General features: G+C 43.6%; 2 protein-coding genes across 4 annotated transcripts; one reads left to right on the forward strand and one right to left on the reverse strand.

Moving 5' to 3' along the window:
• Window positions 1-47,658: 47,658 nt before the first annotated feature.
• On the forward strand, window positions 47,659-79,193 carry LOC129816854 (probable ribonuclease ZC3H12C). The gene is made up of 6 exons (XM_055871786.1): window positions 47,659-47,989; window positions 55,350-56,168; window positions 56,325-56,464; window positions 73,178-73,412; window positions 74,491-74,597; window positions 74,689-79,193. The coding sequence occupies exons 2-6, from the start codon at window positions 55,480-55,482 to the stop codon at window positions 76,176-76,178; spliced, it is 2,661 nt and encodes an 886-aa protein (XP_055727761.1). The 5' UTR covers window positions 47,659-47,989; window positions 55,350-55,479; the 3' UTR covers window positions 76,179-79,193.
• Window positions 79,194-82,981: 3,788 nt separating this feature from the next.
• On the reverse strand, window positions 82,982-121,611 carry LOC129816855 (radixin-like). Of its 3 annotated transcripts, XM_055871788.1 has the most exons (16): window positions 121,405-121,611; window positions 118,803-118,889; window positions 118,146-118,245; window positions 108,824-109,026; window positions 99,188-99,271; window positions 92,797-93,015; window positions 92,439-92,590; window positions 92,163-92,246; window positions 91,897-92,043; window positions 91,441-91,537; window positions 90,665-90,828; window positions 89,097-89,227; window positions 87,299-87,459; window positions 85,600-85,692; window positions 84,842-85,051; window positions 82,982-83,865 (listed from the first exon to the last, which is right to left on the reverse strand). In XM_055871788.1, the coding sequence occupies exons 4-16, from the start codon at window positions 108,902-108,904 to the stop codon at window positions 83,701-83,703; spliced, it is 1,788 nt and encodes a 595-aa protein (XP_055727763.1). In that variant the 5' UTR covers window positions 108,905-109,026; window positions 118,146-118,245; window positions 118,803-118,889; window positions 121,405-121,611; the 3' UTR covers window positions 82,982-83,700. The 3 variants fall into 3 exon arrangements, with proteins under 3 accessions (XP_055727763.1, XP_055727762.1, XP_055727764.1); XM_055871787.1 differs by lacking the exon at window positions 118,803-118,889; XM_055871789.1 differs by lacking the exons at window positions 108,824-109,026; window positions 118,803-118,889 and having other exon boundaries at window positions 121,405-121,610.
• Window positions 121,612-121,896: the final 285 nt, after the last annotated feature.

Genomic DNA, 121,896 nt, shown 5'->3' on the forward strand with positions numbered 1-121,896 from the left:
TGAGGTCAGGTGATTGTGGAGGCCAGGTCATCTGATGCAGCACTCCATCGCTCTTCTTCTTGGTCAAATAGCCCTTACACAGCCTGGAGGTGTGTTTTGGGTCATTGTCCAGTTGAAAAACAAATGATAGTCCTACTAAGCACAAAACAGATGGGATGGCGTATTGCAGCAGAATGTTGTGATAACCATGCTGCCTTGAATTCTAAATAAATCACAGACAGTGTCACCATCAAAGCATCCCCACATCATCACACCTCCTCCTCCATGCTTCACAGTGGGAAGCACACATGCGGAAATCATCCATTCACCTACTCTGCGTCTCACAAAGACACAGCGGTTGGAACCAAAAATCTCAAATTTGGACTCATCAGACCATTTATTGGGCTGCAATTTCTGAGGCTGGTAACACTAATGAACTTCTCCTCTGCAGCAGAGGTAACTTTGGGTCTTCCTTTTCTGTAGCGGTTGTAAGGGTGTGAACTGGTGGCAGAGAAGTCAGATGCAGGAGAGAAATAACTGTGTTTCCAACGGCGTAGTTCATTTACAAAAAAAACACAGGAAAACATAATAAAAATCAATGGGTAACATAACCCGACGCACACCAGTACAGACATACACATACACTTACAATAAACAATCACCGACAAGGAAATGAGGGGGAACAGAGGGCTAAATACACAACATGTAATTGATGGGATTGGAACCAGGTGTGATGGAAGACAAGACAAAACCAATGGAAAATGAAAAATGGATCAGCGATGGCTAGAAGGTTGGTGACGTCGACCGCCGAACACCGCCCGAACAAGGAGAGGGACCAACTTCGGCCGAAGTCGTGACAGCGGTCCTCATGAGAGACAGTTTCATCATAGTGCTTGATGGTTTTTGTGACTGCACTTGAATAAACTTTCAAAGTTCTTGATATTATTCGAATTGACTGACCTTCATGTCTTAAAGTAATGATGGAGTGTAGTTTCTCTTTGTTTGTTTGAGCTGTTCTTGCCATAATATGGACTAGGGCTATCTTCTGTCTACCACAACCTACAGTACCTTGTAACAACACGACTGATTGGCTAAAACTCATTAAGAAGGGAAGAAATTCCACAAATTAACTTTTAACAAGGCACACCTCTTACTTGAAATGCATTCCAGGTGACTACCTCATGAAGCTGGTTGAGAGAATGCCAAGAGTGTGCAAAGATGTCATCAAGGCAAAGGGTGGCTACTTTGAAGAATCTCAAATATAAAATATATTTAGATTTGTTTTACACTTTTTTGGTTACTAAATGATTCCATGTGTTATTTCATAGTTTTGATGTCTTAACTATTATTCTACAATAGCAAAGGTAGAAAATAACAAAAATAAAGAAAAACACGAATGAGTATGTGTGACTTTTGACTGGTACTGTATATATAAATAGACTATTTTATATATAGACTATTTTCTAAAGAGGGTGACTGCTGTCGATGTGTGCAGAGGTTCCCTGGTTCAAGCGAGGAGAGGGACAGAAGCAATACTGCTCACATTGGTGCCGTGACCCGGATTACTGGTTGCTGTGGAGAAAGAGGTCAAAGGGGGGTGGGTAAGTGTAACCAGTATTGAAATGTCTAACTAGTTAGCAGTGTGCGCTAGTAGTGTTTCAATTGGTGACATCACTTGCTCTGAGATCTTGAAGTGTTTGTTTCCCTTGCTCTGCCATGGCCGCAACTTTTATGGTATTTTATTAGGATCCCCATTAGCGGTTGCGAAAGCATCAGCTACTATTCCATAGGTCCACACTAAACGACATAATACAGAACATGAATAGACAAAAACAGCTCAAGGACAGAAAAACATATATTTACAAAAGGCACACGTAGCCTACATATGAAGACATACACACAAACTATCTAGGGGAGTAGGGTAAAGGTGTTGTTCCATGAGGTGTTGCTTTATCTATTTTTATAAACCAGGTTTGCTGTTCATTTGAGCAATAGGAAACGGGAGTTCCATGCAATAATGTCTCTATATAATACTCTATGATTTCTTGAATTTGTTCTGGATTTGGGGACTGTGAAAAGACCCCTGGTGACATGTCTGGTGGGGTAAGTGTGTGTGTCAGAGCTGTATGTAAGTTGACTATGAAAACCATTTGAGATTTTCAAAACATGAATGTTTCTTAATAATAAAAAAAAGAGAGGCCTCCTGAGTGGCGCAGAGGTCTAAGGCACTGTATCCCAGTGCTTGGTGTCCCTACAGACCCAGGTTCAATCCCAGGCTGTCTCGCAGGTGACCAGGAGACCCATGAGGCGTAGTATAATTGGCCCAGTGTCGTCCGGGTTGGCTGGCTGGGATGTCCCATTGTGCTCTAGCGATTCCTTGTGGTGGGCCAGGCGCATGCATGTTGACTTCAGTCGCCAGTTATGCGGTGTGTCCTCTGACTCTGGTGTGGCTGGCTTCCAGGTAAAGCGAGCAGTGTGTCAAGAAGCAGTGCTTGGCAGGATTGTTTCGGAGGACTCCGTCGCCTCTGAGTCCGTACAGGAGTTGCAGCAATGGGACAAGACTAACTATCAATTGAGGAGAAAAAAAAGAGACTGGCATGCATATTATTTATATTAGCCCTCTGATTACAATAAGGAGCAAGAAGTGCCCCTCTGTTCTGGGCCAGCTGCTGCTTGTTGCAGCACTCAATCACAAGACTGGACAATAACCAAGATAAGACAACTAGAGCCTGCAGGACTTGCTTTTTGGAGTGTGGTGTCAAAAAAAAATCATGACAGACCTCTTTATAACCACTGAGTGCAGTATATTCGGAAAGTATTCAAACCCATTGACTTTTTCCACATTACAGCCTCATTCTAAAATGGATTTAAGAAAATCCTCAGCAATCTACACACAATACTCCATAATGACAAAGTGAAAACAGGGTTAGAAATGTTTGCAAATTTATTTAAAATCAAAAACAGAAATACTCAAAATCTACAACTTGATTGGAGTCCACCTGTGGTAAATTCAATTGATTGGACATGATTTGGAAAGGCACACACATGTCTATATAAGGTTCCACAGTTGACAGTGCATGTCAGAGAAAAAAAAACAAAGCCATGAGGTCAAAGGAATTGTCCGTAGAGCTCATCTCTCCCTATTTAGTTCAGTTCTTTCTGTTTGTATGGTTGTGAGGTATTGTTTGTTTTTGACTGCTTACCTGTGTTTGACCATTGCCTGCGACCATGAGTCCTGCCTTCCACGAAAGGCTTAATAAACCTCTGCCGCGCTCTGCGCATGAGTCTACACCTTTTTCTCCCTAAGTATTCATTACAGAATACTTCACCCAAAAACGGAATGGATTCAGCGGAGCTACAGCGGCGCCTAACCCAGCAAGAGGAGCTTATGGAGGAAATTTGCCATCTTCTCCACCAGCCCATCCCTACTCCTCCGATGCCAGGTATCGTAACCCACAGCCCTCCTTCGTTCATACCCATGCCTGGAAAATATGACGGTTCACCTGGGAAATGTGGCAGTCAGGCTACCTCTGGCGAGCACATGGAGGGCTGTGCGGCCCCCCAAAGAAATGCCACCCCACACCATGACTGACCCACCACCAAACCGGTAATGCTGGAGGATGTTGCACGTTCTCCACGGCGTCTCCAGACTCTGTCACGTCTGTCACGTGCTCAGTGTGAACCTGCTTTCATCTATGAAGAGCACAGGGCGCCAGTGGCGAATTTGCCAATCTTGGTGTTCTCTGGCAAATGCCAAACGTCCTGCACGGTGTTGGGCTGTAAGCACAACCCCCACCTGTGGACATCGGGCCCTCATACCACCCTCATGGAGTCTGTTTCTGACCGTTTGAGCAGACACATGCACATTTGTGGCCTGCTGGAGGTCATTTTGCAGGGCTCTGGCAGTGCTCCTCCTGCTCAAAGACGGAGGTAGTGGTCCTGCTGCTGGGTTGTTGCCCTCCTACGGCCTCCTCCACGTCTCCTGATGTACTGGCCTGTCTCCTGGTAGCGCCTCCATGCTCTGGACACTACGCTGACAGACACAGCAAACCTTTTTGCCACAGCTCGCATTGATGTGCCATCCTGGATGAACTGCACTACCTGAGCCACTTGTGTGGGTTGTAGACTCCATCTCATGCTACCACTAGAGTGAAAGCACCGCCAGCATTCAAAAGTGACCGAAACATCAGCCAGGAAGCATAGGAACTGAGAAGTGGTCTGTGGTGACCACCTGCAGAACCTGCAGAACTCCTTTATTGGGGGTGTCTTGCTAATTGCCTATAATTTCCACCTGTTGTCTATTCCATTTGCACAACAGCATGTGAAATTTATTGTCAATCAGTGTTGCTTCCTAGGTGGACAGTTTGATTTCACAGAAATGTGATTGACTTGGAGTTACATTGTGTTGTTTAAGTGTTCCCTTCATTTCTTTGAGCAGTGTATATATCTTTTTTACATATTTTTCTTCGCATATCTTTTAAAAATATTTTCCTAAACCTCAACTTCTAAATACTCTCCTGCAACCCGCCTCACCCAATGTGGTGTGGATCTGCTTTTTCTAAAGTATTTCTATTTACTTCGGATCTGGAATCCCTCAACTGAAGCTAGCCAGCTAACTACCTACCAGCTATTAGTAACCTGCTAGGCCTGCTAGCTACCTAGAGCTACCTGGAACCCTACTAATTACATTCATACAACTTTTCCAGTGTTGCATGGATTCCAGCCAGAGCACTAGCCTCTACTTCAACAGTAAGTAAATTGTCCGTGTCTGTTTAACCTGTTTTTCTTTTTTTGTCAGGTTAGAGTTCTTTTGTGAGGTAGTCAGAACTTTCCATGGTGGAGTATGTTGTTCCTCCATAGCGTGAAGCTGTTGGTCCTCATCGATTTCCCTCAGGATCTCCTTAGTATCCAGGTTGGCTCTTTACTGCAACCAGTTGTATTTCAAAAGTTTTTAACAATGAGTCTTTCCCGCGACGATGACCGGTGTCTGTAGTACAGCCACCTAGCACTGTTGTCTGGTTAGCGGTGTTTCCTAGCTGTTAAAAGCTAAATGCGTCGCAGAATCCACGCAAAAACAAGTTTGGTATTCTTATTTAATTAGTAGCGGTTTTGTTTTAATCAAAAATAACAAACCGGGTGTTTTCCAGCATACAGTGTTCAGCTGTGTGCTCTGATGACGTGAACACAATTGTATACTCTGAGTTGTCCTTATGTTAGGTCCTGATCTGGCTATGCCAAATGGCTGTGAGAATTCCGTGCCATTATTTTATATTATTTCATAGTATGAAGAATATAATTGAACAAAGCTGAATAATATAGAAAGAGAGTGCTATTTGAGGGAGTGCGCACATGCGGCTATTCTGTGTTGAGCGGTTAACACAGAAATTGGTACTCCTATATGCTTAATTTAGAGTTATTAACCTGTTTGGGCTGCAGGGGCAGTATTGAGTAGCAGGATAAAAGGTGCCCATTTCAAACGGCCTCGTACTCAATACTTGCTCGTACAATATGCATATTATTATTACTATTGGATAGAAAACACTCTCTAGTTTCTAAAACCGTTTGAATTATATCTGTGAGTAAAACAGAACTCATTTTGCAGCAAACTTCCTGACAGGAAGTGGAAAATCTGAAATCGATGCTCTGTTCTAGGGCCTGCCTATAAATGTCCTTGATATATATCAGTATACATGCACTTCATACGTCTTCCACTAGATGTCGACAGGCAGTGAGAGAAGAAATGGAGTGTATAACTTGATCTGGGGTCGAACAAAAGCTCTTTGTATGACGTGTCACCAGTTTCCTGTTTTCTGGAGAGCGCGTGAAGGGACCTGGTTTTGCCTTCTGTACAGCTGTCGTTATAGACTACTAATATCTCCGGCTTTGATTTTATTTGATACATGTGACAATATCATCGTAAAGTATGTTTTTTCAACATAGTTTTATTAGATTATTGAAATTTTTTCAGGACGTTAGGCGTGTTGCGTTGTGTGCCTTTGTTCAGGAAGGAGAGCTTCGTGCCACTTTGCTAGCTTTCCGTGCTAATTGACTGGAGAAGAGGACATTCTAAATCCAAACAACGATTGTTCCCGACAAAGGACCCCTTGTACAACATTCTGATGAAAGATCATCAAAGTAGGACCCATTTTATGATGCTATTTCATATATCTGTCGAACATGTTGTACTAGTAGTTTGCGCCCAGAGTTTGGGCACTCTCTCGCTATAACTAAGCTGGATGTCGTAAAGAAGTTATTTTTAGAATTCTAACACGGCGATTGCATTAAGAACTAGTGTATCTATCATTTCCTATACAAAATGTATTTTTTAGTAACGTTTATGTATAGTTATTTGGTCAGAATAGGTTGAGTGTCATAAAAATATCCGCACATTCTGGGAACAAGATGCTACGTTAGCACAACGTATAACCACTGATTTCAGCTCTAAATATGCACCTTTTTGAACAAAACATAAGTGTATGTATAACCTGATGTTATAGGACTGTCATCTGATGAAGCTTATCAAGGTTAGTCAAAAATTATATATCTTTTGCTGGTTTATTCGCTATCGCTAACGTGCCTATTGCTATCGCTAATGTGCCTTGATGAATGAATGCGGTACTGTGGTAGGCTATTGTAGTAAGCTAATATAATGCTATATTGTGTTTTCGCTGTAAAACACTTAAAAACCGGAAATATTGTCTGGATTCACAAGATGTTTGTCTTTAATTTGATGTACACTGTCAATTTTTCAGAAATGTTTTGTGATGAGTATTTAGGTATTTGACGTTGATGTCTGTAATTTCTCTGGCTGCTTCGGTCCTATTTGTGACGGTAGCTGTGATGGTAGCTGCAATGTAAAACTGATTTATACCTCAAATATGCACATTTTTCGAACAAAACATAGATTTATTGTATAACATGTTATAAGACTGTCATCTGATGAAGTTGTTTCTTGGTTAGTTTGGTTGGTTCTTGGTTAGTTAGGTTGGCTTTGTGCATGCTACCTGTGCTGTGAAAAATGTCTGTCCTTTTTTGTATTTGGTGGTGAGCTAACATAAATATATGTGGTGTTTTCGCTGTAAAACATTTAAAAAATCAGACATGTTGGCTGGATTCACAAGATGTTTATCTTTCATATGCTGTATTGGACTTGTTAATGTGTGAAAGTTAAATATTTCTAAAAAATATATTTTGAATTTCGCGCCCTGCACTTGAAGTGGCTGTTGTCATATTGTGCCCGGCTTCGGGCTTGCAGCCCAAAGAAGTTAATGTAACTTTAGTTATACTACAAACGTTGGGCTATATGTTTTGATTTTTAATACATCGATGTGACTCTAATGATGATTTGAAAAAAGATGCTTGAAAGGCATGAGCACTGCTTTGTTTTTTTGCGCAGGCTGTACACACTTTATCAGTCTCTCATTCACAATTTGACAAGCACTTGATAATGCCTTGAATTTCACGCCAGCATCACTTTGTGTGGCCATAATGCACCCGAAAAAATCTATGCCTTTTGCGGCCAGTGGCCGTTGTGCCCTTGGCCCGGAGTGGTGCGCTGTGTCCTTCTCCCTGAGTGCTGCAAACTCGGAAGCACCTCTCACTCACATGGTTCTCCATCATGTGATCGGGTGTTTCTCAAAGGCTACAAGTGAAGACACACACATCGGGACGCAACTGTGCGCATCCTTATCCAATTCCGAGGTGCATATTGAAGATATTGGAAGAACTTTTCACTGTCAACAAGATGAGTAGGCCTAACGAACAGCGAAAGCAATAGCCAATGTCAATCTACTATCCCCGATTGTACAAAAGTTGACCTATTCTATTCTGTGATAGAAATAAATATTTCAAACCTAGTCTGACACAGTTGTGGGATGCGATAGATCCCAAATTAATATAACCACCAGCATCAAAAATACTTTTTTTACACAATGTGGCTGACAGAACAGATCAGAACATTTAGCTTAAAATGTTGATAAACTATTAGGCTATTTCTTCACATTATAAGCGCAGCAATGCGCACATGGGAGTAGGCTATAAGCATGAATGTTCCATTAGCGGGAAAACACCATTATCAAAAGTGACCGTTATTTAGTCAATAATATTTCTCAAATACCGGAGCCTGTGATTTCAAATAAACATTTATTACAATATAATAAAAGCCGAGCTGGTTCATGAAAACAACTGCCTTTTCAACCTTGGCACACACTTCTTATACATGTTTCCTCCTTACGTCACACACATAGTAACTTCTCTTTATGATTCATCCCCTCTGGCATTTGGCCACCGTTATCCATTTTGCCTTGCACTATTTTTAGTTTGGTTTCACATTAGGGCATGGAAACATTAGAGCCATAGCAATGGTTAAAAAATAGAGACATGTTCACTTCCACGACAGGTGCATGTAGGTCATAGATTCCATTCGTGAAGTAACCATAGCAATAGTAAATATTAGGCCATAGCATTGGTACAGAAATAAACAGTCATGTCCACTCCCTAGACAGGTGCATGTCTAATGGTGTCGAATGACTCACATATAGAGTGCCCTATTCTTGCTGACTCCTGAAATGTATAATTGCCACACATGTTCTGGAAAATACTCAATAACCGCAAATTCGATTATGCATGTAATGCTTTTATTATAAAGGTGCATTTTTATGGTGAAAATATCTTCCCCAAACTTGAAACTCACGTGCTGCTTATATATTTCAGTGCGGCTCTACACCCCTGGTAAAGCGGATTAATGTGCTTAATTTTAAGAAATTATTTGGCCACTTTAGTTGTGATACAGACTGGAATAGACTGGATAGCACAGACTGGAATATGTTCCGGGATTCCTCCGATGGCATTGAGGAGTACACCACATCGGTCATTGGCTTGAGCAATAAGTGCATCGATGACATCGTCCCCACAGTGACTGAACGTACATACTCCAACCAGAAGTCATGGATTACAAGCAACATCCGCACTGAGCTAAAGGCTAGAGCTGCTGCTTCCAAGGAGCGGGACTCTAACACTCATAAGAAATCCCGCTATGCCCTCCGACGAACCATCAAACAGGCGAGGCGTCAATACAGGACTAAGATTGAATCGTACAACACCGGCTCTGACGCTCGTCGGATGAGGAAGGGCTGGCAAATCATTACAGACTACAAAGGGATGTACAGCCAACAGCTGCCCAGTGACACGAGCCTACCATAATAGCTAAACTACTTCTATGCTCACTTCAAGGCAAATAACACTCAAACATGCATGAGAGCACCAACTGTTCCGGAAGATTGTGTGATCACGCTCTCCGCAGCCGATGTAAGACCTTTAAACAGGTCAACATTCACAAGGCCGCAGGGCCAGACGGACAACCAGGACGTGTACTGTAAGCATGCGCTGACCAACTGGCAAGTGTCTTCACTTACATTTTCAACCTCTCCCTGTCTGAGTCTGTAATACCAACATCTTTTAAGCAGACCACCATAGTCCCTGTGCCCAAGAACACCTAAGGTGACCTGACTAAATGACTACTGACCCGTTGCACTCACGTCTGTAGCCATGGAGTGCTTTGAAAGGCTGGTCATGGCTCACATCAACACCCTTATCCCAGAAACCCTAGACCCACTCCAATTTGCATACCGCCCTAACAGATCCATAGATGATGCAATCTCTATTGCACTCCACACTGCCCTTTCCCACCTGGACAAAGGAACACCTATGTGAGAATGCTATTCATTGACTACAGATCAGCGTTCAACACCATAGTGCCCTCAAAGCTCATCACTAAGCTAAGGACCCTGGGACTAAACACCTCCCTCTGCAACTGGATCCTGGACTTCCTGACAGGCCGCTCCCAAGTGTTAAGGGTAGGTAATAACACATCCGCCACACTGATCCTCAACACAGTGGCCTCTTAAGGGTGCGTGCTCAGTCCCCTCTTGTACTCCCTGTTCACTCATGACTACAAGGCCAGGCACGACTCCAACACCATCATTAAGTTTGCCAATGACACAACAGTGGTAGGCCTGATCACTGAGTATGACGAGGCAGCCTATAGGGAGGAGGTCAGAGACCTGGCCGTGTGGTGCCAGGACAAGAACTTCTCCCTCAACGTGAGCAAGACAAAGGAGATGATTGTGGACTACAGGAAAAGGGGACCGAGCACGCCCCCATTCTCATCGAAAGGGCTGTAGTGGAGCAGGTTGAGAGCTTCAAGTTCCTTGGTGTCCACATCACCACCAAACTAACATGGTCCAAGCACACCAAGACAGTCGTGAAGAGGGCACGACAAAACCTATTCCCCCTCAGGAGACTGAAAATATTTGGCATGAGTCCTCAGATCCTCAAAAGGTTCTACAGCTGCACCATCAAGAGCATACTGACTGGTTAAATCACTGCCTGGTATGGCAACTGCTCGGGCCTCCGACAGCAAGGCACTACAGAGGGTAATGTGTACGGCCCAGTACATTGCTGGGGCCAAGCTTCCTGCCATCTGCAACCTCTATACCAGGCGGTGTCAGAGGAGGGCCCTAAAATTTTTCAAAGTCTCCAGCCAGCCTAGTCATGGACTGTTATTTTTGCTACTGCACGGCAAGCGGTACCGGAGCGTCAAGTCTAGGTCCAAGAGGCTTCTAAACAGCTTCTACCCCAAGCCATAATACTCCTGAACATCTAACCAAAGGGCTACCCAGACTATTTGCATTGCCCCCCTTTTACACTCTGCTTCTCTCTGTTGTTAACATCTATGCATAGTCACTTTAAAAACTACTTACGTGTACATATTTCCTCAATTGCCTCGACTAACCGGTGCCCCCGCACATTGGCTCTGTACTGGTACCCTGTATATAGTCTTGCTATTGTTATTTTACTGCTGCTCTTTAATTACTTGTTACTTTTATTTCTTATTCCTATTCGTATTTTTATTTTATTTTAATTTATTTTTTAACTGTGTTGTTGGTTTAGGGCTCGTAAGTAAGCATTTCACTATAACCTGTTGTATTTGACGCATGTGACAAATAACATTTGAATTGAATTGATTTGATACAAACCTTATCGAAACATATAGGCCTAGGCTACATGAGCTGTGCTACTGTGATTTGAAAAAGTCGCAAAAAAAGCACTGTTTTTTGCCTTCTGCTGGGCTTCATTCACAAGTTATAATATGTAATTCACAAGTGATAGACTAATATTGTCACCAATCAGACTATTCTTGATTTAATCTTGTCTTTGCATATACTAAATAATATGTGTGACATGTGTTTTGATTTAGAATGGACCATTATCATGCACCTGTCTTGAAACAGGGGCAGCAGGAAAGAATATATGTTATCTATGCACTTAAATAGCGAATGGCGGACGCTTTTCCCGTGGTTCCTGTTCATGCCAGCCAGGTAGGCTATACTCCTGTAGTAAAGATAAGTATTGTGCTTAATATTAGGAAAGTTTAGAAATAAATATACTAGGCCTAGCCTATAGAATGATGGGACCCTCCTTTTTTTAATGGAGGCCATCACTGTTTTCTCGTGCAATTGCATTTGGTAGGCTACTAATAACGGGTGAACCCTAGTGTGGCGGTAATAAGGTCACCGCAACAGCCCTACATGAACCTTATTTCTAAGGCTACATATATTAATATGGGCTACTTTCATCCCTTTCCTGGGTAGCTTATCAGAGATAGACATAATATGGAAAAGAGCAAATAAAGCAAGACAAAAAAAATATACATTCAGCAGTCCATTAATCAGTTGGTGTGTGTGTGTGCTGCGGTGTTGAAGCTATGAACCAATAGGCTTGGTTCTCTCATCCCTTCCAGGCTTTTGGGAGGGAGGGTGGACAATGAGCCTGTCATAGCAGATGTAACAATATGCCCATGCGCTCTGACAGCTTTCATGGCTGGGATAAGTTCTGCCCTCTTCTGGCACACAGCTAAAGGGTAGTCTTCGTTGAGAAGGATATACGTTACTCTCAAGTTATTGTCTCTTTCCAGAACAGCTACCTTGTCCTTGAACCACAGGAAGTTGGGGGTGGTGACAGGCCCAGGCCAATAGTGGTCAAGTTGTGTACCCATATTCAACAAATTTTTTCGGCACTAAACTACTTCTATTCATTTGTTTTACCTGGTACCGGGTTACCTAATTGTGAGGCTTATGGGCATCCTAGACCAAAACAACCGACATGTACGTGTTCGTGACTCTCACCTCTCGATAGTGTGTAACCCAAACTGTTCGGAGTCCCATGACGCTTGTGGAACACCATCGTATTCATGAGGGTGTCATCTTTCCATAGAGCGGTCAAATTAGTTTGTAGCCCAAAGGGGATACAGTCGTTTTCATCCGCTGATGTCTCCTGGTCTGACAAACACCGCTGCAACTCTGCCACCTTCATACAGATGCAAGGACATCCACTCTGTGCTATAGGTCAAGGCAAAATGTGTAGAATTGCAGGAAATTAGCTTTAAAACTTCAAACATTTCCCTCTGCCCCATGGCAAAATGAGTAGAAATGTATGAAATGTGTTATAACATTTCTAAAATGTCTCTCCGACTAAAATGTGTAGAGCTGCCGAAAACTTGCAGTCAAGATGGGGGCCACAACAAAAAAATGGCCTGCTTGGTGGGGGACCCCCACAACCAAATCTCGCTTAGGACACCCAAAAGGATAGAGCTGGCCCTGCACACATACAAATACAGTGCATTCTGGAAGTATTCAGACCTCTTAACTTTTTCCACATTTTGTTACGGTACAGCCTTATTCTAAAATGGATTAAATAAAAAAATGTCCTCATCAATCTACACACAATCCCCCATAATAACAAAGCGAAAAGAGGTTTTTAGAATTTTTTGCAAATTTATTAAAAAAACTAAAACATAAGTATTCAGACCCTTTGCTATGAGACTCTAAATTATGCTCAGGTGCATCCTGTTTTCATTGTCATGGTTCCACCTGTCATTAGAGGGTGGCAGAGACCGTCCTAGAGACATTAACGACACTCAGGTGTCCTATTTACTCATTATGATTTCCCTGTTAAAAGAAGTGTGTTTTCTGTTGTCCTTTACTGCAGCTTGAATTGTTTTCCATGTGTGTTCGTTTACTGAGTGAGTTTTTGCGACTTAGTGTTTGTTGTTTTTTCAAGTGTACTGTGATCCTGCGGCTACCGTTTCTCTGTAAAGTATAATGTTTATTCTTAACCACTGATTCCTCTTCTGGTCTCTTCTCTGCACCTGGGTCTAACCTCACCATGTCACAGCAAGCTTCTGCTTCAAAATGAACCCAGCAGAGATCACCCAGATCCAGAACGCTATAACCCACCAAGGAGCACTGGGCGGCAGCAAGAACAGCTCTCCCAAATATCAGATACCCTCCGGGCACTTACCAATTTCCTCCAACCACGGCCCAACCCCAACCCAGGAGGAGCCAATGCCCAAGTCTCATCTCCCAGTGCTACAGGCGTTGCCGTAGTTCCTCCAGGGAACCTGCACCAGGAACCCAAGAGCCCAGCCCCCGAGCTGTATGACGGCCACCCCGGAGGATGCAAGGGGTTTCTCACTCAGTGCTCTCTGGTGTTCGAGCTACAGTCCTCCTCGTTCCACACCGATCGGTCATCTACATAATCTCTCTACTCTCGGGCAAGGCCCTGGCGTGGGCAACAGCGGTGAGGGAACAACAGCCACCATCCTGCAGCTCTATATTAGCCTTCACTGCCAAGCTGCGACGAGTCTTCAACCACCCATTCGCGGACGAGAAGCAGCAAGCCGACTGTTCGACCTCTGCCAAGGGGCCAGACCAGTGGCTAACTTCGCCATTGAGTTCCGCACCCTCGCCGCCGAGAGTGGGTGGAATACTGAGGCACTGGTCACCGCTTTCCACCAGGGTCTGTCTAACTCCATCAAGTATGAACTGGCAGCTCGGGAACTGGGAGAGGACCTCGAGTCCCTGATAATGCTGGCCATCAGGATTGACAACCGCATCCGAGAAAGTGTGAGACAGCGCCTTTTTGACACCACCGCTGTATCCCGGTTTCTGGAGCCCAGGCAGCTGAGACGCAGACGTCTGAGCCCACAGGAACGTGACAGGCACATGCACGACGGTTGCTGCCTCTACTGCAGAGGTCTCGGCCATCTCCGTTCTACATACCCAGAGTTGACGGGAAACTCCAGGGCTTGCCAGGACAAGGGGAGACCCTGACGAACTGTGCAGTTACACCCCAGCTACCCGGTCACCATCTGACACTACCCACAACCCTCCATTGGGACAACTGTTAGCATCACATTGAAGCCTTCGTGGACTCCAGGGCCGCGGATAATTACAGAGAATTACATATCCCCTGCGTGGAATGTCCCATCCCTCTGCAGATTCAAGCCCTTGATGGACGCTCCGGCCAGGTGGAATATCAGACCAAGTCAATCTACTGCAGGTTGGAGTGAACCACTCAGAGACTCTTGGTTTTATTTGGATCTCTGCTCCCAAGAACCTAGGGTACCCCTGGCTAGTGCTACGTAACCCACTATTATCCTGGTCCACGGGACAACATGCTAGACTGGGGTAAGAACTGAGATATTTTGTCGTCACGTTTAAGCAAGTTGGAACCGGTGTTTTTCTGGATCAAACACGCCAAATAAATGGACATTTTGGATATATATCGACGGAATTCATCGAATAAAAGGACCATTTGTGATGTTTTTGGGACATATTGGAGTGCCAACAACAGAAGCTTGTCAAAGGTAAGGCATGCATTTTATTTTTATTTCTGCGTTTTGTGTCGCGCCTGCAGGGTTAAAATGTTTTCTCTCTTTTGTTTACTATGGTGCTATGCTCAGATAATAGCATCGTATGCGTTCGCTGAAAAGCCTATTTGAATTCTGACATGTTGGCTGGATTCACAACCAGTGTAGCTTTAATTTGGCATCTTTCATGTGTGATTTAATGAAAGTTTGATTTTATAGTAATTTTCATAGTAATTAATTTTAATTTGGCGCTCTGCATTTTCTCAGGCTTTTTGCCAAGTGATACAGTAGCGTCTTGCCTAAACTCAGATTTTTGGATATAAATATGAACTTTACCGAACAAAAAATACATGTATTGTGTAACATGAAGTCCTATGAGTGTCATCTGATGAAGATTATCAAAGGTTAGTGATTAATTTATCTCTATTTCTGCTTTTTGTTACTGCTCTCTTTAGCTGGAAAAATGGCTGTCTTTTTCTGTGACTTGGCTCATACCTAACATAATCGTTTGGTGTGCTTTCGTGGTAAAACCTTTTTGAAATCGGACACTTTGGCTGGATTTACAACAAGTGTAGCTTAAAAATGGTGTAAAATACTTGTATGTTTGAGGAATTTTAATTATGGGATTTCTGTTATTTTGAATTTGGCGCCCTGCAGTTTCACTGGCTGTTGACGAGGTGGGACGCTACCGTCCCACATACCCTAGTTAACACCCAGAGTGGCCACTATAAGTATTTAGTCATGCCCTTCGGATTATTGAACTCACCGGCAGTCTTCCAAGCATTGGCCAATGACACACTTAGAGATATGTTGAATCGGCATCCTGATCTTCTCCAAGACTCTTCCGGAACACATCCTGCACGTCCACCAAGTCCTGAGATGCCTCCTGCAGAGTCAACTATACATCAAGATAGAGAAGTGTGAGTTCCATGTATCCCAAGTTTCTCTCCTGGGCCACATTATCTCTACCGCTGGCATCCAAATGGACTCCATGAAGGTGAGGGCGGTCACCAACTGGCCCCGTCCCACCTCACTCAAACAAGTGTCGGTTCCTCAGGTATGGTTAATTTTTACAGGCGTTTTATACTCAACTTTGGTGCGGTGGCAGCACCTCTCATGGCCCTAACCCACAAGTCCCAGAACTGTTTTTTCTGGACCTCCAAGGCTGACAGGGCATTCGGGGAGCTCAAGGAACGTTTCACCTCTGGACCCTCCTCGTCCGTCCTAAACCTACCCGTCCCTTTGTGGTGGAGGTGGACGCCTCGGACACTGAAGCAGGGACAGTCCATTCACAGCGGAACGAGGGGGACAAGAAACTGCACCCATGTGCCTTTCTCTCCAAGCGGTTCTCGCCAGCGGAACGCAACTACGATGTATGCAACCGGGAGCTCTTGGCAGTTAAGTGGGCCCTTGAAGGGTGGAGTTTTTTGTCCCCCTCATACTTTATGTTCCACGATCAGGCCGTTCCCGAGTACTACAATGGGGACACTCCTCTAAATTAACTGGCAATCCAGGGGTTAATCGGACACTGGAGTTCCTGAGGCAGAAATTCTGGTGGCCCAACATGATTAAGGATGTGAGATTCTTCGTTACGGCCTGCTCCACCTGTGCCCAAAGCAAGTCCTCACGACAGCAATTGACTGGGTTGCTCCAACCTCTGCCCACCCCCAGCCGGCCCTGGTCCCACCTGTCCGTAGACTTTATCACAGGGCTACCCCCATCCCAAGGAATTACCACTATCCTGGTGGTCGATAGGTTTTCCAAGTCAGCCCATTTCATTACCTTACCCAAGTTGCCCTCAGCGAAGGAGAACGCTGATCTTATAATTACCCATGTCTTTCGACTACACGGACTTCCCCAGGACATTGCCTCAGATTGTGGGCCCCAGTTTTTCGCAAGGTATTGGAAAGCCTTCTGCTCCCTGTTGTTGGCATCGTTGAGTTTCTCCTCGGTGAGAAACCCACAGTTAAATGGGCAAACGGAGCTGGCCAACCAGGAGCTGGAGAAGATCCTCCACTGTTTTGTCTCCACCCAGGTCAGCAACTGGAGTAAGTTCCTTGTCTGGGCAGAGTATGCTCACAACACACTGCCGACCTCATCCACTGGACTGTCTCCGTTTGAATGTCAGTTTGAGTTCGCCCCCCCCATTGAACAAGTGGCCGAAGAGGGGGTGCCATTAGCTGAGGCATTGATTCAACGATGTTGCCGCACCTGGATCAGAGCGCGATCCATCTTGTACGTTTTGTTCGATAAAGTTCATATTTATATCCAAAAATCTTAGTTTACGTTGGCGCGTTATGTTCAGTAATGTTTTGCTTCCAAAACATCCGGTGATTTTGCAGAGAGCCACATCAATTTAAAGAAATACTCATAATAAACATTGATAAAAGAAACAAGTATTATACATGGAACTTAAGATAAACTTCTCCTTAATGCAACCACTGTGTCAGATTTCAAAAAAACTTTACGGAAAAAGCACACCATGCTATAATCTGAGTACAGCGCTCAGAGCCCAAACAAGCCATACAGATATCCGCCATGTTGTGAAGTCAACAGAAGTCAGAAATAGTATTATAAATATTCACTTACCTTTGATGATCTTCATCAGAAGGCAATCCCAGGAATCCCAGTTCCACAATAAATGTTTGTTTTGTTGGATAACGTCCATAATTTATGTCCAAACACCTCCTTTTTGTTCGTGCGTTTAGTTCCAAAATCCAAATTGATGACGCGCAGGTGAGACGAAAAGTAAAAGAATTCCATTACAGTTCGTAGAAACATGTCAAACGATGTATAGTATCAAACTTTTTGATTTTTTTACATAAATCTTCAATAATGTTTCAACAGGAGAATTCCTTTGTCATCAGAAATGTGATGGAATGGAGGTCGCTCTCACGGGAGAGCGGGTGATCAGCTCATGCCAGACACCTGACTCAAAGAGGTCTCCTTCCCTCATTCTTCACAGTAGAAGCATCAAACAAGGTTCTAAAGACTGTTGACATCTAGTGGAAGCCTTAGGAAGTGCAATATAACCCAAAAGACACTGTATATTGGATAGGCAAACCTACAAACCTCAGATTTCCCACTTCCTGGTTGGATTTTTTCTCAGGTTTTTGCCTGCCATATGAGTTCTGTTATATTCACAGATATTCAAACAGTTTTAGAAACCTCAGAGGGGTTTCTATCCAAATCTACTAATAATATGCATATCTTATATTCTGGGGATGAGTAGAAGGAAGTTGAAATTGGGCACGCTATTTATCCAAAAGTGAAAATGCTGCCCCCTATCCTAGAGAAGTTAACTTCAGAATTTCAGTCTCATTACAAATGAGCAGAGCACACAAAGCAGATGAGAACATCTATGTGTGTGTGTGCACGTGGGAGCATAGTGGGAGGGTCCTCAACACGTCTGCATCCAGGAGACTGAAGGTGCAAGGAAAGTAGGCTGTGTCTTGACGACAGCTCTGTCAATCTGCTCAGCATTTGATTTATTTGATTGAATCTTTACTGGGATAAAGAGACCTCATCTAAGATATCAGCAGGGTCATCAATTTTACAGAAAAAAAATCACAAATGTGGAAACACAAACAGTACATTAGACTACATTTCACATTTTAAACAAACACCAAAACCAACTCTCATATCACAAGTTGCCTTTGCAGCAACCAACTTTTTGAAAGTATCCAAAGTATCTGATTAAACTGTGTGTTTGTCTACTTCAGCTCCCTCTGCCTCTCGTCCTCCTCAGATCAACCTGCCTAGAGACGGAAGCACAGAAAACACTGACCTGTGTAGGGATCCCACCTGGCTCAAATACCTTCAAATACTTGTGTTGTGCTTGATTTGGTTTGCCCAGTATATCTCTGTCTTCACAGTATGTCTCGTTCTTCATAGGCAACACTAAGAAGTTGAAGTTTGAAGTGTTTTGTGGGCAGAGCATCGAAGACAACTCTCATGTGTAGTGGGAGATGAACGGAGAGAAAGTGTCCTCATAGCAGCAAGGCTACTGAATGAAATTGAACAGTGTCGTGGAAAATTGCGAGATTATGTTATAGTGCTTGTAAATTTATATTATAATCTTTGTATTGCATTATAATGGTTGTTTTATTCGACAGAATAGAATCTGTCGACTATTTAGTGTTCCACTGAGGATGGGCCTCTATGAGATAGCACTGACTGAGGAGATTTACGATGTCTTTGGCCAATAAATCCTAAAGAGCATTCCAGATAGTAAGGGAACACCCCCCTGAACGGACAAAAATGAATGGGCTGTTATTGGCACCATACGAAACATATACACAATGTACAATACCACTCAATTGGACGTCGTTTCATTCAAAACTGATTGCAAATGCCACTGTAAAAATCCAATAGATGGCGAATGCGCTCCACCGTAAATTTTCAGTCAATTCAGTCAAAAAGTCATTACCTCAGAGTAAAATTTAGAAAATTTGAAAAAAAAAATCTAAAATATGTCACCCCCTTAACCTGTTTGGCGTGCAAGCCCGACGTCGGTACACTTATGACAACAGCCAGCTCAAAGTGAAGGGCGCGAAATTCAAAATATATATTTTTTAAATATTTAACTTTCACACATTAACAGGTCCAAGACACCAGATGAAAGGTACACATCTTGTGAGTCAAGCCAACATGTCCGATTTTTAAAATGTTTTACAGGCAAGACACAATATGTAAATCTATTAGCTAACCACGTTAGCAAAAGACACCACTTTTTTTACTCCATCAGTTTTTTACTCCATCAGTAGCTATCACAAATTCGACCAAATAAAGATATAAATAGCCACTAACCAAGAAACAACATGTTGGCTTGACTCACAAGATGTGTACCTTTCATCTGGTGTCTTGGACTTGTTAATGTGTGAAAGTTAAATATTTAAAAAATATATATTTTGAATTTCGCGCCCTGCACTTTGAGCTGGCTGTTGTCATAAGTGTACCGGCACCGCCCTGCAGCCATAAGAAGTTAAGTCTTTATGTTGAGAACTTACTTATTTACAGAGGGTTGAATGAGTGTGTGTTATTTCATAAAATCACAGAAATCTCGCAGAGCTCCGAAACCCACTTAAAAAAGCTGCACGCTGCAACTGGATCTGTAACTTTTTTGGGAAAAAAACACCTTTTTTTGAACATCACCAATTGTACAATGTACGATTTCTCTTAAATTATGATAGATAAAGGGCTCTTTCTTTTTTTCCTGACACCGTAGGTGTATGTACTTTGACGTGAAGCGGTCAAATTAGCGCTTTATTTTCGTTTTTGACCTTTAATCCCAGAAAAATGGCCATAACTCAAAAAGCATTGAGGCCTCGACGCCATCTTCTTCGGGGCCAACTGCCCATTATGCCAAACCTATGCTTACCAAGTTTCGTCTTCGAAGTCTTTTCCATTTAGGAGAAAAGGCCACGTCGTGATTGGTGATGTTTTGGTGATGTTTTGTACATGTGCAATATGATTCCATTCGCCCGATTCCATTCGCCCTCTGTTGGGATTTACTGGGACAGCGGAAAAGTGACCAATATTTGAACATTTTATAAAAAGGAAACCGAATGTCCGAGAGACTTCGTTTGATGACTTCCCAGAAGATCTGGCCCCCGTGCACGGCCCGCCGCCGTCCGCGAATTTTTACAAACGTTCGCGGACGTCTTGTAAGGGACCGTACATTGGCAATATGGAGTTTCTCATCAACCATACGGCAAATGTCAAAATGTTCCCTTCATGTATGTAAAGGTAAGATTTTTGTACTATGAAGTACCAGGAACGAGATTAGAACCTCGTTTTAGAGACCAAACTGAGCGATAATTTATAGCGAATGCATTCTGGCTAAGGGATACTCCTCTCTCAAGTAAAAGTCTTTCTTTGTGAACAGTTCCTATTATCTGTGGTTTGTCATGTCGACTAGGGGGGTGGATCTTTGCTATAAAATATCTCAGTTGCCATTATGTTGGTACTCTCAGAATTCATTATAGACACTGAATTGATCTGAGAGTCAAAGGGCTATTGTAAAGCTCATATTATTAAAGATGAAGTTTAAGTATAACTCTGACTGATGTGTGGTTTGTATCTCTCCTCATTTGGTAATACAGGAAATTGCTACGACAACAGGTACACACATACGCGGTCTCATTGATGTAGGCACATAACGCGCACACACATACTTGTTTTTTAGAACAAGGCAACAGAATTGACACATTTCTTAGAAAAGAAGATCTCAGATTCATTTTTGATAATTCACTAATGTGTGAATGTTCTGTATGTATTTGTTATTGTAGCGAGGTAGAGGTATCTTCAAGGCGGATGATCATCACGGCTATCTTGACCATAGAACAGTGACTATGAAGGACCAGTCAGAGTTCAAGTGTGTGGCCATGAATGACTGGAAATGGATATCTGCAGTGGTGACTCTCAAGCCAAAAGGTTAGTGGAAACATACACATGCGCACCCCAACCCGCGCACATAAGCTACACAGACGTCAGGCAAATACACTCAGACACACATACACGTCACACAAACACACATAGACACACAAACACACAGACACACATACACACACATTCTCTCTCTTTAACTTTGTTAGTGTTTTTTCTTACTCCCACAGAGTCTATGCTGATGGTGGATGTATGCGTGGTCTGCTGCTCTTCCTCTTGTTGGCTGCTGTGGTCGTCATGGTGTTTGCCATTGATCTGGCTCTCCTCTTCTGTGGGGTTTTCTAAACACTGGTCGTTCTGAGGGTAAGAACATTTAGTTCACAAACTAAAGTTTACTGATGCTATTTTATTTACACATTATGTTGTACAGAAATGCTTTTTCAGTCAATGCCAGTATAGTATTGGGAGCCATGTAGTTCTTAGTCACACCACACGGAGGCACACTAACCCTGTACTGTACAGTAAATGTCTCAGTCGGTCCCCTCTCATTGTGCAGTGCAGTAGTCTGCAGTATAATTAGTCTTCTCAGCAGGTCCCATCTGGGGTCAATCCCACTGCTATTGTAGAACTAATGGGCCATTTATAAAACAAAAAAAACTCAATTTCAGATAAAATACAATTGAATAAAATCTCTAGAATCCACTCTTGACAGAATCCTCCTAGACAAATGCATGGAGGAGAGAGTGTCACTCTCAGTGTTCTGCCCACTGTCCTGGAGCAGAAGTGTGGTTTAAGACTCTTCATCCACGGCAGAGACAACTTACCTGTTAAAGATTTGTTCTTTTAGACAGTGCCCTGCCCTCTAAGAGGAAAATGTAGAAGTAATAAACTCAGCAAAAAAAGAAACGTCCTCTCACTGTCAATTGCGTTTATTTTCAGCAAACTTAACATGTGTAAATATTTGGATGAACATAACAAGATTCAACAAATGAGACATAAACTGAACAAGTTCTACAGACATGCGACTAACAGAAATTGATTTTTAAAATTTGATTTAATTATGCAAGTCAGTTAACTTTTTATTTTCAATGACAGCCTAGGAACAGTGGGTTAACTGCCTTGTTCATGGGCAGAATGACTGATTTTTACCTTGTCAGCTCAAGGATTTGATCTTGCAACCATTTTGGTTACTAGTCCAAGGCTCTAACCACTAGGCTACCTGCCACCCCAGGGATAATGTGTCCCTGAACAAAGGGGGGGTCAAAATCAAAAGTAACAGTCGGTATGTGGTGTGGCCACCAGCTGCATTAAGTACTGCAGTGCATCTCCTCCTCATGGACTGCGCCAGATTTGCCAGTTCTTGCTGTGAGATGTTACCCCACTCACCAAGGCACCTGCAAGTTCCTGGACATTTCTGGGGGGAATGTCCCTAGCCCTCACCCACCGATCCAACAGGTCCCAGACGTGCTCAATGGGATTGAGATCTGGGCTCTTCACTGGCCATGGCAGAACACTGACATTCCTGTCTTGCAGGAAATCACGCACAGAACAAGCAGTATGGCTGGTGGCATTGTCATGCTGGAGGGTCATGTCAGGATGAGCCTGCAGGAGAGGTACCACATGATGGAGGAGGATGTCTTCCCTGTAACGCACAGCGTTGATATTGGCTGCAATGACAACAAGCTCAGTCCGATGATGCTGTGACACACCGCTCCAGACCATGATGGACCATCCACCTCGATCTCCCTCCAGAGTACAGGCCTCGTTGTAACGCTCATTCCCTCGACAATAAACACAAATCCGACCATCAAACCTGGTGAGACAAAATCGCGACTCGTCAGAGAAGAGTACTTTTTTGCCAGTCCTGTCTCGTCCAGCGACAGTGGGTTTGTGACCATTGATGACGTTGTTGTCGGTGATGTCTGGTGAGGACCTGCCTTACAACAGACCTACAAGCTCTTAGTCCAGCCTCTCTCAGCCTATTGTGGACAGTCTGAGCACTGATGGAGGGATTGTGCATTCCTGGTGTAACTCGGGCAGTTGTTGTTGCCATCCTGTACCTGTCCCGCAGGTGTGATGTTTGGATGTACCAATCCTGTGCAGGTGTTGTTACACCTGGTCTGCCACTGCGAGGTGGATCAGCTGTCTGTCCTGTCTCCCTGTAGTGCTGTCTGTGGTGTCTCACATTTAGGACATTGCAATTTATTGCCCTGGCCACATCTGCAGTCCACATGTCTCCTTGCAGCTTGCCTAAGGAACTTTCACGCAGATGAGCAGGGACCCTGGGCATCTTTCTTTTGGTGTTTTTCAGAGTCAGTAGAAAGGCCTTTTTAGTGTCCTAAGTTTTGTTAACTGTGACCTTAATTGCCTACCGTCTGTAAGCTGTTAGTGTCTTAATGACCGTTCCACAGGTGCATGTTCATTCATTGTTTATGGTTCATTGAACAAGCATGGGAAACAGTGTTTAAAGCCTTTACAATGATCTGTGAAGTTATTTGGATTTTTACAAATAATCTTTGAAAGACAGGGTCCTGATTAACTTATTATGGCTGCAGCCCGGCGTCGGTACACTTATGACAACAGCCACTTCAAGTGCAGGGCGCGAAATTCAAAAGATATATATTTTTTTAAATATTTTACTTTCACACATTAACAAGTCCAATACAGCATATGAAAGGTACACATCTTGTGAATCCAGCAAACATGTCCGATTTTTAAAATGTTTTACAGGGAAGACACAATATGTAAATCTATTAGCTAACCACGTTAGCAAAAGACACCACTTTTTTTACTCCACCAGTTTTTTACTCCATCAGTAGCTATCACAAATTCGACCAAATAAAGATATAAATAGCCACTAACCAAGAAACAACTTCATCAGATGACAGTCTGATAACATATTTATTGTATAGCATATGTTTTGTTAGAAAAATGTGCATATTTCAGGTATAAATCATAGTTTACATTGCCGCTACAATCAGAAATTGCCCCGAAAGCAGCCATAATAATTACAGGCACCAACGTCAAATACCTAATTACTCATCATAAAACATTTCTGAAAAATACATAGTGTACAGCAAATGAAAGACAGGCATCTTGTGATTCCAGCCAATATTTCCGATGTATTAAGTGTTTTACAGCAACAAAAAAAATGTGGCGTTATATTAGCTTACCACAATAGCCAGAAACACTTGGGCGCCGACGACTACGACAGATATATGAAATAGCATCATAAAATGTTTCTTACTTTTGCTGATCTTCCTTCAGAATGTTGGACAAGGTGTCCTTTGTCCAGAACAATCATTGTTTGGATTTAGAACGGCAACTTTCCCTCTTCATTTAGCAAGCGCGCTAGCCAAGTGGCTCGAATCTCTCCATGTCAACAAACGGAAGAGAACGGAACACGGCAAAACACCCGAAAATTCAATAATCTGATGAAACTATATTGAAAAAACATACTTTACGATGATATGGTGACATGTATCAAATAAAATCAAAGCCGGAGATAATAGTCGCCTATAACGGCAGCTAAACAAAAGGCAATCCCACTGTCCACCTCGCGCTCTTCAGAGTACCGGAAATGAGGGACACGTCATTCCAAGATGATGTGTTCCATCTCAGATCAAGATAATCACCTCATTTCTTCTCTCACAGCATATTGACACCCAGGGGAAGGTGTATGACGTGCATGTATACTAATAGGTCTCGTGCCCATTTATAGGCAGGAAGAAGAACAGAGCATCGATTTCAGACTTTCCACTTCCTGGTCAGGAAATGTGCTGCAGAATGAGTTCTGTTTCACTCAGAGAAATAATTCAAACGGTTTTAGAAACTAGATAGTGTTTTCTATCCAATAGTACTAATAATATGCATATTGTACGAGCAAGAATTGAGTACGAGGCCGTTTGAAATGGGCACCTTTTATCTGGCTACTCAATACTGCCCCTTGCAGCCCAAACAGGTTAAGGGACTTTTCTTTTTTTGCTGAGTTTAGTACTTAAGTAAAACATAAGCTTCTCCCACTCTTCTGTTGTGTCCCCAGACCACTTGGAGCTGGTAGAGGCCTGCATGCGGCTAAACAGGAGGCTGATGGTCATCCTGACCAATTTTCCCTCTAATTTTTTTCCCGCACTGAGCAAATTTCATGTCTGCTGAGTGCAAACTTGAACATTGTGAAGATGTTGTGCAACTTCCAGTGCGTGTTTACTGTGAACACTGAGGCTGTACCCACTTTAAGTTATAGTTTCAGACAGTGGTCAAGTAGGTTACTGTGGCTATGTGATCATAATGAAGGCCTATCATCAAAAACAATTGAGAAAATGCATCCCATAACATTTTATGCTGTTCTATCATTCAGCCTACAGTAGCAGCCAATGTGTGGTGTTCAATGTAGGCCTACATTTCATGACACTTTTGAAGAAAAAATCATTCAGGGCTTGACAATAACCGGTTTATCCACTTGCTCTTCAGACTAGAAGGTGACTGAAAATGTTTTTGTGTTGTTTGATGCAAGATAAAGACAAAAAAAGCATTATTATTTCCATACAATTATGATAAAGAATCAGACCAATTCTGCTACCCTGTGCCTATTGGCTACTTATCTTCAAGCCTGTCTCAAAATACAACACTTCCCCTTCAAGACAAAAAAAAGCTCTTTACCTGACTTACTTTTCAAAGATGTCTAGAAATATACAGTACATGTTTTGTGCTCTTGTAGGAAGCAATCACTCCCTTATTGCTGACTATAAATATCAATAACTAATAATTCACTAACTAGCAAAGGATATGAACAAAATGTGCACACGTGGCTACATGCAGCTCTCACTTAGATCTCAAAACAAGCACATCTACTCACGACCGCTTATGCTGTAAACACAGTCCAGTTCAAAGTAAATGGCACAGATCCATATATGACAATGGTCTATTTCAATATGGGCCTACTGTTTTGTTTTGGTATGTTGTATTGAAAGTGGTTAATATTGCGTTGATTCAATCCTAATTGCTACAGTAAAGGGAAGCGTTGATAGTGTTAACAGGGAAACTCTAGAACAGTGGTCACTAACCTTTTCTGAGTCAAGATCACTTTGAGTCAAAATACATGCCCGAGATCTAGCGCTACGATTTTATTTTACATGATTTAAAAAACGTAAGCCTATTCAACATTACCCAATTAATAACAGGACTGTAGCAATGAGGTTTGTGTAGTAAGCTATAGGCCCAATACGTTATCACCGCATAATGGCCTTGCCTGAATTCCCCTGCCAATGCATTGTTGTTTGGGCCATGTTTCTAAAATTATATTTCAAAACTTGAGGTAGGCTATATGATCACACCAGTAATAGATCCGTTGTTGTATTACTTGTCAAAAATATATATATATATTTGTCACATGCGCCGAATACAACAGACCTTATCGTGAAATGCTTACTTACAAGCCCTTAACCAACAATGCAGATCAAGAAATAGAGTTAAGAAAATATTTACCAAATAAAACTAAAGTAAAAAATAAAATAAAAAGTAACACAATAATATAAAAATCACGAGGCTATATACAGAGGGTACCAGTACTGAGTCAATGTGCGGGAGTACAGGTTAGTCGAGATAATTTGTAATTTTAGGTATGAGTAAAGTGACTATGCATAGATAATAAACAGTGAATAGCATCAGTGTAAAAAAAAAGGGGGGGTGTCAATTTAAATAGTCTGGGTGGCCATTTTATTAATTGTTGAGCAGTCTTATGACTTTGGGGTAGAAGCTGTTAAGGAGCCCAGTACCGCTTGCCATGCGTTTCAGGGAGAACAGTCTATAACTTGGGTGGCTGGAGTCTTTGACAATTTTTTGGGCCTTCCTCTCACACCGCCTAAATATATACTAGTGGTTCCTCCTTTAAAAGTTGCGTCATACTGCGGCACACCTTACATTTTGTCACGTCCTGACCATAGTTCTTATGTGTTTTGCTTGTTTTAGTGTTGGTCAGGACGTGAGCTGGGTGGGCATTCTATGTTGTGTGTCTAGTTTGTCTGTTTCTGTGTTCGGCCTAATATGGTTCTCAATCAGAGGCAGCTGTCAATCGTTGTCCCTGATTGAGAATCATATATAGGTGGCTTGTTTTGTGTTGGGGATTTGTGGGTGGTTGTTTCCTGTCTTTGTGTTGTCTCTGCACCAGATAGGGCTGTATCGGTATGCCACATTTGTTATTTTGTATTTGTTTAGTGTTCAGTATTTACGTAATTAAAATCATGTTGAACACCAGCTACGCTGCGTCTTGGTGCGATCCCTGCTACACCTCCTCTTCTCATGAAGAGAGGGAAGGCTGCCGTTACAGAACCACCCACCAAACTCGGACCAAGCAGCGTAGCAACGGGCAGCAGCGGCAGCAGCAGCTGCAGCGGGACCAGGTGAAATGGACATGGGAGGACGAGCTGGACGGAAAAGGACCCTGGGCAGAGCCAGAGGAATATCACCGCCCCAAAGCAGAGCTGGAGGCAGCAAAAGCGGAGAGGTGGCGTTTTGAGGAGCTAGCTTGGCAGCAGGAGCCGGATCTGGGTTACACCACTTGGGAGGAAATAAACAGGTGGTCGGTTGACCCAGGGAGAGTGCCCGGAGCCCGCCTGGGATTCGATGGAGCAATGTGCGGAGGGATACCGGCGAATGAGGTTAGCACGACGGAGCGGTAAGAAGCCAGAGAAGAAACCCAAAAAATGTATTGGGGGGGGGGGCTAAAGGGTAGTGTGGCGAAGTCAGGTAGGAAACCTGCGCCCACTTCCCATGCTTACCGTGGAGAGCGGGAGTACGGGCAGACACCGTGTTATGCGGAAGAGCGCTCGGTGTCTCCTGTACGTGTGCTTAGCCCGGTGCGTTACATTCCAGCTCCACGTATCGGCCGGGCTAGAGTGAGCATTGAGCCAGATGCCATGAAGCCGGCTCAACGCGTCTGGTCTCCAGTGTGTCTCCTCGGGCCGGCATACATGGCACCAGCCTTACGCATGGTGTCCCCGGTTCGCAGACACAGCCCAGTGCGGGTTATTCCACCTCTCCGCACTGGTCGGGCTACGGGGAGCATTCAACCAGGTAAGGTTGGGCAGGCTCGGTGCTCAAGGGAGCCAGTACGCCTGCACGGTTCGGTATATCCGGCGCCACCTTCCCGCCCCAGCCCAGTACCACCAGTGCCTACACCACGCACCAGGCTTCCAGTGCGTCTCCAGAGCCCTGTTCCTCCTCCACGCACTCTCCATGTGGTGCGTGTCTCCAGCCCAGTACATCCAGTTCCGGCACCACGCACCAGGCCTACTGTGCGCCTCAGCAGGTCAGTTGGCCGTCTGTCTAATGCTGCCTGCCTGCCCAGCGCCATCTGAGCTGCCTGTCTGCCCAGTGCCGTCTGAGCTGCCTGCCTGCCCAGTGCCGTCTGAGCTGCCTGCCTGCCCAGCGCCGTCTGAGCTGCCTGCCTGCCCAGCGCAATCTGAACTGCCTGCCTGCCCAGCGCCATCTGAGCCGCCCATCTGTCCCGAGCCGCTAGAGCCGTCCGCCAGTCAGGAGCCGCCAAAGCCGCCCGCCAGTCAGGAGCCGCCAGAGCCGCCCGCCAGTCAGGAGCCGCCAGAGCCGCCCGCCAGTCAGAAGCTGCCAGAGCTGCCCGCCAGTCAGGAGCTGCCAGAGCCGCCCGCCAGTCAGGAGCTGCCAGAGCTGCCTGCCAGTCATGAGCTGCCTGCCAGTCATGGGCTGCCTTGCAGTCATGAGCTGCCCTCCAGTCGTGAGCTGCCCTCCAGTCGTGAGCTGCCCTCCAGTCATGAGCTGCCCTCCAGTCGGGAGCTGCCATTAGTCCGGAGCTGCCCTTCAGTCCGGAGCTGCCCTTCTGTCTTGAGCTACCTCTCTGTCCTGAGCTACCTCTCTGTCCTGAGCTACCTCTCTGTCCTGAGCTGTCTCCTCAATTTATTGGGGACCTTGGTGAGGATTCCTAGGCCAAGATCGGGGGCGAGGGTCGCCACTCAAAGGACGCTAAGGAGGGGGACAAAGACAATGGTGGAGTGGTGGCCTCATCCTGCGCCGGAGCCGCCACCGCGGACAGATGCCCACCCAGACCCTCCCCTTGAGTTTTAGGGGTGCGTTCGGAGTCCGCACCTCAGGAGGGGGGTACTGTCACGTCCTGACCATAGTTCTTATGTGTTTTGCATGTTTTAGTGTTGGTCAGGACGTGAGCTGGGTGGGCATTCTATGTTGTGTGTCTAGTTTGTCTGTTTCTGTGTTCGGCCTAATATGGTTCTCAATCAGAGGCAGCTGTCAATCGTTGTCCCTGATTGAGAATCATATATAGGTGGCTTGTTTTGTGTTGGGGATTTGTGGGTGGTTGTTTCCTGTCTTTGTGTTGTCTCTGCACCAGATAGGGCTTTATCGGTAAGCCACATTTGTTATTTTGTATTTGTTTAGTGCTCAGTATTTACGTAATTAAAATCATGTTGAACACGAGCTACGCTGCATCTTGGTCCGATCCCTGCTACACCTCTGCCGTTACACATTTAGAGGATTGGAGGACTCTAAATTAATATCTAAGGGGCATTTTCTGTTAGAATCTGTGAGAATATCAAAGGGGCTTATATATAATTCTAAATTAATTAATAATTATCGCTTTATTTAAAAAGTAACAATATTTTGGAGATTTCGCTTTCATTTAACCTAGAGTGAGTGAGAAAAAGGCAATTCTTGAAGATGGGGTGATGATGTGGACATATTTAAGCAAAATCTCAAGACATCAGTCAAGAAGTTAAAATAAAGTGGTGATCCTAACTGACCTAAGACCGGGAATTTTTACTAGGATTAAATGTCAAGAATTGTGAAAAACTGAGTTTAAATGTACATCATTTTTTTTTAATTCTCAGAACGTTAACCATGTTTGTTCGCTTGTTTTGCGCTGTTCGGTAGTTTCGACCCAATGATTCGTCTGACAAACAAAGAACTTTGCGTCCTGCAAGCCCAGGCATGGATCAAAGCTGACGAGACATTCAATATCATCATCTTCACAGACGAATCAACTGTGGCCCTTGAGCAATTTATTTATTTATTTATTTATTTTACCGTTATTTTACCAGGTAAGTTGACTGAGAACACGTTCTCATTTGCAGCAACGACCTGGGGAATAGTTACAGGGGAGAGGAGGGGGATGAATGAGCCAATTGTAAACTGGGGATTATTAGGTGACCATGATGGTTTGAGGGCCAGATTGGGAATTTAGCCAGGACACCGGGGTTAACACCCCTACTCTTACGATAAGTGCCATGGGGTCTTTAATGACCTCAGAGAGTCAGGACACCCGTTTAACGTCCCATCCGAAAGACGGCACCCTACACAGGGCAGTGTCCCCAATCACTGCCCTGGGGCATTGGGATATTTTTTAGACCAGAGGAAAGAGTGCCTCCTACTGGCCCTCCAACACCACTTCCAGCAGCATCTGGTCTCCCATCCAGGGACTGACCAGGACCAACCCTGCTTAGCTTCAGAAGCAAGCCTGCAGTGGTATGCAATTTGCTCAAAACTGCCACAGAAAAAAAGGAAAAGATCAAGAAGATTAACGAAAGCATTAAGATGTTGATGAAGAAATGCTGTTTTGAGTTAGAAATTGAAAACTTTAGAGTACTTAAAGAACACTCTGTAATGGTCACAACTACATATGCTTTGAACTCGTAAAAAGTGGAAGATGCAGTCAAGAAACATTGGCATGTTTTTTTACACGATAAATTGGTCCATGCCAACTGCCAGCCACAAAAGAAAATCAGCCAGAATATTTTGGGATTTTCACCCTCCAGACATTATTTCCTAAAGGTCTTAATGATGAAATGCCTATGTATGTTATGTTATAAATTTGAACATGAATTATGCCCCTATTTCAGATTACGCTGACGTTGTTCTTACACTGTACCCAATGATTTATGAAAACTTGCTTGGTAGGTCGATGTCCTCATTGTGGTTTTACAGACATGTATAATACGTTTATTGTACACACTTTATTTGAATATTTATGAAATGCATATTGTTATATTTGGTAGCACTTATTTGTTTTTCCTTCGCCTCCAACCCCTTTTGATGTGTGGAACGGATGTGGGTGTGGCTAGGTCCACATAAAGGTGCTAATTTAACAAACTCACAAAAGCTCTGACGAAGGCCGTGAGGCCGATACGTAAAGCTTATTAAATATCAGTGATACGATCAAGAGCAGTGTGCAGGTTCCCGTCTTTTTCCTCATCTTATCCGGCTGTTGCCATACACCTGCAAAAAAGATAGCTCAGATGTGTGAGTGCCTTTTGAATTTGACTTTACAAACAACAAGAGGGTTTAATTGAAGTCTATTTCTTCAGAGCCTAGACCTATATAAAATAACTTAACTGGCTGAGGTAGGCGAACAGGCTTGACAGCCTAATAGAAGTAGGAATTGTTTTATTAGGCCTACTTAATTGCAACTGGTCAAAAATGTGGCATCCTACATAAAACAATAATTTAAAGAGAAAAAGTCTGCACGTTCGAACTACAACAATGTAACTAAAATGAAAGTGCACATTTGTAATTCCCAAACTCTAAAAGTAATTTGAAAGGTAGATACAATAAATAAATAAAGAATGTAGCCCATCAGGCAAATTATTCTTATTAGCAGGACAATAGACTTTTTATAGCCCGGATACTGTTCAATGTATTCGATGCTTAGCTCTAGCGTTTTATTTTTAAGCAGTTCATCTCGTGTTTTCCCTAATGCCAAATTAAGAGCTTCCTCAACACATTGTGGAGAATAGCCTCTTCTTAGAAACCTATTGCGCATCTCCACTGATTTTTCTAGATAGTCCTGAAAATTATTTGTTGCAAGTTGGGGGAAGGGGGGGTTTCACACCCAGCTCAAGTTGAGGAGGGGGGTTCACACCTAGTTCAGCTATTAGACAATTCTTTAGTAAAGGTTGAATAGTCTATTGTTCAGCTAACAGCCCATCCTGCTATGCTTGTGAAAATCTAATCATAATACTTTTTCCCCTTTCCACATGTTACAGATTCCAATTGATAATGTGTTTTTACCCACAATCGGCCCCAACCCCATTTGGGCATAGTCGAAAGCGTGCTGGACTTCGGACGAGAATGTTGAGGGTTCGAAACCTACTCCCTGCTTGCTATAATGAATGGGTTTGATACACCTGGTATTGGATATGGCTGAAAAAAAACTTGCTAAATAGCGATTTTCGTAAATTTATTTTGTGCATTTTTTTTTGTCATAATCGTTTGTCTCTACATTAATTAACATATTCCTCTCAATTGTAATTTTTTTGCTTGACTCGTTATGACGAGTCATACATTTGCTTCCCCGTAATGTTTTGTCAGCCATCTTTGCTGAAGTCACCAGAGACGGGTGGCCCACGTGAAATTCTGCTGTAACTCCTCCTTGTGGTGGTCTGGAGCAATGAAGCCATGATGCTGGGTACCTCTAAGTCCCACGGTGTAAGCTCACAACTTTTAAAGGAGGAACCACTGTAGGTCCTGGGTGGCAGGAAGCTTGGCCCCAACGATGTACTGGGCCGTATGCACTACCCTCTGTAGCGCCTTATGGTCGGATGCCAAGCAGTTGCCATACCAGGCGGTGATGCAACCACTCAGGATGCTCTCAATGGTGTAGTTGTATAACTTTGAAGATCTGGGGACCCATGCCATATCTTTTAAGTCTCCTGAGGGGGAAAGGGAGTTGTTGTGCCCTCTTCACGACTCTCTTGGTGTGTTTAGACCATGATAGTTTGTTGGTGATGTGGACACCAAGGAACTTGAATCTCTCAACCTGCTACACTACAGCCCAGTCAATGTCAATGGGAGCGTGTTCAGCCTTTCTTTTCCTGCAGTCCACAATCATCTCCTTTGTCTTGCTCACGTTGAGGGAGAGGTTGTTGTCCTGGCACCACACTGCCAGGTCTCGGATCTCCTCCCTGTAGGCTGTCTCATAATTGTCGATGATCAGGCCTACCACTGTTGTGTTGTCGGCATCCTTAATGATGGTGTTGGAGTTGTGCTTGGCCATGCAGACATGGGTGAACAGGGAGTACAGAAGGGACTAAGTGCGCACCCCTGAAGGGCTCCAGTGTTGAGGATTAGCATGGCAGATGTGTTGTTGCCTACCCTTACCACCTGGGGGCGGAACGTCAGGAAGTCCAGGATCCAGTTGCAGAGGGAGGTATTTAGTCCCAGAGTCCTTAACTTAGTGATGAGCTTTGTGGGCACTATAATGTTGAACGCTGAGCTGTAGTTAATTAACAGCATTCTCACATAGGTGTTCCTTTTGTCCAGGTGGGAAAGGGAAGTGTGGAGTGCGATTGAGATTGCGTCATCTGTGGATATGTTGTGGCGTCATGCGAATTGGAGTGGGTCTAGGGTTTCCAAGGATGTTGGTGTTGATGTGAGCCATGAGCAGCCTTTCAACGCACTTCATGGTTACCGACGTGAGTGCTACGGGGCGGTAGTCATTTAGACAGATGGTCTGCTTGAAACATGTAGGTATTACAGACTCGGTCAGGGAGAGGTTGAAAATGTCAGTGAAGACACTTCCCAGTTGGTCTGAGCATGCTCTGAGTACACGTCCTGGTAATCCGCCTGACCCCGCGGCCTTATGAATGTTGACCTGTTTAAAGGTCTTGCTCACATCGACTATGGAGAGCGGGATCACACAGTCATCCGGAACAGCTGGTGCCCTCATGTATGCTTCAGTGTTACTTGCCTCGAAGCGAGCATAAAAGGCATTTAGCCCATCTGGTAGGCTTGCGTCACTGGGCAGCTCGCCTCTGGGTTTCCCTTTGTAGTCCGTAATAGTTTGCAAGCCCTGCCACATTCAATGAGCATCAGAGCCAGTGTAGTAGGGTTCAATCTTAGTCATGTATTGATGCTTTACCTGTTTTGATGGTTTGTCTGAGGGCATAGTAGGACTTCTTTTATACATCCGGATTAGTGTCACGCTTCTTGAAAGCGGCAGTTCTAGCCTTTAGCTCGGTGCGGAAGCACAGCTGAGTCAGCATACATGTAACGATCGTCGTAATCCTCCTCCTCGGACGAGGAGGAGAGGCGAGAAGGATCAGACCAATATGCGGAGTGATTAGAGTCCATGATTATTTATTAGGTCGAAACTGAACACGAAACAAAAGAACACCATGAAACAATCGACAAACAGTCCCGTGTGGCACGAATGCAGACACGCGATACAACCACCCACAAAACACACGTGAAACAGCTGCTTCTGACTGAGAATCATACCAGGCCGAACACAAAAACCCCAACATAGAAAAACACACATAGACCAACCCACCCAACTCACGCCCTGACCAACTAAATAAATACAAGAAAAAAGGAAAACAGGTCAGGAACGTGACAATACATTTAAATAATTTGCTCTTTATTTTTATTTTTATTTTACTGGGCTGAGGGTCAGTCTCAGGGGAGGGAGAGAGCAGCAGACTGAGAGTCCGCCTAAACATCCCTCCACTCGCCCTTTCCTCCACTGACACTGACCAAAAAGGTATACCATCTTCCAGCTGATGCCGAAACTCAAGTCTCACCTGCCTCATGCACAAATTTTTGTTGTTACTCCTGTGAACAGAAAAAGTTCAATATTCCTTGATATTAAAAAAGACCCAATCTGCTACTAATAACAACAACGCAAGCCTATAGATACACTTTCCTACTCATTCATTACCACTGCAGTGCTTGTTGTAGCGCTGAGTGGAAATGGGAAGAACACGCATTTTATGGCTTATGTTGACAGTGCTGAGTAAGAACTTAAACATGAACTCACTCATAAAACAGCAGCTCTGCTGTATTTGTTGACAGTCTCTCTCTAGTCAGGGTTTTAAATGTTTTGAAATCTCACAGTATCAACTTTGCTGTAGAGGTATTCTACGCCTGCTACGTTACAGCAGACACGGTCATCTGAGCCATCCGATTGGCCAGCAGTAGGCCTATAGAGCACTTGATTTGCTCTCTGGGTCCGCCGGGAAGGCAGAGTTTGTACCTTCAGACACATGAAATAGTTCAAAATGGCAACAGTTTGCCTACCCGGCTCGCAGGGCAGCAGAATCTGTGCACCTAGGTATCATAGGCTCTTAAAAGTTAATTTACGACCTCTGAAAAACTTCCCTGTCCACTTACATAAGAAAGGGTGTTGAATATTATAAAAGAAAAGGAAGACTAGATAGTCAACTGTATGTATGTTGCTTTTGCGTTTGTAAAGAGCTGCCTGTCATTCACACAAGCCATGCAATAAAGATATTATATTATGTTTCTGTCAGTCTGCGTTGTTGGTTTGGTTAGTTGCCATGTAGACTAGATATGGCTCTGTCTCGAACCATGTTAGGCATCCAAGTTATTTGCATTCGTTTATGGATAGCCTGTCTTTGGATAAATAGCATATTTTGTTGGGAAATAGAAATGTTCAGAGTGAATTCAACTTATCTAATGTCCTGAAGATATGAAAGCCACAGAATAAACTTAATGGGTAAAATGCAAGGACTGTAAATTTCGGCAGTCAGCATTACAGATGCCAGGTAGGCTAATTACGAAAGTGATTACCACTGCCATATAACATATCAATTAACATGATGAGTTTAATCGATTAAGATCTATAATCATTTTAAATTCATGTGTGCTTCCCATTTAACATTATTATTCTGCTCTTGCTCCTCATTATGTTCCTAGTAGCGGAACACTAGCTAAAGAACACTGAAAATGTGTATGTGTGTGTGTTTAAGAGCAGATGGTAAGTATTACAGATGAGATAACTGAATGCAAGTAGTCACTTGGATTGACTGCTTTTTTGACCAGGTCCCCCTATAACCGAGATTCCTTGTAAAATTAAATATTAAAACCGTCAAAAACATGGTGGTGATGTTTGGCCTAACAGCTGGCACAAGGCCATAGGGGACCTGCTTTGTTTCCCTCTTGCCCAGGTGACATGGCCCTCGCCCTGCTGTCCCACCACCCACACCTCTCTCCTCCTCCTCCACACCCCTCTCTCTGGACTCTTTGAACCCAACAACCTCCCTTCCGAACCCCACCCTTTCAGGGGCTAGGCCAGCGGGGGTCGATCCATCACGATTTAATCAGAGAGTGCCAAAAACAGACACCAGACGCACAATGAATGACCACTATATAGATACATACTGTAGATAGCCCAGGCAGGAATCAGTGATATGACCCTTGTGATACACTATGTAGTCACTACCACTGCTAGGGATAGTTAACGTCTGTCCACCACAGCCTATTTGAATGCATTGTATTTAATGTGTGTGAGGGGGGGGGGGGGAGTTACAGAGGACCTTGGGGGTACAAAGGACTGACTGGCCTAAGGATCACTTAAAGGCGATATGCACGCACACATGCGCGCACACACACCCACACCCACCTCCCGAACACAATACTAACAGCCCTCACACATGCTCCCCCCTATGGTGAGGACGGCAAGCCTGAGGAATCTAACAGGGGCACATTCTATGTGTGTGTGTGTGTGTGTGTGTGTGTGTGTGTGTGTGTGTGTGTGTGTGTGTGTGTGTGTGTGTGTGTGTGTGTGTGTGTGTGTGTGTGTGTGTGTGTGTGTGTGTGTGTGTGTGTGTGTGTGTGTGTGTGTGTAAGTTGACCTATAAGGACAGAACATCAGCTGGGCTCCTGGAATACCTCTTCTTCCCCTTTCGAGGCCTGGTACTCCGAGAGCAAGCCCAGTAGCCTGGGGCTGAAGTCATCTCCTTTGCCTTACAAGGTGTTGACACAGTGGCTTGCCTGGCCATAGGAACTATTATTTTCAGGCAGTCTTTTGGTCAATAGGATTAGGAACTCTGTCCCTTTTTCCCGCCCATCCCCCCTATGTCCACTCCCTTCCTTCCTTCCTTTTTTCCTCTGACATGTAATTTTTCTCTCATTGACCACCAGCTCTCTGTCCATCTTATTTAGTATATCTTTCTCTGTCAGTTTCTTGTGGCTTGTCCTTTATTTATGTCAGCATTGATGGGATGGAGCATCTCTCACTGTCTCTTTTTCTCTACAGTAGTTTCTGTTTCGAGAAGGGGCTGAGCCTAGTTATGGCGCTTCACAACAAGTAAATAGTTTCACTTCCTTTTATTAGCACCTCAAAACCAATGGTGCTTTATTTATACTGAAGTAGATGCACAGCAGCCCATTATTATTTAAAAAGCTCTGTCAAATTGGTTGTTGGTCATTGCTAGACAACCATTTTCAAGTCTTGTCATAGATTTTAAAGCAGATTTAACCTGTTTGGGCTAGGGGGCAGCATTTTCACGTTTGGATGAAAAGCCCAGAGTAAACTGCCTGCTACTCAGTCCCAGTTGCTAATATATGCATATTAGTAGTAGATTTGGATAGAAAACACTCTGAAGTTTCTAAAACTGTTTGAATGATGTCTGTGAGTATAACAGAACTTATATGGCAGGCAAAAACCTGAGAAAAATCCAACCAGGAAGTGGGAAATCTGAGGTTTGTAGTTTTTGAACTCTTGGCCTATCGAATACACAGTGTCTATGGGGTCATTTTGCACTTCCTAAGGCTTCCACTAGATGTCAACAGTCTTTAGAACCTTGTTTGATGCTTCTACTATAAAGGAGGGTGGAATGAGAGGGGATTGAGTAAGGTCTGCGTTGACCATGCGCGTTCACGTGAGAGTTAGCTTGAGTTCCATTGCATTTTTGAAGACAAAGGAATTCTCCGGTTGGAACATTATTGAAGATTTATGTTAAAAACATCCTAAAGATTGATTCTATACTTCGTTTGACATGTTTCTACGGACTGCAACGGAACTTTTTGACTTTTCGTCTGCTCGTGCGTCATGAATTTGTATTACTGGGCTGAACGCGCTAACAACAAGGAGTTATATTTGGACATAAATTATGAACTTTATCGAACAAATCAAACAGTTATTGTGGAACTGGGATTCCTGGGAATGCATTCTGATGAAGATCATCAAAGGTAAGGGAATATTTATAATGCTATGTCTGACTTCTGTTGACTCCAACATGGCGGAAATCTGTTTAGCTTTGCTTTTGTTGTCTGAGTGCCGTACTCAGATTATTGCATGGTTTGCTTTTTCCGTAAAGTTTTTTTGAAATCTGACACAGCGGTTGCATTAAGGAGAAGTATATCTCTAATTCTGTGAATAACATTTGTATCTTTTATCAATGTTTATTATGAGAATTTCTGTGAATTGATGTGGCTCTCTGCAAAATCACTGGATGTTTTGGAAGCAAAACATTACTGAACGTAACGTGTCAATGTAAACTGAGATTTTGGGATATAAATATGCATTTTATCGAACAAAACATACATGTATTGTGTGACATGAAGTCCTATGAGTGTCATCTGATGAAGATCATCAAAGGTTAGTGATTCATTTTATCTATATTTCTGCTTTTTGTGACTTCTCTCTTTTGAAAATGGCTGTGTGTGTGTTTGTGACTAGGCTCTGACCTAACATTATCATATTTTGTGCTTTCGCTGTAAAGCCTTTTTTGAAATCGGACACGATGGGTAGATTAACAAGAAGTTTATCTTTCATTTGGTGTATTGCACTTGTGAATGTGTGAAAGTTACATATTAAAAAAAAATAATCTTTGAATTTCGCGCGCTGCCTTTTCAGCGGAATCTTGTCGAGGGGTGAAACCCCTGGCCCTAAGTTAAGTCAAAACTGTAACTTGGCCACTCAGGAACATTCACTGTCTTCTTCGTAAGCAACTCCAGTGTAGATTTGGCCTTGTGTTTTAGGTTATTGTCCTGATGAAAGGTGGATTAATCTCCCAGTGTCTGGTGGAAAGCAGACTAAACCAGGTTTTCCTCTAAGATTTTACCTGTGCTTAGTTTCATTCTGTTTCTTTTTTATCCTGAAAACTCCAGTCGTTAATGATTACAGGCATACAAATAACATAAAGCAGCCATCACTATGCTTGAAAATATGCAAAGTGGTACTCAAATGTGCTGTATTGGATATGCCCCTGTCACGCCCTGACCATAGTAAGCTGTTTTTTCTCTGTGTTGGTTGGGGCGTGATAGTGTTCTAAGGTGCGTCATCTAGGGTTTTTTGTATGTCTATGTTGGCCTGATATGGTTCTCAATCAGAGACAGCTGTTTATCGTTGTCTTTGATTGGGGATTATATTTAGGTAGCAATTCCCTTTTGTGTTTGTGGGATCTTGACTATGTTTAGTTGCCTGTCTGCACTATTTTGTATAGCGTCACATTTCGTTTGTGATTTATTGTTTTGGTGAGTTTTCAGTTTAAAAAATATATGTGGAACTCTAATCATGCTGCGCCTTGGTCTCACTCATACAACGATCGTGACAGAAGATCCCACCAAAAATGGACCAAGCAGCGTGTACAGGAGGAGTGGACTTGGGAGGAGATCCTGGATGGAAAAGGACCCTGGACGCAGTCCGGGGAGTATCGCCGTCCTAAGGAGGAGATAGAGGCAGTGAAAGCGGAACAGCGACGATACGAGGAGATAGCTCAACGGAGCAAGCACGAGAGGCAACCCCAATATATTTTTTTGGGGGGGGGACATGGAACAGTCGGCGGAGCCGAAGAGTGCACCAGAGCCAGTCAGGGAGTCGAGTGAGGAGCTCGACGCAAGATTCCGGGGAGAGGTGCTGGCATTGAGAGCGCTGCAGAGCAGGCATGCTGAGGTGCGTGTCATCAGCCACGGCGACAGTTCCCAGTCCAGAGCTTCTGGCGACGTTTCACAGTCCGGAACCTCCAATGACGGGCCACAGTCCAGAACCTCCAACGACGGGCCACAGTCCAGAACCTCCAACGATGGGCCACAGTCCAGAACCTCCAACGATGGGCCACAGTCCAGAACCTCCAACGACGGTCCACAGTCCGGAACCTTCCGAGACAGTCCACGGTCCGGAACCTCCTGAGACGGTCCACGGTCCGGAACCTCCTGAGACGGTCTACGGTCCGGAACATCCTGAGACGGTCTACGGTCCGGAACCTCCTGAGACGGTCTACGGTCCGGAACATCCTGAGACGGTCTACGGTCCGGAACATCCTGAGACGGTCTACGGTCCGGAACATCCTGAGACGGTCTACGGTCCGGAACATCCTGAGACGGTCTACGGTCCGGAACATCCTGAGACGGTCTACGGTCCGGAGCCTCCTGAGACGGTCTACCTGGACCGCTGATATGGAACTCTACTCACGCTGCGACTTGGTCTCACTCATACAACGATCGTGACAGCCCCAAACACTTTGTAGTTACTCTGCAATATTAAACCTTGTTGACAGAGTGAAAAGGAGGAAGCCTGTACAGAAAATAAATATTGTAAAACATGCATCCTGTTTGTAACAAGGCATCTTGTAATACCGCAAAAAATGTGGCAAAGCAATTCACTTTTTTTTGTAGTTGATCTGTCCTCAATTATTAAAATCTGTAACTGTTTTAAAGTCACCATTGGCCTCATGGTGAAATCATGTGGCGGTTTCCTTCCTCTCCAGCGACTGAGTTAGGAAGGAAGCTTGTATTTGTGCTGCCTGGGTATATTGATACACCATACAAAGTGTAATTAATAACTTTGCCATCTCAATGGTCGTTCTGCCCCTGAACAAGGCAGTTAACCCACTGTTCCTAGGCCGTCATTGAAAATAAGAATTTGTTCTTAACTGACTTGCCTAGTTAAATAAAGGTAATAATTAAATAAATGGGATATTCACTGTCAGCGAGGCATTGGAAAACATCCCTGGTGTCACGTTGATTAAATGATTGGAGACAGGTGTAGGAATACGTAATAGGGAATGTAGCAGGCTCAAGGGTGTGGGGTTTCCACGTCATCAAGTTCAATAACAAAACATGCACCAGTAGCAGAAATAGAATGCAAATGGGGAGTTTTAGGGATTTTGGTACACTGGAGAAGAAGGGGGAATTCACCAATCACCTCACAGTCAACGAACGGTTCTCTTTGTCCGTTCCGTTTTCCAGGGGTAATCCTCACACTCGGGTCCTCAGACAATCTGGTCCGGTACACAAGGGGGGTAGTCCGACAGTCCAGGTCATAACGTGTAATCACACAGATATTATTCTCTCTTCTCCCATTCTTCATTACGCACTTTGCTCTCTTCTTACTCTGCCCCTTTGTGCAGGCCGCTTCCTCCTGCTTCCTCCTCACTCCCTGGCTTACCGAATCACAGCCTTGCCTCGTTGGGGAAGGAAGTCCATATAAGGCTCTGTGGTGGAGCCAGCGGGCTGCCAGATATCTCCCCTCAATAACCACTCCACTTGCCTCTCCCTGCCGTCTACCACAGGAGTTTTAATACTCCACCCAAAAATACAACATGCTATGAAAGGCACTGGGACGAAGCCCAAAACAAACACGTATACAAAAACACAGGGATGTAACCCAAACAAAAGAGCGAGGTTAAACCTCTAATGAATACACGGGACGAGACCCGTAATAACCAGTGCACCACAATACACGGGACAAGACCCATAATAGCGAGTACACAATACACGCAGCACGAAAGCCGAAACAACAAAGCACAGGTACTCACAAGCAACAAACATGGGAACAATAATCGATCAAACAATGGTGAACAGAGGGCACATATACAGTTGAAGTCGGAATTTACATACACCTTAGCCAAATACATTTAAACTCAGTTTCACAATTCCTTACATTTAATCCTAGTAAAAATGCCCTGTCTTATGTCAGTTAGGATCACCTCTTTATTTTAAGAATGTGACATGTCAGAATAATAGTAGAGAGAATGATTTATTTCAGCTTTTTTTTCTTTCATCACATTCCCAGTGGGTCAGATGTTTACATACACGCAATTAGTATTTGGTAGCATTGCCTTTAAATTGTTTAACTTGGGTCAAACATTTCAGGTAGCCTTCCACAAGCTTCCCACAATAAGTTGGGTGAATTTTGGCCCATTCCTCCTGACAGAGCTGGTGTAACTGAGTCAGGTTTGTAGGCCTTCTTGCTCGCACACGCTTCTTCAGTTCTGCCCACAAATTTTCTATAGGATTGAGGTCAGGGCTTTGTGATGGCCACTCCAATACCTTGACTTTGTTGTCCTTAAGCCATTTTGCCACATCTTTGGAAGTATGCTTGGGGTCATTGTCCATTTGGAAGACCCATTTACGACCAAGCTTTAACTTCCTGACTGATGTCTTGAGACGTTTCTTCAATATATCCACATAATTTTATTTTCCTTATGATGCCATCTATTTTGTAAAGTGCACAAGTCCCTCCTGCAGCAAAGCACCCCCACAACATGATGCTGCCACCCTCGTGCTTCACGGTTGGGATGATGTTCTTCGGCTTGCAAGCCTCCCCCTTTTCCTCAAAACATAACGATGGTCATTATGGCCAAACATTAAAAAAAATTCATCAGACCAGAGGACATTTCTCCAAAAAGTACCATCTTTGTCCCCGTGTGCAGTTGCAAACCGTAGTCTGGCTTTCTTACGGCGGTTTTGGAGCACTGGCTTTTTCCTTTTAGGTTATGTCGATATAGGACTCGTTTTACTGTGGATATAGATACTTTTTGTATCTGTTTCCTCCAGCATCTTCACAAGGTCCTTTGCTGTTTTTCTGGGATTGATTTGCACTTTTCACACCAAAGTACATTCACCTCTAGGAGACAGAACGCTTCTCCTTCCTAAGCGGTATAACGGCTGCGTGGTCCCATGGTGTTTATACTTGCGTACTATTGTTTGTACAGATGAACGTGGTACCTTCAGGCATTTGGAAATTGCTCCCAAGGATGAACCAAACTTGTGGAGGTCTACAATATTTTTCTGAGGTCTTGACTGATTTCTTTTAATTTTCCCATGATGTCAAGCAAAGAGGCACTGAGTTTTATGTGACTTGTTAAGCACATTTGTACTCCTGAAGTTATTTAGGTTTGCCATAACAAAGGAGTTACATACTCAAGACATTTCAGCTTTAAAAATGTTGAAAAAACATAACTCCATATTGATATTATGGGGTATTGTGAGTAGGCCGGTGACAAAAAATCTCCAGGCTGTAATATAACAAAAAAGTCAAGGGGTGTGAATACTTTCCGAAGGCACTGTATGTACCAACGTCTTCAAGAGACCCACACATCTTCATTAATGAATCCCTTTGAAAACGGGCCTATATTTATTTATTTATTTCACCTTTATTTAAGCAGGTAGGCCAGTTGAGAACAAATTCTCATTTACAACTGCAACCTGGCCAAGATAAAACAAAGCAGTGCGACAAAAACAACAATAACAATAATAGAATAGCACAATAGAAAAATGTGTATCAGTGTGTGCAAATGAAGTTAGGAGGTAAGGCAATAAATAGGCGATAGTAGTGAAGTAATTACAAATGAGCAATTAACACTGGAGTGATATATGTGCAGATGAGGATGTGCAAGTAGAAATACTGGTGTGAAAAAGAGCAGAAAAACCAAAACAAATATGGGATGAGGTAGGTAGTTGGCTGGATGGGCTATTTACAGATGGGCTGTGTACAGCTGCAGTGATCGGTAAGCTGCTCTGACAGCTGATCCTTAAAGTTCGTGAGGGAGATATAGGTCTCCAACTTCAGTGATTTTTGCAATTCATTCCAGTCATTGGCAGCAGAGAACTGGAAGGAAAGGCGGCCAAAGGAGGTGTTGGCTTTGGAGATGACCAGTGAAATATACCTGCTGGAGCGTGTGCTACGGGTGGGTGTTGCTATGGTGACCAGGGTGGAGCTTTACATAGCAAAGTCTTATAGATGACCTGTAGCCAGTGGATTTGGCGTAGAATATGTAGCGAGGACCAGCCAATGAGAGCATACAGGTCGCAGTGGTGGGTAGTATATGGGGCGTTGGTGACAAAACGGATGGCACTGTAATAGACTGCATCCAATTTGCTGAGTAGAGTGTTGGCATCGATATGAGTCAGAAACAGTTATTTTAGTGTCAAAATTTACTACAAAGTGTAAATAAGAAAGTTTTGGTCGTAATGTTAGTCCCCTAAAATTGAGTTTGGAACATCTGTGCTTTACAATAGGTAAATGAAGGTTGGGTTTTAATTTGACAATCTCTTTTTGCCCACTAACATGGAGTGATTGCTCTTTATCCAATAGCATAGACAGTGAGACAGTCGCACGTTGCACATGTTTTTACTTGCGAAATACTAAACCAAACAACTTAGTTAGATGTAAAATTGGGCAACTAAAACATCCTTGGCAAATACATCAAAATAAATTACAGATTTCTTGACCTATCTTAGACTCATTGAGGAAGTGACACATTGAGGAAGTGAAATAGGTGTCCGCATCTACAGTGTTTCATGTGGGACAAACATCATTAAGCAAACGTGGAATCGGTCAAGAAACACACCTCCAAGACTGAAATCTCGTTTTTCTAATGAGCAACAGAAAAACACGTGACAATCGGTGTGTTCAGTGACTCTTTAAGGATAGAATTGAAACTAAGTGAGGCAAGCAGGTTGCATTCGTTCCCTTCAGGCCGAGATAAGCCTGATGAAGAGGGGAGAGGAGGGGAGAAGCAGGGCAGGGCAGGGCTTGTTCTTGTGTAAACAGACTAGAGCAGGGTTTGAAAGGTGCAGGGCCAGGCAGGCAGGCAGAGAGGCAAGCAAAGAGGAGGAGGAGGAGGAGGACACCTGTTTATATTGGCCTCAGCAGCAGATGGTTGTCAGTTCACATCCCCCCAGGGGAAAGCAGTCAGATGAGCCTCAATTAGGAAGTCACCCATGCACTGCTCGGCAACGCAAGTCAAACGGCTCAGTATACCTCGCCCGCCCGCCTACGTACTGACACACACATATGGATCCACATAGGCATGCACGTACTGTATGTAGGCACACAGACTCTTATAAGCAACTGCATGATATTCAGTCTACAACTCACCTTGTGCTCCAAAAACGCAATTTCACCTCCATGAAGACCCATCACACATTCACTACTTGACCCCCTCAGCTCCTAGCTACCCTATCACCCAAAACCTGTTATTACCTACAGTTACAAAAGCTCAAGCCTTCCCCCCAGCATACCACACATATACAACATAATGGCATGAAGTATGCTACCTCTATGTGCTTTTCGCAAAGTGGAAGTGCTTTTGATGTCGGAACAATTCTTCAACCAATACAATTTAAAATAGCTAGCTAGATGAGCTAACATAAGGTTGCTAATAATAAAGTTAGCTAGCTTGCTTAACATTGACAGTATGGGGGCATTTCCATGTAAAAGGACACCAGACTTCCATGGACATTGAAAAGTAGTTGAAATTTGGTCAGTCCACCCTGGCCTTGATTTCAACGTCCACACATGTCATTTTTTGGTACAGACCAGCTTTAATTTCAACTTCTACATATGTTGATATTTGGTCCTGTCCGTACAGGCCTTGATTTGGCCCAAACATACACGTCCATGATTGGTTCAGATTTGGTCCAGTTCAGACCAGACCAAATCTGAACCAATCATATACGTCTATGTTTCACAAGTTTGGCGGGCACAGTACAGTACAGTAAAGTAAAGTTTAAAAACAGTTGAGTCAAGTATTCTTCAGTACAGTACACTGTACAGTAGAGTAGAGTAGACTAGATTTCAGTACAGTACATAGTAGACCACACTAGAGTTGAGTACACTATAATGTACTGCATTGTACTGTATTGAACGACACTGCCGGTCAAAAGTTTTAGAACACCTACTCATTCAGGGTTTTTCTTTATTAAATAAAGGTCCAAATAAAGCTGCTGCTTATGCTGTCTGACAAAATCACTATTTTAGTAGTTCTTCAGGGTAAATAAGGCATACTTTTATGACTGCTGAATACCAACTATCAATCATGGATGGGCAACTCCAGTCCTCAGGGGCCTGATTGGTGTCACACTTTTGCCTTAGACACAGCCAATACACCTGACTCCAATAATCAACTATTCATGATCTTCAGTTTAGAACGCAATTAGTTGAATCAGCTGTACTTGCTAGGGATGGGGGAAAAGGGTGACACCAGTCCGGCCCCCGAGGCCTGGACCTGCCCATCCCTGACTTAGATCATGTATTTTCAGGTAGAGATACCTCACAAAGAAATTGCTCTCTCTGTATCCCCTCTTGACCGTGCATTCTTCTCTCTTACGAGGCGTAAAAGAAACACAGACCTGACAAGGTTAGCCACGCAATGGATTATGGTCATTGCAGTTAATTATTATGTTTTCTGCACTAAACTACAGTATATAGTTTATCCATAGGGCGACGCACAATTAGCCCAGCGTCGTCCGGGTTAGGTTTTGGCCCGGGGTTGGCTGTCATTGTAAATAAAAATGTGTTCTTAACTGACTTGCCTTGTTAAATAAAGGTAACATAAATGTGGAATATTGGCCTGTTGGAAACTACAACTCCCTTCTACATCTCACAGTTCCGGCATGTGATCTGAGTTATCTCTAGAGAAACTGCTGCGCAATGTGCGCATTGAGCTCACAGAAAAAAAACGAGCAAAATGGAATTCAAATAAAACATTTCGGTTAATCGCTCAGCACTAATGCAAATATATGTTGTAAAGGACATCTGTTATTTGCATTGGAAATATTACCGCTACTAATGTTTCTGGATGGCAGCCAACAGTGGTGATGACCGGTGATAATGGAGGAGTAAGTATATAATGTCACCCTGGCACTCAGGGAAAGAGAGATGCCAACCCCAGTTGTTTAACTGTTGCCTCACACTGACTCTTTGTCATTGACAACCTCAAAGTCCGAAAGTAATCCCTGTCTGTCTCCCGTCTGATTCCTTTGAAAAGAGCGCACCATTTTGTCGAAGTGTGTCCAAACAATGAGGGTTTTTGCCCCGGCCCTCAACCCCTCTTTCTCTATCTCTCTCTCCTTTCCTCCCTCTCTCTCTCTCTCTCTGGACCTCTAATTACACTGAAAGCTTTTCAGTGTCTCACTCCCAACCCCTCCTAACCTTCCCCCTCTTTTCTCCCTTCTCTCCCCTCTTCCTCCTTTCCGTCTCTTCTAACATCTTTTAGGAACACACACTACTTTTAACATAATTCAGCTCATTGTCTGCCTGGCCCCCTCCCCCTCCACCCTCCAGGGGACAAAGGGGCCATGGAGACAGTGGTCCCCAGTGAGCCAGGTGTTCCTCAGGGCAAGGCCGCCGCTCTGTAATGGCTGCAGCCTGGTGCCTCTGCAGCTGCCCGCCGGCCGGGACGCTTTTGTGTGACTCCCATTGTCAGCGCACACCCCTCGTCCATTCATGGCTCGAGCTAGAGGGAGGAGGGGTGGCAGCCACTTGCTTATCTTAGTGGCCTTTGGTGTGTGTGTGTGTGTGTGTGTGTGTGTGTGTGTGTGTGTGTGTGTGTGTGTGTGTGTGTGTGTGTGTGAGTGTGTGTGTGTGTGTGTGTGTGTGTGTGTGTGTGTGTGTGTGTGTGTGTGTGTGTGTGTGTGTGTGTGTGTGTGTGTGTGTGTGTGTGTGTGTGTGTGTGTGTGTGTGAATAAACACTTGCCGGAGGAGTGGGCTTGTGGTCACTGCTGTGCTCTTATTGGTCACTAGGCAGACTGTGTGTAATGTGGGAATGGTAGACACTGCAGCTCCATCTGTTCACACTCACATTGTTCAACCCTCTTGCCTTGGGACCAGACTGCAGCACTACCAAACCTAACATGCATTGAGTTGAGTTGAGTTGAGTTTGGACCACTGTGCTACAAGGAAGCTTGTTTCACTTTTTTTTGTCACTTTATTTATTCTCTGCTGGATACAGAGAACCTGGATTTTTATGCACCAGTGTCAACAAGTCCAACCTTGGAGAAAACTTGACAAAGCTGAGACAGTCCCCCTGGCATGCTGGAACGACCAAAGGTTTTCTGTCAGGAGCATATCTTTAGGACTTCCTTCTGTCTTTGTATTGCTGCTTTACTTTTTCCTTGGAGCCTGTGGTAAGTATTTTATGCTTTTAATACATTTGTATATAGGCAGTTGCATAGGTTCATATTATAGTTATAGCAGGTGTAACAATTACATCTGAAATCTCATTGTGTTTGTGTCTGGTCTTGCAGTAATCCACTGCAGTTTGGTGCACAATTGTTCATTTTTCCCCTCAAACCTTTTCATACATTTTTCAGAATTGATTATGTATGTTAGATGAAATGTTTTTGTTTTCTGAATTATTGGTGGTAAACTAAATCCTAAATTATCCCAGTTTGATGATTTGTTCATTTGATAACTCTACGATATGTATATTGATAAGTAGCCTATAATTTATATACTTATCAATACAAGTATACTATCAGTAAAACAGTAAAGACCTGCTGATTGTACTAAATGTAGCTATATATTTATCTTTGGAGCATAGCAAACACCAGGGAATACACACATAGACATAAAACAGTGTCAGCATAGACAACACAAGATGGAGTGTGTTGGTGTAGAAGCCTGTCATTTTGGGCTAAAGTTACAGTTTAGGATTGAAATAGAAATATTGAATCCATCTAGTCAGACGGTTTCAGAGTCATCAGTCTTCATGTTTAATGACAGGGAAAAACAAGTCAGGGATTGCTGCCAATGACAATAAAACTGCACAAGTAATTGTTTTAAATTAGGGAATTTACTGTTGCTAAGTGTGACAGCCAATGCAAGTGAATTGGTTGATGAGTTTTCTAAGTAAAAACTCTGTCCAACTCTCGTTAAGGATTGTGACTCTATGTTTTATAGTTATAGAAGTTATAGAATTTTACTTTCACATACAGTAGTCTATGATGCAGTGGATATTTTGGGAACTCATTGTCAAATGTTATCATCTTGGGGGGAAATTAGAATTAGACAAGGAATTAGACAAATTAGACAAGGAAAGGAAATATGTTAAAGTTATCAGTGTATTGTGCATATGAAACACACAGAGAGAGAGAATGGGGAGCAAGTCAGAATATAAAGTGAGTGATGACTGAGCATGGACATGTGGATGTCTGCGCTTACGGGTGAAAGTGAGGTCTACTCCCGGGTCACATGATGGTGATGATATGTATCATCCTCTACTGTTTGCGCTCTGTAGAAGGACGAGCAGGACAGGACACCAGTTGCCGTGGTCCCCTGTGGTTTCAGAAGGCATCTGTTGCTCCTGCTGCCTATACACTCCCCCTCTCCCCATCTCTCTTTCACTCCTCCTACCTCCCCCCTTTGTCCCTGGCTTGGTGCAGACTTCAGAGTGGCATGGCTCAGCATTCTGAGTCTGACGTGGCCAAGGGGACTAGTCCAGGTCAGGTCTGCCCCAGCCCCAGGGGAGATAGCAGGACCCTAGGGGGCTAACCCTGGCTCTCTCCCTCAGCAGGCTGGGACATTGAGGAGGAGTTGGAGGCTGCAGCATCTGCTCAATGTAGTAGGACCTTAACTCCCACCTCTGTCTCTATCTCAGTGGTCATTTTCATGTCTAGATCTAGCTTGCCCTTTATTCCCATATTTCCATCACATTCTTTATCTTCATTTTTATCTCACTCACCAGCTCCAGCTCTAGCTGGAAGTCTAGAATTACCTCTACCTCCACGTATTTGCTGGGAGTACAAGAGGGGAGAGCAGGTTTGGAGGTTCTAGGACTGCTAGTGCCAGTGCCTGTGGTTATTGTTTGCAGTTTGGCTAACAGTTGTGTAGATTTTGTGAGTCATTGTTTTTCAGGAGGGGAAGTAAGGGCATTTAGGGAAAATATTGAATAGAAACTAGTGGTAAAGTCATCTGTAAGTACCCAGGTTCCAATCACAACTCATTGAGCTGATATATTAGAGACTACATTTCTTTTTTAGATTTGAGATTTTATAGATTTTATTTTTTATAGTGTCTTACATCTTTAGGATACCAAGCACACATGGGATTATAAGACACTGTATTTGTGGTAACAAAATAAAATAATCATATATACCCAAGCTGGGGGTGGAGCCACAAAAAAATCTGAACTCATCATGAGGGGGCGCAGTTGCTTTCCGGTCTGCGTACAAACGTTCTGTTTTACAGCTAATTTGCTGCAATTCTACACATGTTTCCATAGGGTGGAGAGAAATGTTTGTAGGTTTTAATGATATCGGAGTGAGACTGACTAACAAAATCAATGGGGACACCCCGGCCACTACTACACTTAAATAGTAGGCCGCTAAACTAACTTACCAATCTAATTAAAGTTATCTGATTTCGGCTAATTGAGTGACTATCAGTGACGGACATAACACGAGAAAAACTGCTGATGCACAACCACATTTCTAAATTGCACCTTGTGCATTCTACTATTTTAACTTGCAACAGTAAATTGAGACCCCGAATGAGGAACTCAGTCGGGGGGTGGGCCTTCAAAACGACTTCAAAATAGACTTCACCCTTGTCCATTACTGGCCAGTTTCCCATCCCTGATATATACAGTGTATATACACACTGTGTATACCAAACATTAGGAACACATTCGTAAATATTGATTTGCACCCCCTGTTGCCCTCAGAACAGCCTCAGTTGTTGACTCCAATACTTCCTACAGTTGTGTCAAGTTGACTGTATGTCCGTTGGGTGGTGGACCATTCTTGATACACACGGGAAACTGGTTGAGCGTGAAAAACCCAGCAGCATTGCATTTCTCGACATAAAAGTGGTGCGTCTGTCACCTGCTACCATACATCGTTCAAAAGCACTAACATTTTGTGTCTTGCCCACTCACCCTCTGAATGGCACACATACACAATCCATGTCTCAATTGTCACATGGCTTAAAGTCCTTCTTTAACCTGTCTCCTCCCCTTCATCTACACTGATTGAAGTGGATTCATCAAGTGACATCAATAAATTATCATAGCTTTCACCTGGATTCACCTGGTCAGTCTATGTCATGGAAAGAGCATGTTCTTAATGTTTTGTACACTCAGTGTTTATGTGCATTTATAAACAGGGTGGTTCGAGCCCTGAATGCTGATTGGCTGATAGCCATGGTATATCAGACCCTATACCACGGGTATGACAAAACATTTCTTTTTACTGCTCTAATTATGTTAGTGACCAGTTTATAATGGCAATAAGGCACCTCGGGGGTTTGTGATATATGGCCAATATACCATGGCTAAGGGCTGTGTCCATTCACTCCGCGATGCGTCACTATATACCACACCTCCTCGGGTATTATTGCTTAAATAGACAGTGCATTCGTAAAATATTCAAACCCCTTGACTTTTCCACATTTTATTACGTTAAAGCCTTCTTCTAAAATTGATTCAATTGTTTTTTTCTCTCATCAAACTACACACAATACCCCATGATGACAAAGCAAAAAAATGTTTTTAAAAATTTTAGCAAATTTATACGAATAGAAAAAACTGCAATATCTCATTTATATAAGTATTCAGACCCTTTACTCAGTACTTTGTTGAAACACCTTTGGCAGCAATTACAACCTTGAGTCTTCTTTGGTATGTCCCTACAAGCTTTGCACACCTGTATTTGGGAAGTTTCTCCCATTCTTCTCTGCAGATCCTTTCAAGCTCTGTCAGGTTGGATGGGGAGCGTTGCTGAACAGCTATTTTCAGGTCTCTCTAGAGATGTTTGATTGGGTTCAAGTCCGGGCTCTGGCTGGGCCACTCAAGGACATTCAGAGACTTGCCATGAAGCAAATCCTGTGTTGTCTTGGCTGTGTGCTTAGGGTTGTTGTCCTGTTGGAAGGTCAACCTTTGCCCCAGTCTGAGGTCCTGAGCGCTCTGGAGTAGGTTTTCATCAAGGATCTCTGTACTTTGCTCCGTTCATCTTCGCCTCGATCCTGACTAGTCTCCCAGTCCCTTCCCCTGAAAAACATACCCACAGCATGATGCTGCCAACACCATGCTTCACCGTAGGGATGGTGCTAGGTTTCCTCCAAACGTAACGCTTGACATTCAGGCCAAAGAGTTCGATCTTGGTTTCATCAGACCAGAGCATCTTGTTTCTTAGAGAGTCTTTAGGTGCCTTTTTGCAAACTCCAAGTGTGCTGTCATGTGCCTTTTACTGAGGAGTGGCGTCCGTCTGGCCACTAACATAAAGGCCTGATTGGTGGAGTGCTGCAGAGATGGTTGTCCTTCTGGAAAGTTCTCCCATCTCCACAGAGTAACTCTAGAGCTCTGTCAGAGTGACCATCGGGTTCTTGGTCACCTCCCTGACCAAGGCACTTCTCCCCCGGTTGCTCAGTTTGGCCGAGCGGCCAGCTCTAGGAAGAGTCTTGTTGGTTCCAAACTTCTTACATTTAAGACTGATGGAGGCCACTGTGTTCTTGGAGACCTTCAATCCTGCAGAAATAATTTGAGATCTGTGCCTCAACACATTCCTGTCTCGGAGCTCTACGGATAAGTCATTCGACCTCAATGCTTGGTTTTTGCTCTGACATGCACTGTCAACTGTGGGACCTTATATAGACAGGTATGTGCCTTTCCAAATCATGTCCAATCAGTTTAATTTACCACAGGTGGACTCCAATCAAGTTGTAGAAACATCTCAAGGATGGTCAATGGAAACATGAAACATTTTGAGTCTCATAGCAAAGGGTCTGAATACTTGGGTCTGAATACTTGTAAATAAGGCATTTCTGTTTTTATTTTGAATAAATTTGTAAACATTTCTAAAACATGTTTTTGGTTTGCCATTATGGGGTATGTAATTTTTTTTAAAGGTAATGCATATTAGAATAAGGTTGTAACGTAACAAAATGTGGAAAACTTCAAGGGGTCTGAATACTTTCTGAAGGCACTGTATATATGCACTCATACGAAAAACAATCGAAAAACCAAAACCTGCAATTTTAATTATATACTTTATCTTGTCGTATCTTCTTCCATGCTTTGAAAATACAGTTTGCAACCAAGATCTTATTTTCTAAATAATCATTAAAGTTTCTCTTTATATCTAATCCAGAATAGTTCTGGTTTCTGTTGTTGCATTTTATCAAATAAGGTCAAATAAGGCTTAAATCATCATATGAAGTACAGTAAAATAAAGATGCAATGGACACAGTCCTCTATATACGAGTCAAAGGACCAAAGGGTGTTCATTGATCTGATCGCAAAGCCTTGAACCTCGCTACATTCTAATATCAGTTCAGTGTCTATTCAGCCGTGTTCTTTCACATCTAACTATAGTAACATCACTGGACTGTGCACTGCACATCTCAAAGACGATTTTCCATATCTTCTTACTGATACAATTTCTCTCATATTTATGCAACTTACAGAAATAAGTCTGTCCCAGGAAGTTATAGGGAGAATGTGTAGATCTGACCTCATTATCCACTGGTTGTGGAAGATTTTAATCGTGACTGTGTTTGTTTGGAAGACTGTTTGTGTTAAAAATTGTAGGTTGTGTGTTTATGCTACAAAAGAGAATAGGAATGTGTGTGCTTGTGTTGGTATACGTGTATGTGTGTGTGTGTGTGTACATGTGAGTGTGTGTTGTATCATGTTTAAACACTTGCGAAATCAGTCTGGTGAGCAGTGACTCGGGCTCACACCAGTACGTCTGTTCTGATTCTAACAGGGTCGTTGAGTGCGTGTGTGAGTGTGTGTGTGTGTGTGTGTGTGTGTGTGTGTGTGTGTGTGTGTGTGTGTGTGTGTGTGTGTGTGTGTGTGTGTTTGAATAGCCCCAGCCTCCGTCTGTGTGCGCCACACGGCCTGCGGAACAATGCTCCGTCGGAGGAGTCCAGATTGGGATGGCAGCTGCTTTATTTGGGGATGGCAAGCCAGACATACTTTAGCCCCCCCCATATTGCCCACCACCCCCAGCCCCTGACACCCCCTCACACACACATATGCACACACTGTCGCTTTCTTTGTGCCCCTTTCTGTTGTTGGAGGGTTAAATTATTCCATCTCTCTTGTGGCATTAATGAGGAGCCACAGTGAGGCAGCAGCTTGGTTCTGAGAGGCAGGTCAATAGGGGTACTGAGACTGGTACTGAGACCCTACCTTTACCCTACTTATACATGCATGCAGACACACACACACTTACACACACTCATATACCAATCCAGAAATTCCCTCAAGCTTTGATGTGCAGTAGTTTGGTGTAACTTAAAATACATGGCTATTGGACAACTGTTTGTGCGCATTGATGAAATAAATCAACCCAACTGAATTAAGCAAGTGCTGGCCTCCTTATATGCCCATATCATGGGATTCTTCCTTTCATGTCCTATTATAAACAATTTTAAACACTGTGTATTGAGGAAATAGACTAAAGCACATTCCACCCTTGTCTCTTACCGTCCACATTCCACCCTTGTCTCTTACGTCCACATTCCACCCTTGTCTCTTACCGTCCACATTCCACCCTTGTCTCTTACCGTCCACATTCCACCCTTGTCTCTTACCGTCCACATTCCACCCTTGTCTCTTACCGTCCACATTCCACCCTTGTCTCTTACCGTCCACATTCCACCCTTGTCTCTTACCGTCCACATTCCACCCTTGTCTCTTACCGTCCACATTCCACCCTTGTCTCTTACCGTCCACATTCCACTTAGTCTGCAACACAGTGAACACAGCACACACATCCTAGCCTACATAACATGCTTAGATATACAGTAGAAATATATATTTTAATACAGTAAGTAAGTGAAGCCCATGCCTGTAAAGCAGGAGCCCTGGGCCCCCAGATTAGTGTGTCACTGTGCTCTGATGATGCTGGGACACATGTCCTTTTTAAAGGGGTCACTGAACAATTAGGAGGCAGGTCCATTAGAACAGTTCTTTCTCTGTTTCAGTCAATCACAAACCCCTGCTGGGACTGCAAGCGACACCTGATCCTAGTTTAAATATCAGGTGGTGGATGGTAAGAGTTCCCCCCAAAAAAGCATTCATACGGCATTCTCCTGTATGGGTGTAGGTGCAATGTAGAGTATATTATTGTGTGCCAAGTCAGCTATGTTTGTGTCTTGGCACCGTGTGTTGTTATCACCAACGTTGTTTGAGAGCTTTTCTGACGGCTGAGCTTAGCACTGCAAAAATGCAATTTTGGAAATGCTTGTGGTGTGTCATTCAGCCTAATACTTGAGAAGCTCTATTACAGCTCAGGTTACTCACTAAGAGCAATTTTGTTCCACTTTTAAGGTTACCTCCTGCAGCATGGGTGTTGGAGGGGAGGGCTGGGTCCAGTGATTGACACTGGCTGTTATAAAGTAGCTCAACAAGTTAGAAAATGTGACTTAAATCACTTGGGGGCTAATTGTAGCATTATGAAATGTTCAGGTAGAAAAACACAGAAAATTCTCCTGATTTCTATGTGGAAACCAGTCTGACCAATGGGGTAACTTTTTTCCCAGCCCTCTCCACCAGGCTTCCGTCCCAGGATTGGTCAGAGAGCAGCCCATCAGCAGCAGTGACAGTGGGGTTGTCCAGAGTCATCTGAGGTCAGAGGTCCGGGGTCAGAGGCTGGATGTATAAGACGGCTTCATGGGCCTGAAGGACCATCTGGAGGATGGAACAGGCCACAACTTCAATCTGGGGCTGGATTTGGACTACATCCATGTGGAAGGCACCGACCGCCAGGCCAGCTTGAGTGCCACAGCCGGCACCCACTCAGGAGTTTTGGAGGGGGAAGAGGCACAGGTGGGAGGCACCCATAGCAGTGTCAGTAATAGCAGCATCAGCAGTAGTAGTAGTAGCAGTAACTCCTCTGAAGAAAGTGCTGCGTCGGACAGCGAAGATGAGCGGGGGGTCCACCATGGCTCTGGTTCTGGCGCTGAGACCCCCCATCCGCACCCCTGTCACCCTACTGGACTGGGCCTGCCACAAAGCCCCCCCCCTAGGGACCCCAAACTCCCCACCGACCCCCTCACAGAGTATCGCTCTAAGATGGAATTTGCCCTGAAGCTGGGCTACTCTGAGGAGCTGGTTTTGCTGGTGCTGAGAAAGCTAGGGCCTGACGCCCTCATCAACGACATACTGGGAGAACTGGTCAAACTAGGCACCAGGACAGAGACGGAGGAGGCAGGGGACTCTACCGCATCCCAGTCGTCCTCCTCCTCCTTATCCTTCCCCTCTTTGGACTCCTGCAGACTGGACTGCTCCTCCCAGCTGCTGTTGGATGACAAGGAGAACATCAGGCCTGTGGTGGTGGATGGGAGTAATGTAGCCATGAGGTGAGTCAACACAAACTGCTGCTGCATTCAGAAACACTTTACTCAGGTTCCTTTTCTATCTGCAAGACCTCATATACTGCTCTTTTGATCTATAGTATTATACAAATAAACAAAAACACATGTCATGATCATGAATTTGTGTGCGTTTCTCCACAGTCATGGGAATAAGGAAGTGTTCTCCTGTCACGGCATCCAGCTGGCTGTTGATTGGTTCCTGCAGCGTGGTCACCGTGACATCACTGTGTTTGTGCCCGCCTGGAGAAAGGAACAGTCCAGACCGGACGCCCTCATCACAGGTAAACCAGCGCTTCCATGTCCACCCCCAACATCCCCCCTCCAAACCCACACCGCCTTATTTTGTTCAAACCCCACCCTCACACCTGTTCTAAATCACCTCTTTCTCCCAACATCTGGGTCTTCTCTTAACTATCAATGACAATAACACCAATAATACATTTTTGGTAATTGAGGAGGCTCAAATTTAAGGTCATTAACCATGAAAAAAATATTTACTAAAGCGACATGATTAATCATTTTGCTCACAATGTAATTTCCCTTCATTTAAATGGAGTAACACCAATGAATCTTTATATTTAGATATACCAAATGATCAATGGAATCCCTTAAATTCTGACATACTAAAATGGTCTAAGATTTGGTACTGTAGGTTACTTTCTAAATGGAATCTGTTACAGTTACTAGTTAGTTACCTGTCCAAATTTTTTATCAGTAATGTAATTTTTGTATTACACAAACTCAGTAACGTAATCTGATTACTATCAGTTACTTTTAGATTACTTTCCTCTTAATAGGCGCAGGTTAGTAGCTGGCACAGCCACAAAGTCATAAAATCTGATTTTAAAGCTAACCCTAACTTTAACCACACTGCTAACCCTAAATTAAATTAAGACCAAAAAGCACATTTTTGTTTTCACAAATGTTTACAATATAGCAAATGTTTACTTTGCAGCTGGCCCATCTAGCAAAAATCACTCATCCCAATAAATGTCAACCTGCTTAAGAGGCATTAGAATAAGACAAAAATGTATACTACCAATTGAACATCTATTGCAAGATAAATCAATGTTAGAGTTTACATAGCTGGCCATAAATGGATGTTCCGTTTTACTTTATGGGTTGGTTATGTAGACTTCTACTTACCCATTGATGTCTACTACATATAATAATATGATTAGGATATATCTTTACATAAAAAACAACAACAGAGTCTGTCAGATTTTCAGTCATTCCAATTGATTTAATAGCCATTTATCTTCAAAAATAGGACTTGGAAATATGGAAATCTTGATTAGACAAATTGTTTAACCTGAGCATAACCCAAAACTAAGGACTAATTAGCCTAGTCTTTTGTTTATGATTTCTTTTGTCATGGAGGACTCATTGGGCTCATTGCTTCAAGTTGAAAAATAAATATTGCTCTCAGATTGGCATGCTTTGAGCACAACAGAAAAGTGCTATATGCATGTGAAAAATGTATTCCATATGTTGCATTTGCTATAGGCCTATTGTTTAGGTTTTTGTTGGTGATCATTTGCAGCTGTTTAAAGGAGTAGTTCACTATTTTAGTTTGTAATGGCTTTTTTAAGGAGTAGTTCACTATTTTAGTTTGTAATGGCTGTTTAAAGGAGTAGTTCACTTTTAGTTTGTAATGGCTGTTTAAAGGAGTAGTTCACTATTTTAGTTTGTAATGGCTGTTTAAAGGAGTAGTTCACTATTTTAGTTTGTAGTTGCTGTTTAAAGGAGTAGTTCACTATTTTAGTTTGTAGTGGCTGTTTAAAGGAGTAGTTCACTATTTTAGTTTGTAGTGGCTGTTTAAAGGAGTAGTTCACTATTTTAGTTTGTAGTGGCTGTTTAAAGAAAACTGAACCATGGATTACAGTTTCTCCTGAGTGGCGCAGCGGACTAAGGCACTGGATCTCAGTGCAAGAGGCGTCACTACAGTCCCTGGTTTGAATCCAGGCTGTATCACATCCACATCCGGATTGGGAGTCCCATAGGGCAGTGCACAATTGGCCCAGCGTCGTCCGGGTTTGGCCGGGGTAGGCCGTCATTGTAAATAAGAATTTGTTCTTAACTGATTTGCCTAGTTAAATAAAGGTTCCATTCTCCTGGCCCATAGACTACTTTCATTGTGAGGAACCATCTAACATCAAGTTGTAAAATAGTAAACTACTCTTTTAATCCCATCAAAAGTGTGCAAGTTTGAGAATGTCAGTAAGGTTTATAAAATTTTCTTTTTGAATCAGCATTAATGAGATTGAGCAATAGGCTAAAAGCCTATTCTTAAATGAAACTTGTTTTTGACAGTATGGAGCACAATAACACGAGGGAGTTTAGAAGGGAGGAATTCAAACTGTTATTCCATAGGCTGTGATCCATACTATGCAGCTGTTCCAAGAGAACATTTTTCACTGGCTGTCCACTGGGTCGTAGGCTATTCATTACGTTGATTCTGTTGCAAAACATTTCTTAAATGGAAGCAAATGGAACGAAATGTGGAGGGACCAACCTGAATTTGTCCAATAGAAACTCTTGTTTTGCTCTGTTTGCTTCGATTTGGTAAACGGTAAACGGTTTCCGTAATGAATACACCCCTGGTCATAAAAACATTGATTGATAGGCAGCTTATATTTCTTCAATTCAACCATCATTGGGTTAAAATACACATATTCACATTTGTGAACAGCCATCCACAACAACCACAATCCCTAAGGCGCAAATAGCTAAATGAGAGAGCAGCAGTGTGTTTCACATCAAAGCCTTTTCTTTTGGGGTGTTGCTATAGGCCACCAAGTGCTAACAGTCAGTATCTAAATAATATGTGTGAAATGCTTGATAGTGTATGTGATGTAAACACAGAAGTCTACTTTCTTGGATACCTGAATTTTGACTGGTTTTCATCAAGCTGTCCAGTCAAGAGGAAGCTTCTCCCTATAACCAGTGCCTGTAATCTGGTTCAGGTTATTAATCAACCTACCAGGGTGTTTACAAACACTACAGGAACAAGATCATCCACATGTATCAATCACATTTTTACTAATACTGTAGAACATAGTTCTAAAGCTGTATCCGTAACCATTGGATGCAGTGATCACAATATAGTCTATATCCAGGAAAGCCAAAGTTCCAAAAGTTGGATCAAAATAGTGTAAAAGAGATCATACAATTTTTTCTGCTGTGACTCTTATGTGGATGATGTTAAAAAATATGTGTTTGTGTGATTAACCTGTTTGGGCTGCAGGGGCAGTATTGAGTAGCCGGATAAAAGGTGCCCATTTCAAACGGCCTCATACTCAATTCTTGCTCGTACAATATGCATATTATTATTACTATTGGATAGAAAACACTCTCTAGTTTCTAAAACCGTTTGAATTATATCTGTGAGTAAAACAGAACTCATTTTGCAGCAAACTTCCTGACAGGAAGTGGAAAATCTGAAATCGATGCTCTGTTCTAGGGCCTGCCTATAAAGGTCCTTGATATTTATTAGAATACATGCACTTCATACGTCTTCCACTAGATGTCGACAGGCAGTGAGAGAAGAAATTGAGTGTATAACTTGATCTGGGGTCGAATAAAAGCTCTCGGCATGACGTGTCACCAGTTTCCTGTTTTCTGGAGAGCGCGTGAAGGGACCTGGTTTTGCCTACTCATCATAAAACATTTCTGAAAAATCGATGGTGTACAGCAAATTAAAGACAAACATCTTGTGAATCCAGCCAATATTTCCGATTTCTTAAGCGTTTTACAGCGAAAACACAATATAGCATTATATTAGCTTACCACAATAGCCAGAAACACAAGCCATTCCCCAGCAGCAAAAGTTAGCGATCGTAACAAACCAGCAAAAGATATATAATTTTTGACTAACCTTGATAAGCTTCATCAGATGACAGTCCTATAACATCAGGTTATACATACACTTACGTTTTGTTCGAAAATGTGCATATTTAGAGCTGAAATCAGTGGTTAACCTGTCTAGGATGAGCGTGCCGCTAGCGGCACACCCCCCCCCACCCCCACTGAAAAGGCAGAGCCGCGAAATTCAAAAAAAATATATTTTTTAAATATTTAACTTTCACACATTAAAGTCCAATACAGCTAATGAAAGACACAGATCTTGTGAATCCAGTCAACATGTCCGATTTTTAAAATGTTTTACAGGGAAGACACAATATGTAAAGATGTACATCTATTACCTAAAAACACATTAGCATAATCCACCATCTTTTATTTGTCCACCAACACCAGTAGCTATCACCAATTCGGCTAAACTAAGATATTTATAGCCCCTAACCAACAAAAAAACTCATCAGATGACAGTCTGATAACATATTTATGGTATGGGATAGGTTTTGTTAGAAAAAAGTGCATATTTCAGGTAGATGGCATAGGTTACAATTGCACCCACCGTCACAAATGGACTAGAATAATTACAATGAGCAACGTGTTTACCTAACTACTAATCATCAAACATTTCGTAAAAATACACAGCATACACTAATCGAAAGACACAGATCCTGTGAATACAGACAATATTTCAGATTTTCTAAGTGTCTTACAGCGAAAACACAATAAATCGTTATATTAGCATAGCACATAGCACATAGCAGCCCAGCATTGATTCTAGCCAAAGTGAGCGATAAAAGTCAACATCGCCAAAAGATATTAATTTTTTCACTAACCTTCTCAGAATTCTTCCGATGACACTCCTGTAACATCATATTACACAATCCATATAGAGTTTGATCGCAAATGTTTATATTTAGCCACCAAAATCATGGTTAGACAATGTGAAATGTAGACAAGCTGGTCAGAAAATGTCCTTGCGCCACTTAGACAGTGATCTACTCTTATACATAAATACTCATAAACGTGACTAAAAAATATAGGGTGGACAGGGATTGATAGACAATTTAATTCTTAATACAATTGCGGAATTACATTTTTTAATTTATCCTTACTTTTCAATACAGTTTGCGCCAAGCGAAGCTACGTCAAAAAACATGGCGTCCTAAGCCACTAAAATGTTTCGACAGAAACACGATTTATCATAATAAAAATGTCCTACCTTGAGCTGTTCTTCCATCAGTATCTTGGGCAAAGGATCCTTTCTTGGGAGTAATCGTCTTTTGGTGGAAAGCTGTCCTCTTGCCATGTGGAAATGCCAACTGCGTTCGGGATGAACTGAAAAGCGTGTCCAGCTATTCACATCGTTTCAAAAATAAATGTCCCAAAATCGCACTAAACGGATATAAATTGCTATAAAACGCTTTAAATTAACTACCTTATGATGTTTTTAACTCCTATAACGAGTGAAAAGATGACCGGAGAAATATAACAGGCTAAACTAACGCTTGGAACAGGAGCGGGTCGGTGTCCAGCACGCGCGTTACGCAGCAAGGAAAGACTTGCTAGCTACAGGGTTTTTTAATTTATAGGGCCTGTGAACGCGCAATCGACCCCATTGGAATCGTCATCACGTAAAGGCATCCAGGGGAAGACGTAAGAAGTGTCCGTATAGTCATAGCAATGACAGTGCCCTTTTAACTGACTTCAGAACAGTGGCCAACATTTCTCAAATCTGACTCCATGTCAGGGAAATTGCTGTAGAATGGGCTCTGTTCCACTTAGAGACAAAATTTCAACTCCTATAGAAACTATAGACTGTTTTCTATCCAATAATAATAATAATATGCATATTGTACGATCAAGGATTTTGTGGGAAGCCGTTTCAAAAATTACCCAATTAGCATAAATAGTCTAAACAGCGCCCCCATCCCCAACAGGTTAACTCCTATAACGAGTAAAAAGATGACCGGAGAAATATAACAGGCTAAACTAACGCTTGGAACAGGAGCGGGTCGGTGTCCTCCACGCGCGTTATGCACAAAGAAAAGACTTGCTAGCTACAGGGTTTTTTAATTTATAGTGCCTGTGAACGCGCAATCGACCCCATTGAAATCGTCATCACGTAAAGGCATCCAGGGGAAGACGTAAGCAGTGTCCGTATAGTCATAGCAATAACAGTGCCCTTTTAACTGACTCCAGAACAGTGGCCAACATTTCTGAAATCTGACTCCATGTCAGGGAAATTGCTGTAGAATGGGCTCTGTTCCACTTAGAGACAAAATTTCAACTCCTATAGAAACTATAGACTGTTTTCTATCCAATAATAATAATAATATGCATATTGTACGATCAAGGATTTTGTGGGAAGCCGTTTCAAAAATTACACGATTAGCATAAATAGTCACAACAGCGCCCCCATCCTCAACAGGTTAAACATTGTGCTAACGTAGCATCTTTTTCCCACAACGTCCGGATATTTTTCTGACACTTTTTCTGACACACATATTCTGACCAAATAACTATTCATAAACATAACTAAAAAATACATGTTGTATAGGAAATTATAGATACACTAGTTCTTAATGCAATTGACGTGTTAGAATTCTAAAAATAACTTCATTACGATATGCAGTTTACGTTATGGCGAGAGCGTGCCCAAAACCTGGCCGCAAACTACTAGTTCACATGTACAACAGATATATGAAATAACATCATAAAATGGGTCCAACTTTTGCTGATCTTCCATCAGAATGTTGTACAAGGGCTCCTTTGTCCAGAACAATCGTTGTTTGGATTTAGAATGTCCTCTTCTCCAGTCAATTAGCACGGAAAGCTAGCAAAGTGGCGCAAAGCTCTCCTTCCTGAACATACGCAGACAAAGCAACACGACTAACGTCCCGAAAAAATTTCAATAATCGAATAAAACTATATTGAAAAAACATACTTTACGATGATATTGTCACATGTATCAAATAAAATCAAAGCCGGAGATATTAGTCGTCTATAATGACAGCTGTACAGAAGGCAGAACCAGGTCCCTTCACGCGCTCTCCAGAAAACAGGAAACTGGTGGCACGTCATACAAAGCGCTTTTATTCGACCCCAGATCAAGTTATACACTCCATTTCTTCTCTCACTGCCTGTCGACATCTAGTGGAAGACGTATGAAGTGCATGTATACTGATATATATCAAGGACATTTATAGGCAGGCCCTAGAACAGAGCATCGATTTCAGATTTTCCACTTCCTGTCAGGAAGTTTGCTGCAAAATGAGTTCTGTTTTACTCACAGATATAATTCAAACGGTTTCAGAAACTAGAGAGTGTTTTCTATCCAATAGTAATAATAATATGCATATTGTACGAGCAAGAATTGAGTATGAGGCCGTTTGAAATGGGCACCTTTTATCCGGCTACTCAATACTGCCCCTGCAGCCCAAACAGGTTAAGCTGCAGCTGACCAAGAACAGAGTGGCACTTTTTGCTCTTCATTATTTGACCTAGATAGTCAAATGAAATCAAATCAAATGTAATTTGTCACTTACACATGGTTAGCAGATGTTAATGCGAGTGTAGCGAAATGCTTGTGCTTCTAGTTCCGACAATGCAGTAATAACCAACGAGTAATCTAACCTAACAATTCCACAACTACTACCTTATACACACAAGTGTAAAGGGATAAAGAATATGTACATAAAGATATATGAATGAGTGATTGTACAGAATGGCATAGGCAAGATGCAGTAGATGGTATAGAGTACAGTATATCCATATGAGATGAGTAATGTAGGGTATATAAACATAAAGTGGCATAGTTTAAAGTGGCTAGTGATACATGTATTACATAAAGATGGCAAGATGCAGTAGATGATGTAGAGTACAGTATATACATATGAGATGAGTAATGTAGGGTATGTAAACATTATATTAAGTGGCATTGTTTAAAGTGGCTAGTGATATATTTTTACATAAATTTCCATAAATTCCCATTAATAAAGTGGCTGGAGTTGAGTCAGTATGTTGGCAGCAGCCACTAAATGTTAGTGGTGGCTGTTTAACAGTCTGATGGCCTTGAGATAGAAGCTGTTTTTCAGTCTCTCGGTCCCTGCTTTGATGCACCTGTACTGACCTCGCCTTCTGGATGATAGCGGGGTGAATAGGCAGTGGCTCAGGTGGTTGTTGTCCTTGATGATCTTTATGGCTTTCCTGTGACATCGGGTGGTGTAGGTCTCCTGGAGGGCAGGTAGTTTGCCCCCGGTGATGCGTTGTGCAGACCTCACTACCCTCTGGAGAGCCTTACGGTTGTGGGCGGAGCAGTTGCCGTACCAGGCGGTGATACAGCCCGACAGGATGCTCTCGATTGTGCATCTGTAGAAGTTTGTGAGTGCTTTTGGTGACAAGCCGAATTCTTCAGCCTCCTGAGGTTGAAGAGGCGCTGCTGCATCTTCTTCACAACGCTGTCTGTGTGGGTGGACCAATTCAGTTTGTCCTTGATGTGTACGCCGAGGAACTTAAAACTGACTACCCTCTCCACTACTGTCCCGTTGATGTGGATAGGGGGGTGCTCCCTCTGCTGTTTCCTGAAGTCCACAATCAAGTGTGAGGTTATTTTCCTGACACCACACTCCGAGGGCCCTCACCTCCTCCCTGTAGGCCGCCTCGTCGTTGTTGGTAATCAAGCCTACCACTGTAGTGTCGTCCGCAAACTTGATGATTGAGTTGGAGGCGTGCATGGCCACGCAGTCGTGGGTGAACAGGGAGTACAGGAGAGGGCTCAGAACGCACCCTTGTGGGGCCCCAGTGTTGAGGATCAGCGGGGTGGAGATGTTGTTACCTACCCTCACCACCTGGGGGCGGCCCGTCAGGAAGTCCAGTACCCAGCTGCACAGGGCGGGGTCGAGACCCAGGGTCTCGAGCTTGATGACGTGTTTGGAGGGTCAGATAAAGTTCGTTCAGGGCCATCTGTGTCTGCTTGGGGGGGAATATATACGGCTGTGATTATAATCGAAGAGAATTCTCTTGGTAGATAATGCGGTCGACGTTTGATTGTGAGGAATTCTAAGTCAGTTGAACAGAATGACTTGAGTTCCTGTATGTTGTTATGATCACACCACGTCTCGTTAATCATAAGGCATACCCCCCCGCCCCTCTTCGTACCAGAAAGATGTTTGTTTCTGTCGGCGCGATGCGTGAAGAAACCAGCTGGCTGCACCGACTCCATTAGCGTCTCTCGAGTGAGCCATGTTTCCGTGAAGCAAAGAACGTTACAGTCTCTGATGTCTCTCTGGAATGCTACCCTTGCTCGGATTTCATCAACCTTGTTGTCAAGAGACTGGACATTGGCGAGTAGTATGCTAGGGAGTGGAGCGCGGTGTGCCCTTCTCCGGAGCCTGACCAGAAGACCGCTTCGTTTGCCCCTTTTACGGCGTCGTTGTTTAGGGTCGCCGGCTGGGATCCGATCCATTGTACTGGGTGGAAGGCAAAACACAGGATCCGCTTCGGGAGAGTCATATTCCTGGTCGTAATGATAGTAAGTTGACGTTGCTCTTATATTCAGTAGTTCCTCCCGACTGTATGTAATGAAACCTAAGATTACCTGGAGTACCAATGTAAGAAATAACACGTAAAAAAACAAAATACTGCATAGTTTCCTAGGAACGCGAAGCGAGGCGACCATCTCTGTCGGCGCCGGAAGTAGTTAGTTTGTGTGTGTGTATTGATATGTCGGCTAGGTGTGCCTTTTGTATTTAATTTTGTTTTATGTAGTTCTGTCTTTCAGCTGTTGTCTATTAATGTTCTGTATTACAATATGTCATGTTTCATGTTTTGTGTGGACCCCATGAAGAGTAGCTGCTGCTTTTGCAACAGCTAATGTGGATCCTAATATGGGGATCCTAATAAAATACCAAATACCAATACCAATGTGTTATGTAGCCTATAATAGGCCTGTGATACACCACATGGCCAAAAGTATGTGAACACCTGCTCATAGAACATCTCATTCCGAAATCATGGGCATTAACATGGAGTTGTTCCCCCCTTTGCTGCTATAACAGCCTCCACTCTTCTGGGAAGGCTTTGCACTGGATGTTCGAACATTGCTGCCGGACTTGCTTGCATTCAGCCACAAAAGCATTACTGAGGTTGGGCACTGATGTTGGGCGATTAGGCCTGGCTCGCAGTCTGTGTTTTATGGCGTTGAGGTCAGGGCTCTGTGCAGGCCAGTTAAGTTCTTCCAAACTGATCTCGAAAAAACATTTCTGTATGGACCTCCCTTTTTGCACGGAGTCATTGTCACAATGAAACAGAAAAGGGCCTTCCACAAACTGTTGCCACAAAGTTGGAAGCACAGAATCCTCTAGAATGTCATTGTATGCTGTAGTGTTAAGATTTCCATTCACTGGAACTAAGTGGTCTAGCCCGAACCATGAAAAACTGCACAAGACCAATATTCCTCCTCTACTAAACTTTACAGTTGGCATTATTCATTCGGATAGCTAGCATTCGTCTGGCATCCGCCAAGCCCAGATTTGTCCGTCGGACTCCCAGATGGTGAAGGGTGATTCATCACTCCAGAGAACGTGTTTCCACTGCTCCAGAGCCCAATGGAGGTGAGCTTTACACCACTCCGGATGACGCTTGATATTGCGCATGGTAAACTTAGGCTGGTGTGCAGCTGCTCGCCCATGGAAACCCATTTCATGAAGCTCCCGAAGAATAGTTACTATGCTGAAGTTGTTTCCAGAAGCAGTTTGGAATACGGTAATCAGTGTTGCAACCGAGAACAGACAATTTTTACGCGCTTCAAACGTGTGCAGACAGGAAGACGCATTAATCTCAGTTAAAGCATCCGAGCAAGCGAGACAGCGCCCTCTCTCTCAGTATGTGTAGATCATGTATCTGATGCTGTCTGGACCAAAACAGTATGGCATGTCATACTATACGGAACAAAAATATAAATGCAACATGTAATGTGTTGGTCCCATGTTTCATGAGCTGAACTAAAAGATCTCAGAAAAAGCTAATCTCTTTCAAATTTTGTGCACAGATATGTTTACATCCCTGTTAGTGAGCATTTCTCCTTGGCCAAGATAATCTGTCCACCTGACAGGTGTGGCATATCAATAAGCTGATTAACTTTCTGCGCTACGGATCCCTTTAGTGGGATCATTTTCCTAAACAACCGCTGAATTGCAGGGCGCAAAATATTACTAACAATATTTATAATCATGCAATCACAAGTGAAATATACCAAAACACAGCTTAGCTTGTTGTTAATCCACCTATCGTGTCAGATTTTGAAAATATGCTTTGCAGCGAAAGCAATCCAAGCTTTTGTGAGTGTATCAATCAATGCTACAACAGCTAGCCCCAAATTAGCATGGTCACGAAAGTCAGAAAAGCAATAAAATTAATCGCTTACCTTTGATAATCTTCGGATGTTTGCACTCACGAGACTCCCAGTTACACAACAAATGTTATTTTTGTTCGATAAATATTACTTTTATAACAAAAAAACGCCATTTGGGTTGCGCGTCATGTTCAGAAAACTACAGCCTCGTTCCGGTCATGAAAGGCAGAAGAACATTTCCAAACGTATCAGATTCAAAAATATTACTAAAACTATTTATAATCATGCAATCACAAGTGAAATATACCAAAACACAGCTTAGCTTGTTGTTAATCCACCTATCGTATCAGATTTTGAAAATATGCTCTGCAGGGAAACCAATCCAAGCTTTTGTGAGTGTATCAATCAATGCTACAACAGCTAGCCCCAAATTAGCATGGTCACGAAAGTCAGAAAAGCAATAAAATTAATCGCCCTTTGATTAACCTTTGATAATCTTCGGATGTTTGCACTCACGAGTCTCCCAGTTACACAACAAATGTTATTTTTGTTCGATAAATATTACTTTTATAACAAAAAAACACCATTTGGGTTGCGCGTTATATTCAGAAAACCAAAGCCTCGTTCCGTTCTACGAAAATTCCAAAAAGTATCCGTAATGTTCGTAGAAACATGTCAAATGTTTGTTATAATCAATCCTCAGGTTGTTTTTAACAAACATAATCGATAATATTTCAACTGGACTGTCACCTATTCAATAAAAGAGAGAAAGAAAATGGAGAGCTACCCCTCTCGCGCGCAGGAACTATTCAGAGGACACCTGATTAGTTTTGAAAAATCTCGCTCATTTTTCAAAATAAAAGCCTGAAACTATGTCTAAAGCCTGGTCACAGCCTGAGGAAGCCATTGGAAAAGGAATCTGGTTGATCCCTTTAAATGGAAGAAAGACGGGCCAGGAAATACAGATTAAAACAAAACAAAAATCACTTCCGGGTTAGATTTCCTCTGCAGAATCAGTTTTGTTATACTCACAGACAATATTTTGACAGTTTTGGAAACTTTTAACGTTTTCTATCCTCATCTGTAAATTATATGCATATTCTACGATCTGGACCTGAGAAATAGTCCGTTTACCTTGGGAACGTTATTTAAAAAATAAAAATAAAAATCTGACCCCTAGCGTCAAGAGGCATGATCATTACACAGGGGCACTTTGTGCTGGGTACAATAAAAGGGAAATCTAATGTGCAGTTTTGTCACACAACACAATGCCACAGATGTCTCAATTTTTAACGGAGCGTGTAATTGGCATGCTGAGTACAGGAATGTCCAACAGGGCTGTTGCCAAATAATTGAATGTTAATTGTTCTACCATATGCCGCTTCCAACGTCGTTTTAGAGAATTTGGCAGTACGTCCAACCGGACTCACAACCGCAGACCACATGTAACCACGCCAGCCCAGGACCTCCACATATGGCTTATTCACCTGCGAGATCATCTGAGACCAGCCACCCGGAGATGAAACTCACAAGTATTTCTGTCTGTAATAAATGTTGTCGGGAAAGACTCATTCTGAATTGACTGGGCCTGGCTCCCCAGTGGGTTGGCCTGGCTCCCCAGTGGGTTGGCCTGGCTCCCCAGTGGGTTGGCCTGGCTCCCCAGTGGGTTGGCCTGGCTCCCCAGTAGGTTGACCTGGCTCCCCAGTGGGTTGGCCTGGCTCCCCAGTGGGTTGACCTGGCTCCCCAGTGGGTTGGCCTGGCTCCCCAGTGGGTTGGCCTGGCTCCCAAGTGGCTGCTCCACTGCCCAGTCATGTGAAATCCAGAGATTAGGGCCTAATTTATTCATTTCAATTGACTGATTTCCTTCTATGAACTGTAACTCAGTAAAATATTTGAAATGATTGCATGTTGTATTTATATTTTTGTTCAGTGTATTTCTGTCCAGACAACATGAGATACATGGGCTAAATATAGAGGGGGGCTGTTTCACATGCTTGGATACTTTCTCCGGTGACATAGTTTCAGTAGAGAGGAAGAGGCGAAACGAGATGGCTCACTCTCGCCAAAATCTGTGCAGAGTAAGCCCAATGCGTTTCTATGGGCATAATTTGGACACTTAAGCTTGTCGCCTGCCTTCCGCTTTTGGTTCAAAGACTCCAATTGTTAGGGAGGAGACATCATCTCGTCATTATATACAGATCTCTGGTTTCAGCCTCTTGCAAATTGGAAATGAAAGTTGGCAGGATCACAGTGCATTGTTAGGATGCTGGATTCCCATAAAGTAAATTGATGTTATGACAAAAATGATAGGCTATAATTACTCCTATCTAAATAATATAATTCAAAATACTTCACCAGGGAGCATGATTTAGCCACAGATGATCGTTAGCTTATTTTTTAATTGGCTGTGGATTGTTTCAAATCACAAGTGTGTAGGCCTATGCATATTTGGGAAGCCCGCAATTTGGATGTTGTGCATGGCAATAAGTCTAGCTGATTGAGTTGCGGCTTTCAGTGATAAGTATCTAAAATATGTGTGAGGATAATGTGTCTGGAGTATAACTTAAAATGTTGCAACAAGAAGAAGGGGAGGTGTGTGTGGTAAATATCTGGCGTGTCTCTCTCCAGAATGCAAGCACTCAGTTGTCTCCTGCCAATTCTTGGGCATTCATTGTGTGAATTGTTTGCCCTTTGATTTCTATCGATTTCCCCTTACATATACCACCAGTAGGTCTAATAAAAGTACCGTTCATCCCCCATCATTTGGTTACATTAATTTCTGTTATTGCATGTATTATTTACTGTCATTTATCGTTCTCATTCTCAGACTGGAAACGTTGTTCATGGAGTTCACAACCTGCCACAATTGTGAGAAACAAGTTTAACCATTATGAGTTTTGTAAATTTGTTTGTTCATTGTCTATTGTTTGTAGTACTCCATGTGAGCAATGAACATGTGTCTGAGCACACACAGAAGTAGGCCTACCTGGCCTTCTGCGTGCAAAAGTAGTAAAGCTCCCATTTGGCAATGTCTGATTTGTGATTGTTATAATTCACCACGTCCACCACTAATAAGTTGAGCTTCTCAGTCATTTTGACTTCACCTCACACAGTAAGTCAACAAAGTCAGTTATTTTTAACATTCATTGCGATTGATAGTTCCTCAGTACTTTAAAAATCTTTTCAACACTTCCGGCCTCAATAATTATCAAGTCTCGGGTGTGATAGAGCTAAATATAATGATCTGATGATTCCATATATCCAGTGGAAATGTCATAAATAAACAGCTGTCTGTCCCGACCTCACTGGTGCTGGAAATTCTGAGGGCCCAGAATAGGCTAGTTGATATAATGTTGCATGTTTGCTAGTGACAGCTTCGGGCTGACCCAGTTGAGGATTTGATACAATGTTGAACTTCACTATAAATAGCTCAAGTCAAGACAGAAAGAAAGGGAGGCAGACAGGCGGAATAGAGGGATGAATGTGAATAATTTTCTACTGGTTTTATTTGTCGGCTTTAGGCCTATGTATTTGACTTTGTTGACGAAGAAGTATTAGGCTTACTGCTCTGAGTTCTCTGAGTTTTATGCGCTCATTTCTTTAGCCACCAACGGATCACAGTGCATCAATGTGTCCATATGGCAGAGGCTGGTGCTCTCACCTTAGTTACATTTTAACTTTTACATTTTTATCGCTTTACTTCGGATTTTTAGGATTAACCACGTGATAATGATGTTGAGAAACAAAAACAATATTTCTAAAATGAAATTGTTCCACGAAAATGTGCATATAATAATAAATAATCATAGGTTGGCACGCAAATCTGCTGAAATGTTAGGATAAATTATAAGCTTCCCCAAATTTGAAACTCACGAGCTGCCTATGGTCTTTACTAAAAAAAAATATATAAAAATGCACCTTATGGAACAGCGGGGACTGTGAAAAGACACACACAGGCGCAGACACACATACACATGATAAGACACATACTATACACACACGTACACATGGATGTTGTATTGTAAATATATGATAGTGGAGTGCCTGAGGATACACACTAAATGTATTGGGTAAAGTGTTATGAAACGTAATGTCATATAATATTTTAAATTGTATTTAGCTGCATTAATGTTGCTGGACCCCAGGAATGGGGATCCTTAATAAATACAAATACAAATACTATAACCCCCATTAAAAAAATTGTGAACATGCAAGCGTACATAGGAGGTCCCGTGAAAGAAACGTGCCCACCTATAGAAATCAAAGGCCCGTCCAACTGATTTGTTCTGGTTCCAGCCCTGCATAGTGGTCTCTGACTTGTGGTCAGACTTGCTCAGCCGGAACAAAACTTGTGCCTTTTTTCAATGCTGATTTGAATGTCATTAAGAAAACAGAAAGGAGTTAAATATTCTTTGGGCAAACATCCTTTCTAAATTTAAAAGTAATCCTAGAAGTAATAGTTTTTAAAAAGTATCTGTAATCTGACATACAATATTTTTTGTTGGTAATGTAACGGATTACATTTACAGTTTTTTTTGTAATTCGGTGCTCAGCAACCCGGCTAATTAGATTTTTTTTCCTCCTAAATATAGACCCCAATAACAGTTTGCCACTGGAGGGAATGCTGAAGGTTCTTGTCTTTGTAATTACTAACACCAATGACATAAAATGCATGGCTCTATTCGATCTGTATGGTGGAAGTTCAGCATCACAGCTTAATTGAAATTTAAAGGCAATGTTCCCACGATATGCTGCATGCAGTAAACGCTGCATAGGTCTACAGGTATGTTGGCTCAATCTGAAATGACTTTTGCATTTCTAGCTTGCAATCTGTAACACTTCAGCGATACAGATTGAGTAGAGCCCTTAGGTACACATGTTATAGTCGTTGACTTTCTAGTACTTACCTACTGGGCACAGACATCAGTTCAACGTCTACTGTAGTTTTGATTTACATTTTGTTGAGTTGTCAACTAACGTGAATTCAACGTGAAATCAACCAAAATGTCACCCTGTAATTGGATTTAGGTTAAAAGCTGGGTTAAAAAAACATGAAATTCTCTTATGCTGATGTCTTTTGCAAATTCAATCAGTTTTCCACGTTGATTCAATGTCATCCCATAAAATTTTGGGGTTGAAATGACGTGGAAACTCTTGATCAAAACAGTTTTTGACCAGTGGGTACTTTCTTTTCGTTTACATTCAAAATTATAGATAGATATCTAAAAATGTCCAAAACATGTCACTACAACTCTACTCATTACTACTGAAACAAGCCAATTTGCTTGCCCTAAGAACTTTAAACAATTAATCAAATGTTTCGCAGTATAAAGACTTGTATTACATTCAATATAAACAAAAACATGTATGATGAGAAACTCTTTGTAATTTGTAAGTGTTTTTCATGGTTGCAAAGGCGTGTGACGCAAATGACAACTCAATTCAAGAACAACCCTGTTGCCACTCTAGACTGTATATACTTGTTTAACATTTAACCGATATCATGTCTGATTTTCATATTGGTGGAAATTACATTCATCTTTTCTAAAGGCAAAAGTAGAGCCTGGTTTTAAATATTTTTAAGAAGAGCCACACACACACCTTAAATGCTGGAGGGCTTGGCTCTTGAATTCATTGGTTTTACATGTCTTACCCTTACCCAGATCTCCAAATACAAATACACTGCAGGTGTCAGGTATATTCCTGCCAGCAAAATGCATACCCCGTCTCTCTCTATCTGTCTCTCGCCCTTTCTTCCTGTTCCCCCCCTCTCTTCTCTCTCTAGACCAGGAGATATTGCGACGTCTGGAGAAAGACAAGATCCTGGTGTTCACTCCGTCTCGTCGGGTCCAGGGCCGCCGGGTGGTCTGCTATGACGACCGCTTCATCGTCAAGCTGGCCTACGAGTCTGACGGCATCATCGTCTCTAACGACAACTACCGGGACCTGGCCAATGAGAAGACAGAGTGGAAGAAGTTCATTGACGAGCGGCTGCTCATGTACTCATTCGTCAATGACAAGTAAGGTCCCACCAAGCCTATAACTATTAGTACCGTAATTGCTGGACTATTAAGCGCACCTGAATATAAGCCGCACCCACTGAATTTAAAAAAAAAATGTATTCTGTACATAAATAAGCTGCGAGTGTCTATAAGCCGCAGGTGCCTACCGGTACATTGAAACAAATTAACTTTACACAGCCTTTAAACGAAACACTGCTTGTAACAAAAATAAATAGGCTTTAACGAAACAGGCTTGTAACATTTTTTTTTTTTAAATAGCAGTAAACAGTAGCCTACCAAGAAAGTCCTTGGTCACTATCTTCCTCCTGTGCACTGAAACCACTGAAGTCATCTATTTTGGTGTCGGAGTTGAATAGCCTCAGAATTGCTTCATCCGATGTTGGATCGTTTTCATTGTGCTCTCCTCACTTTCATCCGGAGGCAAATTCCCCGCTGAGCTTATGCTGCCCTCTTCAATACGCAGCAGCTCCACGCTGTCAGGACCCACTGGCAGACTTGACCATAAGTCGCTCTTCGCATGCGGCCCGTTTTAGTGAAGGATTTCTCCCCACTTGTCATCCAATCCATTTTCTAGTTCGGGCCATCTGCTTTTCTTTCCTCTGAAAGCTTTTGTTGTCTTTTTGCACTAAGTCAGTTTCTCACGCTGCTGTTTCCAACGTCTTATCATCGACTCATTAAGGCCAAGCTCCCGTGCAGAAGCTCTATTTCCTTTTCAAACAGCCAGATCGATCGCCTTCAAATTGAAAGCTGCATCATATGCATTTCTCCGTGTCTTTGCCATGATGAGGGTGACAAAATGACTACCGTAATCAGAATGATGGAAAGTTTGAGCGCGCTCGATTTATTTCACATTATGTGACGTGCTCAGTTTTTTGGCGGCATGAATTTGTGAAAGCTGGAAAAATCCATAAATTAGCCGCGTCATTGTATAAAGCGCAAGGTTCATAGCGTGGGAAAAAAGTAGCGGCTTATAGTCCGGAAATTACGGTATCTGGAGTTGTTTTTCCCCGGGGATTGATATGTGGATGTTGAGTGGTTATCTGACTGTGTGTCTGGTATGTGGTTGTGTGTCCAGGTTCATGCCTCCTGATGATCCTCTGGGTCGCCATGGTCCTAGTCTGGAGAACTTCCTGAGGAAGAGACAAGTGATCCCAGAACACAAGAAGCAGCCCTGCCCCTATGGTAACACCTAGCCATCCTCTTATACATTATTCATCCAGCCTCCTCTGGCTTGTCTCATGATTGAGAGTTAACCACCCTGTATTCTCTAAAGGGAAGAAGTGCACTTATGGCCACAAGTGTAAATTCTACCACCCTGAGAGAGGCAGTCAGCCCCAGCGCTCTGTGGCCGACGAGCTGCGTGCCAGTGCCAAGAACTCCTCTTCCTCCTCCACCTCTTCCTCCAAGAGCCTGGGCTCTGCTCTGCTGGTGAAGAGCCACAGCATGTCCAGCAGCTCCAGTGCAGACGGGCTCCCAGAACACCACCAAGCCGCCCCAAAGAGGCGGTCGGACCCCGGGCTGTGCACCCCCTCCTACAACGACCTCCTGGAGGAGCGGCTGGGCGGGAGGACCAAAGCAGAGGCCCGCAGAGGTAGTAGCAGCAGCAGTAGCAGCAGCTGTAGCAACAACCTCCTGGTCCCTGCCCCTGGGGGTCCTCCTTCCAGCCAAGGCTTCTCTCTGCAGGATTGGAAGGACCACAACGCAGGGAGAAACGGCTCCTGCAAAGCTCCAGGGCTGTTGGGGCTTGGTCACTCTGAGTCATATCCCACCTGTGAGTCCCCAAAGCTGGGCTACAACTCCCTAATGAGGGCGTACTCCAGCCTAAACCTGGTGGTGCCACGGAGCCCCGAGCGGCTGTTCCCAACTGACCTACGGACGGGCTTGCTGGCATCTGACTGTAGCAGCGAGGGCAGCATGAGCTCTGACTCCTTCTCCCCTGACCCCCTGCTGGAGGATGGCCTCAAATGCCACCACCCCCATCACGACCACCATCACTGCTCCAACCGCTACCCACACCACACCAACCACCCACCCCCTGGTCTCACCCTGCACCCACATGGAGGCTCCCACCATAGCTACCCCCTAGCTCAGAGCATGGGGATGCCACAGGTTTTCAGCTTGGAGGATCATCCCTCCTCCCTTCACCACTTCCAGGCCCATCTTACCTACCTTTCTCCCCATCTTCAGCACCCATCTGTGGGGAGCAGCTCTGGCTGTTCTGAGGACTACCCTTCCCAACCTCCACCCCAGACCTCCAGCCCCCACTGCCACTCTCACAGCTCAACTCTGGGGCATAACCTGGGTGGCTCCACCTGGCAGGACAACAACAGCCTCCAGAACTCCCGGCTCTACGAGCACTCCCCTGTCCGCCCCAGGAGGACCTACCCTGGGATGGGACAGGAGCAGCGGCTGGCCAGCTGGGACCCCCACTACCAGCAGCTCCTCCAGCCCTGCTACGAGACCTTCAACTTCCAGTCCCAGCCTGAGGGCCACAAACAACCCTGGCACTCTTCCTGGCCCAGGGGGACACACTCGCCCCATCCTCAACCCCCTTCCTCCTCCCATCCTCCACCCCACCCCTCCATGGACCCCCAGCACCAGGGGGGAAGATGCCAGGACGTGAGGGATAAGGTGTTTGTCAACCTATGTAACATCTTTCCTCCAGAGCTGGTGAAGGTGGTGATGGAGAGGAACCCCCACGTGATGGACGCCCAGCAGCTGGCTGCAGCCATCCTGGCTGAGAAGTCCCAGGCTCGCTACTGAGTACTGACACTACTGTAGTAGAGGAAAGAAGTGGTGTGCCCAACTCTATAGTCCACCCAAAACATCTACGATGCAGGGGGAGATGTTTTATTTTTTACATCGAATTATATTTTTTAAGGAAAATCCGAGCTACCTTATTGTTGTCCTTTACTGTTGTGCGGTATGAGACCACCTCAAGCACAAGGTCAGGATTGTTTATGGTGTGTGGGTAGGAGTGAACATGTGTGTCAGCGTTATTTCAGGAGACTCTTTGAATGGCATGTGTTGCTTAAATGTATTTATTTTGTATGTTTTAAATTATTTTTATTGTCTTTATATTTTGTTATGGCACTTTTCGTAGCTTTTTTTTTAATCAACATGTTACATTTTTGCCAATCATATCATAGGGGGGTTCAATGCTTCAGGGTGCTTCAGATTTAGGAAAAATCCTGAGGTGTCAACACGGGGTGAATTCTGGGATTCCAAATCGAAGGTATTGTTTGTTGTCATAAACATGTTACTTCCAAACATTTCAAACTAAAAGACAAAGCAAATTCATGAATCTAATCCACACTGATTTAGTTGTATCCCTGTAATTTGTTCATTAACGATTCATAAAAGCAGGTGGTGAATTGAATAGCGTTGTTGAAATATTTGATGAAATTCCCCTTTAGAGAAGTGAAGCGCAGGAACTCCAGCTGTTAAAGGCCTGGTAAAGTCCATGTGAAAACCCCAGAGCATTGTTTACTCTGACAGACAGGAGCTAGTTCCTCTCTGGCGAGAGCTCAGAAGCTTACTTCACAGCTTGAGAGATTGCGATATTGATTTTCGCTTTCTTTTTTTAACCACTTTTTTGTCCTCCAACAACCATTCTGGCCATTGAAATCAGATGGTTCTTAAGGATATGCAAACTAGTGCAGGTGCAGGTGTTTATCTTAATGTTTTTATTTAAACATATGAACGTGTTAATTTATTATTGTCCCTTTGTCCTTTTTGTTATGTGTGAGATTATTTTAGTTGAAGGGGGTTTCTGTTGCTAGGGTTTCATTACAAGAGAAGACATCAGGTGTAACCATCCAGACAGACAGATGGTGCTGTACTGTAACTGTCTATGTACTTAACTCTGTGGACAAGGTAATTCTAGCCTCTACTTCCTGGCTTAGAATCCATTGTAAGTTGCCACAATCGCTCAGTGAATAGAAATAGTTAGGCAATGACACCGTGTTGGGAAATGCCTTGCTCACACACATCAGGGACTACATCTACCCGTTACAGTCCAATACACTGGACGTGTGTTGCCAAGGTAACCTGACCACTACAAACTTTAGTGGCCAAGAGAATCCCTCTCCTCGTTGATACAAATTGTATCCTATTAACTTAAACCAGATCATTGTTTTATATGAGAATATGTATACAAAAATATTTTGAGATTTATGTGCCGTAATTGGTCACATTTGTTAATGTTCTAAAATATATTTTGGGAAATGTTGTGTGTTAAGAATTATTAGGGAAAGAAAAGGCATCAAATGCAATTTCTTCCAACTACTGTACTGTGATTGGTGATCAACAGACAGATAAGACAGAAAATATTGGTTGTTGTTTTATTATCACTGATCTGAAAGTGTGTTTTCTCATTGGCTGGTCACAATCTAACTCAGGTCACAGTCATGTGAGTGTGACTGTGGGGGTCAGCTTTATGGGGAAGCAGAGAATTTTTTCTTCCCCATCAGCCCCTATTGATGGTCATGATCTTTCACTTAACATGTTTTTGTACCGTAGTTCTCAGCTCTCATTAAACCAAGCCTATCCCTTCAGAGGGTCAGTGGAACACTGCTGACTTGACAAAGACAATACTTATTCTCTGGAACCAGTTTCTCAACATGACAACAGCCAAAAGGTTAAAATGTTTTTTTGTTTTTTTTTACATGTAAGAAACCATGTCCATTCACACTGTAGTATTACATGGCAAGTCACTGAATAGCAGTGTTCCTTTCTGTTCCCCTGAGTTGGTTGGCATATTAGTTTTGAGCTGAGTGAGCATGTGACATTGTGGCCGAATAAAACCGCCACCCAAGACTTGACGTCTAGCACCTTTCTAAAAAAAGAGCCTTCTCAGTAGCTGCAGGGCACTGTGTGCCGGGGGGTGGGCAGAGGAGTAAATGCCTCTACTTTTTTAAACACATCCGATGATAGTCTGAACCATGTTCAGTTAAACATTTATTTTTCCATGTCCTGATTTTTTAAAGAGGTGATTTTGGAATTATTTGTGATGTATCTTTTTAAATCAGGGTTTTGGATATAGTACTGGGTTGAATTTCTTCCACCATGGACATTTTTTGGTCATTTTGGAATTTTGATCATAATTGGTTTTATGTCATTGGTCTGGATGGTTGACTTCTTATTCTATTTGACTGCTAACTGTTTGTTTAATTTGGCCAGTCTGCATCCAGGGCCTACAATTCAAGCAAAACAAATAGATTTTAATGTGTCAAACTTTCCAATGTCAAGTATAATTTATTTTCATATTCATCACTGCTGTGCTTTAAATCCAACATAATTTGTGCTACAATAAAACTGTTAAATATAATAAATGTCTTAAATGATTGTTAAAAAAAATTCTCCACAAAAAGAAGGCTGGGATTCGGGTATTCTGTATTCTGTCAGGGACCAAAGCAATTGGCAAAATAATTGAGGGTTAACTTATGTTTCTGAATTATGATGCTGCTTTCTTCACAGGTCAACATGGGTCATTTCAAGCCAAAATGGAATCTGGGGAATGGAGAACAAGAACTGTGGCCTGATGTGATGTTGATGTTTTGCCTTAGTGACTGTACTGTACTGTATGTGAATGGGAGGAAACACATGTTGCAACAATGAGCTTTAGGTACTGGAACCCCAGAGCATGTGACTCTCTATGACACTCTGGCCTGTAGCAGACTTACATGCCAATTCAGGGAACTGTGGCCAAATGGTATATGTTGACTCCTTCATGTTAAGATGAATAATAAGAGCAATAAAGACCTATTCAAGCTTTCAGATGATGACGTGTCTTCATTTTTGGGGATGGGATGGGTGTGCTGCCAAAATGGTGCTCAGGTTCATTAAGATAGGATGTTGATGAGGCGAGTGTGTATCATGTGACTATGATAGTTCAATGATCTGGGGTATATGTCAGATAAGTGTATTGTAGCCTACAGTGAATGGGTTGACAGGAAAATAATAGTAATTAACTAAGGAATTTAAATAACACTTAAGAAGCCTGTCATGTCAACATCATTGTTTCGATAATAATGCTAGGCTTTACTGTACCTTTAAATGTCAAATCGAACCGGCCTAACTCAAATATTTTTTCTTTCTTCAAATATACTATTTCTTCCTCCCATAAGCATTGTCGTACTGAAAAGAATGTCTGAATATGATCTGTACATACAGTGCCTTCGGAAGTATTCAGGCCACTTGACTTTTTCCACATTTTGTTACAGCCTTATTATAAAACACACAATACCCCATAATGACAAAGCGAAAACAGGTTTTTAGAAATTTTTGAAAATGTATAAAAAATTAAATAACTTACTTACATACAGTACTAGTAAAAAGGTTGGACACACCTACTCATTCAAGGGTTTTTCTTTATTTTTACTATGTTCTTCACTATTACAGAATAATAGTGAAGATATCAAAACTATGAAATAACACATATGGAATCCTGTAGATAGCAAACAAAGTGTTAAACAATTCAAAATATATGTTATATTTGAGATTCTTCAAAGTAGCCACCCTTTGCCTTGATGACAGTTGTGCACACTCTTGGCATTCTCTCAACCAGCTTCATGAGGTAGTTACCTGGAATGCATTTCAATTAACAGGTGTGCTTTGTTGAAAGTTAATTTGTGGAATTTCTTTCCTTCTTAATGCGTTTGAGCCAATCGGTTGTGTTGTGACAAGGTAGGAGTGGTACACAGAAGATGGCCTTATTTGGTAAAAGACCAAGTCCATATTATGGCAAGAACAGCTCAAACAAGCAAAGAGAAAAAACAGTCCATCATTACTTTAAAAACATGAAGGTCAGTCAATTCAGAAAATTTCAAGAACTTTGAAAGTTTCTTCAAGTGAAGTCACAAAAACCATCAAGCGCTATAATGAAACTTGCTCTCATGAGGACCACCGCAGGAAAGGAAGACCCAGAGTTACCTCTGCTGCATAAGTTCATTAGAGTTATTAGCCTCAGAAATTGCAGCCCAAATAAATGCTTCACAGAGTTCAAGTTAAATATACATCTCAACATCAACTGTTCAGAGACTGCATAAATCAGGCTTTCATGGCCGAATTGCTGCAAAGATACCACTACTAAAGAACACGAATAAGAAGAAGAAACTTGCTTGGGCCAAGAAACACGAGCAATGGGCATTAGACCGGTGGAAATTTGTCCTTTGGTCTGATGAGTTCAAATGTAAGATTTTTGGTTCCAACCGCCGTGTCTTTGTGAGACGAAGAGTAGGTGAATGGATGATCTTCGCATCTGCGGTTCCCACCAGGAAGCATGGAGGAGGAGGTGTGATGGTGTGGTGGTGCTTTGCTGGTGACACTGTCAGTGAGTTATTTAGAATTCAAGGCACACTTAACCAGTATGGCTAGCACAGCATTCTGCAGCGATACTCCATCCAATGTGGTTTGCACTTAGTGGGACTATCATTTGTTTTTCAACTGGACAATGACCCAAAACACACCTCCAGACTGTATAAGGGCTATTTGACCAAGAAGGAGAGTGATGGAGTGCTGCATCAGATGACCTGGCCTCCAAAATCACCCGACCTCAACCCAGTTGAGATGGTTAGGGATGAGTTGGATCGGCGAGTGAAGGAAAAGCAGCCAACAAGTGCTTAGGGTATATGGGAACTCCTTCAAGACTGTTGGAAAAGCATTCCTTATGAAGCTGGTTGAGAGAATGCCAAGAGTGTGCTCAGCTGTCATCAACGCAAAGGGTGGCTACTTTGAAGAATTTCAAATATAATGTATATTTTGATTTGTTGAACACTTTTTTTGGTTACTACATGATTCCATAGGTGTTATTTCATAGTTTTGATGTCTTCACTATTATTCTACAATGTACAAAATAGTAAAAAATAAAGAAAAATTCTTGAATGAGTAGGTGTGTCCAAACTTTTGACCGCTACTGTAAGTATTCAGACCCTTTGTCATGAGACTCAAAATTGAGCTCTGGTACATCCTGTTTCCATTGATCATCCTTAGATTTTTCTACAACTTGATTGGAGTCCACTTGTGTTAAATTCAATTGAATGGACATGATTTGGAAAGGCACACGCTTGTTTATATTAGGTCCCACAGTTGACAGTGCACGTCAGAGCAAAAACCAACCCATGAGGCCGAAGGAATTGTCCGTAGAGCTCAGAGACAGGATAGATCTCGGAAAGGGTACCAAGACATTTTTGCAGCATTGAAGAGCCCCAAGAACACAGCACCCTCCATCATTCCTAAATTAAAGAAATTTGGAACCACAAAGACTCTGCATAGAAGAATGGGAGAAACTCCCCAAATACAGGTGTGCCGAGCTCGTAGCGTCATACCCAAGAAGACTCGATGCTGTAAATTGCTGCCAAAGGTGCTTCAATAAAGTATATTTCAGTTGTTTTAATTTTTTTAATAAATTAGCAAACCTGTTTTTGCTTAGTCATTACCACCCTGCATACCACTGCTGGCTTGCTTCTGAAGCTAAGCAGGGTTTGGTCCTGGTCAGTCCTTGGATGGGAGACCAGATGCTGCTGGAAGTGGTGTTGGAGGGCCAGTAGGAAGCACTCTTTCCTCTGGTCTAATAAAATATCCCAATGCCCCAGGGCAGTGATTTGGGACACTGCCCTGTGTAGGGTGCCGTCTTTCGGATGGGACGTTAAACGGGTGTCCTGACTCTCTGAGGTCATTAAAGATCCCATGGCACTTATCGTAAGAGTAGGGGTGTTAACCCCGGTGTCCTGGCTAAATTCCCAATCTGGCCCTCAAACCATCATGGTCACCTAATAATCCCCAGTTTACAATTGGCTCATTCATCCCCCTCCTCTCCCCTGTAACTATTCCCCAGGTCGTTGCTGCAAATGAGAACGTGTTCTCAGTCAACTTACCTGGTAAAATAACGGTAAAATAAATAAAAAATAAAAAATTATGGGGTACTGTTTGATGAGGGTAAAAAACGATTTAATCCATTTTAGAATAAAGCTATAATGTAACAAAATGTGAAACAAGTCAAGGGATCTGAATACTTTCCCGAAGGCACTCTGACATCTGAAATGTAAAATCAAACGGATGTTACACTTACTGTGGTGATAAAGTTGAATGAATAGCCTATAATGTGTCGTCATCTTTCGACAACCCTATATGAAAGGTAATATCTCTGGAAAAGTTACTACAACATTACATTTTTATTTTTTAAATGTTTTTTAACTAATGATTAATGGGTTGAAAGTTATCTCAAGATGATAAAGGTTAGTAAAGTACATAAGGATAAAACTATTGATATTTACAATTTAATAACAGTTTTTTCCTTTCAGCAGAAACACCAGTTGTAAATTCAAGGAGGTGGCTGACCTGATCATTCCTTACATAACCTTGATTTAGAAAACCAACGTGGCTAGGGCGGTTTTGTGGTTCTTTTATTTTCCCCATTCTTACATGTCTGGAAGGTGATGAATCTGGAATGTTCAAAATAAACAGTTCCTCATATCACTCCATCCATATAATATTGGACTGCTGCTTCCCTCCCATTTGGTTTTACCTCATTCAACCTGGGGATGAACACTTTGACGGACTGGAAATAAGAAATATACATGGAATCTTTATTGTGAACGAAAATAAATAAATGGTAAATGCTTCAATGGACGATAAACGACACAAAGGTATAGGTCAGAACGAACAGATAAACGCTATTGTCAAATTCTGGAGGAATTAAACCACTGGTTCAACACCAGCTGACCCATGACTGACTAGAGAACAGCTAACTCACCACAGTTAAATATGAAGCCGAAATTAAATGAGGCAAATAAGGCTGTTTTGTTAAAAAAAGAAAACTATTAGAATTCTTCATCTAATGGCAAACAAATAAACGGTAAGGTACGGTATTTAAAGCTTTACATACAAGCTTGCCAGTGACATCAAAAAGTTAAACTGCAATTGTTCCCTCTCAATAAAAGCAAGATATCAACCAATTTCTCTATCCATTCTTACATCAGACATGCAAGCATTAAATTATCCTTTGCTCATGGAGAAGTTCGCTTCGACAGTATGTTGCTTGCCATTCCAGATTAGGCGATTCCAGATGTGGTTAGGCAGAGCTCTAAGCATGGAGCAGTTTGATTGGCCATCCGCTAGTGGGCAGAGCTTTGGCAAGGCATAGTTAGCGGGACATTGAATCCACACACCTCTGGCCTTTTTTGCAAGTAGGGATTTGGGGGAATGGGACGGGAACGGGCAGGTTTTGCTGTACACAAAAACGAGCCGTTGTAGTGGCAATGTAAGGGTGGGAGGGTGAGGTCTCTCACATGGACTCAAACTCGTCGATGCGCTGCTTGGTGTTGCCCTGGCGGATCTGACGCAGGGTCTTGTACTTGTCCCTCCCAGCCTTCACGTTCTCCGCATGTAGCATGTCATTCTGGGTCTTCTTGGTGTCGTCCCTCGCCTGGGCCAACTCTGAACTCAGAGCCTGACAGAGAGGGAGAGGGGAAGAGAGAGAACACTTCATTTTGATAGTTGCAGACAGGGTCTATAGTTCAACAAATTATCAGCAAACTGTTGATCCATTAACCCAAACACTTGGCCTAACCATAACCCTACATTTTTTTGCAGTTGATAGTTTGAGCTTCTAGGGGTCTATCCATCCTAGTGGCATCTTAGGCTTCTGCACACTCCTGGATTGCATCCTACCTGACAGGTCACTACTACCTGTGGCGTTGAGAGGATCTGTGTCTGCACCACGTGCTCTCACTACTGGTGTTCCCGTGGGCTCGGTTCTAGGCGCTCATTCTCTTTTCACCAAGTTTTTTTTCTCTTTACATCATCACCATTCTCTTTTCTCTTTACACCAAGTCTCTCAACAGTCATATGACATGGTCATGGTCTCTATGATCATTGCTATGCGGATGACACTCAACTACTCTCAACTACTCTTCCCTCCCTTATGACACCCAGGTGGCAACACGCATCTCTGCCTGCCTGGCAGACATCTCAGCTTGGATGTCTGACCACCACCTCAAGCTCAACAAAACAGAGCTGCTCTGGGAAAGGCCTGCCCGCTCCATGACCTCTCCATCACGGTTGACAATTCCTCGGTGTTCCCCTCCCAGAGTGCAAAGAACCTTGGCGTGACCCTGGACAACACCCTGTCGTTCTCTGCAAACATCAACACGGTGACACGCTCCTGCAGGTTAATGCTCTTCAACATCCATAGAGTACAACCTTTTCTCACATAGGGGTAATTCCAGGAATTGAACCCACTATCTTGGCGTTGCAAGAGCCATGTTCTACCCACTGAGCTACAGAGGACCATTTTGATGTAGTGTTGCCTCACCTAGCTATCTTAAGAGGAATGCACTAATTGTACAGTAAGTCGCACTGGAGAGAGCGTCTGCTAAATGACTAAAATGTTAAATGTAAGTGAGGCCATGTCTTCATTAGCCTACCTGCAGCTGTTCCTTGACGCGTTCGTTCTTCTGGGCCTCTGTGATACGTTCCTCCTCGCTGTGGTGGCTGGTGACCCCATCACTGTGCAGCTCGGTGCTACCCTCAGCGTTTGTCTCATCCTCCTCATCGTGCTCTGGCGCAGGGGGTGATGACATCACAGACTTCAGCTCCTCTTTAGTCTTCTCCAGGTCCTCCTGGGCTGAGATGGCCTAGTGGGGAGGGGTTAATGTGGTTAATGTGTGAAATACTGTCACTTGGCGTTCAATAAAGTGCTTATCTATTGTATCGTATATAACTATCACACAGTACTGACACATTTCAATACTCTATTTGGATCCACAACAGGTAGAACAAACACTCTTGCTTTCACACACAAACTCATACACCAACACATTTTAAGATACATTTGCCACAAGACAGGGACATCTGTATTTAAAGGTAATGCACGTGTAGGGCCTGAGCAGGCCAGAGACTTGTAAAAAGCAGTAAAACATTCATGCACACAGTAACGGGTTAACATGCAAATAAAAAGGACAGACACACACAATGAAAAAAAATCCTCTCTCACAATTTCAACCTCAGCTCCCACACATACACAAAACTTTTTGAAGTCATTTTATGAAAGCTGTTATATGATTTGGTTTGAGGTCACAGACACCCACACATTTAGACACAGAGACCATTATAATAATGCATTAGTTCAGTAAGCGCAGGGGGCATGCGGGGGTCAGGGAGAGGTAGAGGAGGTAACTGTTACTTTGTGTTGCCATTCTGTCGCTTCCTCTTCCTTTTTCCTTTTGGCCTCCTCAAGCAGAGCGATTTTGGCGGTGAATTCTCCTAGCTCAGCGGCCTGCGAGCGACAAGCACAAGACACCCTACTGTCACACACACACACCCCAACACACTGGCAAACCAGACTGCAAGAGTTGGCCATGGCCCACTCTCCTCCACAATAAACTTAATGACCAACCAATATCAATATAAATTGACAAATGGTTCTGTGGTGACTACTGTTATCATGTTATACCACCTATGAAATATTACCTGGAATACCAGAGAGAGAGAGGCTGGTGAGAGGATAGAATTCCCCCCATTAACACCTCAATCGCACATATCTGTCAGCACTCTAAAAAGGTTACTGCCTCAGGGCCTTCCAACACAGCATCAAACCAAATGCATCAATGTTATTTCCCTACGCATAAAGAGATAGTTCGCCCAAATTACATTTTGGTTTCCTTACCCTGTAAGCAGTCTATGGAGAAGGTGTGCCAGCAATTCATGCTTCGCTATTGTTTACCTGGCCACAAATCAAATCAAATGTATGTCCAAATCATCTACTTGCAACTTCATTGAATTATACAATACATTTTTTGATATTTTAGGATGATTTGGACATGACGTGCATGACTTGCATTGGAGTTGTGCCACAATGGCCAGAAACAGTAAACAGGTAAACAAAATCAAAGCATGGATTGCTGTCATACCTTTGCCATAAACTGCTCACAGAATAAGGAAAGCAATATGTTATTTTGTAATTTGGGTGAACTATCCCTTTAAACCAATGACTATCTCTAAATAAGACAATAATCAGTCATTTGGAGCTGAAGCACAAAGTTGAGCTATGCGTTGGGCTTAGGCATGTCAAGTTAAATACCAAGATGAGGAATAACCAAATCACCTGTGGAATGCTAGTAAAACCATCCATAAAATCTAGTGTGACCAGAGGAGGTGTTTACAAAAGTCAGTCTCACTTATTTACATACAACTGTATGTATTGACATGGTGATAATAGAGCAGGGACAGGGTTATTACAGTGATGATATGTCTAAGCAATAAGGCACCTCAGGGGTTTGTGGTATATGGCCAATATACTACGGTTAAGGGCTGTTCTTAAGCACGACGCAACGCAGAGTGCCTGCATACAGCCCTAAGCCGTGGTATATTGGCCATATAGCACAAACCCGAGGTGCCTTATTGCTATTCTAAACTGGTTACCAATGTAATTACGGCAGTAAAAATAAATGCTGTCATACTTGCCTAGTTAAATGAAGGTTAAATAAATAAAAATACATGTGTTATTCCGTCTGAAATAACACGGCTGTCAACCAATCAGCATTCAGGGCTCGAACCACCCAGTTTATAATGTAGAATAGAGAATTTACAACTGTTTAAGTGTGATAATTGCACAATCCAGAGGAGATTGTTGACTTAGAGAATTACTGTATACCTGCCTACAGTAGGTATATTTACATGGTTAACTACACTAAGACCTATCCTTCCTTGACGTAATCAATAAATAGAAAGCAGAGTAAGGTGTCTTATCATATTGCATTCACTAATCATTTCATATAAGATCAGTGATTTTTTTTCAAGGAAAGAAGTATGTACTGAAAGTATGTTCAGTAAACGGGGCCCTGATCCAAAGCGTGACCCAGACTGCTGATGTGATGTGTTACCAGTTGTTCCTGGTTCTTCATCTGGTCAGCAGCCTGTTGAACCAGCGCTGCCTTGGCCTCCTCTGCTGCCTGTTTCTCTTTCTCCAACCTCTCTGCCTCCTCCTTCGCTCTCTTCCTCTCCTGGTCCAACTCCAGGGCCCTGCGTGTCTGATCCTCCAGCTCTGTATGAGCATGCACAGAACGACACAGACAGAGACAGACAAAGATACACACACAAAGGACAACAATTTATGACAAATATACTCCGATCTGAGCAAGAATCGCACCCATCTTTCCTGACATACATTCACACAATCTATATATGTTATGAAACAAGAGGAGTACTCAAATAATCTCCAATGGAATTTTTATTTATTTATTTATTTTACCAGGTAAGTTGACTGAGAACACGTTCTCATTTGCAGCAACGACCTGGGGAATAGTTACAGGGGAGAGGAGGGGGATGAATGAGCCAATTGTAAACTGGGGATTATTAGGTGACCATGATGGTTTGAGGGCCAGATTGGGAATTTAGCCAGGACACCGGGGTTAACACCCCTACTCTTACGATAAGTGCCATGGGATCTTTAATGACCTCAGAGAGTCAGGACACCCGTTTAACGTCCCATCCGAAAGACGGCACCCTACACAGGGCAGTGTCCCCAATCACTGCCCTGGGGCATTGGGATATTTTTTAGACCAGAGGAAAGAGTGCCTCCTACTGGCCCTCCAACACCACTTCCAGCAGCATCTGGTCTCCCATCCAGGGACTGACCAGGACCAACCCTGCTTAGCTTCAGAAGCAAGCCAGCAGTGGTATGCAGGGTGGTATGCTGCTGGCATAATGATGACAGTGTTTACCTGAGAAAGGCCTCATCTATATTATAAAAACAGATTTCTAGAGGCACCATAATGTCGGCACTACAGCCTCAATGGCTAATACTTGTATGCTATGTCCTGTCCTAACAGAAAAGCTGTGGTGCAACAAGTCAAGGGCCAACAATAGAGAGAATGTTCCCGTAACATGATATAACAGCTGGCAGTGTCATCCTATGCCCACCTCTAACTGATATCCCATTCCTCACTCCTCCTGATAAGAGGCTAGGATGCAAATTGTGTAGCTGTGAACTTGTTCTGTGGTAATTGAGTGTCTGAACACCAGTTGTGTACTACATTGGGTGTTAAGGCGTCAGCATGCTTCAGTTCGGCTGGCGCCTCAGCTAGCTGATCCGAATGAGTGTGCTCGCATACTCCCTTAAAAGACCTTCCCTTGAAAAACTATAAAAAGGCGTCCATTTTGAGACGGCGTAGCCAGTATACATTTCCTAAAAATAGTCAGAATTAATCAAAAATAACTCAAGAAATCTGTCCTTAATTTTGACATTTTTGACAAGGAGATCTTAGTAGTGCAATTTTACATCTAACTAAGTTGTTTGGTGCAGTAATATTATTTTTTCAGTGCGGCAGAACAGCCGAAAAAAAGTCTAGAATGAACAAAAATGGCACAAAATGTCGTCATAATATATATACAAACTCTTGAGAATTGTTTCGGCTTGGAAGCACGCGGACTCCTTTAGTGTAACACCAAGGTGTTGCTTGCAAGGTTAACCTATGACATTTAAAAGTAAGTGAGAGAATGCAAATCAGTCATTTTTCCTCTGAAGTTGTATCCTTAGCGAGTGTGTGTGTGTGTGTGTGTGTGTGTGTGTGTGTGTGTGTGTGTGTGTGTGTGTGTGTGTGTGTGTGTGTGTGTGTGTGTGTGTGTGTGTGTGTGTGTGTGTGTGTGTGTGTGTGTGTGTGTGTGTGTGTGTGTGGATACCTTTCTGGGCCTTTAGCGTCTGTTCCTCAATCTGTTTGAGTCTCTCGATCAGCTCATCCTTCTCTTTCTCCATCTTCTCCCTCTCTTTCTCTGCGTGCGCTCGTTTTTTCTTCTCGTTTTCTAGCTGGGCTCTGTAAAACAAAAGACGATGAACATGCCTGGGCTAATAATATATTCTAATTAATTAAACTAATTGTAGAATATATATATATATATAAATAATATTCAATATCAAACTATATTTTTATGTATAAAATATTATCATCACAAAACAGGTACAACATGTAACGTTCCTGACCTGTTTTCTGTTGTTTTTGTATGTGTATATGGTCAGGGCGTGAGTTTTGGGTGGGCAGTCTATGTTTTCTGTTTCTATGTTGGTTTTGGGTTGCCTGGTATGGCTCTTAATTAGAGGCAGGTGTTTTGCGTTTTCCTCTAATTGAGAGTCATATTTAGGTAGGGTGTTCTCACTGTTTGTTTGTGGGTGATTGTCTCCTGTGTCGTCGATGTATGTACCATACGGGACTGTTTGGCTGTTCGTTCGTTTTGATGTAGTCTGTTTCCTGTCCGTGAGTTCTACGTTTAGTTAGTTAAATTCATGTTCAGGTTTCGTCTACGTCGTTTTGTAATTTTGTAAGTGTTTGTTTTCGTGTTGCCATCGTTTCAAATAAAGAGATGGCTTATTTCCCTAATGCTGCGTATTGGTCCACTGATCCTTCTCTCCTCTCCTCATCTGAGGAAGAGGAGGACAACAGCCCTTACACAACATTCTGAGATGCTTTACAAAAAGACAAGACACACAAAAATGCACATAACAGTATTGGAAAAACTACTCAATTGTCATACTTGAGTAAAAGTGAAAAAGTAAAAGCTATACAAAAAATTCCTTATATTAAGCAAACCAGATGGCACAATTAAAAAATATATGTTTTTATGAACAGACAAAGGCACACTCCAACACTCATACATTAATTACAAACACAGTATATATATTTGTGTTTAGTGAGTCCGCCAGATCAGAGGCAGTAGGGATGACAACGCGTTATATTGATAGGTGTGTGAATTGGATAATTCTGTTCTGTCTGAGCATTTGAAATTTAACGAGTACCTTTTGGTTTCAGGGAAACTGTATGGGATCGTCATAATATATATACAAACTCTTGAGAATTGTTTCGGCTTGGAAGCACGCGGACTCCTTTAGTGTACAAAAAAGTACATATTTTCTTTCGGAATGTAATGAAGTAAAAGTAAAAAGTTGTCAACAATATAAATAGTAAAATACAGATACCCCCCAAAACTACGTAAATAGTCCTTTAAAGTATTTTTACACCACTGCATAAAGAGATATGCAGTCTGAAAACCATCCTGATCTTCAGAGAGCAGCTGTCAGGATGGTAGATCAGACTTGTATCTCATTTTCATTTCATTTCCCCATTTGGGAATCAAATAAATACAGAGATTTACCTTTTTTGTGGTTCTAATGCAGACAAGACATATTTTAATACAATGCTGCCCCTTCTGGTCAGAATCACAACCACATGTCTGCATGTGTTCACCCAGTACTGTACCTCTCCATCTGTTTGTGGTGTTTCTCCTCCCGGGCCTGGGCCTTCATCTGCTGCACCTCGATGGTGTCAGGCTTCCTCCTCCTCATGTACAGTTCGTGGTTCCCCATGCACAGCGCCAGGACACGCTTGTTGATCCGCAACCGTGGCGCGTAGAACACAAAGTCCTGCAGGGAGAGGAGGAGGGGAGAACAGGGAAGAGGAAGGGGTTAACTCCATTTACAGGTCATTTACAGACAGTGCAAGGTGGAGAACAGGGAAGAGGAAGGAGTTAACTCAATTTACAGGTCATTTACAGACAGTGCAAGGTGGAGAACAGGGAAGAGGAAGGGGTTAACTCAATTTACAGGTCATTTACAGACAGTGCAAGGTGGAGAACAGGGAAGAGGAAGGGGTTAACTCCATTTACAGGTCATTTACAGACAGTGCAAGGTGGACAACTCTACTCCAATATTATTATTATATTCTCATTGTTTATTGTACATTGTGTTGTATTATTTCCTCCCACCGTCCCCTATCTTCCCGGTAGACGGATCCCCTACCTTCCCAGTGGACGGATCCCCTACCTTCCCGGTGGACGGATCCCCTACCTTCCCGGTGGACGGATCCCCTACCTTCCCGGTGGACGGATCCCCTACCTTCCCGGTGGACGGATCCCCTACCTTCCCGGTGGACGGATGCCCTACCTTCCCGGTGGACGGATGCCCTACCTTCCCGGTGGACGGATCCCCTACCTTCCCGGTAGACGGATCCCCTAACTTCCCGGTAGACGGACTTACTGGGGCTTTCTTGTCGATGGGTTTGATGACAAACTTTTTGTCATTGAAGGAGATGTTTCTGATCTCGCTCCAGGGGAAGCCAATCTTTGGTGTCAACCTGGGGAGGGGGGAAGGGAAAACACAGAATGTCTCAACACTATGCTAGTACAGTAATATGCAATGGGAAGATAACTACCTATCTACAGTACATTACTTGTTACTTTTATTTCTTATTCTTATCCGTATTTTTTTAAACTGCGTTGTTGGTTAGGGGCTCGCAAGTAAGTATTTCACTGTAAGATCTACACCTGTTGTATTTGGCGCGTGACTAATAACATTTGTTTTGATGTCAGAGTAGTACAAAACGAAACTAGAGGTACCATCCATGGCCATCAGAGGGCGATAGTGTCATGGAGTATATCAAATAAATAAGTGGACAAATAATTATTCCACATTGTATAAATCAGTATTGCGTACTTGTCCTCATGTTCGTAGATATTGAGTCCCAGTGCATCCACACCCAGCCACAACTCGGTTCCCTTCTTGTTCTTGATCTCAAAGTAGTTCACTCCATACATTTCCAGGTCCTGGGCTATCTTCAGATACTCCATCACTGAGTCCTCTCTGTGTACACAAACACACATTAGAAAGTTAGAACTTGTGTAGAGGAGAAAGTGTGATACAAACACCCTCATACAAAGCCACACACACACACAGACAGAGACCCTCATACACAGACCTACCTGAGCATGCCTGTGTGTTCCTCATGCCAGGTCTGTATTCTGTCCTCCCACTGTTCCTTAGTCAACTTATGCTGCTCCAACACTCTGCAGAACACACACAGGGTTATTCAAACAGAGCCACAGTAGAGGCCTGGCATCAAAAGACCGAACAGATTTATTGTGAGGGAGTTGAGACACTTTACTAAAGAACAGCTCATTTGAGAAAGAACACACTACCTCTGAGGGGGACAGAGAGGGAACAGAAAGGGAACAGAGGAATGGGTATGAGGTACAGACCTCTGTGGCAGCAGGCGGTCGGAGGTGAGGTAACCAGGCTTGTGGACGTCTCTGTTGTAGTCTGCATACTTGGCCTGGACAGAGTAGGAGGCCAGCAACACGGCAGTCTCTGGAGGACAGTAGTTCTCATCGTTCAGGATGGCCTCCTTCACCTGGAATGGGCAGGGAACACACACACGCCTGTTTGAATTCTTTGTTTGGATCTGCAATGTACATTGTGAGTACAAAGGACACACTGTAGAAGTGTGCGTGTGTGTGTGTGTGTGTGTGTGTGTGTGTGTGTGTGTGTGTGTGTGTGTGTGTGTGTGTGTGTGTGTGTGTGTGTGTGTGTGTGTGTGTGTGTGTGTGTGTGTTTTACCTGCAGGAAGAAGAGTCTCTGCGTAATCTCCTGGATGAGTTCCTCAGACACGTCCTCAGGGAAGAACTTGGCTCTGAACTTGAACTGCAGAGGGTTCTCCTTTTTTACATCCTGCTGCGTCACCTTCTTATTGAGTTTGAGCCACGTGCTGTAACCTTTACTGTCTGTGTACTGCAGGCCAAAGAACCACACCTCCCGGAGGCCCACTGTCTTCACCACCTGAAACACAAAATGCATCAATGATTAGCAGGCTATCTATAGGTGGGTTGTGTGTGTGAGGTTGAGGGTGGTCTTCTCTGTGGGGATGTATGGAATGGGGCTGAGGTATTCAAGCAATGTTGAACTTTGTTTGGCCAGGCCAAGTTTGCAAAATGTCTAACAAGAAGGAACCAGGGGCAACAAACCCATAGTTATCATTAAAATCAAATCTTATTGGTCACATACACATATTTAGCAGATGTTATTGCGGGTGTAGCGAAATGCTTGTGTTCCTAGCTCCAACAGTGCAGTAGTATCTAACAATTCACAACACACAAACCTAAAAAGTAAAAGAATGGAATTAGGAAATATATAAATATTAGGATGAGCAATGTCGGAGTGGTATTGACTAAAATACAGTAGAATAGAATACAGTATATACATATGAGATGAGTAAAGCAGCATGTAAACATTATTAAAAAGTGACTAGTGATCCATTATTAAAGTGGCCAGTGATTCCATGTCTATAGGGCAGCAGCCTCTAAGGTGCAGGGTTGAGTAAACGGGTGGTAGCCGGCTAGTGATGGCTATTTAACAGTCTGATGGCCTTGAGATAGAAGCTGTTTTTCAATCTCTCAGTCCCAGCTTTGATGCACCTGTACTGACCTCGCCATCTGGATGGTAGGGGAGTGAACAGGCCGTGGCGCGGGTGGTTGATATCCTTGATGATCTTTTTGGCCTTCCTGTGACATCGGGTGCTGTAGGTGTCCTGGAGGGCAGGCAGTGTGCCCCCAGTGATGCATTGGGCAGACCACACCACCCTCTGGAGAGCCTTGCGGTTGTGGGCAGAACAGTTGCCGTACCAGGCGGTCATACAGCCCAACGGGATGCTCTCAATTGTGCATCTGTAAAAGTTTGAGGGTCTTAGGGGCCAAGCTAAATTTCTTCAGCCTCCTGAGGTTGAAGAGGCGCTGTTGCGCCTTCTTCACCACACTGTCTGTGTGGGTGGACCATTTCAGTTTGTCAGTGATGTGTATGTAGAGGAACTTGAAACTCCACTGCGGTTCCGTTGATGTGGATAGGGGCATGCTCCCTTTGCTGTTTCCTGATGTGCACAATCAGCTACTTTGTTTTGTTGACGAGGAGGGAGAGGTTATTTTCCTGGCACCACTCCGCCAGGGCCCTCACCTCCTCCCTGTAGGCTGTCTCGTCATTGATGGAAATCAGGCCTAATACTGTTGTGTCATCTGCAAACTTGATGATTGAGTTGGAGGCGTGCGTGGCCACGTAGTTATGGGTGAACAGGGAGTACAGGAGGGGGATGAGCATGCACCCTTGTGGGGCCCCTGTGTTGAGGATCAGCAAAGTGGAGGTGTTGTTTCCTACCTTCACCACCTAGGGGTGGCCCGTAAGGAAGTCCAGGACCCAGTTGCACAGGGCAGGGTTCAGACCCAGGGCCCGAGCTTAATGATGAACTTGGAGGTTAGTATGGTGTTGAAGGCTGAGCTATAGTCAATGAACAGCATTCTGACACAGGTATTCCTCTTGTCCAGATGGGATAGGGCAGTGCAATGGCATCGTCTGTGGATCTATTGGGGCGGTAAGCAAATTGAAGTGGACTAGGGTGTCAGGTAAGGTAGAGGTGATATGATCCTTGACTAGTCTCTCAAAGCACTTCATGAAGACAGAAGTGAGTGCCACGGGGAAAGAGTAATTTAGTTCAGTTACCTTTGCTTTCTTGGGTACAATGGTGGACATCTTGAAGCAAGTGGGATGGTCACTGCGCGATGAACAGTGTGGAGACATTTCGGGAGGTATGGGGGCTCAGGGAGAGAGGAGAGAGGAGGCTGGAGAGGAGGGGTTGGATGTACAGTTGTAATGTGGTGCTTGCTAGTGTATTATACTGTGTTTGTTGTGTAATGTGATTGTGTGGAGAATCGCAATGTATTTTTATAGGGGTGGAGTGGGGGGGCTGCTCAATCTGAGAAAATGTTGTACTGTTGTCCATTTAACAGGATAAACAGACGCAACCGCATGAATGCCCGGCTGTCCCATCTTCAGTCATCTGTTCATTCCACCCACCCACACACACAGTGTATTCGGAAAGTATTCAGACCACTTGACTTTTTCCACATTTTGGTACGTTACAGCCTTACTCTAAAATTGATTAAATTGTTTACATTTTTTTAAATCTATACACAATACCACATAATGACAAGGCAAAAACAGCTTTTTATAAATTTTTGCAAATTTATAAAAAATACAAAACTGAAATATCACATTTACATGAGTTTTCAGACCCTTTACTTAGTACTTTGCTGAAGAAACTATGGCAGCGATTACAGCCTCGAGTATTCTTGGGTATGACACAACAAGCTTGGCACACCTGTATTTGGGGAGTTTCTCCCATTCTTCTCTGCAGATCCTCTCAAGCTCTGTCAGGTTGGATGGGGAGCATCGCTGCACAGCTATTTTCAGGTCTCTCCAGAGATGTTCGATCGGATTCAAGTCCAGGCTCTGGCTCGGCCACTAATGGACATTCAGAGACTTGTCCCGAAGCCACAAATGTGTTGTCTTGGCTGTGTGCTTAGGGTCATTGTCCTGTTGGAAGGTGAACCTTTACCCCCAGTCTGAGGTCCTTAGCGCTCTGGATCAGGATCTCTCTGTACTTTGCTCCGTTCATCTTTCCCTCGATCCTGACTAGTCTCCCAGTCCCTGCCGCTGAAAAACATCCCCACAGCATGATGCTGCCACCACCATGCTTGACCGTAGGGATGGTGCCAGGTGACTTGACACTTGCATTCTGGCCAAACAGTTCAATATTGGTTCCATCAGACCAGATAATCTTGTTTCTCATAGTCTGAGAGTCCTTTAGGTGCCTTTTGGCAAACTCCAATCGGGCTGTCATTTGCTTTTTACTGAGGAGTGGCTTCAATCTGGCCACTAACATAAAAGGCCTGATTGGTGGAGTGCTGCAGAGATGGTTGTCTTTCTGGAAGTTTCTCTCAACTCCACAGAGGAACACTGGAGCTCTGTCAGAGTGACCATCAGGTTCTTGGTCACCTCCCTGACCAAGGCCCTTCTCCTCCGATTGCTCAGTTTGGCCAGGCATCCAGCTCTAGGAAGAGTCTTGGTGGTTCCAAACTTCTTCCATTTAAGAATGATGGAGACCACTGTGATCCTGGGGACCTTCAATGCTGCAGAAATGTTTTTGTACTCTTCCCCAGATTTGTGCCTCGACACAATCCTGTCTCGGAGTTACACGGACCATTCCTTCAACCTCATGGCTTGGTTTTTGCTCTGATATGCACTGTCAACTGTTGGACCTTATATAGACAGGTGTGTGCCTTTCCAAATCATGTCCAATCAATTGAATTTACAACAGGTGGACTCCAAATTGTAGAAACATCTCAAGGATGACCAATGGAAACAGGATGCACCTGAGCTCAATTTCGAGTCGCATAGCAAAGGGTCTGAATACTTCTGTAAAAGTTTAGTTTTAATACATTTGCAAACATTTCTAAAAACCTGTTTTCGCTTTGTCATTAAGGGGTATTGTGTGTAGATTGATGAACAATTGTTTTTAGTTCATCCATTTTAGAATAAGACTGGAACGTAACAAAATGTGAAAAAAGTCAAGGGGTCTGAATACCTTCCGAAAGCACTCTCTCAACAAATGGATCCTAAATAGCAGAAGTGGATGAGTATGTGAAGTAGCTATGTGAATAATAATATTGATGCATATCACCATGATGCCTATTTTTGTGCTATAAGAAAAACAAGTAATATTCGATTAAATATGTTATCATTGACGTCATGAAATTATCAAATGAGTCTTCTTTATTGTGCTCATTTTACTATAATTCAGAAATGCAAATACACACATACACTACAAACCACTCCGTTGCACTCAGCTCTGCGGACATACTCTCTCTCAAAAAGAGTCTCTACACTGGGCCAACTGTTGATCCTAGTCTGACTGGCGTCCGTATCTAAGCACACATGCACACACTGCTCCTGTCTTTGTATTCATAACACACACTCTGACAGACAGAAAGCCTGACTCACTGGATCTCTATGTCTCTCTGTGTATTTGTCAGTCACCATGGAATCCAGCTGTCCAACACTGACTGAAGCAGGCCCGATGTGCTCCATCAGCAGCGAACAGCAGTTGGTGGAGATGTTTAACTATACCTGTGGGGACCAGCAGTCCCCACAAGAATAGTAAACAAACAAAAATTGGACCAACTGGTAACATTTTGTGAGATCAAATGCTATTTCTAGGGGGGTTAGGTTAAGGTAGAATTGGTGTCAGAATTAGGTTTAGGGAAAAAAGGATTTTGAATGGTTATAAATTGTTAAACAAGTGTGTGTGTGTCTGCACGCACGTGCATGCGTGTTGTAGTGAGGATGACCGAGTGTGCATGTGAAAGTGTAAGTTAAGGTCAATGGGGTCCAATGACTGAGTGTCGCACACACTCTGATGAGCTGTGAGGGGAACCAGCAGAGCCCAGTCAACAGAAGAGGATTCCTGTTGAGTCAGAGCTGGGCTCCCTTCCAAAACTACAGAATTATCTAGTCGCATTGGGGAGAATTGTCAGACAATCTTTGGAGTGGAGCCGCAAATGACTACTCCACTCCACTCCACACATTTCTTGTTAACAAAGTATAGCTTTGGCAAGTCGGTTAGGGCATCTACTTTGTGCATGACACAAGTCATTTCTCCAACAATTGTTTACAGACAGATTATTTCACTTGTAATTCACTGTATCACAATTCCAGTGGGTCAGAAGTTTACATACACTAAGTCGACTGTGCCTTTAAACAGCTTGAAAAATTCCAGAAAATGATGTCATGGCTTTAGAAGCTTCTGATAGGCTATTTGACATAATTTGAGTCAATTGGAGATGGACCTGTGGATGTAGTTCAAGGCCTACCTTCAAACTCAGTGCCTCTTTGCTTGACATCATGGGAAAATCAAAAGAAATCAGCCAAGACCTAAAAAAAACAATTGTAGGCCTCCAAGTCTGGTTCATCCTTGGGAGCAATTTCCAAATGCCTGAAAGTATCGCGTTCATCTGTACAAACAATAATATGCAAGTATAAACACAATGGGTCCACACTGCCGTCATACCGTTCTGTCTCCTAGACATGAACGTACTTTGGTGCGAAATGTGCAAATCAATCCCAGAACAACAGCAAAGGACCTTGTGAAGATGCTGGAGGAAACAGATACAATAGTATCTATATCCACAGTAAAACGAGTCCTATAGCGACATAACCTGAAAGGCCACTCAGCAAGGATGACAACATCATGTGGGGGTGCTTTGCTGCAGGAGGGACTGGTGCACTTCACAAAATAGATGGCATCATGAGGAAAGGAAAATTATGTGTAAATATTGAAGCAACATCTCAAGACATCAGTCAGGAAGTTGAAGCTTGGTCGCAAATGGGTCTTCCAAATGGACAATGACCCCAAGCATACTTCCAAAGTTGTGTCAAAATGGCTTAAAGACAACAAAGTCAAGGTATTGGAGTGGCCATCACAAAGCCCTGACCTCAATCCTACAGAAAATGTATGCGCAGAACTGAAAAAGCGTGTATGAGCAAGGAGGCCTACAAACCTGACTCAGTTACACCAGCTCTGTCAGGAGGAATGGGCCAAAATTCATCCAACTTATTATGGGAAGCTTGTGGAAGTTCAACAATTTAAAGGCAATGCTACCAAATACTAATTGAGTGTATGTAAACTTCTGACCCACTGGGAATGTGATGAAAGAAATAAAAGCTGAAAGAAATTATTCTCTCTACTATTATTCTGACATTCACAAAATAAAGTGGTGATCTTAACTGACCTAAAATTGAATTTTTACTGGGATTAAATGTCAAGAATTGTGAAAAACTGATTTTAAATGTATTTGGCTAAGGTGTATTTAAACTTCCGACTTCAACTAATATATATATTTTTTTTTCACACACACAGGCTCTTAACTAGACCAGTCCAGCTCCCAGCCTTGTTGACACTCAGTAGTGTGTGTTTGTTGTACGTTAACCCCATGCTTACCTGGTCATTAAGCTAGTCTGTAAGTGAGTATCGTGAGTGAGAAGTAAATTAACCCCATGCTTACCTGGTCATGAAGTTAGTCTGTATGTGAGTGAGTGAGCATGAGAGGTGAATTAAAACCATGCTTACCTGGTCAAAGAGCTGTTTGCCGGTGGTGTTGGGCTGAATGGCAAACTCCAGCTCTGCATCCATGGTGGTGACACGCACATTGATCTATACACAGACACACATGTTAACATCCCCAAAGAAACCTTTATATGCGTCACAAAGCCCACGTGGCAGGCTGCTTCCCCCTCTACCCCTCAATCAGTCTACTCAGCTGCACCTCGTCCCCTTTATCTCACAGCTGGAGAGGAGAGAACACATATTGTTAATGTATACAGCAGCCACGACTGAACTCAGTACACTGCATGGGACACACCACTGCATGGGAATTAGAGAGAGAGAGCCAGGAGCTATAGCCTAATGTGTGTTCACATGGATGATGGATTTAATTAGACTGTGTTGAGTGGGCACCTGTGTGCAGTCTTCTGCTGAAGACGTGAGGGAGAGTGTGTGTGTGTTCCACTGCTTATCATTCCTCTATAAATATCCCTATCCTCTTGTAGGACATCTACACACACACACACACACACACACACACACACACACACACACACACACACACACACACACACACACACACACACACACACACACACACACACACACACACACACACACACACTCTCACTCATTTCCTAATTTGGGTCAACTACCCCTTTAAGTTGAGCAACGATGTGAGCAACGATGTAGCCACAAACATGAAGACGAAAACACAATAACAAACATCAACTCCTGTCCAATTCACACGATACAGCTCATATGACCAAAAAGAAGCCAGAAAGTTCTCCGGGCCAGAACCAACGTGAGTCACACTTGCTCTGTTTAAATTATCCTCTCTATCTCTGTCCCCCCCCCCCTCTCTCTCTCTCTCTCTCTCTCTCTCCTCTCTTCCCCAAAGCAAAGTCTCTGAGCTTCACAGAAAGAGGGAACCGATAGCAGGGATTTGGCACCAGAATAGCAGCAGCAGCCATTTGTCTGTGCCATTTAGTGCATGAATGAGTAAACATTACTTGTACAGAAACAGAACTCTGTGGGTTTGAATTATTCACCGCTTTAAAAAGTAAATCCTCTATGCCTGAGGAACTTGAAGAGGGAATATTGCAGTGTCGTTCTGTTCTAGGAGCTGAGAGGTGGGCCAAATACAGAGACGGAAAAGGGAAGAAAATAAGTGTTACAGATTTGCACCAGGGGCAATAAACAATCAAATGCAATCCAGGACATCATAAGTATGTTATGTCGTCGCAAGAGATAAAAGTCATACGACCTTTTACCCATTAATGAAAACACGCAATCTTAATCCCACCTATGGAACACAGAGGCCTCAGAACAACTGCAACAAGTCTCGTACCCAAACATCAAGACACATTTAGCCCATTAAAACTATATGGGTCATTTGTAGCTTCAGTCCAAATATGTGGCCATCTATCTCCCTTCCAGTCAGTGTGTAATAACTTCCCTTGCTCCAGTGTGTGTGTGTGACTGCAGCAAGTCAGGCCCAGCCAGCAAGCAGCAAGGCAAGAAGCTGTGTCCTGATAAAACCCCAATGAGGAGGAGAGGCTGGCATGGAGAGAAGAGGAGGATAGGCTGGCATGGAGAGAAGAGGAGGATAGGCTGGCCCCTAGCAATAAGAAGTGTGACAGAGGGAGTCTATATCCCAGTGCATAGTTAGCTGACAGCACTTGCCTGAGGATATAAAGTACAGTACTGGACAGTAGCACCAACAGAGAGGAAGCCGGGGACAATGCACTAGTAGTGAGAAGTGTAAACGCAGAAATAGATTCTTGAAGAGCATGCACACATTTAGAGCAGTGTGCACAAGCAGAGGATGGGCCTCATGAGTGTGCACTTGGAAAGAGGATCTATCAGGAGCATGCACAAGGAGAGAGGATCTATCAGGAGCATGCACGAGGAGGGAGGATCTATCAGGAGCATGCACGAGGAGAGAGGATCTATCAGGAGCATGCACGAGGAGAGAGGATCTATCAGGAGCATGCACGAGGAGAGAGGATCTATCAGGAGTGTGCACAAGGAGAGAGGATCTATTAGGAGCACGCATGAGGAGAGAGGATTTTAAGTAAAGAACAAATTCTTATTTACAATGACGGCATTACCCAGACAACGCTGGGTCAATTATGCGTCGCCCTATGGGACTCCCAAGCACGGCCAGTTGTGATACAGCCTGGAATCGAACCAGGGTATGTAGCGATGCCTCTAGCACTGAGATGCAGTGCCTTAGATCTTTTTGGTGCTTCCGAGTGGCGCAGCAGTCTATCAGGAGCGTGCACGAGGAGAGGATCTATCGGGAGCATGCAAGCACTGGTGTAAAGTACTTAAGTAAAAATACTCCATAAGTAGTTTTTGTTGGGGTATCTGTACCTGTACATTTGTATCTGTACATTTACTTCAATACATCCTGAAAGAAAATGATGTACTTTTTACTCCATACATTTTCCCTGACACCCAAAAGTACTCGTTACATTTTGAATGCTTAGCAGGACAGGAAAAGTGTCTACTTAAAACACTTATCAGGAAAACATCCCTGGTCATCCCTACTGCATCGGATCTGGCGGAGTCATTAAACACATGCTTAGTTTGTAAATTAAGTCTGAGTGTTGGAGTGTGCCCCTGGCTATCTGTAGAAAAAAAAATATGGTGCTGTCTGATTTGCTTAATATAGGGAATTTACTCCTACCTACATGTACAAATTACCTTGACTAACCTGTACCCCCGCACATTGACTCGGTACCGGTACCCCCTGTATATAGCCTCATTATTGTTATTTTATTGTGTTACTTTAGTTTATTTAGCAAATACTTAACTCGATTTTCTTAAAACTGCTTTGTTGGTGGCCTCCCGAGTGGCCGTGACTGGGAGTCCAGCATAGTCTGGAATAGTGGTGGGTTTGGCCGGGGGGGGGGGGGGGGGGGGGGGGGGGGGGGGGTTATTGACTCATCACACTCTAGCGACTCCTTGGGGCAGACTGGGTGCCTGCATGCTGAATTCGGATGTCAGGTGGACCATGTTTCCTCCGGGCGGATGTTAAGGAGCGCAATTTGGTGGGTCATGTTTCAGAGGAAGCATGACTCGACCTTCGCCTCTCCTGAACCCGTTGGGGAGTTGCAGTGATGAGACAAGAACGCAATTGGATATCACGAAATTGTGGAGGAAAAGGGGGTAAAATACATTGTTGGTTAAGGGGCTTGTAAGTAAGCTTTTCACGGTAAGGTCTACACCGGTTGTATTCGGCGCATGTGACAAATCAAATTTGATTAATACTTTTACTTTTGATATTTAAGTATATTTTAGCAATTACATTTACTTTTGATAGATTTAAAACTAAATACTTTCAGACTTTTACTCAAGTATGATTTTTTCTGGGTGACTTTCACTTGAGTTGTTTTCTATTAAGGTATCTTTACTTTTACTCAAGTATGACAATTGGGTACTTTTCCACCACTGCGTGCACGAGGAGAGAGGATCTATCAGGAGTGTGCACAAGGATGACATATCAAATAAAAGGTTATTTGTCACATACACATGGTTAGCAGATGTTAATGCGAGTGTAGGGAAATGCTTGTGCTTCTAGTTCCGACCATGCAGTAATCTAACAAGTAATCTAACCTAAGAATTTCACAAGAACTACCTTATACACACACAAGTGTAAAGGAATGAATAAGAATATGTATATAAAAAATATATGAATGAGAGATGGCCGAACGGCATAGGCAAGATGCAGTAGATGGTATAGAGTACAGTATATACATATGAGATGAGTAATGTAGGGTGTGTAAACATTATATAAAGTGGCATTGTTTAAAGTGGCTAGTGATACATTTATTACATCCATTTTTTCATTATTAAAGTGGCTAGAGATGTTGGCAGCAGCCACTCAATGTTAGTGATGGCTGTTGAACAGTCTGATGGCCTTGAGATAGAAGCTGTTTCAGTCACTCGGTCCCCGCTTTGATGCACCTGTACTGACCTCGCCTTCTGGATGATTGTCACGACAATTTTCAATCCCAATGATAATAACTAACAATTATTTAAGCTTTGACTAATCCCGAGGTTTGTAAAACCCTGGGTTTAATAACAATTAGGCAAAGACTCAGCTTATGCAAAAGGTCCGTAAAGTTTATTCACGAGAACGTTCTAAAATGCCATTTTATAACTCATACGCACATACGTACATACACACAAACAGTAGGTTTTCACTTCCAACTGGCAGTTCAACCCGCCCGAGATTAGAGGAACCTTGACAGGACTCCCTGTCCTGTCGTAAGATTCTCAGAGTTCTAACCAGGTCAGGTCATAAACATTTTAAATTGTTCTCTGTGTTTTCTTAGTCACACACACACATTTCTACTTGTCTCGACCAAACTTTATTAGACTGAAGTTTATAATTTTAATTCATTATACATATTACATAATGAATAATTAGACAAACGTAATTATTAGATTATATACGTTACATAATCTAAAGGGTGGAATTCTTTAGTCATTACCGTACCAGGCGGTGATACAGCCCGACAAGATGCTCTCGATTGTGCATCTGTAAAAGTTTGTGAGTGTTTTTGGTGACAAGCCAAATTCTTCAGCCTCCTGAGGTTGAAGAGGCGCTGCTGCGCCTTCTTCACCACACTGTCTGTGTGGGTGGACCATTTCGGTTTGTCCGTGATGTGTACGCCGAGGAACTTAAAACTTCCCACCTTCTCCACTACTGTCCCGTCGATGTGGATAGGGGGGTGCTCCCTCTGCTGTTTCCTGAAGTCCACGATCATCTCCTTTGTTTTGTTGACATTGAGTGTGAGGTTATTTTCCTGACACCACACCAGGGCCCTCACCTCCTCCCTGTAGGCCATCTCGTCGTTGTTGGTAATCAAGCCTACCACTAGTGTTGTCTGCAAACTTGATGATTGAGTTGGAGGCGTGCATGGCCACGTAGTCATGGGTGAACAGGGAGTACAGGAGAGGGCTGAGAACGCACCCTTGTGGGGCTCCAGTGTTGAGGATCAGCGGGGTGGAGATGTTGTTACCTACCCTCACCACCTGGGGGCGGCCTGTCCGGAATTCCAGGACCCAGCTGCACAGGGTGGGGTTGAGACCCAGGGTCTCGAGCTTAATGACGAGTTTGAAGGGTACTATGGTGTTAAATGCTGAGCTATCAGGAGCGTGAGGAGAGATGCGCTATGCTAGAAGAGCATGAACAATTAGAATGGCTGCTAAAGAATTGCAGTAGGTCAGGTATTATTAGAGGATGTTGACATGGTGGTGGGTCAGTGAATGAGCAGGTCAGGACAGAGCTGTCAGAGTATTAGCGGGTTACGGGTTTGGTGTGTATACACAGTACTGTATCTATGTTTGTGTTGTGGATGTTAGATACGGTTAGGAGAGGCTGTATGAGGGGCTAGTGTATACACAGTACTGGGTCTATGTTTGTGTTGTGGATGTTAGGGTTAGATACGGTTAGGAGGGGCTGGTGTATGGGTCTATGTGTTTTGTATGTTAGGGTTAGGAGGAGGCTGTATGAGGGGCGGGTGTATACAATGCCTTCGAAAAGTATTCACACCCCTTGACTTTTTCCACATTTTGTTACGTTACAGCCTTATTCTACAATTATTATTTCCCCCTCTCAATCTACACAATATGCCCCATAATGAAAAAGCAAAAATGGGTTTTTAGAAAGTTGTGCAAATGTATAACAAATTTTTAAAAATGGAAATATCACATTTACATAACTATTCAGACCCTTTACTCAGTACTTTGTTGAAGCACCTTTGGCAGAGATTATAGAATCGAGTATTCTTGGGTAAGACGCTACAAGCATGGCACACCTGTATTTGGGGAGTTTCTCCCATTCTTCTCTGCAGATCCTCTCAAGCTCTGTCAGGTTGGATGGGGAGCGTTGCTGCACAGCTATTTTCAGGTCTCTCCAGAGATGTTGGACCGGGTTCAAGTCCGGGCTCTGGCTGGGCCACTCAAGGATATTCAGAGACTTGTCCCGAAACCACTCCTGCGATGTCTTGGCTGTATGCTTAGGGTCCTTTTAGAAGGTGAACTTTCACCCCAGTCTAAGGTCCTGAGTGCTCTGGAGCAGGTTTTCATAAATAAAATCTTACTGGTCACACGCGCCAAATACAACAGGTGTAGACCTTACAGTGAAATGCTTACTTACGAGCCCCTAACCAACAATGCAGTTAAATAAAAAATAATATGAATAAGAAATAAAAGTAACAAGTAATTAAAGAGCAGCAATAAAATAACAATAGCAAGATTATATACAGGAGGGTACCGGCACAGAGTCAATGTGCGGGGGCACCGGTTAGTCGAGGTAATATCTACAGTCGTGGCCAAAAGTTGAGTGACACAAATATTAATTTCCACAAAAGGTTTGCTGCTTCAGTGTCTTTAGATATTTTTGTCAGATGTTACTATGGAATACTGAAGTATAATTACAAGCATTTCATAAGTGTCAAAGGCTTTAATTGACAATTACATGAAGTTGATGCAAAGAGTCAATATTTGCCGTGTTGACCCTTCTTTTTCAAGACCTCTGCAATCCGCCCTGGCATGCTGTCAATTAACTTCTGGCCCACATCCTGACTGATGGCAGCCCATTCTTGCATAATCAATGGTTGGAGTTTGTCAGAAATAGTGGGGTTTTGTTTGTTTGTCCACCCACCTCTTGAGGTGTGACCACAAGTTCTCAATGGGATTAAGGTCTGGGGAGTTTCCTGGCCATGGACCCAAAATATCGATGTTTTGTTCCCCGAGCCACTTAGTTATCAATTTTGCCTTATGGCAAGGTGCTCCATCATGCTGGAAAAGGCATTGTTCGTCACTAAACTGTTCCTGGATGGTTGGGAGAAGTTGCTCTCGGAGGATGTGTTGGTACCATTCTTTATTCATGGCTGTGTTCTTAGGCAAAATTGTGAGTGAGCCCACTCCCTTGGCTGAGAAGCAACCCCACACATGAATGGTCTCAGGATGCTTTACTGTTGGCATGACACAGGACTGATGGTAGCGCTCACATTGTCTTCTCCAGACTAGCTTTTTTTCCAGATGCCCCAAACAATCGGAAAGGGAATTCATCAGAGAAAATGACTTTACCCCAGTCCTCAGCAGTCCAATCCCTGCACCTTTTGCAGAATATCAGGCTGTCCCTGATGTTTTTCCTGGAGAGAAGTGGCTTCTTTGCTGCCCTTCTTGACACCAGGCCATCCTCCAAAAGTCTTCGCCTCACTGTGCGTGCAGATGCACTCACACCTGCCTGCTGCCATTCCTGAGCAAGCTCTGTACTAGTGGTGCCCCGATCCCGCAGCGGAATCATCTTTAGGAGACGGTCCTGGCGCTTGCTGGAATTTCTTGGGCGCCCTGAAGCATTCTCCACAACAATTGAACTGCTCTCCCTGAAGTTCTTGATGATCCAATAAATGGTTGATTTAGGTGCAATCTTACTGTCACAGTTGCGTGTATAAGTGGCAGGGAAGTCAGGCGCAGGAGAGTCAAATAGAGTGTAGAATGGAGTTTTTTAATTATAGTCCCAGTAACCCGCTCCATAACACTCATAGGAAAACATAAAACAAATATGGGTACGATGACCCGTCGCACACCTATACACATAAACACAACACTTGACAAAGAACAATCTCTGACAAACACATGAAGGGAAACAGAGGGTTAAATACACAACAGGTAATGAATGGGATTGACAACAGGTGTGTGGGAAGACAAGACAAAACCAATGGAAAATGAAAAGTGGATCGATGATGGCTAGAAGGCCGGTGAAGTCGACTGCCGAACACCGCCCGGACAAGGAGAGGCAACGACTTCGGTAGAAGTCGTGACACTTACTGGCAGCAATATCCTTGCCTGTGAAGCTCTTTTTGTGCAAAGCAATGATGACGGCACATGTTTCCTTGCAGGTAACCATGATTGACAGAGGAAGAACAATGATTCCAAGCACCACCCTCCTTTTGAATGTTATTCGAACTCAATCAGCATGATAGAGTGATCTCCAGCTTTGTCCTCGTCAACACTCACACCTGTGTTAAACGAGAGAATCACTGACATGATGTCAGCTGGTCCTTTTGTGGCAGGGCTGAAATGCAGTGGAAATTTTGGGTAGGTGATTCAGTTCATTTGCATGACAAAGAGGGACTTTGCAATTAATTGCAATTCATCTGATCACTCTTCATAACATTCTGGAGTATATGCTAATTGCCATCATTCAAACTGAGGCAGCAGACTTTGTGAAAATTTATATTTATGTAATTCTCAAAACTTTTGGCCACAACTGTATATAGAGCTAGATAGAGCTCCTGGGGCCCAGTCAGTACATCAAATAATACACACACACACCTGCAGTCACAGACAAAGGAAGGAGCTCTCAGTATCGCCAGAGAGCCAGAGAGTTAAATAGAAAACACACGTCTCTGGCTCTCTTTCTCAGACCATACCACTGTTGTCTTCAACAGTACACTAGGATAGACACACACACACACGTCAGAGCATCATCTGATGGTCTGAAGCTGGACTGTCTGAGGCTGGTCAGAGAGAAAAGCCTCTTAACACAATCACAGGTACACCTTGTTCATGTCCAGACTGCTGTCTAGAAGAGACAAAAACTGGGTTCAGATGTACTGTATGCACTGTGTCTGTGTGCTTCAATGGTGGGCAACAACGTGGCAGACACCTTGCGGGATGGTTTAATGTAAATGTTTAAAAACCTGCCCCACACCACTAAATCGGGATTTAAACATTGACGGGGGCACAGAAAACAATTTATGTAGGATTAACCTCTTAGGCTGTGAGATGAATAACACTGCATCATTAACACGATGGACCACAATGACACGGAGGAGTTCTGACATTGGAGCTACAGGACCTCAAATCTTGCACATAGACCACTTTTTCCCCTTCAGCACAGTGGTCCAATTGAACACGACAGTTCTATGTATTGTATACATAGAATTATGATGTGGCGTGGATGCTGGTTTTGGAGATAATTATGATGCTCCACAGGGGAGACAGACTGAGGGTTAGGGAGGAATGGAGCTTTGTAAATATCCTTTCCTTTGTGTCGTAGCAGTGACACCCATCCTATAGCCAAAAATAGCTATTTCTGTGAGGAAATAGTTGAATATGTTCGTGTGTGTGCGCAATCGAGACCAAGAGAGAGCGAGAGAAACTGAGCAGGAGACGAGAGAGACTGACAGAGGAGAAGAGCAGACGGAGCAAGATGTCTCAGAAGTGATAGGAGCTAATCCCAAACTGACAAACCACATGGAGAGCAGAGCAGTGCACAGTGAATACTAGAAACCCTCATTCTCTGACTGCTATACATACAGTAGACACGTCTGCTAGCTAGGGTCGGGGTCAATTCCGTTTCTGTTCAGCCAATTCAGGAAGTAAATTGGAAATGGGTTAGAAAAATTAGGCAGAAGAACAGATACCATCTCTATGCAAGCAAGTTTGTGTGTGTGTTTTCGTTCAGTACCAGACAGGCCTAATTAAATGCACAGCTGTTTGTTGCTAAGCCGGTCACCAGGGGCTTTAAGGCAGAGGACCAGACTTGGGCTTTACTCCTTTTCACCACTCATCCATCCTACTCCGGCACACCCTTCACCTTCCCATCATCTACTTCCCCCCACTATAACTCACCACTCCTGTCCCCTCTTCCTTTCTCCTCTCTGCCTTCCTCTCACCAATCCAGTCCTTTCTTTTCATCGCCTTTCCTGTCATCTCCACTTCTTATCTACCCTCAGGCCTCTCCCGTCCTTCCCCTCTCCATCGAGGCAGTCCCATTATCTCCAGGTCCAACAGAGCTAATCCCCACAGCCTGGGCCAAAGAGACATCATCCTAACTGAAAGGTGGAGGACAGAGACAGAGAGAGAGAGAGAGAGAGAGAGAGAGAGAGAGAGAGAGAGAAAGAGAGAGAGAGACTAGGAGAGGAAGACAATAGAAAGGGGAGGACTATAAGCACATCAAAAGGTAGAGAAAATGAGGAGCACGGGAGAGCGAAGGTAGAAGTGGGGAGTGGAGGATTATGTAGAGCTTACGTTTTACTATGTGTGTGGGCTAAGGAGAGGTGGAGGGAGGGAGGGGATGGGTGAGTGAACTTCACACCTGATAATTAGATTTAGTGACTTGGATAATTCCCATTATATTAATGAAAACGGGGTTATGAAATATTTAAAGCCTGACTGTGTGTGATTATATTAATGAAAACGGGGTTATGAAATATTTAAAGCCTGACTGTGTGTGGCATGGTCGGCGGGCACAGGCGTGCTGGTGTGGAGCAAAGAGTTGTGAGATGAACCAGAGGGGCAACCTGCAAAACGCCTCAATAAATCAATAATGCATCAAGTCCCACTGCACCCCACACCATAGCTCTACAATGGTGATACATGCTTACAATCCACGCACTTGCAGTATACAGATCTGGTCACATCCTAGTTAAATAAAGGTTAAATAAAAAAGGTTAAAAAAAATGTATCTAATAGAGAAATATCTAACAGTGATATTTACAGTAACAGTGAAATGCTTACTTACGTACTCTTCCCAAAAATGTAGAGGGGGAAAAAAGGGAAATAGGAAAATAATAAACAAGGAATAAATACACAATGAGTAACGGCTTTATACACTGGGTACTAGTACTGAGGCGATGTGCAGAGGTACGAAGTAACTGAGGTAGATATGTACATATAGTTAGTGATAAAGTGGTTAGGCAACAGGATAGATGTGCAGAGGAATAAAGTAATTGAGATAATTATGTACATATAGTTAGTGATAATGGTTAGGCGACAGGATAGATGTGCAGAGGAATTAAGTAATTGAGGGAGACATGTACATAAAGGTAGTGATAAAGTGGCTAGGAGACAGGATAGATTTGCAGGAGTTCGAGGTAATTGAGGTAGATGTGTACAGTTGAAGTCGGAAGTTTACATACACCTTAGCCAAATACATTTAAACTCAGTTTCACAATTCCTGATATTTAATCCTGTCACGTTCCTGACCTGTTTTCCCCTGTTTTTGTGTTTGTTTAGTATGGTCAGGGCGTGAGTTGGAGTGGGTATTCTATGTTGTGTGTCTAGTTTGTCTGTTTCTGTGTTCAGCCTAATATGGTTCTCAATCAGAGGCAGCTGTCAATCGTTGTCCCTGATTGAGAATCATATATAGGTGGCTTGTTTTGTGTTGGGGATTGTGGGTGGTTGTTTCCTGTCTCTGTGGTCTGCACCAGATAGGACTGTCTCTGTTTTCACGTTTGTTGTTTTGTATTGTTGTAAGTGTTCACAGTTCGTTAAATTAAACATGTTGAACACTAACTGCGCTGCATTTTGGTCCTCTCCTTCATCCCAGGAAGAAAGCCGTTACAGAACCACCCACACCAACCCGGACCAAGCAGCAGCAGGAGAGGCAGCAGCAGCAGCAGCAGCAGCAGGAGAGGCTGCACTATTTGGAGGAATGGACATGGGAGGACGAATTAGACGGCAAAGGACCCTGGGCAGAGCCAGGGGAATATCGCCGCCCCAAAGAAGAGCTGGAGGCAGCGAAGGCGGAGAGGCGCTATTATGAGGCGCTAGCACGGCAGAGCGGCTGGAGGCCCGAGAGGCAGCCCCCCCAAAAAACGGGGAGTGTGGCAGAGTCAGGAGTCAGACCTGAGCCAACTCCCCCTGCTTACCGTAAGGAGCCGGTCAGGGCGGAATTGGAGGTGAGCGACGCAGAGACAGTGAAAGAGTTAATGGGGAAATTGGAGGAGAGAGTTATGAGGGAGGTGCTGGTTTGGTGCATGAGGCACGACATCCGCCGACTGAACGTGTCGGGGAGTTGATGTCACCGGGAACAGCTCTCCATACTCGTCCTGAGGTGCGTGCTAGCCATCTGGTTAAGACTGTGACAGCCTCACGCACCAGGCCTCCTGTGCGCCTCCCTAGCCCTGCACGTCCTCTGCCAGCTCGGCGCTACAGCTCTCCCAGCCGTGCTTCCAGTGGAGAGAGAGGGCGTCGTACCGGGCAGGCACCGTGTTATGCGGTGGAGCGCACGGTGTCCCCGGTGCGTGTGCTTAGCCCGGTGCGCAACATCTCAGCTCCCCACATCTGCCGGGCTAGGGTGAAGATCCAGCCAGGGCGGAGGGTGCCAGCCCTGCTCTCAAGACCTCCAGTGCGCCTTCACGGTCCGGTCTGTCCAGTACCACCAGTGCCTACACCACGCACCAGGTTTCCAGTGCGTCTCCAGAGCCCAGTTCCTCCTCCACGCACTCTCCCTGCGATGCGTGGCTCCAGCCCAGTACCTCCAGTTCCGGCACCACGCACCAGGCCTCCTGTGCGTCTCCAGAGTCCTGTACGCACGGTTTCTTCTCCCCGCACTCGCCCTGGGGTGCGTGCCCTCAGCCCGGTACCACGCACCAGGCCAATAGTGCGCCTCGAGATTCCAGTGTGCCCTGTTCCTGCTCCCCGCACTAGCCTTGAGGTGCGTGTCTCCAGTCTGGTAACACCAGTTCCGGCACCACGCACCAGGCCTACTGTGCGCCTCAGCAAGTCAGAGTCGGTCGTCTGCCCAGCGCCGTCTGAGCCATCCGTCTGCCCAGCGCCGTCTGAGCCATCCGTCTGCCCAGCGCCGTCTGAGCCATCCGTCTGCCCAGCGCCGTCTGAGCCGCCCGTCTGCCCAGCGCCGTCTGAGCCGCCCGTCTGCCCAGCGCCGTCTGAGCCGCCCGTCTGCCCAGCGCCGTCTGAGCCGCCCGTCTGCCCAGCGCCGTCTGAGCCGCCCGTCTGCCCAGCTCCGTCTGAGCCGCCCGTCTGCCCAGCGCCGTCAGAGCCGCCCGTCTGTCCCGAGCCGTCAGAGCCGCCCGTCTGTCCCGAGCCGTCGGGGCCGTCCGTTAGTCAGGAGCCGCCGGAGCCGCCAGCCAGTCAGGAGCCGCCAGCCAGTCAGGAGCCGCCGGAGCCGCCAGCCAGTCAGGAGCCGCCGGAGCCGCCAGCCAGTCATGAGCCGCCAGAGCCGCCAGCCAGTCATGAGCCGCCCTCCAGTCATGAGCCACCTTCCAGTCATGAGCCTCCTTCCAGTCATAAGCTGGCCTTCCAGTCATGAGCTGGCCTTCCAGTCATGAGCTGGCCTTCCAGTCATGAGCTGGCCTTCCAGTCATGAGCTGGCCTTTCAGTCATGAGCTGGCCTTTCAGTCATGAGCTGGCCTTTCAGTCATGAGCTGGCCTTTCAGTCATGAGCTGGCCTTCAGTCATGAGCTGGCCTTCAGTCATGAGCTGGCCTTCAGTCATGAGCTGGCCTTCAGTCATGAGCTGGCCTTCAGTCACTGCCCCTCCAGTCATGAGCTGCCCCTCCTGTCATGAGCTGCCATTAGTCCGGAGCTGCCTCTCTGTCCGGAGCTACCTCTCTGTCCGGAGCTACCTCTCTGTCCGGAGCTACCTCTCTGTCCGGAGCTACCTCTCTGTCCGGAGCTACCTCTCTGTCCGGAGCTACCTCTCTGTCCGGAGCTACCTCTCTGTCCTGAGCTACCTCTCTGTCCTGAGCTACCTCTCTGTCCTGAGCTACCTCTCTGTCCTGAGTTCTCCTCTATTTAGGAGGGACCTTTGGGAAGGTTCCTAGACCAGGGTCGGGGGCGAGGGTCGCCACTCAAAGGACGCTAAGGAGGGGGACAAAGACAATGGTGGAGTGGTGTCCTCGTCCTGCGCCGGAGCCGCCACCGCGGACAGATGCCCACCCAGACCCTCCCCTTGAGTTTTAGGGGTGCGCCCGGAGTTCGCACCTTGAGGGGGGGGGGGGGGGGGGTTCTGTCATGTTCCTGACCTGTTTTCCCTTGTTTTTGTATTTGTTTAGTATGGTCAGGGCGTGAGTTGGGGTGGGCATTCTATGTTGTGTGTCTAGTTTGTCTGTTTCTGTGTTCAGCCTAATATGGTTCTCAATCAGAGGCAGCTGTCAATCGTTGTCCCTGATTGAGAATCATATATAGGTGGCTTGTTTTGTGTTGGGGATTGTGGGTGGTTGTTTCCTGTCTCTGTGTTTGTGTTCTGCACCAGATAGGACTGTCTTGGTTTTCTCGTTTGTTGTTTTGTATTGTTGTAAGTGTTCACAGTTCGTTAAATTAAACATGTTGAACACTAACTGCGCTGCATTTTGGTCCTCTCCTTCATCCCAGGAAGAAAGCCGTTACAAATCCTAGTAAAAATTCCCTGTCTTAGGTCAGTGAGGATCACCACTTTATTTTAATAATGTGAAATGTCAGAATAATAGTAGAGAGAATGATTAATTTCAGCTTTTATTTCTTTCATCACATTCCCAGTGGGTCAGAAGTTTACAAACACAGTATACTGTATGGTAGCATTGCCTAACTTGGGTCAAACGTTTTGGGTAGCCTTCCACAAGCTTCCCACAATAAGTTGGCTGAATTTTGTCCCATTCCTCCTGACAGAGCTGGTGTAACTGGGTCAGGTTTGTAGGCCTCCTTGCTCGCACACACTTTTTCAGTTCTGCCCACAAATGTTCTATGGGATTGAGGTCAGGGCTTTGTGATGGTCACTCCAATCCCTTGAATTTTGTTCTTAAGCCATTTTGACACACATTTGGAAGTATGCTTGGGGTCATTGTCCATTTGGAAGACCCATTTGCAACCAAGCTTCAACTTCCTGACTGATGTCTTGAGATGTTGCTTCAATATATCCACATAATTTTCCTACCTCATGATGCCATCTATTTTGTGAAGTGCACCAGTCCCTCCTGCAGCAAAGCACCCCCACAACATGATGCTGTGCAAAGCACCCCCTGTGATTCACAGTTGGGACGGTGTTCTTCAGCTTGCAAGCCTCCCCGTTTTTCCTCCAAACATAACAATGGTCATTATGGCCAAAGAGTTCTATTTTTGTTTCATCAGACCAGAGGACATTTCTCCAAAAAGTACGATCTTTGTCCCCATGTGCAGTTGCAAACCGTAGTCTGGCTTTTTATGGCGGTTTTGGAGCATTGGCTTCTTCCTTGCTGAGCGGCCTTTCAGGTTATGTCAATATAGGACTCGTTTTACTGGGGATATAGATACTTTTGTACTGGTTTCCTCTAGCATCTTCACAAGGTCCTTTGCTGATGTTCTGGGATTAATTTGCACTTTTCGCACCAAAGTACGTTCATGTCTAGGTGACTGAACGCGTCTCCTTCCTGAGCGGTATGACGGCTGCGTGGACCCATTGTGTTTATACTTGCGTACTATTGTTTGTACAGATGAACGTGGTACTTTCAGGCGTTTGTAAATTACTCCCAAGGATGAACCAGACTTGTGGAGGTCTACAATTATTTCTTTCTGAGGTCTTGGCTGATTTCTTTTGATTGTCCCATGATGTCAAGCAAAGAGGCACTGAGTTTGAAGGTAGGCCTTGAACTACATCCACAGGTCCATCTCCAATTGACTCAAATTATGTCAATTAGCCTGTCAGAAGCTTCTAAAGCCATGACATAATTGTGTCATGCACAAAGTAGATGTCCTAACCGACTTGCCAAAAGTATAGTTTGTTAACAAGACATTTGTGGAGTGGTTGAAAAACGAGTTTTAATTACTCCAACCTAAGTGTATGTAAACTTCTGACTTCAACTGTACATATAGATAGGGATAAAGTGGCTAGGCAACAGGATAGATAATAAAAGGGTAACAGCAGCATATGTGATGAGTCAAAAGAGATAGTGCAAAAATGGTCAATGTATATAGTTAACCAATAACTACCCGGACTAACTATTTAGCAGTCTTGTGGCTTGAGGGTAGAAGCTGTTCAGGGCCCTGTTGGTTCCACCTGGTGTAGAGGTCCTGGATGGCAGGGAGCTCGGTCCCAGTGATTTACTAGGCCGTACACACTACTCTCTGTAGCGCCTTGCGGTCAGATGCCAAGCAGTTGCCATAGCAAGTGTTGATTCAGCCAGTCAAGATGCTCTCAACGGTGCAGCTGTTTAACTTTTTGAGGATCTGAGGACCGATGCCAAATCTTGCCAAAGAGATGTTGTCATGCCCTCTTCACAAATGTGTTGGTGTGTGTGGACCATGATAATTCCATAGTGATGTGGACACAGGAACTTGAAGCTCTCGACCTGCTCCACTACAAGTCATGTTGATGTGGGCATGCTCAGCACTCCATTTCCTGTAGTCCACAATCAGCTCCTTTGTGTTGCTGACATTGAGGAAGAGGTTGTTGTCCTGGCACCACACTGCCAGATCGCTGACATCCTCCCTTTAGGTTGTCTCATCGTCGTCGATGAGGCCTACCATCATCATGTCGTCGGCAAACTTAATGCTGGTGTTGGAGTCATACACGGCCACACAGTCATGGATGAACAGGAAGTACAGGATGGGACTAACCAGGCACTCCTGAGGGGCCCCCATGTTGAGGGTCAGCGTAACGGATATGTTGTTGCCTACCCTCACCACTTGGGGCAACCCGTCAGGAAGTCCAGAATCAAGTTGTAGAGAGATGTGTTTAATCCCGGGTTCCTTAGCTTAGTGATAAACTTGGAGGGCACTATGTTGTTGAACGCTGGACTGTACTCAATGAACAGCATTCTCACATAGGTGTTCCTTTTGTCGAGGTGGGAAAGGGCAGGGTGGAGTGCAATAGAGATTGTGTCATCTGTGGATCCGTTGGGGCAGATGGTGTTGATGTGCACCATTTCATGGCTACAGATGTAAGTGCTACGGGCCGATGGTAACCTGTCTAAATGACTTTGGCGTTCTTGGGCACAGGGACTATGGTGGTCTGCTTGAAACATGTAGGTATTACAGCAGGGTCAGTGAGAGGTTGAAAATGTCAGTGAAAACACTTGTCTGCTGGTCATCGCACGCTCTGAGAACACGTCCTAGTAATTTGTCTGGCCCTGCGCCCTTGAATGTTGACCTGTTTAAAGGTCTTACTCATAACAGTTATGGAGCGCGTGATCACACAGTCGTCCGAAACAGCTGGTGCTCTCATGCATAGTTCAGTGTTGCTAGCCCCAAAGCGAGCATAGAAGGTATTTAGATAATCTGGTAGGCACGTGTCACTGCACTGCTCATGGATGGGTTTCCCTTCCTAATCCGTGATAGTTTGCAAGCCCTGCCACGTCCGACAAGCGTCAGAACCGGTGTAGTAGGATTTGATCTTGGTCCAGTATTGACACTTTGCCTGTTTGATGGTTCAAGGCATAGTGGGATATCTTAAAAGCATCCGGATTTGAGTCCCGCTCCTTGAAAGCGGCAGCTCTAGGCTTCAGCTCAGTGCGGATGTTGCCTGTAATTCTTGGCTTCTGTCTGGGATATGTAGGTAAGATGCACTTATTAATGAAGCCGGTGACTGAATACCGGAACATATTTCAATCTGTGCTAGCGAAACAGTCTTGTAGCTTAGCATCTGCTTCATCGGACCACTTCCGTACTGAGCGTGTCACTGGTACTTCCTGTTTGAGTTTTTGCTTGTAAGCAGGAATCAGGAGAATAGAGTTATGGTTAGATTTGCCAAATGGAGGGCGAGCTTTGTATGCGTCTCTGTGTGTGGAGTAAAAGGTGACAAGTACACACACACAACAAACAAACAAACAAGTACTCACACACAGAGAGAGAGAGACACAGACAAAGAGACAAAGACACTGCTAACCAAGCAGAGCCATTGAGAATATTATTCAGCCCCTAGACTTCCTGCTGTGTCCTCCCATAGGTTGTCCCTCCAAATCTAGTTAATAAGGAACCCCTTTACAGCAGACAAAAAAACAGGCACACCTTTGGACACCTATTGAGTGATGTAAGAGGAATAATCCCCCATTAAAACATGCCCAGAAGAAAGAAAAGGTCCTACACAGAAACCCACTGATGTAATGGAGTGCCCCAGGCAATCTAGAGAGGCCAGAGGTCCCTATATCCACCCTTTTAAGAACACAACAGACCCGTCTGCCTCGCTCCCCCAAAACACACTGCACCATGATGGAGGCATTATTTACTCTCACCATGTCTTTTTGTGGAGTGTATCTGGAGGGGTCACTTAGACAGAACCTCTTACAGTAAGTGCAGACAACAAAACGTCTGAATGACAGGCCACGGTATTACAATGCATTTAGTCTAACAATATGTAAACATATAAAAATGTTTGATGAACATCTTTCCCCTAAGGGCATCTTGGGGATTAGTTGGATAATGTATTGCCCAATCAGCAAAATGTGAACAACGGTCTCTCTATCAATCTCTTCCTCTCTCTCCATCTCTCATTCCCTTTCAGTCTTTCGCTTTCTCTATCCATCTCTTTGTCTCTCTCACTCTGAGTCTCTGTCTCCCTTTCGCTCTTTTGTTCCCCCTCTCTTTATCGCTGTGCTTTCCATTCCGTTCTCTCCTCTTCCCCTTTCCAAGAAGTGGAGGTGGCCCCATTCTAATTCCTCTCCAGTGTGTGTCTGTGTATGATGGAGTAGCCATGTCTGTAGAGTAGAGGGTTTACAGTGCTTATGTAAGATCTAGACCACAGGGAGACTGACTGACTGACTGACTGACTGACTGACTGACTGTCTGTCTGTCTGTCTGTCTGTCTGTCTGTCTGTCTGTCTGTCTGTCTGTCTGTCTGTCTGTCTGTCTGTCTGTCTGTAAGCTCTGAACCTGTTAGAGACACAAGAAGCCTGTGTGTGTTGTTCAACAGAGTAGAAAGAGGGCTTTGTGTTTTCTACAAACAGGTCTGAAGTGGGTAATCAGGATTGTGTTTGTACTTGGTGTGCGTTTTTGTTTGTGTGCTTGTTTGGGGGGAGGGGGGTGCGTGCATGTGAGCATTTGTTACAGTTAGGTTAAATGTGTTTTAACAAGTGGCTGTGATTCATGCATGGTTTGACTGATACTTTGTGACAAAGCCTCAGGTGTTGAGGTGGAAAATACATTGTGAAATCTCACAACATAACCTGATCATTCACTTCTCCCGTGAATATTGTTATATTCCTTTATACATCTTTATTTGTTTCCTTTATTTATTTCCTTTCTCCTGAGGTGAGTCTTACCGGTTTGGGCATCTTTGTCCTCTCTCCAGCCTTGCCCTTCCGCTGAGAAAATGCAAACAAAAGGTCCTCCGCCTCGTTGCCTCGCCCTGGGCTCCACCGCCTGGAGGAGTGAGCAGAACCGTTATTATTAACACACACATATATATATAACAGAGACCCACATGGAAAAAATACTACAGTTTACTATAGAATATTACAGTACTTACTATAGAATTATATAGTAAACTGTAGTATACTAAACTACACACTGTAGTAAATACTACAGTAATGTTCGTAAAAACCCTACTTTTTAAAACTATAGTAAATACTACAGTATTCAATTTGAATATACCCTGCCCATTCCCTTTCCCCATATCGCAATTTGTGCCACCTGAGAGTGAGAAACTTACAGAAAAGTACATACCATACATTGTGTCCCTACAAGATATTGAAAAGAGCTGAAAATCTGAACTATTCATTAAGACCCAAGTCCTACCTGCCTACAGGTTATAGGGGAAAATATATTTTATCGACCTGTGACTTCACCACCCATCTCAGGGCAGCCATAACCTGTGACTCTGTGAGGTCATAAACTAGCATCTTGTGCCAAACACAGGTACTCCCTGTAAAGCCAACTCACTCAAACTTGCCTGGCAGAGAAAATATATAATGTGTTACCTGACCCCTCTATTCACCCAAAGCCGGAGGGTCACTCTCAAACGGACACAGCTTCCAGGTCACCATTCATGCAGAAACAATGAGGCTCTGCTCTCCACACACACACACACACATACAGTGGGGAGAACAAGTATTAGATACTTATACTTATGTCATGCAATAAAATGCAAATTAATTACTTAAAAATCATACAATGTGATTTTATGCATTTTTGATTTTAGATTCCGTCTCTCACAGTTGAAGTGTACCTATGATAAAAATTACAGACCTCTACATGCTTTGTAAGTAGGAAAACCTGCAAAATCGGCAGTGTTTCAAATACTTGTTCTCCCCACTGTATATATACTATCTCTCTCCCTTCCCTCTGCCTTTCCCTCTCTCTCTCTCTCTCTGATGCAATAGCTTAACAGAACATGGCATATAGGGCTCATAAAATGAATGACATGCTTCACAGTAAGAGGCTCTGTCTGTGTACCCCTCAAAAATCATGTTTCCCTCCTCCCCCTTCTTTCACACTTTCACTGCAGTTGTACAAGCAAGAGCAAAGAGGTTACTAAACACATGTGCCAGTGGGTTTAGTGTGCATTTGTGGTGTATGTGTGTTTACCGAGCTGATGGCAACATCTCCAGCTGTGGTGTGAATGACACTACATAGGGTATACAGACAAATGATATGTTGCACCATTACAACAGCTGTGACAACAACTGTACTAGGCTCTCCTTATGAGGCATTTCAACTTCTGGAAAGTTGTAGGAAAGGCTGACAACGTGTAAGGCCTAATTCAACCCCCTACTGATACAGCCATAGGAGAGCAGAGTCTGGTGAACCATCCCCTACCTATTTAACCATAACAAATAGTGTTTTATTGTAATATCCTGTATTGTCTGGTTCATTTCCTGATTAATACAGTCCTTTGTTTCAGGGTTATCACGTTGGAATGACAGGGATGAGATTTCCCTGAGGCCGCTGGGAAACCAAATGCATCGCCAAGGTAACCAGATAGTATCAGTCTGTGACCCTGCCAGAGATGTCAGTCATGCTGGTTCAGAACACCCTGTACAGACTGTCACAGAGCAGGGCCTTATCTTTGCTACCTCTATAGGTTTACTGTACAGCGGTGTGTGAGGAGGCACACATGTGGAAGAAAAAGTGTCTGACATTTGAAATTGAACACATTAAATACAAGTATACGATCAGTGTTGTGTTCAGTTGCATAACCATGAGAAAAATATGGTTATGTATAAATGTTTAATGTATAAATAGTAAATGTACTATAGTCTTCCAATATTCAACTGGAGGGCAGTGTCCATGTCCAAGACTTCCACAGGCACAGGATTATTCACCATACTATAGTACTGGAAGAAACATAAAACCTGCAGTAAAAAGGATCATGTTGGTAAGTCCTTTCTTAAATGAGTTGTAACCATAGAGAATGATGGAGGCCTCTAGTGGCCAAAAGGCAATTTTAGCATGAGCATGAGAGCTTCCAACATGCTTCCACTATTTTAAAGTAGTCAAAGTAGTAAACTGGGTGGGAATTGCTATGTGTTGTAGGCTCAATGGTGCTGCCCACGCTGACACAATCCATAATGGCACAGACAAAGATGAGTCCTCTATCTATTTCTATGGTTGTAACGCAGCCCCACAGGAAGGATGAACTGAGCAACAGGAGGGTTTGAGTGACAGGGGCAATGGCCAATAAAATATGGTGTCCCACTGTGACAGGCCTAATTAAAAGCGTCGTCATAGCATCTGTTTCTGCCAGATGGTTTTACAAGCACCGTTATATGCTGCCAGGTCGCGCACTTCGAGTGGTGATATTCAAGGTCATGTTTGCCCCCCCCCAAAAAAAATACATTAACCCATATTGTCCTTTGTAGAATCTGAAGTATTTGTCGCTGAGCGGAGACACGTGGAATTTGAATTAAGCTACTACCACAAAACATTTCTAAAACCACAGAAGAACTCCACCGGCCACCTTGGGGACCTGGTCGCGAGTGCGCAAAATAGGCTACAATGTAACAAGAAACGGTTACAAATACTGCACACGTATAATCAGCACCTGCAACAAAGTTGCAAACCGTTGTTTTTGTTATGGCTCAAATGAGGGCATGTCACAGTTGTCATGAAAACAAACCAGGTAGTAGCCTACTTTCATTAATCTCATAGATTAAAAATATCCTAAATTAACACTGAACATTGAAAGCCTTATCTATGATAGCCTAAAGTGAATTAAATGTAACGTTAAGGTGAATGGAAATTACCAATTAGTTTGATGTTCGGTCACAGACAACCGTAGTGACATTTAACTGGTAACTTAGAGAACTTTTGAAATGTTTAACACTTAAAAGTTGTCCTATGGTCGATGAACCGTATGATCAGTAATGTCCTTGAATTAAACATTGAACATTATACCAAATGTTTTCACAATTACAAAAAGACGGGCTATAGAGAGAGCACATATATTATAGTTTACTGGAGCGGGTTTATCTTGGTAACAAGTCTACATTACGACAGCTATGGTCGACCACAGAGCAAATTCCCTTTATTCTGAGCTGTTTAGGAGCCACCAGCGAATAAATGCACCCGTTAAAAACTCACCTCAGTTGATCAGTTGAACTGCGTTCTAAAAACGGTAAACTGTCTCCCCGGGCCCACTGGGTAGCCTACTTTAAATCCCACGCGACCAAAATAGACCGAGTTGTTTCCCGTTAGACACCCCGCTATGTATAAAGCGACTGAGCCAGTTTCACCGCGGAGGAGGAGATGCAGTCAGTCAATATGGCCGTCGGACTTTTACGGTGCGGCGCGAGGCGTGGTTCATTGATGGAACACGCTCACTTAAAACTGGGTTGAGAGAGGAACATACACAAGCACAACATAAATGTGATGAGTCAACTTCAAAATGTCTAGCCTTAACTTAACCTACAATAACCTGAAGGTAGCCCATAGAAAGATGGACTAGAGACAACATTTAAAATATTTCTGAACAACTAATGCTTTTATATAAGTTGTGTTGAGATCAGTTTCAACGCAGTGTTTCTATGAATCACATTTTTCAAGGGGCAAAATGTCGTAAATGTGTCTTTTAAT

This window comes from Salvelinus fontinalis, chromosome 19 (assembly GCF_029448725.1).
Source record: "Salvelinus fontinalis isolate EN_2023a chromosome 19, ASM2944872v1, whole genome shotgun sequence".
Classification (NCBI taxonomy): domain Eukaryota; kingdom Metazoa; phylum Chordata; class Actinopteri; order Salmoniformes; family Salmonidae; genus Salvelinus; species Salvelinus fontinalis.

Coding starts and splice junctions, on each gene's coding strand:
- LOC129816854 (XM_055871786.1), top strand. CDS start 55,480: ATGGGCCTGAAGGACCATCTGGAGGATGGAACAGGCCACAACTTCAAT. Junction 73,413..74,490: donor TACTCATTCGTCAATGACAA/GTAAGGTCCCAC, acceptor TTGTGTGTCCAG/GTTCATGCCTCCTGATGATC. Junction 74,598..74,688: donor GAAGCAGCCCTGCCCCTATG/GTAACACCTAGC, acceptor TATTCTCTAAAG/GGAAGAAGTGCACTTATGGC.
- LOC129816855 (XM_055871787.1), bottom strand. CDS start 108,904: ATGACAGGAAAGGCGATGAAAAGAAAGGACTGGATTGGTGAGAGGAAG. Junction 99,272..108,823: donor AGGAAGAGGGGACAGGAGTG/GTGAGTTATAGT, acceptor GTCTGTGTATAG/ATCAATGTGCGTGTCACCAC. Junction 89,228..90,664: donor CACCACAAACAGATGGAGAG/GTACAGTACTGG, acceptor TTTGTTTTACAG/AGCCCAGCTAGAAAACGAGA.